The 144,179-nt window shown below is 40.0% G+C and overlaps 3 protein-coding genes across 6 annotated transcripts; 2 read left to right on the top strand and 1 right to left on the bottom strand.

Annotated features, from left to right (window-relative positions):
* Window positions 1-303: 303 nt before the first annotated feature.
* Window positions 304-36,107, bottom strand: STAM (signal transducing adaptor molecule). The gene is made up of 14 exons (XM_056336127.1): window positions 35,924-36,107; window positions 24,878-24,962; window positions 18,237-18,312; window positions 18,059-18,154; window positions 17,367-17,513; window positions 17,011-17,101; window positions 15,498-15,690; window positions 15,092-15,186; window positions 13,739-13,827; window positions 11,968-12,055; window positions 9,261-9,315; window positions 8,770-8,923; window positions 6,567-6,742; window positions 304-5,405 (listed from the first exon to the last, which is right to left on the bottom strand). The coding sequence occupies exons 1-14, from the start codon at window positions 35,961-35,963 to the stop codon at window positions 5,156-5,158; spliced, it is 1,635 nt and encodes a 544-aa protein (XP_056192102.1). The 5' UTR covers window positions 35,964-36,107; the 3' UTR covers window positions 304-5,155.
* Window positions 36,108-45,269: 9,162 nt separating this feature from the next.
* On the top strand, window positions 45,270-62,893 carry HACD1 (3-hydroxyacyl-CoA dehydratase 1). 3 transcript variants are annotated; one of them, XM_056336322.1, is made up of 8 exons: window positions 45,270-45,560; window positions 49,311-49,428; window positions 50,651-50,669; window positions 50,751-50,839; window positions 53,549-53,670; window positions 55,934-56,112; window positions 57,454-57,579; window positions 61,105-62,893. In XM_056336322.1, exons 1-7 carry the CDS (start codon window positions 45,433-45,435, stop codon window positions 57,534-57,536), a joined length of 738 nt encoding a protein of 245 aa, XP_056192297.1. In that variant the 5' UTR covers window positions 45,270-45,432; the 3' UTR covers window positions 57,537-57,579; window positions 61,105-62,893. The 3 variants fall into 3 exon arrangements, with proteins under 3 accessions (XP_056192297.1, XP_056192298.1, XP_056192296.1); XM_056336323.1 differs by having other exon boundaries at window positions 50,757-50,839; window positions 57,454-62,893; XM_056336321.1 differs by having other exon boundaries at window positions 57,454-62,893.
* A 35,242-nt stretch (window positions 62,894-98,135) lies between these two features.
* On the top strand, window positions 98,136-134,722 carry ST8SIA6 (ST8 alpha-N-acetyl-neuraminide alpha-2,8-sialyltransferase 6). Of its 2 annotated transcripts, XM_056335524.1 has the most exons (8): window positions 98,136-98,653; window positions 98,946-99,041; window positions 108,746-108,844; window positions 114,396-114,482; window positions 127,458-127,602; window positions 129,874-129,986; window positions 131,224-131,316; window positions 134,250-134,722. In XM_056335524.1, exons 1-8 carry the CDS (start codon window positions 98,559-98,561, stop codon window positions 134,716-134,718), a joined length of 1,197 nt encoding a protein of 398 aa, XP_056191499.1. In that variant the 5' UTR covers window positions 98,136-98,558; the 3' UTR covers window positions 134,719-134,722. The 2 variants fall into 2 exon arrangements, with proteins under 2 accessions (XP_056191499.1, XP_056191500.1); XM_056335525.1 differs by lacking the exons at window positions 98,136-98,653; window positions 98,946-99,041; window positions 108,746-108,844 and adding an exon at window positions 110,089-110,299 and having other exon boundaries at window positions 134,250-134,720.
* The last annotated feature ends 9,457 nt before the right edge of the window (window positions 134,723-144,179 follow it).

The raw sequence follows: 144,179 nt of genomic DNA, 5'->3' as shown, positions 1-144,179 counted from the left end.
GAGGACATGCATCATACTTGAAATAAGATGTACAATCTTATGTATTACTTTGGTTTTAGCTGAAGGGAGTTAATGACAGATTAAAAAATTTAGAAGTACTAATCTATGTGTAAGCACCATACCAAAAAAAAAAAAAAACACACCAAAAAAAACCAACCCACAACCCAAACAAAAAAACCCCCTACCAGAACAACCACAACCCCATCTCTTCCCTACCTGCCTATTGCATCTCCAAGTCCTTCCAGCAAAAGTCCTTTTCTGATTATTCTTCCATGAAATTTATAAATTGACTTTGCAGCGTAATGAACTAAATACTCCAACTTTAATATTTTGCATTCATACCAAAAACAATAAACAATTTTTACAAATAGTGTTATTTACTAAAACAATTCTTGTACAACAGTGCAGTATATCTAAATATATACATATGCCAACATCAAAGGGAGCATCAAAACAAACAAAACCAAAAATGCACTTCGCTACTGTGTACACTTTATTAAAACCAAAGCAGACTGCAGCAGGCTTCTTTTCTTTTTCATGACAAAGACAAAAATTATTTGGATTTCCAGAAGGACATGCAGGATAAAACAAAAACGCCTACCACCTTTTTGCCAAGGTAGCAGAATGAAAAGTGAACTTTAAATCTGCAATTTTACATAGTAGGAAATGGAATGCTCTTAAACACAAACATCCTTATTTAAGAAACAGGCTTCAAAAATGTACATAGTGTTTTTTACATATTGAAGCAAAAAGTCCAAATGTCAAGGCCTTCCCATGTTTTATTTGTTGGATATGTGTCAGATAGTATACACATGAAGGTTAATACTCTTCATTGCAGCTGAAAATGAAAAAGGACTAGCTGTAGTGTAGAGTCGGTCAGCTTTACTAAGATTGAATAACAGAGTAAAAAATGATTCTGCCTGCTGTTAGCAACAGTTTTTTGTACTTTTACTTCACCTTTTTCTTTAAAAAAATCTCCTCCCAGTTTTTAACTGGAAAACTTATGCTCCCACGTTCTTCAAAACAGATACATACATCTTCTCCAAAGGAATCTGCAGTTAGGTAACCCAAAGCGCCATTGTAGCTGCTGTAATTAGAGATATTCTTTTTCATTCTGTCTGTGAAATCCAGCAGACAAGGTGTAAGACTTTTATATTTAACGACTGCACAGATATCTTTGAAATATGAGTGAAAAATAAGGTGATATTAGAGAATATACTAAAAAAGTTGGAGAATGAGGTATTAAGCAGTTCTCCAGTGTAAATCTGATGTTCCTGCCATCTAGATGAAATCAGAGAACTATAATAGCAGCCTAGACTTGGTCAGCAAAATATGTACGCGCTACTAAAAGCAAATTTATCTCCATTGTTGCATCTAAGCATTTGCAATCTGACAGATTTCTCTGAAGTTCTGGTTACTCAAATTCATTTCAGCTCCCTCTGCTTCAAAATTCACGAACAGTAGCTATACCATGAGGGCAATATGCTGTTCCACACCTGTTGAGAAGCATGCAGTAATTTGTATATTTTGTTCCTTTTTACTGCTGTTTTACTGCTGTTTGTATGTCCTTTGGCTGGTGACATTAAACACACATCTACATGGGTGCCAGTGACTAAACAGAGATGGGTAAATACGTTGCCACTGTTCCTGCAGCTGCCCACTGTGGAACACACTGCCATGACATCAGCGTAGCAAATTTTAACACACTGCCTCAGTTATTTTTCCTGGGATGCTTTACAGTAAGTCTTGACATCTTTGTTATGTGCACATAAATTGAGATGATACACATAGGTAAACAAGCTTTGTTTATAGAACTGAAATGCACAGAAGGCACTTTCCACAGTTTGCTCCAGTTCACGATAACCAAGCCACTAAAAAAAACCCTTCTGAAGTTAACATTTTTGTAGTCCTTAATAAAAGGGTTAAATAACAAAGTGTTATATAAAACATTATGAAAACATTTTAGCTTTTCATTGACAATTTACATGTAAAGAAACAAGACATTCAAAAATTAGGTCTTCTATTGGAACATGAATAACACAGCATTTCCAAGGATTATTAACTTCCAAATAGATTAACTTCCTGAAACTTTATTTGCTAAAAAGTTTTCCCATACAGCAGCTGTACATGTACTTTCCCCCTCACCCAGATTTCAGTGTTCAATACTAAGTGTTCAACAGTAAGACAGAATGTATGTGAACTTAGTCAAAACAATGCATACATGAGGAATCTGAGAATAAATCACAGCAGAGAAGCACCAGCAATGGCATCTCCAGGTTCATGACACCAAACCAGCAGAGGAGTACTCAAATATAATTGCTGAATTATCATTTAGAAAGTATACAAGAGGATGAGTGAAGGAACTAGTGCAATGACAGCATCTAGCAAGGTAGGAGGAGGCATCACTTTAAAGCATCTAGCACATGGGACACAACCAAGCGAGAAAGCAAAATTATATTTTCTGATAAATAAAAATAATCAACTTGAAGTAACCCAGCTCCAAATTCAATTTAATCTGAAAATTGCATCTGAAATGGGAAACATAGGATGCAACAGAACTGCTAAAACTCTGAACCTTAACACCTAGTGATCTACCGCACCAACCGTGGACAATGAAAACAGATTTTAAGTCAACTAAAATTCACAACTTGTTACAGGAGATAACTTAGACCAGTGACTCTAACAAAGGCGTGAAGAAAATAAAAATTAAAAGCATCCACCTTTTTTTCACAGCTTTCATTATACTGAATTTATAGTGGCGTTGCATTTTAGAAAGTTGGTTTTGGTCATGATGAACACGAAGAAAGGTGATTTTGACTTTCTTAAAGATGGGTAAATGCCCAAAATAAGTTGGAAAGCAGACTTAAAATACACCCAAGTTTTCAGTGTTCAAAGGAGAAACCAGTAATGAGCATTTCTGTGTGTTAATGAAAGACTACTTCAAAAATTTTAAAAACTAAGATAAATTAGTAACAAAAAATAGATTTGTTGAGTCATTTCTGTACAGAGATTCCATAGGCCCTTAGCAGGGAACATGTGACCACCTAAGAATACACATAGTCAATGCCAGCTGGACAATTCTGTGTAGAAGTTACACTCTTCCATACACATTGCTTCTCTGGTTTTGGAATAAGGTACCTAAAGTATACAGAACACTATCTAAATTATACTACATGCTCTTTCTAAAGAAAACCACCTCTTTGATCTATAAAAAATTATCTATGACACAGTATCTTGGATTATTATTTCTTTTTTAGTATTTCCTTTCAAATTCCACATACTTTTTTGATGACACCAAGTGCTGAAGTAATGACAGTTTGTGAGGGTGCTTAAGAATTCTAGAGAAAAAAAATATGTGAAGATACTAGTACCAAAACTGCCAGTTGGCTAGAACATCCCCGACTGGAACACATCAGCTATAAGCGCGTTGTAACCACCCCAGTTAGAAGTTATGCAAAGTAGTCATCTGAAAGTGTTAAAAGCAAAACACCAGTGTCTATGAAAACAGTGAAACAAAGACATGTTAGGTAACTGCAAACAGATGCAGGAGTGTATGCGATAATTGAGGTCAGCTTATAGTATAATGTACAATGGCAACATTTAATTCCAGAAGCATCACACTAAAATATAGTACACAAAAGCAAACAATTTCTGACATGTACACTAACAAGACTGAAAACGTGGATCTGATGTTGAAGCTATCTAGTATTGCTCTAAGTGGAAATAGAGTCAATGGAAGAGATGAGGAAACCAGGATGCATTAAGAGATTGAATACAAATGCAAAAGTTACAACACTCTTTGTACAAGAAACTCTGAACAAGAATATCTAAAATGCTGCCTTCAATTGCCATGTTCCTTTTGCAGCACCTCAGCTATAGAAAGAAAATATCATGCCTTAAAGAGCCACCTGGCTAAGTTACTGAGAAATGCAAGGGTTTAAAATAGGCTAATGCATGCTGCTGCAGAAGAGAATCCGAAGCAACCTGAAAGTGAATGAAAATAAGATGACTCATAAACTATTCATACTGTAGAAGGGCTAACAAACTCAAATGGTACAACTGGAAATTGAAACAGATGTTTAAGGCAGAAGTGTCTGTGTAAGAACAGTAAGCACAACAAATTGCTAAGCAAGGCCACAAGAGATAAAATAAAGCCCTGAAGGTTTGTTCAGCAAAAAGTGACTTAAATGTCCATAATTCTCCATGTTCTAATTAAGAAGACTTGAGTAAAGTAGTGTCATTCATGTTGTGTGTTCCAGTTTAAAACTCCATCGTTTCTCTTCCAACTCAATTCCTCTGTCTTTGGTGTAATCTCTACCAACACACATAGAATACAGTTCTGGTTCTCACCATAGAAAACAACATGGAAAAAATAAATTACATGCTTCTCATGATAAAATGCAAGATCCTGTTCTGTTGCATGGTCCCACGATATGTTTAGCAGCCTCTGAATAGTAGGTTTTAGTTATTAATTATATCTGAAGCAGAATCATAATTTGCTGTTATCCCCCCAAATCACTTACTAGTTTACTAGTTTACTTTGGTAGACAAGCCATCTAATAGTCATGATACACTTGTGTTCAATTCAAAAAGTATTGAAACCTAGACTCAGATAAGTTTGTAAATTCATATATAGATCTTAGCTTGTAAGTGTAACCATGATATGCAGGATTATCAGAAATACATCACATCTGTCATAAAACTAGACAAAACTATGAAACATGGTTGTCAGTTCATGATTAAAATAAAATAGTAAATTATTTTTAAACATTGTGTTAAATATATTCACATGATCACCATAGCTATACAAAATGGCCACTATTGCAATCACACACTATATGTACATAACATATATGCCACAACAGTTTGCAAGTGTTGAGTTTTCACAGACTAGCCAATTTTACCAGACATAAATAATCTTGTACCAATTTTTAGGCATTTTAAAAGGAATTAAATGTCCTTAATATATCTGTTCCTCTGCAAAATTAAAAAAAAAAATCCTAAAAAGTCAGTGCAAATTGAACTTGTTCACCAAGATAGATTCTTATTAAGCTGAGGATAAACAAAGTTGAAGAGATTAAAGGAAGAAACTCATAGAACTGCCAACTGCCTTCAGCAGAGGTTACAGAAGATTAGGAATCAGAAGTCCTGGATCCTATAGCAGAGCCTTCTGTGAGTAACTATGCTGTTGTTGTTGAGGTGTTGGAGGCTGTGGTTGTTGTGGAGGTGTTTGTTGACTGCCTGCTGTCTGTGGCAGAGGTGTTGATGCTAAGTTATAGTTTGGCACCTGGGACATACTAGTTCCAGCATTTTGATAAGCAGCAACATCAACAGTAGCAGGTGGCGGACTATACACTGAAGCCTGGTTAGAGTAAGTATTTCCAGCAACAGAGCCAACCATTGCACTGGGGAGGGAAAAAAAATAAATAAGTTGAAGTTGAATTAACAAGCCATTTACCAAGAGAACAGCAACACTTTATCACTGCTTCAGCTGTTCTTTACATACACACAAAATCCTCCTAAATCTGGACACCTTGCATATTTAACACTGTAGCCAATGAATTTTCCAATTAGAACTCAAACACACTCCTCAGATTTAAACACACCTCCCTGTGAATCTGTACTTTGCTTTACTTTCATGGAGCCCCATCTACTTTCCATTCTGCTTATGGAAAAAAACAAAATCCAACCAACCATTTTAAATAGCAAAACAAGAATTATGCAGAAGCTCAGTATATCAATATATGTCTTACCACTGCAAATAAGTAACTTTGGGGGACTGAGACTAACAAATACTTCGATAACTCAAGACGGATGTTTATCTCAACTTCATAAAATAAAATTACTTTATACAGAGAGTAAAAAAAGCCACCAAAAAAACCCCACCACCAAGCAAACAAAACCAAAATACCCTAATCTTTTCCTAAGGTCAATTCAAAACTTATTTGTAATACCAGTAGCTTAGCCAAATCTTAGCATCTCTGGGTATCTACCCAAAATAGAAAGCCACTTGTGGCTCCTTTATATGGGGAAGCTGTTTAAGCTTTGGTAAGTATTCATAGCCCTATTCACTTATTTTCCAAAGTCAGCAGAGTTCTCCCCATGCTTCCACAGTAAGATATTTGAAAAAAGAACAACACGATATGCACTATCCCAGAAATTATGTAAAGCCAGCCAGCCAGAGCAGCAGATGATTTTCATCATGAGATGTGTATTAAAAGTTATATTAAAAATAATAATAAAAACCCTATCCATCATATCTATATAATTTTCTACTATTTTTATTTTATATAAAAATATAGATATAAATAAATAATGTATTTCTTACATATAAAATTTAAAACTAGATAAAATTATAAAAACAACATAAAAGTTTGAAGTTTGTCAGGAACTTTTACCATATACACAACACCAATAACACACACATTGGAAATAATTGCACTGCAGTATCTTTCATTTGTGTTTAAAATTATATTTCTGTATGAAAAAAGTTTCCTTTAAATACTATCTGTAGTCCTTGAAGTTTAAATTGATTTAAACTTGAACAGGAAAATATTTAAAATTACTTTGTGTAAGACGTCTGTGCAGGCTGACCAGGCAGTATGGAGCTGGCAGATGGAGTAACTGTGCCTTGGCTGAGAGAGGAGAGCTGTTCAGGAGGAAGACTGTAGCCTTGTAGATGGCCCATCTGTGCACTCCCTGCCACCAAATATGCACTACTTTGAGGTTGCCCCGGATAGACCTAGGAAGTTAAATAAAAAAATATTAAAAATAAAATAGAAGAACATTTATTTAATATCTGACTTCAGAACTTAAAGGCAGCCTCTCAAAACTTTTATTACAGATGTTTTAATAAAAAGCAACTGATTGTCTTCTATTAAGTGCTGCAGTATGAAAAAATTGCCAGCTTTTCAAAGGTCACTATTTACATTTGTAATCTCAGGCTCCAGTACCGAAAAGGTCAAATAGTTTACTGGAAAACTTGTATTCCAAGCTTGTATTTTAATGACCATCACTCATGCTAGCTAAAAGCTTCTACTTTTGAATGAAAATACCAGAGAATTTAAATTATGCAACAACAAGCAGTCCAAAGCAGAATACTTTTTGATGTCCAGATAACTTTCACCAAGTAGAATCATTAAAATGGAAAACCAATTGCATTTTTGTATCATTAGTTAATCTGTCATTTCATGTAACTGTTGAGACTACCACTGTAAAATTGTTTGAGCGGGGCAGAAGGGAAAAAGAGGTCTTATGAAAATTTCAATTGAAAATAAGGTAATGTTTTACAATTAACTAGAGGAAAAGCTTGCTAGTAGATGTGTCAACAGTATTCTACATCAAGACTAAATTTCTAAACCCTATACTTTCGTTCAATCATGAATTATTTGACAACCCAAATTACTAGAAGATACCAGGTCTCATGCACAACTGAGTTCATTGAGTTTATGATATACAGCTCTTCTGTCCTAAGATCCATGAATCTCAGATGACATATTCATAGAAGGCTTATCAATATTGCAAAAGAATTTTAGAAGACAGAAAAGGCAGAGACTACCTAGCTTTTCAGAACTTACTGGCCCATCTTCATCCCCAAATCCAGTTTTTCCCTTTAAGAAACCCCAGAAACATGTCCATTTATAAAACATTAACATTATTTGGTAGGGTCACGACATGATTGCTTATCACATATGAACAGAAGACAATGTTCCTCTTAATGACACTGTAAAAGTATACATCATCTTCTTTAAAACACACTGAAACAAAGTACGTACTTGTAGGGAGCTAAAAGAACTAAATTTTCTTCAATGTTTATATAATACTGCACAGGTACTAATAAATTGGCTTGAATTATTTTTTTTTACTCACTCAAAAAGCAAGTAATTTATTGAAAAAACAATTTGAAATGTTACATATTCCTATAAGAAGGAAAAGAATACATCAAGTGTGCATTAGACTGTGGATTTAAACATCTAAATGTTTTAAAGACCTTTTAAAATACCATAGTATACAAAAAGGCCAAAAGACCTACTCAGAGAGAATGGCCAATTACATGGAAATGCTGTCATGAAAGAACTATAAATTTTAACTTCAGTAATTTAAATGTTAAATGCTTCCTACTGATATTTCCAAAAAAGGAAACTAAAAGAAGAGACTGATTTTAGGGTGGGGAGGGCATAATCTTAAACAGGAATTGTACTGCTTTTGTTCTTTTTACTTTCCTTTTTTTTACCCGAGCAGCTTTAATTTTTAATTTTATGTGCAACTCAAAGCACGGAATGGGCTTTTTCCTTGGTCTAAAAGAACTGAAGCGAAAAGAACTAGAGGTGTTCGAACCTGCAAAAGGAGAATACCCAAAGCTTGCAGCTGAAAACAAACTTATTTTTTTTTAACATACTGTGTTGAGAGGAAATACTGCTTTTTCATTTGAGTTTATCTGTGAGGGAGCAAGATGATTTTAACCTAGCATTACGGTAACAAAGATCATAAAAAGAAGTTTCCAACTCAGGGGGCAAGGGGGGTGGGAACAGAAGGGCAGAAATAGGAAATGAATTATTATCTGCAATCAACAAGCTCCACCATACTTTAAATATCAGTACATATTTATTTTAGTAATGTAGAGAACTATACTGTAAAAAAATATTTAACCAAGTTTTGTAAAAAAGTTATTTCATGAAAAACTGCTTACCACTAATAATTTATAAGAAATCAACCATAGCTCAGTATGTACTTGATAATGTTAATGGCTATTAAAGGTTACATACATACCTGAGAGCCAGAAACACCAGATGACTGCATATAATACTGTTGGTTTTGTAGTTTTGCATACATAGAATACATTGGGTCTTCATTCATCAATTTGTTATACAAAGAAAGAGCCTCCATTGCTTTAACATTGAGCTCTGAAAGTTCTGAATGTTTCCTAGAAAACACATCTTAGTTTATTCTACAATTTAGATAACCTCAGTACAGAACAGATAATACAGGGAACTTTCATGAGATGTGACAAGCAACTTATTCTTACTGCCCGTGAAGTAATGCCTGACAAATGCCAGAATGTCAAACGGTACAATACTATAAAATATTGTGTGACTGGGAAAAACAAACATTCAGACCTCCTCCCAGATGAGAAGATACTAATACACACACCTATTTTCTTTGCCAATATTCACAGAAATGATTAACATATCATTAAGTAACAACACTGGTATTTCTAAGAATTAATTTTCATTTGAGCCAAAACACATGACTTTTTTTACCTGTCTATATCTTCCAACTTTTCATCTATGAGAGGTCCCATCTGGTGGCACATTGCTAGAACAGAAAGACATTAAAATATATCAGAGTAATAAAGATTTCCATATTGCAAAGTCAGAAGGCAACTTTAAAAAAAAATTATGACAGAAATGTGTAGATGCTAGTCTTAACTTTTTTTTACATCACTACTATAATCTATATGCCAAAAAAGTTATAGTAACAGAGGTAGTGTCATGAACAATTTAAGAATGACATTCAGCTGAAGTTTTCAGTAGTGGTACAGTTTAAAAAGTACAGTATCTAAAACGACAATAAACCCACAGAAAATAAAGACATTTAACATCCAGGGAGTGTAAAGCTGAAACTATTTTGCATAAAAAAAATTTCAGGCAAATCTGAAAGGTGATCTCTTCTTCAAGGAAGAAAATTCACCACTGCAACCTAAATCATGTGCTCAACCAACATTAGTACAAAAAGACTATCTACGAAAACAATGATGGGGAAAACAGGTTGCAATGATGCAAATCATCTGCAAAGACACTAACAGCACATTGCTATCTCACTGGGATCCTAACTGGGGGAAGGGGGCTTATTCAAACCACTGACACAAGCAAAAAGCAACACCAAAACTTACCAGAAGTAGAATGGAAAAGCATTAAAATAAACAAAAATGCACCCTCCTGCCAATCTTCAGCACAAGGACAGGAGGATCACATAACCGTCAAGCAAACCAGTTAACTAACAGAAAGACAGAGGTTTTCAAACTTAAAAATAAAGAGACAAGGAAGCTGAAAGGCGATACTGCAGTCTAACCCTACACCAGAATGCAAAAGGTGCCCACTTAGCCAAGCATGAACTATTTACTAACCAAGAGATGTGTTTAACACCAAGAGCCACTCAACGTTCAAACCGAGAGATGAGGAAAAAAAAAAGATTCAGGCATCAAATATGCCCGAAATGCATTACAAGCAGCCCTGGAACAGTGCCTTCCCTCCCAGTTTTCCCAAATGAGAGATGCAGAAGGCCCTGAAAGCCTCTGGGCCATGATGGGTGAAAGGGCATCACTGATGTGTTCCTTGAAGGCAACGCCAGGTGAAAGAGGAGTTGTATGAAAGGCACCCGTATGCTTCTTTGAACTTGGGAGCACTAACACATTAGCAGAAATGCTGGGAAAAGATGTAAAACCTGGTGTAAATTCTATCTTTTTTTATTTATAACACAAAGTGTGGTAGAAGGCATGACAAGGATTGCTTAGATGTCTGTACACTAACACAATGACCGCACTGCTGCCAGCCACAAACAAACCCGGGGCTCCTGAGAGTGTTGGGATGAGCTCTGCAATTGAAACACATTTGTGACTTGACATCTGGATGGCAGAAGAAAATGAAGTGGGTTTTTGTCAAATACTGATCAGCACCTGCCACCACTGGTAGGAACCCAAGATCCAACATACATCTATAGCAAAATTCCCAGAACCTATGCCAGAAGTAGTATCTACCCAAGGCCTACTTGAGCGCAAAGCCAGTACAGTCTTGAATATAGCACTGCTGAAATATATGCAGCCATGTTTGGCAAGTGCTGTTGAAGGTAGCTGGGGAGCAATCACCCGACTACACTACAGCTTTGAGATTCTAGGAGCAGTCCCACTGTTTAATATAAAACTCAGCATTGCTCTAACGATCTCACAATGTGTTTTGAAAGGAGACCCTAACGTAAGCTGTATCTGCAGGTTGGTTGACAAGCACACCTTTAATTTCTTTGCCTCTGTCCTGGACCAGATAGGGGCAATCTGCTTCTTAGACAACAAGCCTCTATAGCTGTATTTGGTACTTGAAAGAATAAAACCATTCATGTTTCTTTTTATAGCCCTTTAGCTTTAGTGAAACTAGAATATGTGCAGACACATCACTGATGTACAGTACCTAACACGGGATTCACTTACAGGTATGATGAACCAGATGGGTGTTGAAAGATGGGAGATATCCAAAGCTTACAAGCCTACGCACTTTCTTCCTGACTAACTTCTAGATAGATTTGGAATCTGCCATTTTTCTTAACAAAGTCCAGTCTTATCTGAATTGTTCGTTTAAGCCAATGTTCTGTCTCATAATTGGTAAGTTTCTTCCTTCTCTGAAGATCCCTTCCAAAAATTTTGGTGCATTTATCAACCCAGGTAAAATGGTCTATAATGCCTCTTTGAAGAGGCATTCAATTCGAGTCTAAAGGACTAGAATTTTTACCATTCTGTAACATATTTGTTTGATATTAAAGTCCTATAGAAATATTCATGCAAGCAAAAAGACTGGGGGACACCCACAGGTCTATTCTAAGCCTCAGTAGTACTTCTGCTTCCTCTCGCGGAATCTTCCTTACACTCCTTTTGCAACTCATGCTGTGCTACTCTAAGAAGAAAAAAGAGAAAAAAAATGAATATATGAGATTGAACTAAGTATTCCTGGGTCTTGAAAAAGAAAAGAATACAAAATATAGTTTTCTTGCAAGAGGAGTGGGCTTGTTTTAAGCTAAAATTTTGCACTTTGGTCTCTTAGATGTGGGAAACAGGAAATAAGAATATAATTATGGGTCAGGCACTTTTCTCAGGCATGCTTGGGGCATGCACATGAAGCTGAAGTAGTTTCAATTTGTTTTGATACAGGTAATGACTAGAGAGGAAAACAACAACAAAATGAAGCCATGAGATCTTCTTACCCTCAAGATGAAGCAATTCTGGGAGGTCTGGCTGGTCATCAGATGGATCTGCACTTTGCAACATCTGCAAGAGCTGGTCCATTTTATCCTAGAACACAAATTGTGTAATTAGGGCATATGTGGGGTGAGAATTAACACTTTCAGGAGAGTAAATTAAGGCAGCTATTTACAACAGCCATTTGGATATCCTGGGACTTGGAAGTCATCTAGACTAACTTTAAGAAAATACAAATCATACATGTTACTTTACAGGAACTAAGATGCTTAAACAAGGAAAAGCCAAATTATAAAAATTATTAGTAATAACAAATGGAATGTGCAGAATACCCCTTTACTCCTAAATTTCCTTTTAAACAGTATTTTCTAAGCAGTTTCCATTTTTCAATTTTAGTTATCACATAGGCAATACCACCACCTGGTGGGATTAGTGGTAATGTTTTCACAGAATACATTGAGTAATTTAGAAAGAGACGGGTACTGAAAAACCTCTTGCATTTTTTAAATGTAAGTGTATAAGGCCTATCAGCACATGAGCAATGTCATTACTAATTTATATATGAAAGGATTTTGTTAACGTGATGTTTGGAGGGGTTACACAGTTGACTTCAGAATAAGTAATCCTTGACTAACCATTTTAAGTGCAACCCAGTTATAAAAATACCAAAGGGTAGAAAATTAACAGGCATAACCTCTTTGAAAAATATGTCTCAGAGTGAGTTATATTGTTTAAACAAATATTAGATATAAAGTATTAAAAATCACTTTTTAGCTGAGTGCTATCAAATAAATAGCCTTTAACAGGCCAGAGTTATACAGGTCATATAACTAAACCCATGCTTTTTCTTCCCTAACCCCAGGAAAGGCAGGAAGAAGCCAAATTACTTACTTCCTTAAAAATAATACTATGGTAATTCTAAAAAGAAAACAAGCCACTATAACATAAACCAACCAGGAATCACAGAAGACAAAAGCTGGAAGGCACCTCAAGGCAGGCCTGAGATAAGCTGTTTCAGCAGATTACAAACTAGTATCTCTTGGGAAGAAGAGTATTTGAGGCAGGAGTTAAACAGGACTTTAGAAAGGCAGTAACTGATTTTGCATTTCAAAAAACAATGACAGAACCCTAGTTAAGAAAGAAATAGAAGGCCATGGAAAATTCTAAAGATAACAATTCTAAGCCCCCCAGGAGGGAGAGAAGAAAAAGAACAAGGTGGTGGGGAAAGGCAGGGGAAAAATATGGGCTGAGAGTTCTTCGGAACCTTGCAGAACCGCTGCGGTGAGATTGTGTAAATCTTACTAAATACTGCTTATGGAGCAACAAAAAGATCACAGTTTTCACAGAGGGAAAGAGGTCTTTCAGACTGGAAGAAGACAGCAGTGGTTATTCTGGAAATAAACCTAAGACAGCATTCAAGATGGGTAACTCTGAGGTATCCTAAAGTACTTAAAGCAAAACTTGGAAGTAAATGCATCACTCCACACCAAGCTTCTGGTCTGAAGGTGAACAGCTGTATAACCTTGGAGCAGGGCCCTAAATAGAATGCAGTTTCCAAATTCAGTTTCAGAAATTCCCAAGAACTTCAAGGCACATGAACAAACTCGAATACTGCAGATATTATTTTTTTAATTTAAATCAACTTTCCCTTCCCATTCTCTTTCGATTATGTTCTCCTGATATTTCAAATTGCTTTTGAAGTACAGGATGAAACTGTTTAACATCACACATTTAATTGTACCAGCAGATGGAAAACAGGGCTTTTATCATGCTTACTTCATCAATATAAACCGGTTCAGGCTCAGGTTCTATTGTCTCTACTTGAACTTCGTCACTGAACTGCACTGTTTTCTTCTCAGCTTTCACTGTAAGATAGACAGGCAGACTTTATTTTAGAAAATAAAACTAAACAGAACAATGATGTAAATGTTATACAGCTAGTATGTTGGCTAAGTTCTTTGCATTTGAAACATCTACTGTGAAAATTCAAAAAAACCCAGTGTTTTGTTAACATTTGAAGGCCAAAACCATCTCCAAAGACATAAACAATCTTTTTAAATGAATCTGTAAATTGCATAAAAAAGGTATCAGTCCACATAAGGTCAACAAAAACATGTGTTAGCAAGTAAATGTCTTTATTGTAGTCTCCCTGAACATAACATACTTCTTAATAAGCCATCAGAAAAAGAGACTGAGAGAGAGTGATTGGAAGAAATAGAGCTAATGAATCAGGTTTAAGAGAAAACTGATAAAGTAACCTATGACAAACCAGAGCCTTCTTTTCTCCAGAACAAAGTATAGAATTGAAAGTTTTCAAATTTTGCTATTCCTTCTCCCCCAAATAGTACCTGCAAAAGCATCTCACTCCTTTGTAGTGGAGGCCACAACAAAAAAGCTATATATTTGGGAAAAAAGCCAAATACTACTCTTATCACACTACTATTATCAGTTAGTCTTAACATAGAACAGATGACTCCTACAGCATGTAATTCTGCTGACCTGCTCATACCTTTGGCACATTCATATTAAGAGCACGGGAGATCAATCTTGCAAACCCATCAGATTTACATAAACCAGTTCTAGAATATTAAAACCTTGTCTAATATTTAATATTTTTATTAAACATTTAGAGTAGGTTAGACTCATATAAATAGATAAAAGAAGATAACCAGTATGCAGAAAAAAACTCCTTCAGTTACACACACACAGAGCAAATCTACAGCTGTAGGTTTCTTGAATTGTTTAAACAGTGGTAACCTTCTCCGATTCCTGTATACCCAAAGGCCTTCAGTTTTTCCTTGATTAGATATGTACCATTGCAACCAGGCAAAAAGGCAATTTGGAAAAAAAAGTTGTTGCCCAAATTTGTCTAGGTGTCAATGGAGTTGTTAAATGAGTTTCAAGGAAGCTACTGACAAAGCCAGCAGCAGGCAGCATTTTTCAGCAGATGCCAGCTTGGGCAACCTTGGTCTAATACATAAAGTTATGACTGTTGTTTGTAACAGCACAGCAAATGCTCCCGCGTTTTTACTTTGAGTATCATATTAACTTGCAACTGAACTCTATCATAAGGGAAAGGAAACAGAGAAAGTAAATCAATAGAGAAATATCCCTTGTAAAGTTACTTACTCATTTCTGGCTCAGCAGAAAGATCAGCTGTGACAAAATTAGACGGAAACAATCCTATACCCTGATGAGTTTCCCCTTTCCACCAATTTGGATCACTAAAGATTAAAAAAAAGAAATTATTAAAACCCCCATACATAAAAATATCCATACTCACATGGAATTTTCCAAAGAACTGCACTGTACAAGGCATTTACATGACTTATACATACACAGACATCTTTACCTAAGAATCTTTATGCAATAACATCAGTATGTTAAAAATCTAGCAAATAATTAAAGTATTTAACATGTAAATTTATTCTATTGCAATTGTATCCCAATGTATGCTTCTACATAGAAGATATGATTACTCCTGATTGATTTTTACAGTCTAATAAATTTATCATAGGTAGTCTAAATGTATTACCTGTCATCAAGGATAGTTATAAGTTCTCCAGCTTTAAAAGTTAATTCGTTGTCTTCAGCAGCCTCAAAATCATAGATTGCACGAACCTTTCGGCCCTCATGTTTGTGATTTGTTAAAAGGCTTGAGGTGCTTGGGTACAAACTGGAAAGTGCTGTTTGCTGTTGCCTTTGTTCTTTTAGTGACAGTTCAATAGCTACAAAAGAAGAGTTATTCACATGAAAATTCCCTATAAAAACAGGCTGAATGATATGAAAATTAATTCTGTGAAAACGTTCAGTATTAATGTCATTCCTGTTGCTTCATAATCAACTTCTGCCTTTCACTTATAAATAATGGTAAAAAACCAAAAAGATGTTTTACAACTAGAGAGCACAATTCTGCCCATAGATTTACTGAGGCTTTCAATATGGACAGGAGAAATAAATAACACTTAAGCACAAATGGGTTAACTCAGTGAAGTCATCCATTTTTTTATATTATTGTTATTGCCTTGAACTGATGTATTTACATTCTTGCTAGCAAACAGACGATGTTGAACTTTTCCAGATTGCTTGAAACATGAAAAAGATACAGCCGTTCAGGTACACACTGTTTCTCTTTTAGATCAGGGGTCTTGAGCCAGGATTCACAGAATGGCACAGACGGCCTGAGGTTGGAAGACACCTCTGGAGATCGTGTTGTCCAATTCCCTGCTCAAGCAGGGTCACCTAGAGCTGGCTGCCCAGGATTACGTCCAGACAGCTTTTGAATATCTCCAAGGATGGAGATTCCACAGCCTCCCTAGGCAACCTGTGCCAGTGCTATGTCACCCTCCCAGTAAAAAAGTGCCTCCTTAAGTCATAATTAAGAAAATTATTTTTGCTTAGAAATGCAAAACTTTGTCCACTCCTTTTCTCTCCCTGTCATTTCTTGAAAAATTTTACATTTCTTGGTCATCTTCAATTAAACTTGACTGAGCAGAAAGGTTTCAACTCATATTAAACTCCTCCAAGTTTGTGAAAAAAATGGTCATGCTTAAGAGACATGTTTAAGACACAGAACGCAGAAAATAAACATTAGAGAAAACACACAGAATATAAGCCTTTGAGATACAGATCCCATTAAAGCTAGATTTTGGAGGGTCAACTGTTGAAGAAACCATTAGTAACATAGAGAGATGGGCTAATGGCGATTTAAATAAATCAATATTAGATTAGATTTATGACTTATCAAGGTTATATTAGAAAATACCTAAACAACAACAAAAAAATCCTATCAAAGATGAGAAACTGCAAACCGTCCACCAAATACTAGTGCAAGAACTTCATTCATATAGTGAACCAGGAATTTTTTTAGATTTTTTTACCCACAGAACATTTTTAATCGCTAACCCTCCATGAAGGGTACAAAAAGAAAGGAATAGAAATTGTAACCACAATCCATAAATAGACAAAGGAAGGAAGTAAAACATTTGTTCCTGCTTTACCTGATATTTACCAATATATTCATCAGATCAGCGAGTAAATGCACTCACCTTTAGCTAAATCCTCCTCTTCCTTTTTGTTGGCTACTGTACCAGGATCTTTGGCAACTAGAGCTGGACTTGCTTTTGCCTGTTCAGCAGCCTAGCCAAAAGTGAAAGATGTAAAAACAGATTCAACAAAAAACCAACAAAGCATTAAGTTCATCATTTTGATTTTATTCATCTGCAATATAAAAATCTCGAGTGAGAGCATTTCATACCTCAAAGGAACATTTTATTAAGACAAGAGTTTTCATTTTGTTCCCTAAACACATTATAGAATTCAAGACTACAAACTGTAAAATACAGAGCTGAGGATAAAAAGAATTTGTCATCTCCTTTAAGAACAACCACAAAATTTAACATACCTGTGAACCAATAGCTGGGAAAGTAACTCCTTGCTCCTTAAGATTTTTTATCATAGCAGATATTAAACTAAGCTGTGGGTCATTCTTGAATTCATCAGTCCATTCCACCATAAGGGCTTTCAGCTTTTCACAAACTTTTGGATGACCCTGCAAGAACAGTAGAAAGTAGTTAAATAATGTAGGAATCTGTTCTTAATTCCTTAATTTGAAATAATTTCATGTTATGTTACTGTGAATATAAACTGTATAGACACTTTATTTTGGAGTCAAATTTATCACTAAGGGATATCTTAGTTAAGAAAGGGAGAACAGTACACCAGAATTGTGTTTGTACTAGTAAAATATGTACTAGGCCCAAAATAAAGAAAAACAAGGTTATATAAAAGCCCTGTATTATCTCCATTTCACCACATCTGTATTTAGTGTTTCACTGTTGTCATTTAATGTGAAAATGAATTTGTATATTTATCAATCAACACACCACACCTCACCTCCCCCAAACAGAATACATAAGTAACCATGGCTGTGAGAAAAGACTTCCTGACACAGTCTTCCCAGTAAACTTGTATCCTTCCCCCAGCCACCAAATTTCCTATCTTCCAAAAGTAGATTCCATTCCACTTCCAGATCACCCCAATTTTCTGTCTGATTTTTCTTTTCTATGAATTATATAAATCAAAGAAATACATTACCTTATTCAACACATTGCTTACTTCACTGGCAAAATCTCTTGAACAGACTTCTAAATGAAAGATTTTGCCACAATTTGATACACATGCACCTAGAAGCTAAAGACAGAAAGATTAAAACTCAGATGTTTTGCAATGTAACTTTTCACGAAGGAAAAGCACTACATAAAAAGGAACCTACTGTTAATGCTTGCATAGCAACATGGGGATCTTTATGGTTCACTCTCTTCATAATAGAACGGAGACAGTCCTTAGGCCTAAAAAAATAAAACAGATTTTAAAAAATTTAGTGGAATGAACACTAACTGATAGCAAGCTCTCCTAAACATCATCAGTAAATTATTTAGCAGCGTATAAGCGCAACAATAAAAAAAATACACTAGTAGCAGCTGTAGCCATATCTATCTGTAGGTTTGCTAGCTTTCTTAGTTATCAAAACCTCTCAGAAAGTTACATTACCTTTTGTAGTTAGAAAGAATTACTGTAATTACTCCAGAAATGCATAAAATCCCTTACAAACAGAGAACTGTAGTTCTCTGTAGTCCATATACCTACTTCCCCGAACTTCACTCACACACATGAGCGCATTTGCTTAGGTACTGATTACCAACACCCTTTTGCTACCTTTTTAATTACATTTCTCAGAGTCTCTTTTAATCAGCAGAGGAACATTTATAAAGAAGATATGCAATGAACCAACAAGTGCTAAAAAATTGTTAGACATTCTGTATCAAAGTTTCAAAACAATTCAACACAGAATTAATTACAGGTTTCACCTAATGTTGCGGTAGGTAGAAACAATGTGAAAAGAGAATTTAAGAAAGTTTGAATGGGAGTTTCAGGCATAGTTTAGTGTATTAAAACCTGTGTGACTTTCTATTATTTTCTTCTGTCTTTAAAGGTGGTAGAACGCTGAGCGAGGCTGGGGTAGGACTTATCATGGGCATACAAGCATTAGCTGTTGAATAGCCCTGAAAAGATAACCTTGAAAGGGGTTAAGTAGGGGAAGAAGAAAAAAGGTGGTAAATTTAAACTAGAAGATTTTTATGCATTTCTGGATTATTTATAGTAACTTTTTTTTTTTTCTAAGCAATACTTTTTTTTTCTATTGAACTGATACCCAAGAACTAATACGAAACTTAGGTATAAGTTACACCACTGCTTGGCTATACTATATTTGGCAGTGTCTACATTTTACAGAAATGTCCACCTCATATTTAGTAGTACTAATTATAGAAAATGCTGTCACACAGCAAGACGACATACCACTTAGTGTATACCTTCATATAAGCAATTATTACAAATGAAGGCTATAAGACAAGCACTGCCTTTTATCTATTAATTATCCAAGACTTATCATATGTTCCCTTTAATTGAGAAAGAACACATGCTAAAATTTTCAGAAATAACTGCGCTTTTTAACCATTAATTTCTGAGGACGACATCAATGTTATAGGAGTGCAAACACAAAAAAGTGCATGTCCATTAACTGTGAAGCCAGTATTTATAGAGGTAGGATGCAGGACCAAGACCATAGCAGTTCAGAAACAGGACCATTACCCCAAGGTTTTTTTTTATTAAGGAATCCAAAGTCTTATTAAAAAGTAATACAGTAACAAGAAAGCCTCAAAGCCAAACAATCTTCCACATGTGTCAAGTACAATTATGAAAAGGTAAAATACCAACAAGAAACCCCTCGGTAATTCACAAAACCACCTTAATAAATTTAACAAAAAATATCTATTTGCCCCTATATTTAACAGAAATTATCAATATTCAATTGTTAATGTTTTAACATGCTCGAATGTTTAAAATAAATCTTTTGATTACATCTACAGAAAAAAAAAATGCTGGGTTTACCAATATTTAGTCACACAGACTAAGAATCCATATTCCAGACAGAACTGTAATCCTTATTTTTACTTCAAATTAATTAATCATAAAATTTAGTTTGTAAACTATGAGAAGCACTACGCAGAAATCAGAGGGAAGGCACACAGCCCGCAAGAACGGAATTCTGTTATTAGCCATCTTTCCAGACCATACTATACACACATTGGGCCACAGTTCTGCTCCAATGATTCTATAATCAAAATTTCAGATGCAGCACAGTGAGTGGGAAAAACAATTCAGTAAGGGTAAAATAGGGCAAGCTACAACAGAAGCTATGGTATTATATACTAATATCTCCAGAAAACATTCACAATAAATTTCAGTTTTAGTTTTAGGGAGTAAAAATTAAGGTATTTGATTATATTTTATTTAACAAATACAAAATTAACAGCAATCAGAATCTAAAAATACAACTCTGCACAGAACATTTCATATGTTTTCAGAAATTTATTTTTCATTTACAGTCCAAGGTAACTGACTGTGGGGCTCAAGATTACATAGGTGACTCAGTTTTCTTCCTTGCTCCTTCAGAAACAAGCCAGTCAAAGAGCTTCCTGGTGACCCTGTTAGACAAACATTGCAAAGACTTTGTAAAATGCTACTGAGACTGGGTAACTTGGGGGGTGAGTGGGGGGAGGGGAATAGAAGGTAGTTTGGAAGACTATCAAGTAAGCAATTTTACTGTTCTCTCTGGTATGAACAGGCACAAAAAAACCCAAAGAAGAATCGGCTAACCAGAGTACTGACTCACTGAGGCAATGATTAATTCATAAGGAATCAGGACAAAGTTAGGCAAGCAGCAATATAGACAAACCATTTCTCAATGAAAACTTTCCAGTACCCACCCCCAACAGAGAGTGCTGCAATGAAGATTTCTATTTTATTAAGCATTGGAGTATTCTCCCAGTCACTGGCTTAATGTTTTTTTCAGCCATTGTTTTTAGTAAGTAGCTTTTCTGGACAAAAACTGAAGTTGTGATAGTTTCAAACCTAAATACTGATGTGTCTCATTAAGTTAACACAAAAGGTAGAACTATCCCAAAGCCAAATGCAAACAGAATTAGACTTAGGAACGGCCAGCACTGAAGTGACAGTGGGGAGGCAGGGGGTGGGGTGCTTCATGCTGCAATACACCACATGTGGCCTTTAGTTTTCGTTTTTATCCTGCTTAATGAATCATCCAAATTTTACAATGTTATTTTACCCAGAGCTGATAAACTATAGATTCAGTTGTGCTGTGTAAGCATTTTATAACAAAGCAAAAATCTAACCTATCCTGTAGTCAGATGATTTTAAACGTCAGTCAAATACAATAAAAGTTTTTAACATAAACAAGTTTTCAATATTGCTGTAGAAAAACAGAAAAAAAGATTGCCTTTAATGGTAAAACCTTTTTTTTAATCATGTTTCCATGTTGAAAAGGCAACTTGCTCACTGAATTACCAGTACTCCCAAAAAATCTGATGCAAACAACGTAATATACAACTGCTGATCTGTATTAGTCCTTAAATTCAGAAATGAAAAAAATGTGTTGTCTTTTAGACAAATTTTAGATAATCTTAAAAACCTGATGTGAAACATGCAGAAAGTATTGAGTTAATTCCATACTACGTATGGCAATACTTCATATATGCCATTATAAACAAGGCATATTATTAAAAATATTACAGAATATACTGTCTTTCCAGGGTTTTCTATGAAAATTCCAGCATCAACACTAAATTAATTAAATTTTGAAACTCACAAAAAATAGAGGAAATGGTCAAAGGGAGAGATTCAGTGGAATTCTAATTATTAAAGCCTGTTTAAATTGGTTGTATTAAGGGAAGAAAGATAAAATGTTTAGCTATTGGTGATTCTCTGTGACTAAGGTACTGCAATGTAAAAATTAACAGTAGCAATTCTGCTACTGAACTGTAACTAATTTATCTTAAGAGAAAATGTAGGACCTTTGTAGCATAACAGGTTTCAACAGTTTCCCCAGATGCAAACAAACTGTTGGCAGATCTAAATGAGACAATGTGCCATGTAACACTGCGAGACTTAAAGTGACTTAAGTCCTTCCAGTTTCCTGCTGTTTCAGGTGTAAGACATTCTGCATCTAAAATGCTGCAGACATACAATGAGGCTTACAGAACAGTACAAAGAAAACCCATAAACCAGAGATTTTATAATCTAAACCTCTACCAAAAACAGCAACACACAGCTTGTATTGGACCAGAATTGGTTAAAAGGTTAAAGTAGATACCAGTTAAGACTAGCATCCTTGCCACAGGAACTTAAACTGCAGGAGAATTTCAAACACTGTGGCACATCAGATTTAAACTCCTTAATGGGGAAGTTTGTCTTACTTTATCTTTCCATGGCATGACATAATACATCAAATCAAAGAAAATCCACTATCAGTAAGTTTTAACAGAATCTGAATTTAAGCAACAAGCCTATTACAAACAGGATAAATATTACAAAGGTTGAAGTCACAGCCAGGATAAAACCACTGTTTTAATAAAAAACACAACACAACAACAAAACCATACACAAATAAACAAACCCCACAAATCATAACAGAAATTCCAGCTGTCCCAGAAAAACCTAGCTGCACATTACCAGACACTCTCCAGTTCTGTCTGTATTCCCAAGCAGCTGTCTCTTGCAACTACTTACATTTAAGCATTGTTCAGTAAGTTGCTGTGAAACTAAGTCTTGCATGTGGAAATGCTTTCAGTGATTAAACAGAATACTGAAGCCTTCAATAATATTGTTACATGCTCAGCATCAACATGCACAAGGAGTAGAAATGCAGTTTTACATATGCAGATTAATATGAAACATTATTTAACTAGCCAGCTGTTACCTTAGCCACTGTTATACACAACAGCACAGAAGCCTCACTATGCTATTTATAAGTACTCCTCTAAAGACCATCTCTAATCCCAAGGAATAAGCTTATTTGCAAACCTGTCCTTTGGAACAAAAGTCCCAGGTGGGAATATGCTGTCTGGCATCTCATACTGTTTCCCGCAGTTTTACAAGGCAATCCAAGTTGTTCTCAGCGAAGCCATTCATTAAACAGCAGCAATGGCAAACCTCTCTTTTTGAGGCTATTCCTTACCTGAATTGTTACAGGGAATGCTGGGAGAAGATGTATTTAAAACACTTCCAAAGCTTAATGCTACATTGAATAAAACCACTGTAAATACATTGAAATAATTCCTTTAAACTGTATTTTTTTATTTGTTAACTCAAATTACACTTTATCTTTTCATGTCCAAAAAACAAGTGCGTGTATAAATTCCATGACAGAGTTCAGTAAAGAATCATTAATGGAAGCACTAGTGGCCCATGTTAAGATGTGTTTAATTTAATAACACATTTTCAATATGTACATTTATCGAAGCCCTGACATCAGAAATAGCTTCTCAAAACAAGGGGAAGAAACACAGAACCTCATTGCTTTCTGTGACAAAGACACTGGTGGTCTGGTGGTGAGGACAAGGGAAGCGCAGCAGATGTTTTATACCTTGGTTTTAGCAAAGTTTCGACATAGAGTTGAAGCTCATATAGTTTCCTCATTACCCAATTGGTGAAATATGGGCTGGATAAAATGTTAATAAGGTGGGTGGAAAACTGGCTGGCCTCCTACGCTCAAAGAGTTGTCACCAGCGATGCAAATTCCAGCTAGTGGGCAGTAACTAGCAGGGTTCTCTGCTGGAACCAACAGTGCTTAAATGCCTTCGCTAATAACCTGAATGATGGGAGGCAGCGCACTCTCAGCAACTTTACTGACAACAGCAAACTGGAGGGGAGCAATCAATATACTGGAGGGCAGGGCTAATATCCAGAGGGGCCTGGACAGGCTGGAGAAATGGGCAGACTGGAATTCAAGTTCAACAAGAACAAGGGCAAGGTGTTGCATTTCATATGGTCTGCACCAGCAAAGGCCAGGAGGTGACCACCTAAAAAGCAGCTCTGCAAGAAAGGATCTGCAGGCCCCATTGGGTAACAGGTGTCAGCAGGGCAGCCTGGCAGCAGACAACCAAACGTATCCTGGGTCAAGCAAGTGGCCAGCGAAGCTAACAGGGCCAGGGAAGTGATCCTTCCCCTCTGTTCTGCACTTGTAAGAGTGTATCTGGAGTACTTGTCCAGTCTGGGGCTCCCCAGTGCAAGGGGGATATTGATGCACTGCAGGAAGTCCAGTGGAGGGCTGCCAGGATGGTCACATGCAGGGAGATGGAGAGCTGCTTTCGGTTTTGAGAAGAGTGAACTAAAAGGGGACCTTACTGCTTTCTACAACTACTTAATCAGAGAATGCATAGAAGGTGCAGCCAAACTTTCTTAGAGCTGCACAGTCATAGGATAAGATGCAACAGATAAACTGGGACTGGGGAAATTGGAAGCAGAATGCAGGATTATTTATTTGTTTACCCACTGACTGTGAGGGTAGTTAAATACTGAAATGTGTGGCCCACAGAGGCTGTGGAAACTCTGACGTTGGAGGCATTCATGACTCGACACAGTCCTGACGAACCCGATGTAATTAGACCTGTTTGAAGCTGGGGGGTTGGACTAGATGACCTCTGGAGGTCACCTCCAACCCAGATTGTGATTCTGTAAGAAAAATCCCTCATGATATCTCCTGGGTTTACAGTGACACTGCTAAAACATATCAGTTTGTTTATTCTGTTATATTGCTAAAAAGCTGCTGAACACAAGTCCTCATTTTAACATCAGCTAGTATCTCCAAAGGAAGAATTGCAAAATGATTGAGCAGAAAATCCATACATTTTCCTTTTACTTGTAACAAATCTGAATTAAATCAAGCTGTTGCAAAAGTATACAAGATAACAAAAATTTCATTCCTCTCATCTACGTATAACACTGAAATAACAAACTTTAAAAAGTGGGGAGGAAATTTCTAAAGTCACTTACCCTGTGCGTGACTGTCCAACTTTATCACAGATGTCCAAGATGAGGCCCCAGTCTTCTGCAGTGTTCATCTCACTGGTTGCTTTCTCTGATGAATAAAGTATAAGTAAATCAAAATACAAATTTTAAAAAAATAAACAAGTAAAAGAATTTAACAAAATTCTCAACAAAGACGTCGCAATAGTACCTTTCTGTATATTGCTAAATGCATGAAAAATCCTTGTATTTAATAAATTCATATATTAAAACTGTTATATCTAATTATTTTTAACTTTTGCATGTCTACTCATGGCCGTGAATTTAAACTCATAAGCAAATATATATTTTAAGGTTGTTTTCCCACATAATAAAGATATACCCAGAGTATGACAAAAGTATTATAACTATCAACAGATATTTGTATTTTTTTTCATTTGGAACTATAAAGTTTAATAGGATATAAACAACCAAAGCTCTAGTTCGCTGCTGAGTCAGATACAACTGCATTGACCACTTCAACAGCCACTAAATTGCTGTGTCTTGCATTTCCTTTCTAGGTATTACAACTCAGCAAGGAGGATTCAACAACTCATTGATAATCACTAAACTTTTATGCCCCCATCTTCATCTCTGCTTTGATGATATATATTGCACACTCTCCTCAGCTATAAAGACTGCTAAACCAACGCTAATCTCATAGAAGCCACCGGAACCCCTTCTTCCAAATCTTTCGAATAGGACAAAAAGTGTCCCTGCTGAAGAGTAAAGAAATGGAGAGGGTAGGTGGAGAAGAAATAGATTCCACTTCAGAAAAAAAGAGAGTCTCTCCCTATTTCTTCCCCAGAAAAGCTTAAGTACTCAGAGGATACCATTAAATAGAAGTGTTAAAGGACACTGAGCCTTACAGTGCAGCTGAACAGGAGATGATCTAAACACTGACAGATCAGATCAGGACTGGAGAGCATAAATGAATGCACAAGCAGTTTCCATTATTCACCAAACAGGAGGAGAACGGGCACAGAACAGTACACAAACTTTGTTTTCTACCCCTGGTTCATCTAATATTCATCTCTTAATCTACAAAACACAGAATATGCCTCAGCAACGAGTACGATCCCTCAGGGAATGTCTCAAAGTATTTAGTTTTATGAAAGGAAGCAAAGATCTCCAATAAAAACTTCTCCGCCAGGAAAGATTATCCGTATTAGCAATTGCAAGACTGCAGAGAAGAGAAAACAAAGCAAAACATCTAATCTCCAAAAGTTACAAAGAATTATTAATGTCAGAATTGATGGCTTGTCTTTATGAATGAGTTTTTCTATCCTACAAATTTAAGTAGGTTACAGTTAATTAGTTTAATTCAGAACAAAAATGCAGAAAAGCAAAGCTCTATAGTTATGTGCTCTCAAAGTATTTCTGAGGAAAAATTAAACACTGTCATATACAACTGGAATGACAGCACATCATTTGTGCTGCCTGACACAAGGAAAACAGCAAAGCAGTATACAGAAATCCTACATAGAAGATACTTAGAATTCTATATGTTCTCTCAAAAAAATTAAGAGAGCACTGCCTCCTCTCTTTAAACTGAATTGGAAAACTTATTTTATTACAAAAAATGGTCATAATCAACAAAAATATGAAAAATTCTGGGTAGACACCATGCTAACCTCTACCACTAAGATATACTAGCTGATAAACCAACCACTTTATTTTTCTTTCAGTCCACTATTGTTCCAAATCATCCTTAGGATTACTATAGCTAACAATCAGAGAAAGTCTTGATTTTTAAATCTTGTTCATAAAGGAAACATGTCAACTGTGAAGCAAAAATTGAGAGGAAAACCACAATGGCATGCTGAGTGGATTCTGCCACCTAAAAATACCAAAACTTGAGAACAAAGCAACAAGCCCATACCCTGCTCATATCAACAATGTTTTAATACTCCAGAGTTCTGGTTCTTTAGTCGGGGATATCTTCTAAATACAAGACAGTGTGTGTGAGAGTGTGTGTGTGTGGGGAGGGGAGGGGGGGAGGAAAACCCCATAGCAGAACCATGCATTATACTTTTCCTGCTTGTTATTTATTGCTTTAATATAGCCAGCTCTCAGTCACCTGTAGGCAGAATACTTGTGCCACACATGGTAAGACATCTGAACTGAATGCCTTGCACAGAGCCATCCAGACCAAGCCAGTCTTCTGTAATCATAGTCCATGAGCACAGCAGCTGTACTGCTACCAAAGCCAGCCTCAACTCTGAAGCATCATAACTGCTTTTTTGAAACACAGAGCCTGAGTTGCCTACACTGCATTCCCCAAACAGAAAGCAGCTGATAAACACAGTCCAGGGACACACAAAACAGACCACATGGAGGCAGTTTATTTCCAGGACTCCGAAGTTCCAGTTCATTGCCGGTTCTGCTGGAGCTGGACCAGCTCCAGTCAAAGTGTGCCTGCACGGTGCTCTCCACAGCATTAAGCTCCTGCCAGGCTCAGAGCTCACAAGCAACCTTGCAAACCCACACTGTTCACTCATACTTAATGCTGTACCTTGGTTAGCACATCCTTCAGCAAAGCGCTAAGCAATCCAATGGAACTGAAATTTTGGCCTTTTCCGTTATTCTACACAACAGACAGTTGTCTGTACTTCTGGCAACAATTGATCCTTCTTTCCTCACAATGGCATCAGAAAGAAATGGCACGGCAATCGGTTATGTCTTTTACAAACCAAAAAGTAAACTAACACATGCTTAATGTTTTAAGATATTACCAAACTATGGGTTATGCTAATTTAAATAGTTTGGCTAAAACTACAAATAAGTTGGTGATTGATGAAATCCCTGATCCATATCAGCCACACCAATTACAACCTTTATTTTAATTCTCAATAAGATTATTTTGCTAATTTATCCATAAGTAAGAGTTTTCTATCATGGCTACATTCCTTCATGGAAGTTGAATTTAGTCCTGTATAAAAAATGCCATTTGCTTGCAACACCCTTTCCCCTTTTTAGTTAGGATATTTCCTCCACCAACACACACTAGATAGATTCTTACTAAATTTCAGTCTGAAATGCAGTTCCATTGTGTACTTCTGTCTTCTGTAGTAACAAGCATCCATTAATTCCCTTGGATAATAAAGTTAATGTAAGACATGAGAAAAAAAATTGTCTCTAGAGTTTTAGTCAAATTCTGTCTCAGACAAGGGCAGTTAAAAGTTAACAGCATACTGTGAATGTCAGCAGTACACTATCTGACATTGACTGTCCACAAAAAAGGCCACTATCTCTGTCAGAGCATTAGCAAGCAACTATCACCTTTCACCACTCTGGGAACAGAGGCAAAGATCCTTTGACAAAATTCCTATGTTGCATCTCTGTTTTGTAGACAAAAATATGACTTAAAGCTACTTAAATTAAATTACTTACACTATTATCACTTAAATCCACAAATGCTCTCTCTCCTAACTTAAGGCACGCATTCACAGCCAAAAAAACCTACATGCCAAAAAAACCTCTGTGCCTTCAATATTTGCTTACCCTAACAGCTGGCACTCTACCAGCCTTCAGGTACAGTTCACATGTCACTGTCAGGCTCTATCTTAGTACCAAATGGACTGATAGAGAAGGAAAACCAGACATTTGTATTTGAAGTCCTAGGTTAGGTTAGCACAGCAGACAGAAGATAGCTTAAACAAGAAGTGTTCATTCTCTGTCTCCGATCAAAAATAATTCTGCCATAGCAATATGAAAACTTACTTCAGACCCTATTCTCTCCACCTCACCATTGCTACAAAGTCTTATTCAACTTAGTGAATGCCAAACCAGGATCAGGTAACATTTCAGACTTTACCAAAAGAACTTTTAAAGACAGCACTGGCTCCTTCATGAAATCCGTGTTATTTAAAACTTGTTAATGATACGTCAAACACAAAGGAACATAGGCCTATATGACACAGAGGTATACATGATTGAACTGGGTCTCTAGTTTTCCAGAACAGCTCTCTCCCATAAAGCTGTATTGCTCAAATTCAAGACATCGTTCTCCTAGCACAAGCAAGACCTACAAATTAACATAGTAACTTTAACAAGTGCAAGACTACAGAATCTTACATCACCTCAGATTGTAATGAGTTGTTTTTACAACTCTGCTTTTTCTCCTTTTTATTTTTCCCTTTCATTACAGGTCTTCAATTTTTACCATTATTTTTCTAGGAGTTATTTAAAATTCTTTTCTTACAATTAATTGCACAAAGATAGACAAAGTCATACACACCATCATTTCGGAGGAAAAGAATACTTAGAACTATGGCTTCTTTGGACGACACCAACAATTGTGCACAGTATGAGTGCCTTTCTAAATAAGTTCAACAGTTTATTTAATTCCTAAAACAAAAGCAAGACACACAAAACCAATATATCACATTTTTCAGCCACTTTGCAAGGCACAGAACATGGGATCCCTAGGCTTCTCCCTTCAAACTACTTCTGTACTCAGAGCACGAACCATAATGAGCCAGACAGATTCCACCTCGCCCAACATTCAGTCTTCTGAAGAAGATGCCTAGTAAAACCATAAAAAACAATGAGGCAAGCATTAGTTGTACTTCCCTACAACACACCTTTCAGCAACCAACAATTCATGGTTTCGTAACTCCTGAGTCAGAAATGGTGCTTCAACCGCACAAACATAATCATAAATGACATATAAAACAAATAATTAAGAAAGTGTTCCAAAGCAAAATGCATCTCCTCTGACAGAAATCTCAGCTGTATCTGTACCTTCAGAATTTCTCAATAAGTTCTAGAACATAATCTCCTTCAAGTAAAATATCTAGATGCTGAAATCATACTTCCAAACATCTATGGGGTTTTTTTTCAACTAAGCCTCTGAATAAGATTCATCCAAACCTGAACATCATCTGCCTTCTAAAGAAAACACCATTATTCTGTAGGAATACCATCTAATCTCACTAATATACTGTACCAAAAATGCAGAAGACCACATTACACCTAGTGATCAAAAGCCAGGCCAGAAAGACCTAATTATATGAGTTACATTACTTTGGTTGTGGTGAAAGTACACATGCCTCTTGCATGGGCTCTTTTTGGTTATCTAAATAAACAGGTCTCTCCTTGTGTTGTAAAGTTCATTAATTTTGTTGAGATCCCATTTCCCTCCAATTTACACAAATCTGAAGGGTCTTGGCGCATCAATAAAATTCTATTTTCTCCTGTGGGTTTGTGCATTATTTAGAAATTATAACCAAAGCAAAAATATTTGCACTGTGATTGTATTTGAAGTTCCCTATTGCATACTAAACACAACTGTAGTTGATGATTTTAGGACAGAAGCAGCAAACTTTTCTCAGAAGAAAACGTAATTTCCTAATAATTCATTACTGTCCTGAAAGAAATTTATCACCAGATGTATAAAGTACTATTAAACAGAAGAACTGCAGTACATGCTGAAAAAATCCACTGCCAGACTTAGTGGTTGACTGTTTAGGTGCTGTTAAGTAAAATATAAATATTGCCGCAGATTTTCCATGCAAATATGTGCTAGTCACTTGATTTCTCTGCCTCAGTTCTGCATTTTAACAAAAGCATTTTACTGCCTTATTAGAATTCCACAAGAGTAAATACTCTCATCAATGTTCAGATACTGCATTGAATGGCATGATGCATTTTTAGAGGGAAGTTGTGGCAGGTTTGAGCTTCCTAAGCTTTAGATTTTACTGAAATTTAATTTAATAAAAAATTCCAAACTTAGAACGGAGCTATTTTTCAACTACAAAGTCTCAAAGATGTTAAAGCTGCCTAGAATTTCAAGAAGTAACAAAAACAGATCAAAACACCCCCAAAGCCAACACTTAAAATGTACATAATTTGAAGCAGTTAAATATGAGTAAAAACTACCAGAATATTCTACTAAACTAAGGTTTTTAACGATTCTAGTTGGTATTTGCTCTAACTCCAATCACGGACATAACTCAAGTTCTCCAGTTCCGCATCTCTAAAAAGAAATACTGACTTTCTCAATAATTGAAGTTACAAAGAAAAGAATGGCTACAGAAAGACTTCCAAAGAATGGCTACAGAAAGCCTTCACTCAGAAACTAGAATTACAACCAGTTTCTAGCATGATTTTAAAAATCCTTAAAAATCCGTTATATCAATGTAAACACCACAGAATTAACAAAATATTCAACACTCCCTTTCCTCCCCATCTCCCTAGTCTTTTCTTCCCAAAGAAATAAATAACTTGCCTCCTCTCTATATAAATGCAAACACTAAAATTCCAAAGCATTGTAAATACATAAATGTAACTACTTCATCTCTTCAATATAGTTTAAATGGTCCTGAAAGACTGAAGCTGATGGCGAATTATTCTTTCTTTTTGCAGTCACTCACCAAGAAATTCTGATTACATACCAATCCACATCACTGAAGTTAAAAGTAATTAATTTTGTTCTTTTTGTCTGTCAAATAAAATGAACAAATGCATTTCTTGGCCCACTCTACAAAAAACATCACTTTAATATTAAACTAATCTGCATTTCACTAGCATGCTCAGAACCATACAGAAGAATATGTCCAACCAGGTTCCATTTAGACAAGGCTGAAAATAACCTCTAACAGGCCATGCCACCAAAGAAAGAAACTAGAATTCCTCATTGAAGCATTAACTTCAGTAAATCTATTAACCAACGTCTTCAGTTTAATATCCCATTTACAGTATTCCTAAAAAGCCCTAAAAATGGGAGCACTTGTAGAAGGTGTCCTATGAAAGCACTGCCAGCTGATCCAAGGCAAAGCAAGCAGCAGTGACTGAGCTGACGTGAGGCCACCTTAACTCACTCCTTCAGAAGACTAGGTAGGATCTTACCATGCATGAGGCAGTCTAGCCAAGACAGACATCACTCAACTCAGTAAGCCAAGCAGAATGAGTACAAAAGAACTCAAGATGTGGTAAGACAATGCTGAAAACACCAAGACAAGCTGGGCAAAAATAATTTATCTGTTTAAATATCTCATGCAAGCCCTAACAAATCCACAGAACTCAAACTACCTTTTGACCAGAAATACTACAACAGAGCAGGAAGGTGAGCATGTTAGAGATTTATGAGAATGATGATTACTCTGTAAACAAGGTGTATCACACGCATGTTATACTAAAATATGGTGCCAGGATCTACTTGCAGGGACCCACAAACCAAGTCATAATAGGAGCAGCATTTCAGAAGGAAAATCAGTAAGAGACTTATTCACATCAAATATACAGCATTATTTTTATCAGCTAGAGGAACAGATTTTACATGTTGGAAAACTACTTTTGATTCTTCTGAATTTTGATATTATAATGCACACTGTCACAGCTGAAATGAGGGGTTCTGAATTTTGATATTATAATGCACACTGTCACAGCTGAAATGAGGGGAAGCACTTAAAACGACAGCTCTTCCCTGGGAAAAAAGAAAAAGAATTACCAGGAAAGTAGTCCACAAAAACTCCATTACACCAACTACACTGAGAATCAGATTAACATGCAAAGCAAATGCAAGCAGTGCCTTCATCCCTTACTGTGCGTAAGGGAGAAAAATCATGCAAAACCCCCATGTTTTTTAAATACCTCCTATTAATATCATGTGTGATTTTATGACAACTCATACCAGAACCTGTATTTATCGCAGCTTATAAGACTTCAGAAATAATAAGCTTAACAGCAGGGAGTAAAAAGTTCTTCCAGTTTTCTACAATACAGATTAAGTTTACAATGCTTGACATGAAGCTAAAGTATGCACTACATTAAGCCCAGAGTTACAGATTTTAGTTTGGAGATAACATCTAAATGACACTTCAGAACTGCTTTAGCAGTTAAGTTCTTCATCAAACCTAGCCCAACCACCACTGCACTACCAATTAGCCTGTCATGACAGATTAGTAGACAGTCTTTTGGTTCTTAAAGCACATTTCACCATTATTTTGCTTGCATCAAACCTACAGGTAAACCTGCATTTCTCAGGAACAATTCTCTGGGAGTAATTTTATGATTGAGTTTGTGAAATACAGCAGAAACAGACTTCCCACCAGCCTAATCACACCATTAATTCTAACCCCTTAAATGGAGGATTAGAGACTCTTAATTATAATCACAGCAGTCCAGCGTCTTGAAGGTTTTTTCTTTTGTTAAATTCCAATATTGTGTTCCTTAGTTGGACACAGTACCCAAGGTTCCCAGACTTGACTGTGAAAATCCAAACTACCTTGTGTCACCACTGATTAGGACCCCTTCCTGGTGAAACATGACTAAAATGGTAAAAAGAGGGTTCAGAAAACAAAAAGTATTTGGGCTTCATCCAGACATTTGGACTCTTTGAAGATGACAATGGCCTATTTCCTCAAATGTCTGGGCAGCTTAAAGCATTCTTTAATATTATTAGTTTAACAGTAGTCTTAAACAACATTCTTTTGCCAACCACACCTAAAGAAGAGGTGCACCCCTCAAAATCTCTGTACAAAGTTGACACTAAATGGTAAGCTATTATGGATGACCAGGTTCCACAGCAGGAGTATGCTAACTGGACTAGCCAAATGTTGATGACTGGCCAGACAAACTGAGAAATTTCTCCTTCTGAACTTAGAGATACTTATGTTCCTGAAAAGAATGGAAAACAACCTAGTTCTAGATGTGTTCTCTGCAATCCATCATCCTAAATGGTTCCAAAATCATTTACAATTATTACACAGTACTGATTAGCTGTCCAGTAGACAAGAATGCACAGCTATCACAGCAATACTATCAGCTACACCAATGTCCAAATTCATATGAAATTAAGAATAGCTTTTGACTGCCTTCCTGCTTCAGGAATCTCATTTTTCAAAAGAAAAAAATTTTGCTGAGCAAGAACAAAAGCAGAGCACTCCACTTTCATTCTGAGAAAAGAATAGGAAAATAACACTACTGCTTGACAACTTTTGTAAGTTTCCCGAGAACAGGAGAGCTTACTTTACAGCTGACGTTATCTTATGAAGCCTGCCAAGAAGTTCATCCAGATAATAGCACATTCCCATGGGGCCTTGGGGAAGAAGGGCCCAGGGACACTTTCCAGGAGACTTCATAATTCCCATTTCCCTGGCACAAATCCAGTTAAGTGATGGATAAAAGCAGCAGGCTCCTGTAAGTAGGCTGCCACCAACTGAACAGCCAGCTGCTCCTTCGGTCTCTCTCAGGACACCATGGAAGGGGCCAACCGAAAGAAGCCACGTCTACTGGTGTAAGTTAGCCCATTGCCCATTGTCTGCTTTTCCAAGAACAATCTGGGATTGAGTGTTTATTTCCCTGTGCTCATACAGTATACAGACTAATGCTTTTTAAAATATATCTACAGGTGATCATATTAGGCAAGCGCAGTAGGTAGGATGCTGGCATCCTCTGCACCTGGAAAACAGCAACCAAACTACCAAAGTAACAGTTGGGTACTATTACCCTGCATTATGAAACTTAAAGTGCTGACAAACACATCTATCAGACTTCGCTCTAAAGAAACACATTCAAGCAGTCTGATCTTCACTGCTACACAGTGGCCTCAGGAAGTAAAAAAAGTGAACATTTGCCAGAACCTCCGCTATCACTTTTTAATCTTCTTAGTTCAAATAATTCTCATGTATAATATTAGCAATGTTTCAGTCCTCTAATGGTCCATGGAAAACTGGCAAACAGTTCAATGTCTTCCTCATTTTCAACTGCCAGATTATACTAGAAGACAGAGAAACAATTAGGAAAAATTCTTTACCACTTCTCAAAATAAGTCATTGTCAATTTTGCCGTCAAGAAAATTACAAATTGAAGAGTGGTCTTCAGCGGAAAATTGTTCTTAACTGTTCAAAATGAGAAGAAAAGCAAGCTATGCTTTATTAAGATGCAACAGACTATGAATTCCTGATAACATGCATACAGACTTTATGTCACAGTCCTTCCTTCATGCACTAACCCTCCCCCCTGAAAAGATACATGCTTTTCAGTTTTTGAGTTTTCTTTTGAAGAGCAATTAAATTGGAACTCAGAATTCTAAGGTCAGATAAACATTAAGAAAGAACCAATGTATTTGTAGTTGAAAGCTACAGCAATTATAAGGCTACTAAATAAATTTGTTCCAAGAGACATATACAGTGTTATACTGCTGTAAAAAAATAATCTAGGGTGGGTGTAGGGGGTACCTATCTGCATACGAGAAACAGTCCCTTTGTATTTTGCTGTTCCCCACACAAAGCTTATCGCTCTGATGTGAAACAAACAGCAGCAGGTAGGTGACGAACCTTATTACACAATCACAAATCAGACAAGCAAAACGAATTTTTAACTGCCTATATGTTATTTCACCTTCAGTTTGGACACATCAGCATTAATCACAATTTTTGTCAAGCAAAAGCCAGACATTTCCTCTCCATCTAGTTTGGCCTTGGAACAAGCAAGGTGGGGATGAAACCTGATCACACAGCATGTCAAGTTTCACTTGAAAGGAAAAAAGAAAGCTCCCACAGGAATTCACTTTAAACCACTGCACACAAAACGCTTTGACAATTTTATCCTGTCTGCGAAGCAATAACAGATGGTGCTTTTTACTTTTCATCCTTCCAGCAACACTCCACGTAGGCATTTCTCACTACTTGTTTTGCTACGCTGCAACGTTACCTCTGCGAAGCAGGCCGGCCTGCCTCCCGCGGGCATCCCCGCGCCCGCCCCCCGCCCGCAGCCCCGCGGGGCCAGGCAGGGCCCGCCGCCGCCCCGGGCTGTCACCGACCAGGCCGCAGCCACCGCCGCTCGCTGCCCGGAGGCGCCCCCGGCCCTGCCGCTCCCCCCGCACCGTGACCGCCGGCCGGGCCGGGCCGGGCCGCCCATGCGCCGCCGCCGCCACCGGCGAGGCCGGGCGGGCGCCAGCGAGCCCGGCAGCGGGGCTGGGCGGGGAGCGGGCCGGCGGCCGCGGGGTCGGAGGGAAGGCCGGCCACGGGTTACCCCAGGGGAGGCCGGAACGGAGGGCCGGGCCGGGGCGCCACGGCAGCCACTCACCCACATCCTGGTCGAAGGGGTTGGTGGCGAAGAGCGGCATCGCGGGGCGGGGGGCGCGGCGCGGCCACCCCTCCGGGCAGCGCGGCGGCGGAACGAGAAGCCCTCGGCGGCGGCGGCCGTGGCGGCAGCGGCTCCTCCTCCCGCCCGGGGTCCCTCCGCCGCCGCCTCCTCCCAGGGCCGGGGAGCCGGCCCCCCGCGCGCAGCATGCTGGGAAACCGGGCCCGGCCCCGCCGTGGGCCCGGCCCCAGCCCCAGCCCCCGGCCCGGCCCGGCCCGGCCCGCGGCGGCGCGGCACCCGGGGAGCGGAGCGCGGCGGCCGGGACGGCGCCTCGGGCCCTCTCCGCAGGCACCCGCGGCCCGAGCCGGGCCTGGCCCGAGCCGGGCTCGGCAGGTGGGTGGGCGGGCGCCCCTCCTGACCAGGCCCGGCCCGGCCTTGCCCGCCGCCCGGCCCCTGCAGGCAGCGGCCCCAGCGCGCCCCGCCGCCCCAGGCCAGGCAGCTTAGGGCCGGTAGAGCGGCTGGAAGCGGGGGGGTTATTTCATTTAGTTCTGCTGAGCTCTTCCGTGCCCCTCTAGGCAGGAGGTGGGTCGGTTTTGTGCTCAGGCACGTTCACTCCCTATACAAAATTTTCAGAGCTTCCCTATATGTCGGGCTGGGTCTTTCCGTTGTTAATGCCATCATGCTTCTGGAGCCGATGGCCTGCCAGCGAAGGTGCTGGGGGTGGTTATGAGAGCGTCTTTGGCAGCATGGCTTGGGAGTCTTATCATTGCTCCACGGTTAGATCTGCCGAGATCAGTAGCTTTCAGTTGTTCACAGGGCCTTGCATACCCTGTGGCCTTTGGTGCGCAGTCCTGTCTTGCTGCTTCTTTTCACACAAGTATCTTGTTGGCTTCAGTTGGGTTTGTCCCACGGTAACAATTTTGACTCATAGGATATGACACGTTCTGCCTATACCTGCCGTTGCATAAAACTCAAGTAGTTATACTTTATTGCTCTCAACTAGTTGGATTGCAAATTAAGCAAAAAAGGGCACACGCACGTATGTGAGGCAAGAGTCATAGTCGTCTCAAAGAGCAATAAGGGCATGTCACAGGAGCGCAAACAAGAAATTAAAAAGACAGTACTACTGTTTGTGGTGCAGAAACACTAGATGCAATCAATAGCACTAACCATGCTCAATAATGAATGTGATTGCATGCATTAGGCAAACTTCTGACACATCAAATGAAAAGTGCACACAAGCCTCTTCCCACAGGGATATTCAGTCACTAGGCACTTCCTTATTTTACTAAAATTTATTCCATGATCTCAAGTTCTTCTTTCCCTATCTACAACTATTTTCAGCAGCGGATGCAGGTCAGCATTGATCTACTGCTTAGGACTGACTACTTTTAAGGAATTGCATGTCTGCTTTAGATTCCGCCTGATTTCAGCGACATCTGCTAGATATTCTCAGAGGATGCTTTACCTCCTCACCATTCATCATCCCCCATTATGTTCACAAAAGACATATGGTAGATGTTCTCAGAGCCTGTTTTATTCCACGCCTTTTCATCCCTTCCCTCTAATGGGTTTCAAAATGAATGGTAAGAATTGTTTAAAAACAGGCAGAACAACTATGCAGTAGTCCTGCAGTAAGAGCAAACACAAGAGATGTGGGGAACTGGGGTTTCAGCCTGGTCTTCAGCCTGAAAGGATTCCAGCCCAACCTTAACTCCCAGGCAACACTCTACTCCGCATTTTGAAAAAAGTAGTCAATACTCAGGTTGCATCTTAAGGCTCTGCAGTCATGGCTCATGTTTTGTTTCTCTTAACATTTTTTTTCTGTTGAAATTGGTGTGAAGTACAAGAGTCCTTTGGATACTCTGTATTTTATTGTATCTCCCTCTTTTTCCCTGTGCCAGGGCTCTGGCATTCTTCCATGGCACAGCAATGGGTAGTGGTTAGAGCACTCTCCCACAAAGCTTGGGGTTTGGCCTGTCAGACACGGATGGCTACAGAAACCAGCTTTTCCACCTCATGTGTGAGTAGTATAATAAGTACACTATTGAAAAAAAGGCTTGTTGAGCTCCTTTTGTTGAATGTAGTTCAAAACATTTGTATTATTTCCTGCTGCATTTGAGCCATTTCAAATGGTTCAAACTTGTGCTGCCTAAATTAGCAATCTAAAAGCAAGGATTCAAGTTGAAAGGTACAGTCTCAAATTGCATCTAATTTCAGGGTAACTAAGACGTGGAGAATGTAGCAACACTGCACTCCCTGTACCCACAACTGTGTGCTGCTACCACATTTCTCGTATTAGATTTGGATTTGATCCAATTCATTTGTGGTTGTACAATGAGCCGATCCAGCTGAAAACTACCTCACTGCAGAAAGTTCCCTGTTGGATCATGTCACTCATCTGACTCACCTTGCAATTAGATCCCAGGCAAGTGAAGAGGTGGGAAGGCATGGCTGGGGACTGCACTACACCAGACTGGGTCAAGAAAAACAGGCACATCCAGGGGATTATTCATCTGTTCTATTTCAGACCTCATTCTGAAGATGGCCTCTGCAACAGTCTGACCCTTGATTTCATAGAGGAGCTTATCTGTCCAGCAGTCCTCTGACTTAGGACTGTCTCCGGACAGCCTCAGAGCAAGTTTTAAGTAGGGTGTTTTTTAAAAATATGTGCTACTTTTGTCCAAAGTAAACAGTCTCAGATGATTGGTATGGACATTTCTTTTTTATATATAGTACTGTTGTTCAGATACTGTTAAGAGATAAAGGCATGTATTCAGCAAATTGCCAATGCAACTCACTTCCTGGATTTTAAAGATGCAACATACTTCTAGATTTGCTTAAACAACTGTGTAATTTTATTGTTTGTTTATATAATTTATTTTTAAAATTATGTCAAGGTTATCCATATCAAGGTTAGTTCCAGATTCTGGTGGCATACAATGATTCACTTCCTTATAGTCTTCCAGTAGGAAAGGGTACTTAGGAACAGCAACTTATAAATTACAATCCGCTAGGACAGTTCTAGTATTTTTTACAATCACTGAACTGACACACATCTGCATTATACAAGCATATTTCTTAGAGGAAGACAAAAATGTGGCCACAGAGGGGAAATCCACTGCAGTTCCAGTTTACTGGAGGAGTATTATACTTGGCATGCCCATTTATGTAGGGATATAGTAGTTTGCTGGCTGCTGCACTGTAAAGATAAGGCATATAACTCCAGGAAAAAGTCAGGCCAGTACAATATTAGCAGGGAGACAGATATGAAGACCAATGATTGTCTCAGGGATCAGTCATGCTAACCTCTATTTTTAACAGCATTTTCATTATAGTCCACTGTGTATGTTTCTTTCAGAACTGGAAACTGGGCAGAAAAGAAAATTAAAAGAAAAGAGGAAGATTCAGACTAGAGAAAGTGCCAGCAGTCCATTTAATCACAGTTTTTGTCTTTGACAGGGCAAGTACAAGATGTTTTGGATGGCATACAAGACGCTGTAATGCACAGCAACATGATGATGTGACTAAGACAAAATTTATCCCAGTCACAGGCCACATGTAAATGTTCTAAGTACTGGACTACAGTGTTTTATTTCCAATCTATAGTCTTATTGTACATGTCCTAATATTTTGCAAGTGACCAGGTGGCATGGCTTACTTATGGTATTCTTATCTATTTCGTTATATAAAGAGACTATCTGAAAGATAAGTAACTCTGGTGTCCTCTGTTATACAAAAAGTCAGGCTAAAATTACTCATCCTTTTTGGCCTTAGTATTTATGAAGTATGCAAGTAGGATTATATGAAGCATATAGCTGGAGTTCCCTCAAATTCATGTAACAATAGAGCTAGGCAAGTGTTCAAACAATAAACTTTATAAAACAATCTATTTTGCCCCGACCACATTAAAAATTGTAGTGTGCAACTTCCTAGTTAATTTTTGCACATATAGATGCCTGAAACAAGGGTTTATATCTTCCCCAGTTTTTCTGTATTCAAAGCAGTACTTGCAAACCAGCTCACACGAAGTAATATTTCATATGTTTACACTGCAGTTTTGTTAAATGATTTTGTATAACAAGTTCACCAAAGTCAAACACAAAAATGTGTTTACACTATTTGCTTTAGTAAGCTTATAGTGATGTATTGTGCTATAGCTGTAAGAAGTAGATAATCTGGAAGCTGCTGGCTGATGGGACCACTGGGTGCCTGGGCTTCCCTGGGGATGCTGGCGGGACACCAGCCTCCTGACACTGCCATGGGGAACCACTTGTCCTCGTGCTTTTTCTGGCACAAGCACCTGTTCTCAGTGTGGCCAAACTGACTATGCCCAACATGGTCACTTTTTCTTGCTGATAACTAAGACCAGTTTTCAACCAATGATCAGGTTAAAATGAACCTTTTTGTTCTCCACTGCTCTTCTGCAAAGGAAAACAGAAATACTTCCACTGACCATAATGGGAGTTAGATTGGAACGCTACTCCCTTGATAAAGAATTCTTTTTAAATTAAGTCCTTGAAATAAAACTAAATAACAAGCAAAGACTGTGTCTGCTCTGAAACTAATAATGGAAGCAGTCTCCTCTATAGAGATTGTAGTGCTCACACAAGCAAGCTACCATTGAAATATGCTGAAAATCAGAAGGTATTTTTAATATTACTTAAGTGGGTTTTGTGAAACTCCGTGAAAAATCTGTTGGCAAGGTAGTAAAGCTTCTTTAAGAAAAATATTACATTTATTGCATAATATAGGGAAGGGAATTTAAGAATATCTTACTTGTGCTAGCAGTTTGTTTTCAACATGTACTTTATTTTACAAATGTGAACAGTACCATTGAAGCTAATGATACTAATTTAAAGTTTTGAGCATTTTATATGTATATCTATATAATTAGAACATTAGAGTTAGCTTCTTGATACAGCCAGTCTTCTTAGTATGCAAAGGTGTCAGCTGCACAGATTACAGTCTGTGGGACGGCTCTATACATAAATTTATCCAAGTCTAGCAATGCAACAAAATGTCAGGATTAAACAGTGGAACAGTCCAAAATATCCCATTAAGGAAATAATTACTGTACAGAATCCAGTTAGTCTGTTACAGCAAAAAGCACATTGAGTTTAGTTTGTCTAAATGAGATGAGTGGGACAGTCATCTTCATTTAACATGTGTGTGTCCTTCAACATTGCAGTTTGGGTGACAGTTTTGCTTCTGAAGAGGATTAAACACACAAGGGCATCTCAAACTGGTGATTTTGAAAACATAAAATAAATATACCTGTGCTTTTCAGATATAGAGAATCAATGGTGTTCATACAAAGACTTCTAAATGTTCACACCAGATTTTTTGTGTATTTTCCACTTCAGCCTGTGTTCATGGCACCTGTTTTCCTTTGCTGACTACTGAACTGCACAATAATATGAGTCATTTATCTTGCAGTAGCAGTACAAAACTCCAACTGCTTCAGATGTGTCTAATACAAAGATATTTTCTAGTTCTTTCTTTATGCAATCCATGCTACACCACATCTTTTGAAAGCATCTTCTGTCCTATTTCTAGAATAATAAATAAATCGATATACACACCTCAATGAATGCACAAAAAGTGTATAAACACTGTGTTGTTCGTTAGACATAGCTAAATTCTGTTTACTTGCATTTATCCTTGAATACTTCACTGATTACTACACACCATAAACCTAAAATAGTGTGCAAGTGCTATATATAAGTCTGTTGTCTAAACACATTGTTCTTGCAAAGTGTGTTGGGAACATGAAGTGAAGACAGGGCAGAAAGACAAGCAGAATTTAAGTTGTTACTTTTTCTAACAAATTCTCCTTCCTCAGGATTTTAAGTTATCATCTGGCATTTAACTATTCTGAAGTATAAAGGTAATCTAATGATTCTGCAGGGCTCATACTAGAGTAATTCTTGTACCGTTTCATAACACATGACCTTCTCCTGTGATAGTGGAGCTGATAAGCCATTATATTATTTTCAGAGCACTACCACTTTCCTTTTCATAGAAATGTTCCCATAGAACACTGCATGAGAAAATAATTCTCATAAAAGCTTCACTTTGTATTTCTGTAAATAGATTGCAAATAAAACCCATTCAGCTATATAAGGTATTGAATATCTACTTGTGCAATAGCAACCTAGAACATAAATATACACTGATAATATCAGTCATGAAGAAGGCCAGGAAAACCACTCATTTTTGTAATAACATCATAGCAATATTGATGGTTTGCAACTAGAATGAACATAGGAGAACCACCTGTGAAGGCTGAAAATGAATATGAAACATAACGATGAGCTCACCGACAACACAAAAGGTCTTGATCTAACCATCTTAAAATTTATCAGGAAGGTTGATTTCAGACTGTACTTGAACTGATTGAGCTCAATTGATAAGCCAGTCATAATTTATTTAAGAAGCTGATTTAGATAATGCAATTAATATATCATCCTACTCAGTTCCATTGATTACATTTCTGTATGTAGACAAAATCTGTCTTACGAATAATTTTGAGATTTTTTTGATCAAAGGGTGCTAGCTGAAGCTGAAATAGTAAATGAAATAATTTTGCTACTATAATATATAAATATATAAATATATATCATATATAAAATCTATTTGCCACAGTATTTCTAATTAAGCCAGATACTGTACTTAATGCTTTGAAAACAGCTGAAATTTTATCAAATTTAAATAAAAGATTTTATAGTGATTCAGAAAATGCAGACTACTAAACCACAAATGTATACACGGTAAATTGACAGAAATCATGATTAAAAGAATAACAGTAGAAAAGTTATGAAAGGGAAATTTCATTTCAACTAATTTCTTGCAATTCCTGGAACACATAATTGCAAGAACAGACTAAAAAAAAATTAACACAACAAACACATTTTGAAAACACTGCTGCAAAGTTGTCACACAGGAACTACCAAGGATATGAAGTAGTTATATATTAAGGAACAAAGTATCTCCATAGATCAAAATATGGGAAACAGAAACAAAGATCAAATCTTCTTTACTTTGGCAAAAAGAAAGCAGTGGGGTGTTTATGAAAGTTCTGTGATTAGTTTTGTGCTTAATAAATTTATAAATGGTCAGGAAACAGAGAGAGGCATGGGATGGCAAAACTTGCAAATGACACAAAACGTTTAGTTTATTGAAATCCAAAAAGGATTATGAGGATATTCAGAAATTTCTCATCAATTGGGTGAATGGGTAGTGTAACAGCAAGAGAAATTGTACACTCATAAATAAAACCCACAGTATTAGAGGAAAAACATTGAGCTTATCCTCAACAGTAAGTTCTTAATTGACTAAATCAACTGAAAACAAACCTGGCCATCATTACAGATTACAGATAAATTGTGCATCCAAAATCAACAATTTTAAGCAAATAAATAGTCGGAAGGAAAATAATACAGAATTCTAATGAGAATATATCGAACATTGCCTATCACATTTCAAAAGATTCTCTGCAACAGCATGGAAAACATCCAAGAAAGGATTTAAAGATGGAAAATGTTCACTTCAGCAAGCAAGTAAGATTTGTTTGCTCAAATCTGCAGTGGAACAACCTCAAGAGAAATAGCAAAAGGTAGCTAAAAGTATTAGAAAATCACACCTAATATTAAGAATTGGTATAAGGTCATGCCTTCCTCCATGTATCATGATTTAAAATTAGAAAGTCTTCAGCTGCTAATGAAGTCATAAGTTGCCAAATTCAAATGAGACAAAAAACACTTTACACATAGTACATGGTTGATTTGTGATACCCATTTCAACACTGTATTGAGAAAGCCAAGAAGCTAGAAAGGTCTGAAGAACAAAGTGAAATTTGAGCAGCAAAAAAGTGTAAGGAAGATAGCAGGAATACCCAGAATTAAAATAGTAAATTAAAAAATATTTTGGAAAGCTACAGAGTTTATTACAACTCATAACTGTTACATTGTGATGAAATTTAGGCTCAGATTATCCCGTATTTGCACACTATAGTTTCTTGCACTTTCCTCTGAAGCCCAAAGTTGGCAAAAACTTCTGAATTAGGTCATTCAAGTCCTGTGTGTAAATTTGTCTAGAATTTTTAACTATAGGATTCCCAAACTGGGTTATGACTACTTGAAGACAAAAATCCTCTTTGTATATATAATAACAAAAGCTACTATAAACTTACTAGCATGTACTGGTGCTGTTTTGCCAACTACTTGTTTTGCATGAACGTGTTATACATTTGCTGTTACTGGTGGGTGTGTATTTTGAGGCTGAACATCTGCTTGTGTACTTTGGTGAGAAGAGGGGGAGAGACCAAGTCTTTGCTTGGCACATCTACTTGTATTTTACCTAAAGGCCCACGAACTGAGACCATCTAGGTGTTTCCGACATTGAGATGACCTACCCCATCCTAAAGAAGTTAGAGTTGGACTCTTGAAATCTTTTAGGACTGAAAAAGCAGCGTTCCAAAGATATGTCCTGACCCACTTTTGGAGTTCTTCTGTCTGTATATGCCTGTTTGAGGTGTTTGGGCTGGGTGCCCATGGTCACCACGGTTAGCTGTGGAAATGAGGAGCCCGAGGCCACATGTACGCTGCCCAGAGCAGTGCACAGCATCCCTGGGCTAGCATACACTGGTGTCAGGGTGGCGTCAGCATCCAGGTGCCAAGATGGTGGGTGCAGCCTGCCACTTTGAGGGGCCATGTCACAGCAGCATAGCTCAGGCTCAGGCTGCCCCTGCTTCCAAAGCTAGTCTCGGCAACGCTGCCTGTGCTGGCTTTGCTTCCCTGCGCATATGTGCAGGGAGCGGATGTACAAGACAGCGTGCACATTCAGATGTCACCCTTCAGCCTGACAGCTGGGCTCTCTTCAGGCCCTAGGAAGGCATTTCCCTCCTTCTCAGGTGCGGGCCTTAGTCACCCTTGTGAGTGGAGGGTGGCCTTTATTGAGACCTACCGGACGGGAAGGTGTCCTCCCCTGAGCTGACCCTGGCGGGTGGCTGTTGGGCCTCTGAGGTGGGCGCCTGGGCGCCGCTCCCACCGCTGGGTCCCTGACCCGGCTGCCAGGCGTTCAGGCTCAGCCACGCGTTTCCGCGTGTTCCAGAGCGGCGGGGTACCCTGCCGCTCTCGCTGTGCCGCCGCTTTTGCAGGGCTGGGGACGCGGCAGCAGCCCGCGAGGCCCTTCCTCGCGCTGGAGGGGACAGCGGCGCGACCCCGGCGCCCTGCCCGCCCGGGGACCACGCTGAGGGGCCGCCGCCGCCGCCGGGCCCACCGGCCCCGGCCCTGCCCGCCCCGCGCCGCCCCCGGAGGCCGTGGCCGCCCCCGCGGGAGGAGGGCGGGGCGCGCAGCGCCGAGCGAGCAGCTGGCGGCGGCAGCGGCCGCGGGGGGACAGATGGGGTGAGAGACAGCGCGCGGCCGGCTGTCAGCGCGGCCGCAGCCCCGCCGCGGAGGGAGCCCCTCCTCCCCGCGGGTGTGCGCCGCTCCGCCGGGCCGGCGGGAGCCATGGCGTCCAGCGAGGAGGACGGAGGCGGCAACGGCGCGGTCGAGGAGAAGGAGAATGGCAAGAAGAGGCGGCTGGGCGCCCTGGCAACGGCCTGGCTCATCTTCTACAACGTCGCCATGACGGCGGGGTAAGCGGGCGCGGGCACGGACGCGCCGCGGCAGCGCGGGGCGGCGGCGCGGCAGCCGCCAGCGCGGGAGCCGCCAGCGCGGGAGCCTTGCCTGCCCGTAGCCCTTGCCTGCCCGGCATTGCCTAATACGGTGCAGCGCTGCCAGCCGCCGGCGCGTCACGGCGGGCCCGCCGCGGAGGTTAAGTATAGCCGGCCCAGGAATGCCGGGCAGGGGTGCCGTGCAGGCCGCGTCCCCCGGCACAGCCGCCGCCCCTCCGCCGCCGCCCGCCCCCGGGCCGCCCCCGCCCCGCCGCAGCCCGCCGCACCGCTCCGGGACGGGGGGAGCTGCCTGCCTGCCGCGGGGCGGCGGAAGCGCTCCGGGGCGCCGCCGGGGGGGTCGGGGCGCCGAGGGGGGTGGCCGGGCTGCCCCGGGCGGCGGTTCCCGCCTGCGGCTGCCCCCGCGGGGGGCCGTGGCTCCGGGCCCGCGCCCCGCGTTACCCCGCGCCCCGCTGCGCCCGGAGCGCCGGCCGTGGGCCAGCAGAGCCGGGGCAGGCGGCTGCGGAGCGCAGCGCGGGCCTCGGCCCAGCGGGCGTTTAGTGATGAGCGGGGGCGAGCGCCGTGGTAAGCCAGGGGGCTCGTTGGCCCTGTGCGCCGTGCTGTCCCGCTCCGCTGCGCGGAAAGGGGGTGTATGACGGGGCATAAGGGCACTCAGGTTTGCGGTGGTAGTGCTTGAAGCACATATTTTCACTTCTCGAAAATTTGTCCTGTTCGCTAAATCTTTGGGGAGAAAACCCCAAACCTATCTAATTATCACATGCTTGAAGGAGAACCAAGAACGAACACTTTCGTATCTCCTAGCCTGTCATTCATCCTGAGAACAATCTTACCTTGGTTACCAGTGGGTGAACTCTCTGCCCTTTGAATCCCGTAGAGCAAAACTGATATGCTGTAGTTGATGCAGGAGTTCAAGCACTGATGCAGACAGCCAGGAGTACGATCGTAATAGCTTTCTTCTCACTAGCATCAGTGAACCTTGCACACATGCTTGTCTGTTCATATATATTGCAGCACCTTTTGAAAAGTGCTTTTACTCAATATAATCTTTTTCTAGTTGGCAAGTTAATGTTGCTTCATTGAATTCCCAGCCTCGTGCTCCATGTGTGAATTTGCTAATGAACACTGACTCTTGCCACTGACTTTTATAGGCCTGTAGAAGATTATCGAACCATGTTAGTTTTGACCTTAGGTGCTGATTCAGTATCTCCCACTTCCCTCTCTCCCATCTGTCATTAATATCAAAAGGGATTAAGACATGCAAAATTGCATATTTTAAGTGGAAACAGAGAAATAAGAGATAGGAACAAAATCTTCTAATCTGTTTCATATACAATTTAAGAGGAAAATAAAAATTTGTAATAGAGCAATACTTAACAGGCGCACTACACAGGGTAAATAAGTAGCAAGAATGGTATGTTTGTCCACATAGTGCAATATAGCAAAATGTTTCTGGAGTTTTAACAAACTAATACATAATTGCTTGTTAACAACCATTCTAATAAAAAAGTGCAGCTTATCTTTTTTTTTCTAAGAAAGGTTTAAGGGACTAAAGTGACAGATCAGTACCCAATCTTACTGAAAGTCCCAACTGGAAACGCTACTTCTATTACTGAAAGTTTTTTCCATTTCCTGGTGATTTGCAATATTCAAAGTACAGGCGCCTTCCTGAGATCCAGAGTCAAAGCCACTAACAACTAAATAAATCAATCTACAGAAACTCACGTCCAAATGAAAATTTATTTAAGAAAAACTTACATGCAGTCTTTGCTTCTGAGTGTAGTGCAAGATTACTTCTCTCTGCAACCCTTTTGTTACAGAATGAGGTGCAGAAAATGCCTTGTTAGATTAGATGTATTATGACTTCTCAGTGTAGGGCTAGGACAGAGCTGTTGCTGTGGTATTGCCAGCTGGATCTAAACTCCCTGTCACCTTCCTCTTGTCAAACACTTCACTAATTTCACTAACTCTTCATTTCCACAGTGGTGGGAGACAGCATCAAATGAATGCACTTCGGATTTAAAATCCGTTATAAAATCTAAGTAACACTTGTGGGGGCAAATTTTGGAGCTCTGGCAGATCGGATTCATGGGCTTAAAGCAGAAGGGATCAAGGAGGGGAATCATTCCTACCATGTGGGGAAGCCTAACTCTATGTGAGTTTGAAATGCCAAGTGACTGCGTAGCAGTAGCTACCATATGTAAGAGTTGTTAAGGTGCTGATACCAAAGAACATGCCATCCGAGGTGAACAGAGAGCTGTCACGACCTATGTGACTCATGCTGTTACAGCGTAATGTGTGTGACCAAAGACCAGTGTTTCCCGGTAGCCCATTCCCAATGTTAGCCAATACCTTATGCTTAGGGAAGAGAATATAAGAACAGGAGATGTGTTAAATGTTTATACAAGTATTTCTCTGAAGGTTTATATGCTCTCTGATTCTTCCCCTAAGTATTTCTCAGACCCATTCCTTAGCCAGAGCTCATGTTGCCATACAGCATACTTGCTGTGGCTTTATGTAGAATGAAAGTACTCAGTAATTGTTCCCAATGTCGTCAGACAAGAAGTTAAGCTAAAGTCACTGTTATTTTTGTATTTTTATTTTTAACTCTCAAAATAGCCATCTATAGTTCTGGTTATGCCTGTAGGTCTATATTGAAGAATTTTTGTACCTCCTTAGTCTTTGTGGTTTAAAACCTGAAGTTTCAAACATCTTGCTAGCATCATGTTTGTGAGAATGTGTTATAGCCTTGCATTAAGGATGGAATATGTAGTACGCTATTTGAAAACCTTAATTATATAAACATGGATTAATTATATTGAAGGATGCCTTGCATTATTGTACTGGCTTTGGGCTGTGTGGTGGGGAGCAACCCACGATAGTTTAGAAGTTTGGGGTTTTTTTAGTCTCAATTTCCATTTGAGATATCAATTTAAGTTTTATATCAAGTTCCAGTCTGATTAAAAGATACTATTACGTTCTTTCTTTTACATTGCAAGGGTTATCAGTTGGTATCATTGTTCAGTTTCCTTAAAAAGATATTAAAGAATTATCCAACACCATCAAACGTGCTAGATAAATAAACCTGCACAGCCAGGAGCACAGAGCACCCATCTTTCAGCACTTTGGAGTCTGATTTTCAAGGATAATTTCTCAACACTTTTAAAAACTGCATCATAATAAATTCAGTTGGACAATCACAAACAGAAGCATTCCGATCACTGGTCATATCTGAAAGTCATGAATTGAGGGGGCCATGAAAAATGTTAAAATGATGTGCATAGGTTCTGGTCTGTTACTTATACAAACTTGCAACCCAAAACAGTGGCTTCATTGCCGAGTTCATCATGTGTTTTCAAATGACAGTAACTGACAGTAAAAAATGCTTGAGAATTTAATAGTAAAATGATATACTCACTGCTAGTGAAAAGTCTGATGGATCCACGGTTTTGGGGAGTCCCCTGAATTCAGGTCAGTCCTCTGAAGGTAAACAAGTAATTCTCTATCCCTTTCCAAGTAAAAAGATCAAAGAGTGTAATGTGTATATAACATCATATACAATTTATGTCTAAAGATATTTTTAATAATCTCCTAAGAACACTGACAAGTGAAGAAGCAAAGATATTCTGTGGAGAAAATATTCTACTAAATTATTTACCGTGGATGGATATTTTTAGATTTTTAATTTGAAATGTATCCATTCTTTTTCTTTTGTAGGTGGCTGGTATTAGGTATTGCCATGGTGCGGTTTTATATACAGAAAGGAACACATAGAGGCTTATTCAGAAGCGTTCAAAAGACGCTTAAATTTTTCCAGACATTTGCTTTGCTTGAGGTAAATTTTAAACATTAGTTTGCTTTACTGGATGCTACATATTGTAGTCAAAACACATTATTAACCTGAATTTAATATAAAAATATTATATTAGTACTTAAAGTCCTATTAACTTTCTTTAACGAAGGTTTTCTGGGGGGCAAGGTGGTTTGTGGAAACAAATGGGCACATTTTTTCAAACTTAATTCTAAGATTTCTTTAAATCAAATACTGCCTGGGAACTGCTTCGATTTGAGAGTCTTTAACTCAAAGGGTAAAATCTCTGAAGGCATTCCAGCCAGCAGATCAATCCTCTAGCATAGCAGATATCTTGTCTCCATCTCAAGAGACGATAGCTTCCCCCTTACACATTATTCCTCTGTGCCTTTCCTGGTTCTGCTTATTTCCAGACTGAATTCACATGCTCCATGTAATCTGTTACAACCGCGCACAACTGTGCAAGAGGTGCAAAGTATTCTTTAAATAATAAAACTTTTGCCAGCTATGCACTAGTGGTCTCAGTTTATGGTACATCTATGGAATGAAACTGTTGGATGTATTGAGCACTCAGTTCTTTCCCAGGCACAACATAGAGTGCCTATCTACATTTTAACTTTTTTTCTCAATCTGCCTACATCTGTAGTTCACTAATTTCATGGGGCCAGCTGTGTATAGGCTTTTATGCTATTAAACTTTCACAGTAAGTAATACTACTCAAATATGTCAAAATAATGAAAAGCACTCTATTTGCTAAACATGACTGACCAGAAAACACAATACTTCTGAAGCTTTGTAGTTGTCATTGACAAAATTATCATTAATTTTGTAGTAATGTTATCAAGCCATAATGACTACAGAACATTTTAAAATTGCCATGCATTTAGCATCACTTACCTGACTCCCTCCCCACTGTCCTGTAAAATTCTTCTTTGAATAAGATAATGGAAGGGAAGCTTACTAGTTGAAAAAATAAATGCTTTGTAAGTATCTATATATGTAATACATACAGCTAATTAGGAAAATAAATCTTTTCCATGTGTTTGCACAGATCAGATACCGAGCCCATCACATTGTTGGTTGCCAGGGCTCTGACGTGTATTTCTTTTAAAGGCTGTTAGTTGGAGATGAAAAAACAGTTCTTCAGAATTAAGCCTAGGTTTATATAAATATCAAAAGGCCATGTTTATAGTGTAGATAGTAACATACTGTACATCAGTAACCTCTAACTTATTTTTATTTACAGGTAGTCCACTGTGCAGTTGGTGAGTTCTTTGTTTTAGTTTCTCCTGTAACTAATTAAAACATGAATTGTGGAACAGAAATAACATGTTTCTCTTTTTAAGGAATAGTTCGCACATCTGTGCTTGTGACTGGGGTCCAAGTGAGTTCAAGAATCTTCATGGTGTGGTTCATTGCACATAGCATAAAACAGGTATGTGCTTGAGCAAGTCATGTTTTGATTGTTTTTAAGGAGAAGCTATTCATCCAGTTCTCATTTCACAAGGAAGACCAATTTAAAGATCAATGGCATTCCTACAGAGAATACTTACATACTTCAGTGTGATTTTGGAACTTGGGGTTACAGGATGGAATTTATGTGCTTCTACCCAGGAGACTGAGTCTGGGTCTTAGCTGTAAATCAGCATCGTCTTGGGCGTCGTGCCAGCGTGGTCTGCTTAAGCGAGATCAATGACTACTGCTATTATTTACCAGCAAGTCTACAACAGTGTTACCAGTTCCCCTTCAAAAACTTAAATCAGCACTTACTGAATGAATCTAAATGAAAATATGTCTTAAACTGAGTTTACCTGGATAAACATGGTTGTGATTTTGCAATTTATTTTAGGAAACTTTTCAGTATTTTAATGTTATGGTAATAGTAACATCTGATGACATCCATACTGTATTTTTTTCATTAAAAATATACCAAGTCATACAGCATGCCACAGTGACACAGTCCTGAATGAAAGACGATAGTTTATTTGCCTGGCTGTAGGTGGTTATTGTAAGTGTAGTGATTCGTTAGCAGAATGAGAAAAGCTTACTAGCTTACAGCTAGTAGATAGGGCATTCAGTTCTGTTTCTGAAGGTCTGCTTTCTGTGAAGGGCATGTGAGAATTAAGTGATGGATTTTGAGCCTGTGCTCCTGAATTTCTTTAAACTGAAAAAGCTGAGCCATTAAACTGTCTCACCAGCAGATGGCACATGCCTCTCTGCTGAGGGGGCATCATGGTACCTGCCTCAGTTGTCAAATCCCTTTGTTTCAGTTTGCAGAGGACTTGTTTTCTACACTTTCTCATCTTTTCCTTTACTGTTGCTTTTCTTAACATGAAATAGGCTTTTCATAGTTTTGTTTGTTGGTTTTGTGGTTGGTTGGTGGTTTGATGGGGTTTTTTTGTAAGCTAAGTGTTTTTTTTCTTAAGGGAAAATGTCTCAAAGAGTAACAATTTTTTTATATTGAATGTTTACGTGAATGCTGGAATGTAGTGCTCCATTTTGCCATTTTGCTGTTACCTGCAGTGGATTAAATCTTTAGCATATCCACTCATTTCATTTGTTTTTTCTATCTTCAGTACAGTAGGTCAAGCTGTGTCCAAGAAAAAATATATCTGAGTGTATGTCTGATTGTATTTCATGCTGTTACTGCTTAGCAGGCATGAATGTTCAGGGTCACTTTAGGTGGTGAGAGGCATGTTAGTGATAATAGCCAGACCCAGATGTCTCTACTGGGCTGGAGATTTGCAAGGCAACAGATAGGAATTCTCTGCATACTTATTTAAAGCTCTTCTGCTTGGATTTAGCAGTGTGACATGAATCCAAGTCTGGGTTATCAATGTTTGTCTCTCATCACGTGAGGCTAAGAGCAGCCTAATTCTGTCTTTACCTTTGCTTATTTGTTTGGATGTCTTTGCATTTCAGTTGTTGCTATTCATTTGTGAGTTTGGCAGTATTTTTATTATCTTCTTTTCTTTTGTGATGTTGGTGACATTCTTTCATTAAAAGTGCTCCTTCTTTGACACATTGAGGGTGCGATTTTATGAGATGATGAGCACTTATAATTCTTGACTTTTGACAGAGTTGTGGATTTTCAGCATCTTGACATGTATTAAGCTTTGTCACTGTGTTGCATTTTATTTTAAAAAATCGATTCCCTTTTTTTAAATTTTAACAAAACTTGTGTTACTTTATTTTATTTCACAGACATCCCTGGAGCTTTTCAGCCTTCAGGCATGGAAGTGTATTACAAAATTCCTCCTCTTTTAAAGAAAAGAAAATTACTTGCGTGTAATTCTTCTTCTCAGAAGGTAGTGTTTGTAATAGATCCCCAGGTGCCTTCTTTGTATTTGGGGACTTCTGTTTATTTGTTCACCTAGAGTGAAAAAGAACCAATGTTTTGAAACACCAGAGGGATGTGTTACCTACCGATGAGGCAGTTTAATGACTCAGAACTTAAATCTTAAACAGGACTGTTGAGTGACTTTACCCAAAGCTCCTGATCTATCAACTGGTCTTCATTTAGCGATCCATCTGTGTTCCATCTCCTTAACTATCTTACAGCTCCCTGAAGTCTCCCAGATTTGATCTTCTGTGACCAGGTTCTAGTTAGTAGATTATACTGAGCAATTCCTTTAGTCTAAAGTTTCATGGAAGCATGCATTATAATGATGAGGAAGAAGCAAGATAAAAAGTAAGAGAAAGTCTAGGAGACAGAGTGCTGAAATGCAGAACAGGTAAAAACTGATTTTGAAAGGAGCGTGTCTTCTGTAGTGGTGTTTTCTTTTTGCTGTTTTGAGGAGTAAGAAAATAAACAAGTAAATCAACCACAGATAAAAAGAGGGAGACAGCATAGTGAAAACGCAGGTAGAGAATAAAGAGGAGGAATAAACTTAATTATAGGGGTTTATATTTTGATATTTGCATAATGCATAAAGATTGCCCAGTTTTCAAAATGTCTGTGTGTTAGTAAATACATATGATAAAGAACTGTACATGGTAATGATATCAGCATATCACTTCTATGCCAAAATTTTCTTACAAGACGTTAGTTCTGTTCCATATATCTTAAACAGAAGTCTGTTGCAGTTTGCACAGAAAAGAAGCTTAAGGATGAAAAAAGTGTTGGTTCTTTATACTTCTGCAGATCCAGAATGAGGAGAGCGTTATTCTTTTTCTGGTCGTATGGACTGTGACAGAGATTACTCGATATTCCTTCTACACATTCAACCTGCTCAACCATTTGCCATACTTCATTAAATGGGCCAGGTGGAGATGTCTTGTACTTCAGTTTCTCATGGTTCTGTGCATGTTAGTTTCACGCATGCTGAGCTAACACACAGGAGAGCAGATGTTTGAGCTTCGGTTATGTGTCAGCAGAGTGCAAAGTCAGCTGCTTTCTGTGCTTGGGATCATTGTTAGTTGGTTTAAAACGTTAAAAATATTTTAGCTGAGATTTTGGGGTGTGATTTGTTCTTTGCTTTCTGTGTCTCATGTTTGAACTCTGCTTTCACTTTAACTTTTTTTGCTTTATCTTTGGAGTCATCTTTTAACTTACAGTATGACTCCTTAAGATGCTTTTGAATACAGTGCCCAAAATTAAGCACTTGTGTCTTTGTGGATTTCAGGTCTTTGAAAATGTGGGAGGAGTTGTCACTCAGTCTGTATGCATATAATTACTTTATGAGAAGTTCTGCTTTATCAGAGCTTTTGTAAGGTTATACCCATGCAGTGAAGCTAAGTATTAACTTAGTTTAGCTCACATAAAAAGTGTATTCCATATCAAAACTGCTCTGATTTTGAAACATTCAAAGTTGGCCACTAGATCACATGTATTACAGAGACTGCATATTTATCAGGAGACTTAACAGGAAGAGTAGTATTATCTGTAGTCATGATTTGAAAAATATGTATGAGACAGACACTGTCAGAAGGAAAATATATAACCTACTTGCAGAGCAGGCAACTCTTATTTAGAAGAGTGTGTTTGTTTTCCTTTGTTTTATAGTTAATGCAGTTCTGATGCTTCTAATGCACTTTTTTGATATGTCTGGTATTTATGTCCACTCTGATAATACACTATCTTTTTGCTAATATCTAGGGTGGTAGGCTTGGTTATGTTTAAGCACTAAATGGCAAACTTAAAAATAATCAGGTCTGGTTTTGTTAATAATTTTTTAATGTAGGCTTCAGAAAGAGAAATGCATTCAGAAAGTACTACATTGCAGATAAACTTTTTTCCATCAAATCAGTGTGTCTTGGATGACAGAATTTTTGTCTCCTTATCATAGACGATAGGGAAAACTGACATTGTCACAGCAGAGATATATGATGAAGTATACTATAAACAAAACATTTGAAAATGTATTATCTTTTCATAGTGTCCAAAATATTCCATCAAGATTTATAGATAATCAAACAGCACAACTGGGCGTAAATTCAGTTCTGCAAGGGAGCTGGAAATTTCTCATCTTGAGCTTATAATTGTAAAACATACGTCTTCCATTGTTAATAGGTATGCTCTAAAGTTTAGTTCAGAATTTTTACTTTTTTTTTTTTTCACTGTATAGAGACAAACGTGTGCAGGTCATGGCATCGGTTCCTTCTTATACCTCCCCTAATCTGTTCTCTGACCGATGAGTCCTTTAAGCCCATTTCCTCCTAGGAGGGTTTCATGTTTTGTCACTGCTGTTTTGGATCTCATCTCTTTTGGTCATGGAATGCACACTGTACCTTTCTGTCTGTGTGACCGCTGTCATTGCTGTTCCCTGCATGAACTCGAGAGCTGTTCCTTAGGAGAAACCACATTTCCATGGTGTACACTGTGCGTAAGGACAACACAAACCCTATTGATTATGTTTTTCATTTTGTCACCGCCTATGTGGCCTATAACATTCAATCCACATTTTCTTTAAACTGAACGCCTTCACCTTTTATTTGAACACCTTCTTCCCATTTTAGAATAGATCTGATAGGTTTCTAGCATACTATGGTTCTAGCATAGATGGTTTTCCATCTCCATTAGTGGTAAATAGTATTATTTGGATTCCTCATGTGGCAGTGGGTAAAACAGGCTTCTGATGTTTCTCAGCATTTTCATGTAAAGAAATTACAATACACAGGGTTGACCCAGTATGCATACACTGTGACAAAGTTATGTAGGATCATCTGAATTTGGGATCCAGTTTGAATCCTGTCAGTGACAACAGGAGCAAGAGCAGTAAATTTAAAAGAAGTCATTACTGGAGACTATAGATTTCTGGTTTTTTTACTTATTAGTATTAGAAAGACATATAAACATTCTAATACTTAACTTTTTTTAACTAAAAGGGCCGAGGAATGCATTCTCTGTAAACCTAAGCAATGCTATCCAAAGTAACTGAAACTGATATTCTGTGCCATGTCAGGATGTGGTCCTTGATTTTGGTGCAGGAACTACTGTAATACTTTTCTGTGCCACTAATAATAGCAAGAGGAAATTTTAAATTCGTGGGGTGTTTCTCACAAGGGTTTGTTGTTTTTTTTAATGCAGATACAACTTTTTTATCATTTTGTATCCTGTTGGAGTTGCAGGTGAACTGCTAACCATATATGCTGCTTTACCCTATGTGAAGAAAACAGGAATGTTTTCACTGAGACTTCCCAACAAATATAATGTCTCCTTTGACTACTATTACTTCCTTATTATTGTCATGTTCTCCTATGTGCCATGTAAGTATTACTTAACAGTAGTAACGCTAAAAACATAACAATCAATTAACAGCACTGCCGGAAACACTGCCTGTAGTTAAATTTGCTGGACATTTTCTGCTATAAAAACCTGTTTTCTGCTGACCCCAGCTTTGCTGTGTTTTAATTGGTTAGACTGAAATTTTCCATCCTGTTATCTGCCACAGAACATGAGCTGTCTTAAGTAAAATTTCAGTGAAAATGATAAAAACATTTCTAAGACTCGGACAAATTAAAAATTTTTTGCTTAACACACAGAAATGTCTGTAACTGTGTTGCTGAGAATTTCTAATGCCCCTGCCACTTTGAATCATTGACTTTAAAATTGTCCTGCAAGTTGTGCCAGAGGTTTGCCTTGTTTTTATTGCCATTAATATCCATTCCCTGGTTTAATCCAGTTGTCTTTGTACTTCTGGATACCAGAAGCCACGGATCAATTGGCTAACCAGAGCTAAGATTAGAGAGGCTATCTCTCTTTCACTTCCAGTGCGATTTCCACTGGTACTTAAGCAGTGTAGCAAGGAGAAAGCAACCTGATTCAGATATAGCACCATGAATGGGGCTAGACCAAACTGCGCAAATAGAATATTTTAGATAGTCTGGACAATGAAGCTAGAAACAAGACAAGAGATTAGGGAGAGGCATTGAAAAGCAGGAAAATTGAAGTTTAAAAGGTTTGTGATGTGCATCCATAAAAGGTATTTGTTTAAGAAGTTGACCTTATACTGTGATTTTTTTTGCCGCAAGAAATCGTGAAGGCAAATGAGAGAGACTAATATCAGTAAAAATTTCCTAAGCTATTGTAACTTACTAACAGTTTTACAATTGTTTATATAACTTAATGCTTCAGGAAGAAATTTGGTTTTCTATCCACTAAATATAAGGATCAAATCTTATCAGCTGGAGAGTAATGGAACAGATCACAGAGGGCCAGGAGAGGGGGAGCTTCTCACTTCAGACTTGAACAAATAGAGTAAATTTGTATCCTTCTCAAAGTCTTAATTCAAACATGCTTACCTTAGCACAGATTTGAATACTTCAGGCACTGTCAGAAAGTGGTAAGTCCTGTTTATACATAGAGAGTGTTGGAGGGAAGTTCCTTGAACACAAGGTGTATATTCAGGGGGCCTTGTCTGATGTTTGAGTAATTACTGTTTTGTAGTTGACTGCAGTGTTCATGACTTGCTATTATTTACCTTAACCAACTGCAGCACTGTGTGCCATAATTTTTCTCAGTTCATCATTCTGCAAAATTGTATTTTTCCATTATGCGATCTGTTGAATTTTTTGATCTAACTTGCTTTCTTTTATGCTTTGATCAAGTATTTCCACAACTCTACTTCCACATGCTGCGACAGAGAAGAAGGGTGCTTCATGGAGAAGTGATTGTGGAAAAGGACGATTGAATCAAGCTGTGTAACTATGGTGCTTTTAATGGAAGAAAAGAGGGTAAAAAACCAAAGCTTCCTGTGATTTTTCTGAGTCCAAGTTTTAAAACATGGAACAAGAATAAACTACTGTGCATAAAATAGCATGGACTGTATTATTTTTACAATTAATATATCTTCAGACTTACCTTTTCATCCTTAGTTTTACCTTGATTTTTAATTATTCATTTCTTCAGACAAATTATTTTCTTATTTCATTAGTTTAACAAATAGCTGTAAGAATTGGAATAGTTGACTACTGTGCTTTCTGTTCTCAAAGTTCTTTTATGACCTGTAGTCATCATCAAGAACTGAAGGAGAGCTGATAAGTTGTAATGAAAGTGAGTCTTCTGGAAAACAGAGCATGAATTAAGTATTGATGTTTTTCATAGACTAGGTGACTTAAATGTCATTTAAGCTTTATATTAAATAATACTTTTCCAGTTATAAGTACTGTTAGCACGTTGTTCAACATTCTTTGAATTACAGGATCACACTGTAGAATTTCGGAAGGACTTTTGAAAGGAGCTCTGTGTATTTTCATTTGTAATTTTAAAGGTCTGTAGAATAATAGATACAATATTAACTGGTTAAAAGTTTGTGCTGAGGAGTAGACTTGATGTGTGCCTACCTTTCTCTGGTCAGTGGCTGGAATGGGGCTTGTTTGCAGAGGAAGACTGTCAGCATGTTTCCTATTCTACACTTATATATGCATAAAAATGATGGTATTGCATTTAGAAACTGTAGCTATAGTGAGATATTTAACTTCTTATAAATAGCTAAGTGGGATAAAATAATATTCGAAATAGTGTCTTAAAATATAAGTTGTGCTTTGAATCATCCCCTTGTGCAATTTTAATTGCTCCCTGCCCATTAATTGTTTATGCTGTGTTGACCTAATTCTGTTTAATGTCTTCAATAATCTGCAAGAGGGATCTACAGTAGATTAATAAAATTTACACATGATATTATGCTATATGATACCTGAGTGGGAGAGGTCCAACAGATTAGATGCAGCCTAAGAGATTCAGAGAAAAGGTAATGCATTTGAGGAAACTTGGATACTTGTGGAGAGAGAAGATAGAAATGTAGTGATGTAGTAAGAAGCCTCCACAATGTAGGCAACAAAGTTGCTTCTGGCATCACTGATGTCAAAAGAAGAGTATATATGCAAAAGAGCTGCGTCAGGCAGCTGGAAATCAAAATACTTATGATTGCTGAGGTCATTTCTGAAGCATGGTCTTGTATTTTGGGTACTTCAGGGGTGAGGAATTGAGTCAATCTTCTGAAAAGTCAGAGAACAGTAACAGAATCAGTTGAAGTGAGAAGGAAGTCAGAAAGACTGAGTTGTTAAGTATGTGTAACTGTTTGTTATATGATAAATAAATGTAAAGGAAGAAGCTTTCTAAGTATGAAGGTGTAAATACAACTGTTTATATACTTTGAAACAAGGTTAATATCCAATGAATATCAGGAGAAGTATCCTACCAATGAGATAAGTTAGGTCATGGATGACAAAGCAGCGCGGATCAATGCATACAATTGCTTGGAAGGTTTTAAGTTAGATGTAATGCAATAGTGGAAAATAATCTTCCTTTGGCAAGAGTTTGAACGACATACTTGAATAGGTAGTTTCCATTTTTAGCTTTGATGATTCTATGATAATACAGCTTTTTTTACAATTGTAGATACACCTTTTTCTGCTGTATCTGGTAATTTGATGAAAAACCAAGGATTTACTACATCCCTAACTTTCAAATTCCATTTTGTGCCTTAAATTTGTGGTATTTATGCATGTCTTCATTACCTGTAAATTAGTTTTCTTATAAATGATGACAGGTGCATAGTGGACTTGAAATAGAATAGTTATATTTCTTACAATTTTAAAAAGTGTAATCTTTGTATTTTTTAGAACAAATTTCACGCAAGGTGCTATCATTTATTACTTCTGGTTTATATGCAGCTAATATTATTAAAAGTTTAAAATATAGATTAAATTTACAACACTGCATCACAAAATAGTTGTGTTACACATGTTCAGACTAGCAGCTGTATTTGTGCAAAGTTCTTAAGAGTACTGTTCTATAAACTTCACTTGCTTTTTGATCCATGAGGAACATCATGGCACTTTTTAGAAATATTTCTCAGTTAGCAAGCAGAAGAGTGTGATGAAATACGAGTAACTAAGATTAGATTAAATTCCATGTCTCTTTTTTTACTGTCAGGGCAGCTCACTGAAGACCATAGCTATCGATTCATTGAAAATGCATTGGATACTTTAAGAATGTGATTTTTAAATCCTTGATCCGATGAGTGTATCCCACAAATGCTATTCCTGTAACAAAAGGAATACCTGCACTATAATACTGTATTATATTTGTTTTCATTGTGGCCTAAGGATATTATCATATGTCAATCAAGGAGCTATTTATATATCCTTTTGTACATGTGACAAGAAAAAAATACAGCACCGTTTGCTGAAACCTTGGCTTTGCACTTTCATAAAGCAACAGTGCACAAGGTAATGATACAATTTTAAAAGTGATTTACAGCTAGAGAAGAGTCTTGCTAAATGATAAATGAATAAAAATAAAGCTAAAAATCATTACAGTATTGCTTCAGTGTTTCATAGACCAGAGAGATTGCCATGTAGATTAGTTTACATGGCATGCACTATAAAAAAACCAAGCAATGTGTTCTTTTCTTCCTCATCTTTGATTAAAGCCTTTCACTGAAGCCTCAATGTATAACTTTTGCTTTAGTATCTTCTCAAAGATCGTGAAAATTGCAGGTAGAGTCCTCTTACCGTTGACTTTAGATGGGCCAGGATTTTATCCTAGGTAGCTTACTTAAACTTCAATATAACATCATGAAACATTTAATTAGTTTGTTAAGTGGACATAAAAGGTTAAGTATGATTTTCTTATGGTGCTCTCTTTCCAACTTCTTTTTGACACCTGTCTTTTTGTCTTCCTCTCTGCAATATTCCTGGTTTTCTAAAGCATTGAAATCCTCCTGCTTATGAAAGATTAGGAATATATTCAGGCATCAGTGTCTTTAATGTTTTGATGTAGTCTTCAACAAATTATTCATAAAAGGTGTTTTCTTACTTGTGCTATATATGCCTTCTGGAATGGATTAATATAGAGTATGACCTTATAAAGTTTTTTAATGTCAGTACATAGGAATAAGCATTTGGAAGGAGATTCCTATTCATCAGGTGACATTTCCTACTATTGATAGTAACATAAATACACCATCCTTTTCATAAACTCCAGCTGAAAGCAGTTGGATTTCTTGAGGTTCCCCCTAACACTCACAGGCAGTTCCCACTGGGAAAGGCTGTTCTGGGACTGATGGGGTGAATCACCTTGTTTCACAGCTCTGCCCAGCATGTCGAGGCCAGACCCTGGCCTCAGGGCATGGGCAGTACAAAGGAATATGACACTGAGAAATTGCATCTTCCACATTAGCTGCCAAGAGGGTCACTGAGGCCATTGTGAACAGTAGTTGATGGGCTTCATTTCTCTCACCTCTCACTGTGCAGGATGTGAGAAGAGAGGGGAGCTCAACGTGCTCTCATACCTTCTGCCTAAGGAGCTCACGAGATCAGCTGGGAGGATCTCTATGCACAAAAGGTGTGTTAAAGAAAGGACTTTTCTGCTCCATTCAGCTATCTTAGTATCTATAAGCGTGCATTTCTTGAAATACTGGTAAGCCGAGATAGCTATGCCACACTGCTCTCGATAGTTCAAAATTAACAGCCTTGGAGAAATGGTGCAGTGTGCTGCTTCTGATTCCCATTGAACATAACATTTAGTCGGGGTCACGTTAGTTAATGGAGAGATGTCAATCGACTAGTTAACAGGGAGGTGCGTGGAGACCTTTTCTGTGACCAGAGGGAACCTACCTCTTCTCAACAAAGAAATACGTGCATTTTAAATCTAGGTCTAGCTACTGCTCTGCCTGTGGTACCTGCAGTCTTCACAGTAGTTTTAGTGGGTATTTGGATATTTATATGATTAATAAACAACCTAGAATGAAAACAAGTTACAACCATTACAATAAATTATAATTTAAGGTAGTTGCTACATTAACAGTTTTTGTGAATTCAGCTCTTAATTAATCTGCCTTAGGAAAAAAAAGGAAGGAACGTTAATGCAAATAAGTGTTCTGCACTAGTCAGGAGTGCTTCATAAATCAAAATTTTCAGGCAGGCAAACTGGCTGCAGTTGTTTATATAGGGTTGGTTAAATGTGTTTTTGAACAAAAAGGTTGAAAGCTTTTCTGATAATTAAATTTTATTTCATAATGTATATTTTAAAATGTGCTCAGAGATACTGTATTATTTATTACCAGTTTACAATTTCAATTCATGCTGAACATACACTTTTTATAGATGATTAACTGTAGCCCATTAAAATGTTTTATTTTAATGTCTGTTACAACGTTTAAGAAACAAACACCTCATGTTTCTGCAAAGCTCTGTGTTCTCTTGCTCAAGTGAGTTGCAGTATTGTCAGTGCCTATGAAGCTTTGCAAGGCTGTTAAAGCAGCAGGTTTATATTTGCCAAGGATAGCTCCTTAAACTTGCTTTCATGATGGCACGCCTTAACAGTGGTTGTATTCTTGGTTCAGTGTCTGGTACTGTACACCGCTGATGCTGTTCCAGGGGTCTTGAGTGCCTTCAGTAGGACTGAAGGCTTCACAGATGTCAACAAGTGATTCATCCTTACCAGATTGAGAAGACCTGTCTTGTGAACTCTTAGATTACAAAAGTAACTAAATCTGACAAGTAAAATTAAGGCTGTACCAAGACAAACTGTGGAGAACTTGGATGTTGGGTAACTCTAACCCTCTCATAGGAACTTGCTGTGAAGTTCAGGCCCAAAACTGGCAGTGGCTTTCGAGTTCTAAAATGTACAATACTTTCTGTGTCATGTCATGTCAGCTGAAACATGGCGTCGTTTTGTTCACAGCTCTCTTTCTTCTCTGCTCAGTCTTGAATGTATTTTATGTCCGTTCAGTTGATGGCTTTGTAAAAGTGTAAGTACAGAAATATTTATCTAAGTGTATCATGTATAGAATTGTACTTGAGGATTCTTAATAATGTAAATGCACCACAGCTGCTCATTATTGTTATTTTTTCTGAAATGCATTATCATTAGCGGTTTACACAGACAGGAAAACAACACAATATGATACTTTTAGTAACTTATTTATTTGCAAAGATTGTAAGATTTATTGAGCTATAAAGTCAGATATTTGTTTTAGAGACTGTTAATACTGTAGCACTGTAGAAATTCATGATCAATTAAAAGACATTCTAAACTTTGTTCTATTTGACTTCTTTTTTTTTTTTTTTTTTAAGCATGTAGAAGTCAGTTCCTACAAATCTTCAGCACATGACACCAGACTGGTATCTGTGTACAAATACTATACTTTTTATCAGGAGTTATTTCACAAATTAATCTTGACATCCCCTGTAACATACTTAATATTACCCAGCCTTCCTTTTTTTTTTTTAAAAAAAATATATTCCATTTAAAAAAGGGGTAGGTTTGAGTAATAATACTGGTTTATCAAGCAAGAGGGGAAAAAATACAGGGCAATAAAGAGAATGTATAACATCTGTCAGCTTGTTTGCGGACAATTGTGTTACAGTGGTCCTGAAACAGGTATTACAAAAGTGGATATTTCAGTGTTTTGGATCAGAACTGTTCTGTGGTATTAACCTTTAAGGGGGGTAGAGGCAGTGAACATCCTCTGGCTGTCCTTTGCTAAGTGACTAACAATGACATTGCATCTATGAGGATTTTGTTGCCATGACAGTAGGATAAAGCAGTATGTGAGCATTCACACCTACTTCTTTTGAATTAGGAATCAAGTGGTTGTAACCCCAAGGAGCTTAACTGAGTACAAAGGCTAAATCCTGTTAGTCAGATGCATTGTAATGGAAACGTAGATCTCTCAATCTGAAAGTCACAGAAGATGTCTTCTGATCTATATTTACAGGACAGGATTTACTTGTCCTGGCCCTCTACCAAGGTTAAACCAGTCAGATTTCTATAGAAGCTAGTGGAAGAATATCCAGTGATCTCAACAGGAGTGTGATTGGACTTCGACATTTATGTATTCTGTTCTGTATAAATCTGGATTTACCAGGGAAAGAGTAAACTGTAGCCTCCCTGTTAGCACTGCCTGGGAGAGAGCACACGCTTGTTGCGCGTTATGCTGTTGTGTGGTGGCTCATCTGCCTCCTGGCTTTACAGTGCACCTGCAGCCAGCTCTGCTCTCTGTGAAATGTGCCAAAGGACCAGGAAATCTCCAGCATTACACTGCTATTGCATTATACTAATCTTAATTCAGCAGAGTCATAGAAACTCCCTTCACATATCTGCAGAAGTATCTTTTATTTCTGAAATTAATCTAGGCCCAATGACACATCTCATTAAAAATAGGCAGGGTAGATCAGCCCTCACAGCTGCTTGGACATTCCTGGCTTGGAATGCTGCTGTCACTGAGCAACTTCGATTTTCATATGTTGTGCTTTAGCGGTCTGTGCTTATACCAGTCTCATAAAATGACACTCAGCCTGCCCTTAAGTGGTTGTTCCAGATTCAGTAAAACAAAATGCAAATGATGAGCAAGAAACGATTCAGATGAGTGTACTGCTTCACATGCCAGACACTCTGCTGCACTCGGAAGAGAATCCTGGGTGTGCAGTCAAATTTGCATGCCTCTTAATTTATCAGGTATAAAGTTGCATTGTATAATAGAATAGACCTTCAAGTCATGAAACAAATTTCAGTACTGAGGACAGGAAATTACATTTTATTGTGTAAATTAAGTCTGGGAAGACCATTAAGATTGAGATTCACTTGGTGACAAAACAGAGACAGAACTGTGGATCTTGCAGCCAACTGGAGGCAAGTATTTAGCATTGCTCCTGTTTTCTTTCAAAATGAGGTGATATTACTGAGAATAAAAATCTGTAGTTCTTGCCAGAAGGAGTCATCTCTGACTGGGGCTCAATTGATTTAACTTTCCAATCTCTACATCATGTCCAGCAAACTCTTAACAGAAGGTTCTGCCTCTCAAAAATAATAATAATAAAAAAAAACTGGAAAAAAATCTTCTTAAAGGTTCCTAAATAGAAAATTTATCTAAGAGTTCATGAGATACAAACACTTTCGACCATTTTCATACTCTTAAGGAGAAATAATTTAAATCTTATAATTTATTTATTTATTTATTTTGTTATCTGTGCTTACTACAATAATACAGTGCTTGAAAAGGAGATGGAAATCTAGGGAACAATGCGCAGATACTAAATATGCTGGTATTGAATCTTTAAAAGGATTATAATATCTTAGGGTTAAAAGGAAGAAAGCCAAGGTACAAACTAATTTTCTTAGAAGGAAAGAGTACTCGAATCTCCGGTCTGCCTGTTCAGCTCTGTTTGATCCATAGGCAGTGTCTGCTGTTGTCTATTATGTTATAAATTTCACTGTGTTCACACTTGATACAGAAGATTTTTTTAAAAAAATCAACAGACATAAGTAGTTCTGATAGAAATGTGTTACTGTGATGTGCAACTCAGGTCAGGAAAAAAAAAAAGAGGGCATGGTTTCTGTTTCTTAAACTTTTTAAATGGAAAGAATGTCTTATCTTAAAAGCCGTATTTGACAGTGTTGCCATGATACTTTTAATGTGCCATGAAACCAAAATTAAGCTACTTTTTAGATTATCATTTTCCCACAATTTTTTTTTTGCTGTATGGGAATGAGAGTATGGTCTAAATTATTTTCTCACTTGACTCAGAGCCCTGCTACTTTACGGGTCAGCAGTAGTCCACAGCTGGAAGAACACTGCATCGTGATATTCTTAAATTGGTGCAATGGCTACATTCTTTAGAAATAACTTTATTCCCCCAGTAACTGCAGGATGAAGATGAAATACTCAAGACTAGTGTTTTTTATGAATGTGATTGCGTCCTGAATAATGCCTGTTACGTGTGAACAGGTTTTGGGGTTTTGTTTGTCTGTCTTTTCTACCAGTATAGTTACAAACTGATTACATCATTACCTACTGAATATGAAGCCAGTGGGCTGTTGTGGTTGGCATATTTGTGAGTTCCTTGAGTTTATGGCAGGTTTGTAGTCCACTTTCCTGATCATTAGCTTCAACTCTTGGCTTGCAGATGTTTGTGGGAAAGATACAATTATTTCAACTTCTGTCTGAAGTAAGCATTATACTTCAGGATGTCTTTCTCAATGCATTCAATATTTAAGCATGATGCCCGTTTTGTTTTGCTTCCTTCTGATCTGTGCAGGCTACTGACAGGGAACAATCATAAAATCTCTTGTAAATAACGTCAAGTTTTTGTTAGTTCTCGTTTCGCTCCCCTGACTCCTTTGAACCCTTGCCACAGTCCTTGAGCTGTTAAACAGCACTAAGTTGGAAATAACTCAATCACCTTCCTCTGGTGTGTAAAGTATTAGGGGACAGAGTGTGCAAAAGACAGAAAGCCAGCAGACAGCAACGGAGCTAAGTTTTGTGTTAGGTGAAGAGTGGGTGGCTTTAGCCATGTGTTGAGGGTAGTATGTAGGATATATGTTTAGGGAACTGAAAAGGAGACACTGCGTTTCTGAGTCAGTCACTCCGGGATGGCTGCTGTGCTTGTGACTGGAACAAGCTTGCTATTTAGCCCTTGGTATTGAGAAGACACATGAGACGTGCTTCACTGATGAGTGGTACCATTTATATATCTGCTCTTGTTTTTCATCTCTGGGCACACTATGTGCCTGCAATTGCACAGTTTACAGGCGCTGCTTTCTACATGTTAAAGGAATTAACACCTTCCTCCAGCGTTTTAATGTAGTTTAATTCTGAGATGTCAAGAACTTCTTGGAAGAAATAATGCCTTAGACTAATCTGATTCCATCTTGAGAGTATGAATGTTTCAAGCAGCAGAAGTAAATCTGTTCAGAGTTTTGGGTGCCCATCTTTCTGATGTCATCTTTTCCAGCATAGCCTGCCTCTTCTAATTAATTCTGCACTATGAAATCTCATTACACAAAATACAATATGTATGACAGGGAAATTCGAGGTATGCAGGTGGGCCAGCATGCTTAAAATACAGGACCTGTCCTTCCTTACTGCAATATTTTATGGCAGTTGTGGGAGGTATGTCAGACCAACCGTTCTGAGGAACAGCAAAACTGTTGGTCACTGACAGTGGCCTTAAAGTTTCCTGACTGTCAAACAGTTTTGAGGGGAATCTGCTCAGGGATGTGTTTTTTGTAAGTGCTTTTTTGCTTGCTGAGAAGTCAGTCACAAGCTTTTTTTCCCAAGGTATGCTGGGGTGGTATCTTTGCTTTAAGATGACTGCATGTAACTCACTTTGGAGGTGATGCTTAAACCTTCAAGGTGCCTTGTGCTACTGCTAAGATTTCTACCTTTCAGGGGCTTTAACCTTTCTGTTATTCAGTTATAGATCCATTACAGGCCCATAGCATCCCTTCAGTGATGATCTTTCTTCATTGTATTTCTTATCTCTCTGAGAGGCTGTGACTGTTGTACTTACTATGTACTTAAGAGGTAATATTATGTAGTCTTTCCTCTGGTTGAGAAAGGGTATTACCCTTGTCTTGGTGATGGTAAGCACGGAGGGTTTTTGATTGAGGAATGCTTAGTTTAAAAGCTGAGATCTACAATGAAGCCTGGAAATCTTAAATTGGAGGAAGGGATTAAATTACTTCATTATTTACTAGAAACTCTGAGGCCTGTAACAGGTGCATATTGAATGAGATAATTAGGCATGCTTTAAAGTCCGTTGCAGTTAAGCTATTATTTCAGTATTTCTCTCTCAGAAACCACAAGTAGAGAATTACTGCCTTCATGATGATAGTGATTGCGCTCGGAGCACTACCCAGGCTAGCCACTATCATTTCCCATTGCAACTCCTCTTCCATGGGAAGCTGAGAAATAATTACCGTGTAAGTATGCTGAGCTCTAAACAGCTGTTATTCTTTAGGTATACTATTTACCAAGAGGTTTCATTTGCAAATACCTCTTGAGATGGTGCACGGGAAGGATGTGAAAATTTAGAAAAGCCTTTAAGAGATGAGGCTCTAAATGTCCCAGCTGGGTAGGTTTGCAGTTCACAGTACCTTTGGAGATGTAGATCATGGGACCAGATCCTCTGCTGCCGTGCCTCAGTGGGATTATGCTGATTTACACAAATTTGAAGGCTTGACTCTTAAAAGAGCTTTTCTAAGAGGAACAGTTCAAATTTCAAATACGTAGCCCATGGGAAATGGTGATATTTTTCTTTTTTTATTTGGACAAAAGCTAGAAATACCAGCATTCCTTTCAGAACAAGAACTGTAGAAAAACAAAGCTGGAAAGAGTAAGGGATTTTGTTCTGAACCAGTTCTAGATTAAACCCTTTTCTGAATATTCTGATACTGTGAAAATGCAATTTCCTGTCACAAAATGCATTGTATTCCTAGGAAATTCCTGGCTAGCTCAACCTCCAGGTCCTGAGACTGAGGATGGGGGTAGAGAGAGCAGGGTGGAAGAAGGTGAATGAAAAGCCATCTTGCCTGCTCCAGCTATGAAGGGCCGGCGGAGGCTTCTGTGCCGACAGCTGCTGGATGGGACTGCAGCCCTGGCAGAATGGGGTCAGTAGGTGGAGAGACAGCCGGCTGCCAGGGGCAGGCTTTAGAGATACCAGCTGAAAGAAGCTGTGGAAGGAGCAATACGGAGCAAAGCCTGCCAAGCCAGGGAAGCAGGGAATGGCCACAGGGAGCAATGGACAGAAAGGAACAGTCGTCGGTTGCTTAATGCATGGTCGTTAAATCTAGCAGAAAGATTTCCTGGGTCTTCTGCTCTGCAAAAAAAAAAAGGAGGTAATGTTCCTGGAGGAGAAGTGGGTCAAGGATTCATTAATCTCAGACTTGAGAAAAATAGTCTCGTTCAATGAGATTCCACTGTATTAGTTTTACCCCACTCTGTCACACCAGGTAATCTTTTATCCTGAATTAATCTGTTTCTTTCCAACATAAGCAATGGGATGGGAACATCTTCTGACATGTCATGGCATCTACTTTCTTCCCTGGTGCCTTTGACTTGGAACTTGGAGGACAGTGGCAGGAACTTGAACTGGGAACCAGCTGACGACTCCTCCTGTGGGCAGCCCTGCCGTGTTTGTACTGCATACCTCCAAAGGAGTGCTGGTTGGTCCTGCGCATCAGGAGGGTAACCCTGATTTGCCTTAGTTCTGTAGTGAGAAAATTCCCTAGGGTCTGTCTGAAATGCCTATACAGCCACTTCCCTGAAGTCTTTGGAAATGCCTGAAGTAGTCAGAGTTTTGCTAGCAATCCAGCAGGTTGAGATCTATGTCTGCTGAGGAATTGGCTTCAGACCTGGGTAGCCTCCAACCCCCTTCTGATATGGGGGGCAGGTCTTCAAAGGAAACCCAACCACTGCTGTGAATCTGGACTCTTCCAGTGGTTCATTGCTTTCAGTCTGTAGGTATAGATGGAGTTAAAATAATCCTTATTCTAACAGTTCAGTCATCTCATTTTTTTACCACTATGCCCTCTGGGAAGTGTGCCTGGCTGAAAGAACCATATTTTGTTCTCAAAAGCTTAGAAAGAGGCTTAATGTTGTGACAGACAAGAAACTGGCTGAGAAAACAAAGGATGAAGTGACAGCAAGAACTGTTTAGAGAGTAGGAATGTGGGATTTAACAACAGTACACAGTAAAAACAAGCTAGTTCCAAAGTGTAAATGCTGATCTTGCATATGTGAGGTAAACTGAGAAGGTTTCCATGTTTCCCAGATTTTTCTGGGACACTTGAAGTGGACCAGATGGTCATTTGGTTGGAATTAGTGTAGTGCCATGAAAGTTAAGCTGCTGGTTTATATAAAGTGGTATGTGGCCTTTTATGTGTATAAAGCACGTAAAGTGTATTTCTCTTTTCTGTATTGCTTTAGGCTTTCTAAACTACCTCTCTCTACATCATTTTTTTGAAAGCTGTAAGAAATTCAGCTACTCTCTCATTTCATTTTACTAGGCCTTACTTGGTTTAAGGCTATGGTGAAGACAATTTTTCCTCTCTGTTATGTGTGAGTCCCTTCTGACACTGAGAACATTATATTGTCTTCACAAAGGATTGATGCTGTTTATTGGACATAAAACTAAAGGGGGCACTAAAAAGAATGATAATAATACAGTATCTGCAGACAAATAGCTTTTCTGACACGAAACAACAAAATGAGTTATTGCCATGTCAATTAATGCTTTTAAAATTCTTTGCACAGTATCTATTTCAGAATATTGAAATGCAGAGGTAATTTGGGCTAAAAGAAGATATGATTCACAGTCAAGATGTAAGCTGTGACTTGACAAAGGGTTTAATAGCTGCCTCAGGCAGATCAGAACGTGTGATAATGAGAATCTAGGAGAATAACACATAATGGAACTGAACTTCAGAGTTTGCCAAGGTAAGTGGTGTCAGTGACTAGCTGGTAATGCTTCTTCTACAAGGCAAAGAGGCAGAAGTGGTCACTCTTGACAGCAGTGACTGCTGTAAGCTTTGAGCTAGTTACAAAGTACTCATTTTTTAAGGAAATACGTGCATTCACATACAGTCATATTCATATATATGTATATACACCCATATATAAACATAAGATTATTTTTGTGAAGTACAGTTCAGTGAAATCCATTTCAGTGTGACAGAGAAGTAGGTTCATGATAAAGCCTTCACCAATTTACTGCGCTCCGTTGTCTGCTCATGTCCCCTGCCAAGTCCTTTCTGGGAAGCTGTAAAAAGAAAATTATTTGCTGGCTTAGGGTTGGACTTGACTCTGTTCCCTTCATTGCTACTGTACTTTTCTCTGCAGGGGATCATTTTACATTTGCTTAATTGCATAGACAGCTCATGGTGTTGGCAGTAGTTGTACTGAGAAATAGATTTTAATGAAGTGCAGTTCTCTTACTCTACTGGAACTTCAGCATTCACAAGCTGAACGATAGCATCCTGTCAAGGTAATGCTGACAACTTTGTCACCAAAAGGACAGAATTATTTGGCACCCATGCATTTTATAGCAAGATTGTGCTTTAAAAACGTCTTGCTATGTTGCTTTATGTTTACCTGTATTTTTCTGTTTGTGAATATTGCTACCTGGAAGTGAAATGGAAGGGAAGTTACAGGCTGGACATTAAGGTGAGATTCCTTTCACCTAACTTCAGATTTTTATGCAGCAGATGTTCGCATCCAGGGTAGATACCCAAGTTTCCCTTGAGAGAAATGGGCACTTGGAGGGCTCAGTTTGTTTAACCTTCTGTAGATATCTGAGTTGAGGTGAATCCCACTATAGCCTCTATGGCTGTAAAGATAACATACTGAACCTGGCTCTGCAAACAGTATTCCTATGGGAACAGCAACAAAGGCCTCCTGCATCCACACTGTTTATAGACTGCCCCATCAGCAGAAGACTGGTTGTTTCCCTGCTGCACAACATCTTTAACCTGAGAAACTCTCCAAAACAGATCACTTCCCAGGACTTATAAGCTCTACCTGAGGAAAATGAAGGAAAACATTGCAGATGATGTCTAAAAGGGGAAATCAATCCCATATTTTTGAAGGTTTTGTCTGCAGGAAAGGAAGCCTCCAAGAAATGCAAGACTTTTAACTAAGGAGCGGTGCATATGTGGCTGTAATTTCAGTTCGTGCTTGTTCCTGCCCTCTCTCCAATGGCTTTTCAACCCAGTTATGAATTTCAGCCACATTAAAAAAAAGGCAGTAATGTCTCAAAGACATTGTATTCCAAAAAGTTTGGGGTTTTTTTAAGTATTGTTGCTTGAATAGAGAAGGAAGAGCCAAGTGAGTGTCACCATAAAAGAAAGGTGGCAGCACCAACTGGGCAGGGACCTGCTCTGTTTGACTTACCACTGGCTGAACTGGGGTATACACACTGGCCACCCTACCAGCACCAGCGGGCTCAGGACAAGCCACTGCACCCTGCTGCCTCTCTCTAGCTGGTACCTAGGGAATGCCAAAGAAGGCAAGGGATTCAGGAACATAAAAGCAGCAACTGGGGATGCTGAGGCAGAAAGGTAATAGGCAGTAGCTGGGTGTGTGGTAAAATGCTGGATGGATAAAAATCCAGAGGAATCCAGGCTAAGACTGAATGTTCTGCACATTGTCATTCCTAATTGCTCCTAACATTGTAAATACCGTTAACTTCTAGAAGTCAAAGAAGGACTAGGAGAATTTAAGGGAGTGAGATGGACACACTGTTCAGGAACTGGAACAACTAATTGACTTGCATTCACTTGCAGCATCCTTTCCTGCAACCCCCAATTTCCTACTGTGAAATCTTCTTAGCATCCCCCCAAAACACTTGCAAGTCAAAAGAAAATTGCACTTGGTCTGTGCTTGTTTAGCTAACAGAAAAGAGGTCATCTCTGCTGCCTGGGTATTGTCCAAATGCTATACTTAATGAGCCTACTTAAACATCTTAATGAGAGAAAGAGGTATAGAAAGGCTGTTCCTCCAAGCAATTTATCACAGGAACTATGGAAAGGTCAATAGTGGAAATTCTGCAAGACGCACAACACAGATTCAGTGTGGAAGGGGATGAGCATCCAGGCTAAAGCATCTGTAGAAAAGGGAAAAGAACTCTTTCCCCCCCAGTTGTCAGGCTGCTATAATCAACCTGAACAACTGCTTAAAATCAGCATGTGCCTGTCAATATTGTGGCTAGTAACTTAAACCTCCTCAGTCTTTGAGTTAGTCTTGGGTGGGTATTCAGAGCATCTCACAGGCATTAGTCCCTGACATGCCCCCTTCGACCCTGTGCTGTTCTGCTCAGCCCTTACTCTCTGTCCTGTCCTATTGACTGACTTTTCAGCCCTTCTGCTTGAGTCTCCGTGATTAAGGTATACCTCTTTTTCCTTCTTTATCTCTGAAAGGAACTAATCAGCTTCCGTTTTCTAGCTGTGTGTTTTTTGTTACTTAGAAATCATAGAATCATTTAGGTTGGAAAAGACCTTTAAAATAAACCAAGCCGAACTGTTAACCTAGCATTGCCAAGTCCATCACTAACACATCTACATATTTTTAAACACCTCCTGGGATGGTGACTCAACCACCTCCACGGGCAGCCTGTTCCAATGCTTGACCACCCTCTCAGTGAAGAAGTTTTTCCTAACACCCAATCTAAACCCTCCCGGTGCAACTTGAGGCCATTTTCTCTTGTCCTAATGCCTGTTACTTGGGAGAAGAGATCTAGCCTCACCTGCCTACAACCTCCGTCCAGGTAGTTGTAGAGAGCAATAAGGTCCCCCCCGAGTCTCCTTTTCCCCAGACTAAACAACCCCAGTTCCCTCAGCCACTCCTCATAAGACCTGTGCTCCAGACCCTTCACCAGCTTCGTTGCCCTTCTCTGGACACGCTCCAGCACCTCAGTGTCCCCTCTGAAGTGAGGGGCCCAAAACTGAACACAATATTCGAGGTGCAGCCTCACCAGTGCAGAGTACAGGGGGACAGTCACTCCCCCAGCCCTGCTGGCCACACTGTTTCTGACACCAGCCAGGATGCTGCTGGCCCCCTTGGCCACCTGGGCACACTGCTGGCTCATGTTCAGCCGACGGACCGACACCCCAATGTCCTTTTCTGCCAGGCAGCTTTCCAGCCGCTCTTCCACAAGCCTGTAGCGCTGCGTGGGGCTGTTGTGCCCCCAGTGCAGGACCCGGCACTTCTCCCTGTTGAACCTCCTACAACTGGCCTCGGCCCACGGCCCGGCCTGCCCAGACCCCCCTGCAGAGCCTCCTGCCCTCAGGCGGATCAACGCTCCCCCCGCTTGGTGTCCTCTGCAAACTGGCTGAGGGGGCACTCGATCCCCTCGCCCAGTTCATTGATAAAGAGATTAAACAGGACTGGCCCCAGAACTCCATTCACCACCACTCTTTGGGCTCAGCCATCCAGCCAGATTTTAACCCAGAGAAAAGCACACCCGTTCAAGCCCTGAGCAGCCAGTTTCTCCAGGAGAATGCTGTGGGAGATAGTGCCAAAGGCTTTACTGAGGTCCAGGCAGACAACATCCACAGCCTTCCCCTCACCCACTAGGTGGGTCACCTTGTTGTAGGAGATCAGGTTCATCAAGCAGGACCTGCCTTTCATAACCACACACTGGCTGGGCCTGATCCCCCTGTTGTCCTGCCTGTGCCACATGATGGTGCTCAGGCTGATCTGCTCCATAACCTTCCCCTGCACCGAGGTCAGGCTGCCAGGCCTGTAGTTCCCTGGGTCCTCCTTCCTGCCCTTCTTGTAGCTGGGCATCACACTGGCCTCCAGTCTTCTGGGACCTCTCTAATTTGCCAGAACTGTTGATAAATGATGGAGAGTGGCTTGGCGAGCTCCTCTGCCAGCTCCTTCAGTACCCTTGGGTGGATCCCACCCAGCCCCATAGACTTGTGCATGTTTAAGTGGAGCAGTGCATTACTAACCCTTTGCTCTTGGACTGTGAAGACTTCATTCTGCTCCCCTGACTTGTCTTCCAGTTCAGGAGGCTGAGTACCTGGACGGTAACTGGTCTTACTATTAAAGACTGAGGCAAAGAAGGTATGAAGTACCGCAGCCTTTTCCTCATCCTTTGTCACTGTTCCCGCCCACCCCACCACCCCCCCCATCCAATAAAGGACGGAGATTCTCCTTAGCCCTCATTTGGTGATAATATATTTATAGAAACATTTTTACTATCAATCACAGCAGTAGACAGATTAAGTTTTAGTTGGGCTTTGGCCCTTCTCATTTTCTCCCTGTGTAATGTCACAACATCCTTATAGTCCTCCTGAGTCGCCTGCTCCTTATTCTAAAGGCCATAAACTCTCCTCTCCCCAAGTTCCAGCCAAAGCTCTGTTCAGCCAGGCTGGTCTTCTTCCCTGCTGGCTCGTCTTTCAGCACAACTTTTTGTTTGCCATTTCTAGATCTTAATTGTGCCCATCATTCTTTTTATCTGTGTGTGTGTGCTTTCTGTCTTCATGGACTCTTTTCTTTTACTTTTTAATGAACCTGGGTATTTGACCTGTTTTCCACCTTAGAACAGACACAGTAGTCCATTCCATAAAAAGGAATTTCCAAGGTGTTACTGCCTTTTTGCACAGAGCTCTTGAACAGACACCATGGCAGCTATTCTGTCTGTGTCCAGCATGTCTGTGCTCAGCAGTATGACGTTTTCTATTTTTAATCTCAGATTAGCTCAAAAGCCAGTATCAAGCTGATACAAACCTTTACTTAACAGGGGTTCCAGTATTCAGGATGATGTTCTGCTCACATCATCCCCTTTCGAAAAATTCTTTTTCACTGTGAATTACTCATTTCTTTATAGGTACATTAAATCCTGCTCTGCAGGCTTTTACAAAATGTTTTTTTCCCTACAGATTGAACAGTTCTGGCCAGTCTGAATGCTTAACACAACATACATCTTGCATGATCTTTCAGACTGCTGCCAGGTACACATTGACTCTGACTATGATTTTCAGTCTTTGGCCAACAGAAATCATGGAATTCTTTACTTTTCCTCTGTCCTTCAGTGACTTAGGGTTTCATTACCCTCTGTACTGTAATATTGTCTCCTGTTCCTTCTAACATTTACAATCAGATCTGGTTCTGTTTTGCTGATGTTAAATAATCGCTGCTTTTTCACAGGTTAAATCAGGACTGTTAATTAGATTTTTTCCCCTTGATTTTGATATCTGACCCCCATTACAATTTGTTCTGACACAGTGATTATAATAAAAATACATGATGTATTTTGAGTTAAGACAAGTTACAGATCTTCTATACATGATTCAGAAGTTATTCCCCTCTGACTGGTTTCCCTTTTAAAGCTGATACCTTTCACCAGTACTTTTTTTCTCCTAGATGTGATATACCCCTTCAGTATCTTTCATGTTGCCTGATCACTGGTTCAGACTTAAACACATCCCTGTGCAAACCAAGATCTAGAGCCTGTCTCCTAGCAGTATTTTAAAAAATACCCACCTCCAGGCCATCTTTCTTTCCTGTTACCTTCCTGGAAAACTTAATGGTCACTTGAGGTTTTTCCCCTTGTCTGATACATTTCTGGAAATTGTCACTATTCTTGCAGTTTTAACTGCCTCTCAGTGAAACACTTTATTCACGACTTCTTTCTTTTTCTAAAATCTTCTCTCTATTTTTGAATCTACTTTTGTTTAATTCTCTCACTCCTTGCAACAAGGAATACTCTTTGGTTTGGGAGCTTTTGGAGAATTCAATTACAGCTTTTAAGCTCAGTGAGTCACTACTATAACAAAAGATAAAAATAAAGAAAACGTGAAGAAATAACACGAGGGAGGGAGAGGAATCCACGTAGCCCACACTCAGCCTGCCTGCAGCCAGCCAGCTCTGACAGGATTGCTCCAAGCCAGCACGTTTCAGCTTCTGTCATGGCCCTTTGTCCTCATGTGCATGGTGCACAACACTCCGTAATCACCTGCACTCTAGGAAAAACACTCACTCGGTGAGGTAAGTCAGAAACAGATTAAAGAAATATTCTGAACACTGAAGAACAGTAACATAGCCCTCTGTACAGAAAAGGTGCAGACAATTATTTCAGCTATTGACAGAAGAAGTAATATGATAGTTGTAAAATCTGAAACCTTTCTCAGAAGGTCATTATTCAGTTGTTTGTAGAAATACTAGTTGGAAGAAAAAACAAAGGCAGTAAAATTGAGCAGTAAAGTGATTGCGAAGAGGATGCGTGCTTCTGGAGATTGATGCTTCTTAAATTGCAGTGGGGGATGGATACGTGTGTGCAAGGCAGCATTAAGCCCCACTACTCACATTAACTCAAGAAAAATTGCACTGCTGCCCTAAGAGCTGTTCCCAAAATGTGCTCTTCTGCATTTGCAGGATGAACCCAACTAGTGACTAGCGTGTTGTTAGCGGCAATAAATAACCATTGGAAAGGTTGTTATTGAAAGCCTTGAGACAATAGAGATGAAAGAGACAAATGGTTATTGTCCCAGTTAAGAATCACAGCTATTTTGAAAGGTGTACCACATTGAGCAGGAGAGATGGGGACCTACCAAAAGCTTTGCAGGCATAACTGACAGCAGTAGATGAAGCAATTTAATGATGTGAAAGGCATCCTCTAGAGGTGAAATATGGAGAAGAACATGTCTGGAAGGAGGGGGGGGCTTTGCTTTTTTTTCTCTTTTTTCAATAGCTGACAACAGCAGCAGCAGCAGGAGGAGGTACCTGAGAGCGAATGAGAGTGAGGGAGCTGGGATGATCACCAAATGACAGTCAAAAAAAAAGTGACTTGAAAAGGCCCTGGGCCCCAAGTGGCTCTAAGAATAGTGAATTGGGACAACAAAAGCAAGTGCACTTTGAAAGAAAACACAAATGTGCTCTTCTTCCTGGCCGCGTCTGAACTCTTTCTCAACTGACAGATCAATGCACAAAGCAAAGATGTGTTGTATCTTTCATGTGGCTGTGCTGTTCTATAATAAAAACCTGAACAAACAGGTTTTGTTTACCAGCCTTCTAGTGAAACCACAGTTTTCAGCTGGGAATCTTCTCATGTCCCTTCCTCCAGCCTACTGAAGCAGAGGGTTAGATGTTCCCTCAACACTGGTGAAGCTGCACCAATTTCCATTGGGGAGTCTCTAACTACTCACTTCAGAAACAAACTTTGCCATAGAAAATACGTTTAGTTTTTGAGTATGAGGAACAAAAATGTTTTTCAAGCCGAGAGTTCAGTGAGAACCAGGCACCGCAATTCTGTGAAGCTGGCAACAACTTTTGGTGATGTTTGAATTTAAAGACTTTGCAAACAGACTGGATCTGGGTCATAGGCTTCAGGAAAATAGCCACCTGTCCCCTCAGATAAACAGCTTCACAACTGTATTGTCCTACTTGGTTTGTGGGTTGGTTTTTAAAACTGGGTTTTGTCAAGGGAAATAAGAATATTGTACATGCCTTGTAAAGCACCTAACAAACAACTTCTTAGTCAAGGATGGATTCTTGCCTTGTTTTCTGCTACTGGCAATCTCAGAAGCAGCTTGAGTCAAAGTACTGTAGGTCAGGGATTTTTGTTCTGACTCAATGAGCATACTTTTAAATTGTTTCCTGTTTAGTAAATTACTGATTTTTTGTCTTCATATCACTGTCTTTTTAGTACCTCCTAACTGGAGACTATTTTGAGGGGCAGCAGGAGCAAGCAGACAGCAGCAGAGAGAGCTGACCTGACAGCAAAACTCCCTTCTCATTGTAGGGAGCACAACTTGCACACACCTGAAAACTTTGTCCTCTTTCATGAAAAATATAAACCCCGTAATTAACACCTCCTATCACTGACAGCCCCTCTCTGTGCACACCCAGGTCAAGACATGAATACTCTTTCTGGTACATCCCTCCTCTGTCTGAATATAATGTCATGGAAAATGAAATACAACAGTCAGGTTTGCCAGTGACCGTGAGGCGAATAATAAGTCTTCCCTCTGCTCCCAATATGTTCAGTGTTCATAGCATTGAGTTTGGCAGAGCTGCTGGGTTTGCTCATTTCCTTCACTCTGAGCCAACATTCCCAGTAGTGTCAGGACAATTTTAGAAGCAAGATGCACTCAACTGAACTTCATCTATGAAGAGATGAACAGGTGCTTACAGCTGAGTTTTCAAGTCCATATATTACCTTGATGGCTTTTTTTCTGCCTGAAATAGAGCAATTTTTGAATACAGGCTTTTGGCCAGTCCTCAGATTTCAGGAAGCCATCTACTCCTGAATCTCTTCATCCTGGGGAAAATGAAAATGTAGAGGAGGAGACAGAAACACATCTGCAGTAAGCAGAGTAACTGAAATAGGTGAAGTAACTGTTGAGCAATATCCAGAATGCCGTCTGGTGTAATAATGACCTCTCTCAAGCCTGCTAACTCAGCGGATTCCAACCTCTCTGTGCTTTGCTACATTGCATGGTTTCAAATTATATCTCAGGAAGGGCTGAGTGCGTCCACCAGTGTAAAGAAGTGATAAGAAAAAGTTACGGGGAATCGTGAAGGAAGGAGTTGGAAGTTGTTGGGGGGTATACGAGGAGCAATGTGTGGACACTCTGACATACAATCTGTGAGTTTAGTCTACAGATTTTGAAGTTTACAGTCTGCAAGGCTGAAGATGTGTCAGCTAACATGCTCCAACTGAATCGGAAGCAGCAGAGACCCCATATTGCTGATCAGATCAGCAGTAGCATAAATCAGCATGAGTCTGGCTGGCGTGTCTGAATGGACACCCACACTGGCAAGCAGTGCCCTGCAATAGGAGTAGCTCTGCGGAGTGAAACAGTTGGCACTGAGGATCCAATGTCCACACTATTCAGGGCAGAGGAGTGGAGGGGGATGGAGGAGGTTACTATGCCATTAGTGGCTGGAGCACACTAGGTACAGTCCAGAAGCATGTCTACTGGTTTAATTTAATCTGAAAGCAATTCAGCTTGTGCACCCTGACACCACACCACAAAGCAAAAAAAAAAAAAAAAAAAGGTTGATAGGGTGATTGACTTAAAAACATACTCTCTGGGTGTAAAATGCTAGCATATATGCACCCTCTTTCAACTTCTCTAACAATACATAACAATACGGCTGAGTTAAAATCATTACAATCGGCAGGAAAAAGTTGAGTAACAGGTGAATTAGTACTCATGGGAAACAAAGCAGTATTTGTTCCAGAGTGGCTCCTTTTAGGATGCTGGAGGCTTTCTCTTGCAGCTTTTAGCAATTTGTAAAATACCACAGATCCACGTTGATTGCCCGTGCCTGTGCCTCTGGTCCCGGGCACCGCAGATCTCTGATGCCCCTACCGGGTCCTGGGGTGATACTGCACAGCCAGTAACATAAACCCGTTGCTATTTCCTCTGATCATTAATCACTCAGGATTTCATCGGTACTTCACTGAGATGCCTAAGGCACCCTTATAAAGACTGTAAGATTTCTTGTACTTGGAGCCCTTCTCCTTTTCTAAGGCACTTATATTTTCTTTTTCTAGGAATAGCCTTGGTGATAAAATGAGTCACCTAACCTTCTGCCAGCAGTGAACACAATGACTGACACTTATATGGCACCTTTCATGCTAAGAATGTTTAAATCTACGTGTGGAATCCTGCCCTGGTTTCTGGCTGTACTGTCAATGTGATGCCAGAGACTTTCTACCCACACAGACCAGGGGGTGTCAGAGCGAGGGTTCAGCTCCCTTTGCCACTGCTTTGAAAAGGATCTCTGCATGTGGCTGTCTGACCTGGCTGGCATACGTAAATATTAAGTAGAGAGTTATGGTGCCCGTATGCCATGCCACAGGGAAAAGCAATGGGAAGGATTGTGCAAGTCTATGGGTGGGGCTCCTGCAGCCATGTCACAGGCACCTCTCCTCATCCCCCCTATCAGCAGTGTGCCCACAGCTCCATCCTCTTGTGCACCATGCTCTCTCGGGCACTGCGGACATCCAGTCAGTCGAGTATGAAAAGGAGACATGAGCTTTATGTTTATCCTGTTCCTATTGGCTTAATGTAAGCAAGACCTGACTGTGTGTCTTAGAAACATGAATTACTTTCTCAGGAATGCAGTGCCTAGCACTGCTAACATACATCTAACCAAGCATAGCAACACTAATCAGACAAAGGAAAGAGATGTTGCTTGGCGGGAGTCAATGATGGCATTGAGTCTATTATTTATATTATATATTATAGTCTCCATTTTTTTCTAATAACACGATTGGGATATTTATTTATCTGTGTTATCCAAGAGGACCTTTGCTTTATTTTTAATTTACATTCCTCACTAATGTATATCCTAATCGTACACAGGAGCTGGTGAAAAAATGTCCCCAGCTCAATTTTCAGAATCACCTTCTGCAGCCATCGTTGAATTTATTTGTGATTTTTCTCACCCAGCTACTAACTAGCCCCAGCTCAGTAAGGTGTGATACAATGATATTATAGAAACTGTGACTGTAGCACTGCAAAGTTCCTGAAAAATAAAGATGGCATTTTAGATCAAATCAGAAATACGGTAGAATGTGAGTGTGAATGTCCTTCCTAAATTTGTTGGTCTGATCATGTACTGATTGAGTGTCCCTAATGCTATAATTACAAAAAGAGTTCAGGGGTGAAAGAACAGGCTCTGCAAGAACCTACAGACCACTCCATTACGTCGAAAAGAAACAAGACTCTTAGTAAGCATAAATGTCACTTTTCCTACCTCTTTGTGCAAACAGCCAGGACTGATGCCATGGCTGCTGGCAAGGAAAACTCTGAATCAAAGAGGGAGACTTCAATATTTAAGTGTAAAGTACAGTTCAAAAGCAGAACTGCTTATATACAATTGAAATAAAAGGTCCGAGCTTTATACTTCAGTCACAGGCCATTAATTAATATCTCAGTGTGCCTCTAAATTACCAGCATGCTGCGAAAGAATGATATATTCTTTTTGGCAGTTCAGTGACAATATAAAGAAGAAAAGGCCACTAGCAATTTTTAGATGACAGACTGAAGTTAGGATTATTTAATGATAATAGGGAAGCAAGAGTGATGTGCAGATGTCAGAGAGAAGACTAAATAATTTAACATTAATATTGGCAGTTTATGGAATACTCTTCATGGACAGTCACAACACAAAACCATCTGAGGAGCAAACAGCTCAGCTGTTCCTTCAGCCAGCCTGCCAAGCACTTCTTCAGCTTCTATACCACAAATTACCTGATTCAGAGAAACCTGTAAACTGTATAGAAAAGGAATTAGAAAAGTGACATTGAAATTCATCTTTTCTTTTATGAAACTTGAACTTCAGCAGGGCAGCTACATAAGTTTTTAAATGAAAATGTCGGAAGTACGAAATGAAAATATCATTTAATTACGAGGGCAGTCGGTATTTCTGTAGCCAGAAGCAAGCAACGGGGATGAGGGAGACTGAAGAGGATAGTGTCATTCAGTGTTGATGGGAGCCCTGGTCTTTCAAGTGCCTGAGTACATCTGCCCAGAGTCAACAGTAGTTTTCTATTTAAAGTCAAGCACTGGTTCACTGAACCTGACTCACCGATAACCGCAGCTTGTTTCATAAAACTGGAAAATTAATCGGTGTGAAATGTATTGGAAAACGGTACGGTTATTCATGTGCCTCAGCAGTGTCCTTATTAGGTAAAACAAGCTTTTGATTGTTCTCCCAGGGCATACAATACCTCAATATGCTGCAAAATAGGCTGCTATAAAATGAGCCTGCACAACTTGCATACCTTAATGATCACTTCTGTGACAAATGCAAATTAATATTTGGAATCCAAGGTCAAAGCCTAATTATCAAAATGACAGTGGCTCAGTCACTGACTAGCTTCTTTAGACATATGCCTCGCTGTACATTGCTAGCTTGTCCTGGTCTAACTGGGATCCAGTGGGGTTTGCAGAGGGCAGGGACCACTGGCTGCCTTTGTGATGAGTTCCCTAGAAAGTTACAATGCATAGTCTTCCCAACAGATGCAAAAGAAACCAGCATGTGATCAAAATCTTCCTATGGAAAAGGAAAGCACCACACATTAAAATAGAAAGATTAGAAGCTCATAAAACAAAAGGGTGGCTTAGGGTTCCAGTATATATCATGTTGCAAATGGTCTTTCACAGTTGGCTCCACTGCTTGGAACCACTGAGTCATTTCCTACTTGGACATGGTTGGAAATGTCAGCTTTTTCCAATTCACTTCTATCTGGTTGCATCAACTGAAAATTCAGAGTGGCTCTGTGACAAAGTGTAGTAAAGAAAGTGTGTAGAAGAATGTCAATGAATTCATTATCCTGGCAGAATTAAGCTCATTTACATAGCACCACCCCTTGCCCTGAACGATGCTAGAATAAAAATTAAAGACAGGTCCTTTAGCAGGAAGAAAGTGTCCCTTTTTAAATATGAATTACTTTTCAGCAAGTAATCCAGGCTTGGGCAACTTTTTAAACCTTGAGAAGTTTTTGTAATGGGAGGGGATGTATTAAGACCTGTGATCTCCAGTTCCAAAATACTCTACTGAAGTTTGTGTCCTTAGACTCTCAGGATTAAAGCCTGCAGCCTTTTAATATTAATTTCAAATTATATTGAGATATTCTTCAGATAGCATTCTATTATGAAGTAGATAAAACAGATCTGTAATGTGATTGAGCCTTAACGAGGAAAATTTGTTGCATATAACATGAAAGCTGCTATCATATGTAGACATAGTGATGTTTTATTAGGTAGTAAGAGCCAGCTTCCAAGGCACATGTTGGAGACTGATGGGCGGAAAATCTCCCAAACTTAATGAAACAGAAAATCTATCTTTCCTCTGATATTATTGTAGGAGGGAGAGACTGTCACGGGAAAAATCTGGTAGAGTGACTTACAAACCTGAATGCATGGGACAAAGCTGAGGAGCAGTGTCTGTATGTACAAGGACATTTCATCGCAGGAGCTTTTGCTGTCCTCTCCTCTTGTCCAACTGCAGGTGACACTCTCTGGGCAGCTTATGGTGACTTATGAAGCAGAAGAGTATTTTTGTCTTTGGGAGTGATGGAAATAACTGGATCCAGGACATCAGGATGCTCTCTGCCTCTGCCCTTGAGGAATGGGGTAATAAGACAAGGAATTATGTTAACTTGTAATAAGACAAGGAGTTATGCTGACTTAACCATACGTCCAGAAGCGTTCATTTTGACTTTGTAATCTTGGTATGAGCTGCCGGCTCAAAGGAGATGAGTGTGATGGTGATGTTTCAAGGCATATTGTTGAACGGGCAGCTACTGATTACTTTCTATCCCTGATTTGAAAAGTGACGAGGCCCCTGATTTTACCTGTCTCCAGCCTGACTGTAGACTACTGCTAGGAGAAAGAATTAAAAGGAATGGTGTGACTGCTTTACATACATCCTTACATCTGGTCTAAAAACAGGTTTCCTGGCCCAAGATGTGATCTGGTGGTGTGAGTTCATTCAACTAACATGACATTAAGTCAACACCAGATAGTGCATACCAAGCACAATACCCACGGCAAGCTGGCAGAGCCACCATGGCCAGCGGAACCTGCACAGGCATCAGCTCTTCTGGGCCTCAGCTCTCAACTTACATGTCTACGTCACGTGGGCAATACATAAAACATGATATGCTTGATGATTTTGGAGCGCATAATTGTCAAAACCTTGTCAGTACGGTCCCCCTCCCCTTCACCACAGGCACCGGCCAAAGCAGCTGTACAGTGGTTAGCGCTGCTGTGCATATACCTGGAAATGTGCTTCTCTTTGAACATTTCCAAAGCGACTGGTATTTTGAGCGTCTGGTTAACACCGCTAGTACTGACTAATGTGAAAATACCTTGATACAAATAAGAAGTCATAATAAGCTCCAAGGGAATTATTTCTCTTATTTTGTTTATATTTTTAAAAGAAGCTACTCTAACACCACATTTCTAGAGGATCTCTACATTGTGAGGTGACTTTCACTGTTAACTCCGATGGCTGTCTGCAGTGGGAGTGAAAAGAACTGGGCCACAAAGCAGCATCCATGAACACATAATTTCTGACCTAACATTTACTATCTATTCTTATTGTGTGTGTTGTTTGCAGACATTAATTTGTAAAGATTTTCTTTTTCTCTTCCTGAAAAAATGGCATTTTTATGAGTAAAACAATCAGTGAAAGTGGCCAGGGTGTCACTACTCCCTTCAAACCATCAAAAATAAAAGATAACCTGAAATTCTACGATGCACAGATCCTTTCTGTTTGTTGTTTGTTATATTCGTTGTCAGTAGTTCATTAGCTTTGGTCTGTTTTCACACATCAAAAAGCTTGTTTTTCATGCGTACACCCATGCAATAGAAAACAGTGTGTGATCAATGACCTCAATACAATGAAAATAACCCACTTAAAATTACCTGTTTGCATAGAGTCTACAAGCTGAAAACTTCACATCACATTTATGCAAAAAATTCCCACCATTTCAGGGAAATGAAATTTATTCTCAGATAGAAATGGATTCTTCCTTACTGTTTTGAGTGAGGTATTTGAATGAATTTTTGCAAATAACAAATACACAGGCAGAAATCGGGATGAGTTTGTAAACAGCCCACAAAGAGGAAAAATTGCATTCTTCTGACAATGTATCCCTCTTCATAAATATTGTAGCTAGTCCTACCTAACCAGGAGCTGTTTGTGAGCATTTCTCGAAGTGATGAATGGTGTCTCACCATTTCCTTCTCTCTTTCTGACGATCTGTTATAATGACAGCAGCTTTTATCATAACTCTGTTTGTGAGAGCCCCTCGCTTTCTTCCTTTTACTATAGAAGCTCTCAAAGGAAGCCAAATGTCAGCAGAACCCAAATTAACATAATGTGCAGCACCTATAAATAGTCCCTTCAAATTAGACTCTTCTACAACACCTTAAAGTGATATTTGTTTATTTTTTTTCCCTACTGCTGGTAAAAGATACAAACCTGTATAACATTTTTTCCTTTAGAAAACATTAATTTTGTTGTTCTGATCTGGGCTGTTTTTCAATGCTTTAATTCAGCCACAGGTGAAAAAATCAGCTCCTTGATACTGTATTTTGAAATTGTGCAAAAAAGAGCTTGTTGGAAATGTGGCATGTAGTACTGACAAATTAATTACCAAGGACAATGCAAATTAGTCCTAAAGACAGATTTAGGAAAATTGGATTTTCCATAAGCTGTGTTTCTAAATTTATTTCAAACTTTGTGAGAATTGCTTCCAGATGTGAAAAAAAAAAAAATAAAATAGAAAAGATCTCATCAGCTGAGAAGCACTAACACCAGGATATTTAAATCAGTGACTGCTATGAGGATGACAAATGAGAAAATGTTAGTCATTATTTGCACACTGTAAGGATCATGTGGTGAAATTATCAGATTATTTAATGCATATGAAATTTAAGAGTATTATTTTTTTTCACACAATGCTCAACTGAAGTGTGGAATTCAATTCCACACAGCAAGTGAGTTTGAGAGGAGTTTAGACAAATTGCTGGAAGAAATATCCCTTAGGTTTTTTTAACAAACAGTCCAGAGATCACCAGTAACTCAGAGATTCCACAGTGCTGAGGGGTTGCACTAAGGGAAAGCCTACCCTGCTCCTTATGCTTTTCCGCTTGGACATGGTTGGAGACAGGTATTGAGGCTACCCCTAAGCTGACATGCTGGTTGTTACGACCTTAAATGTCTCATAGTCACTGCCCAAGTTTCATTCTGGAGGCAAAGACCTGGTGCCACCTGGTACTCATTGGGACAGTGTCTAAATGTGTCAGCCCTGGGGCCCTCCTTCCCCACATCTCCTCTCACCTTCAGGACAGGCTGGAGTAAACACCCAGTCCCAGAATATAAGCATGGCTGCAAACTCTGTACAAAAACATCTATACTGCTTGTTGTTTGAGGATAGTCGCCATTGAGTTGTTAGTACTGTAAATATTGCCAGGAGGCACCAGTTCCAGCTGTGCCAGCTCAGTCCTACCTGGCACCTGTGCCACTCGCCGTCTGCTGCAGCGGGGATGGAGGAGGCTCAGGGCTCTGCTCCAACAGGGGCTGGGGCTTTTCTGCCTGATCTTGGTTTGTCTGGGGCTTTCCTTTAAGGACTAAGTGGTGTAAAGTGGTTCAAAAATGATCCCCGTGAACTATACAGTCTCTTGTCAGTATTAGTTGCTTACTGCTGCTAAAGAAAGGAGAAATGGCTGATATTATCAAACACAGCTTTTCAAAACCTGCATAGGAACACACCAATTCTTCCAAAATATTTAATCTTTTTTCTTTCTGATTTCTTTAACACTGAGCAGCTTCCTTTTTCTTTTTTTCCCCTTGGCAATTTTAAGGACTGATAATTTATTTTTTAAAGAAAAAGCTCAGCTTCTCAGAATCTCATGACTCCGGTGACTGAGCAGTGGGAAAAATACTAAATATCACAAGATGCATAATTAAATCACTGGCATCCTTCAGTTTCTGGAGATTTTGTCCTGGGAATATTTTCCTGATCTCCAAAGCAGCTAACATTTTAATCCTGGCCAGGGAAACGCAATCACCCCTAACCTAACCTAATCTAATCTAATTTAATTTAGGGCTTGCAATGAAGCTAACTCATAACCAAACTCTTTGCTTTTTAATTCCATGGCAGTATAAACCATCGCTTTATTGTGGGCAAATTACTGATCCCAACCCTTATATAAATGTAAAATTTATTTCCATAAAGTGTAGACTAAAGTATCAGACAGATACTCAAAGAATACCTGTTTTGTTCAAATGAAGAATAGCATGTGCATTGAAAAATCCTATGAAAACTATAATTTCAAACTAATAGGGCTCCTCAATAAATACTTTTTGAGAAAAGGCAGTAGTTGGAGAATCATGAAACAAGCTCTTTGTGGAGCCAAGCTCACTACGTTTCCTGAGACAGCACCATCTACATTAATTACTAGTTCTCCTTCCCCATAACAGTTACTGCTTAAAGTGGAATTTACAAAATTACAACAGCTTTGAATGTTTTGCATGGTGGAAATTCTTTTGAGGCTTCCGCTTCTGTAACTCGGTACAATGATTCAAATGCAACAGAGAAAAGTTCTTGAAACAGGTTCACAGGAGGGGTTTAGAATCAGCTTTCTCGCCCTGCTTTAATTTGACTGTCATTTTCCAGGAATCACGGAGAAAGTCTTTCATTTTTTTTTCACAGCTTAAGGTTTTTTTATACTGTTGCCAAGCCTTTTTTTAAGGAGTTTAGCTCCCCTTTGTTCACCAAGATGTTCCAGCAGTAATGCCACCCGGGAAGGCCTCCTTCGTGGCTGGGCTGCATCTGTACTCACCAGGCTTTGCAGATCCCAGCGCTCTTTGTGCCCGGGGCTGTGAGCTCTGTTCGGGGGCTTTATCTGCTATAATCACCTTGCACATTTATGGCTCAGTACAATAAAACCTCTGGAAGCTTGTTTTCTTGAAGGAATACGCTCAGCCTGACAGAATATGAGTTCACTGATTTGCTCCTCTCTTGGCTTTCTGGAACATTACAGTAGCTAGCCTTTCCTTAAATATTTTTTTCTCTCTCATGGATGTATGTAAAAATTTAACCCAATATTCTTCGCAAGTCTCTGACAACTGGGGGAAGAATAACTTTGAGGAGAATAGGGTTTCTGTAATTGAATTGGCAAAGCAAGCACATGCTGTATGACCTTCTTAATACAAACACAGCGAGCAACAAGCCTGGTGGTGCTCTGCACGCTGGTGCCATGCAGATTCAGGGTACCAGAGCCCTTCACAGGTGATGGATGGGTTACTCTGGTGGGGGCAGGATTTTTCTGAGTAGTTCCTACTAACTAATTCTGCTTTTTGGGGAAATTAACAACAGAACTCCCTTTGATTTCAGTGGCAAGTGCTTGGAAAATCCCATCCTGCTGTACAGTAGGGGGTGATGTGGGAGAGATGGTGGCAGCTATTTTCTACATGAAAAGAAAAGGGAAGATAAAGGCAAATTTTGGCTCTAATTTCAAGGGGAATTGAAGTAGGCGGCGTGAACATAGCAGGGTGTCCATTGACAGGATAACTCATGTCAATAAGGACATGAGTGCATGTACTGTACCAAGTCTCTCAATTATTTTTCCCACATAATTAGATATGCAAGTGCAATTAAAACCTAGAGTTATCAAGCCCAGTCCATGTTAGAATGTGACATGATTAAACCTTGTGTCTTCAGTAGAAGTTGTGTAGCAGGCTATGTAAGAAATACTCACTTAAAAGCTTGCCACCATCTCACAGCACATTACACTTAAATAAAGGAAACAAGCTATGTTTTCAGATGAGGACAAGGAATGCTATTAATTCCCCTAAGTATCTCTCATTGTCAGGGAGGAGGGCTTTATCTCACCTGTAGCTGAACCAGTCTCTCTGGTATCTTTTTATATGCATGGTAATAGAACTGAGCTTAAATATGTTCACTTTCAGGTGAGATAAATTTATCCCCAGAAGTGAGCATCTTCCCTGAAGTATAAATGGAGCCAGGGTGAATGGTTCAGACGTGGATGTATGTATTTTGTATGACTGTCATATGAAACGCAGCCATGGTGTCCCAGCTGCATCCCATAAAAGTAGCTTTTTGTGTCTTTGGTTTTTAAAGACCTTTTAAATAAACAGATCTAATGAGGTTGATGTTCTGCATGAAAAATGTATCATTTCGGTTTTCTTTTAAAGTCAGAAGTCCTTACAAGGTTTTGTAACTATAACGGCAACACCAGCTTGTTTGTACATCATTTATTCATTTCACATCCTCCCTAGGAAAACACAGTATCTGTAGGCTGTGTAAAACCAAAATGGGAATGGGAAGCTAAGTTTATATTAATTTACTTAATTTCCCAAAATGTTCATTGTACTTAAATATGAGAAGCGACCAAATATGGAATCAGGAATCTTAACACAAGCTTCCAAATATTATACAATCTTAACCTTACTGTTACAGAATAGATCAGTCAAAGGAGTTCTGTCACATTTTTGTTACACTACCTTGACCTGGGAATGCAGATGCTATAGTCCAAAAAAAAAATGCCTGTTTGCAATAACCAGAAAAAACACAGGAGTGATCTGATCCTCATGTGCACCCCCCAGCCCCAAGCTCCCACACACACACACACACACCCTCAGCTCATTCAGTGCTTCAGGATGTGGTTAGATTGATGCTTTCTGTGGGGTAAGTGAGTGGGCAGCCCAAAGCACTGCCACTTATTTCACATCAGGCTCAGGACCTCAGCCAGCTGGTGTCCAGGGCACAGATTCAGACCAGAGCCCTAAACTCTCCATGCTCCACTCACAGCTCCCTGGTTCATGCCTCCTTCCCCAGTTCCCTGCAGAACATCTGGCAACACCTTTTCATCATGCACTGGGAGTGTACTCCTGTAGTCATGTGTTCTTGCTTTTGTTTAGCCTGAAATACTTTTGCGTTTATTAAAAATGTTCTGCATTTGCTTCATGAGTCTAGATAAAATATACGCTCAATAAATGTCCAATGTCAGTAAATGGTAAAAAAACCCCCATATATTTAACTGGGCTACTGACCAGTCATTTAAGACTCAAAACATTGAGTTATAGCACTGTGTTGCAGCTTTACAAACAATATGGTATCTGAACAAAGAAATCAATATGTCACAATTTTGAATTACTTGGCACCTTTTAATTTCCCGAGATCATCTTGCTTTAGATCTTGATGTGCGTCACTGGGTCAGACACAAAACGGGCCCATGACTGCTGTTTCCTGTCATACAGGGCTCAGTAGGCTACATGCAAATATCCCAACGGCAGCTCTCTCAGATACCTGCCACTATGTGTTATTCATCCTTAGGTAGATGCTACTATGCCAAAGAAATGAAAACATGCCATTCAGTGCTGATAATTTGGTTCACTGATGTTGAGAAATGGAACTAGTTCCAGCTCCTCCAATATGGACCGAAGTTGTAGTCTCAGTCTCACCCCTGGTGAAAAAAGATCAGGGCTTTTTTGTCTTGCTCTCCCCGGCTGCCCCCCCCCCCCCCCCCCCCCCCCCCCCCAGTTATTGCATCATACACATTACTGAAGAGTGAGTCACACAAGAAGGAAAAAAGTGGTGTGGAGCCTGCAGCAGCATCTTTTCCCGAGAAAGATCCAGGCAGCATGGTTTGGGACAGTTCAGAGAGGTGCTGCTGTGTCACCTTGCTGCTGTCTGCATTACCTTCTGGTCAGTGTCAGCAGGGTTCAATCAGTTTTTCACGACCATACCCAACAGTTATCAATAAAATCACATATTGCTCACTTGTTAAATTCTCAGTTTGCTCTTAAGCACAGCCAAGCTGAGCCTGAGTACATCTGGAAAGCCTGAATAAATTTTCTCCAGCTGCAGGTTTCGAGTGATGATTCCTTGCTTTAGAACCATCTTTTACACATGCTCAGCTATTTGGTCAAATGCATACTCATGCAATATGCAAACACGATATTAAAGGCGAAGGATTTTAAATGTTGGTATTTAAAATGCACATCTCCCCAGCATATGATAACGGTACGTTAAACATCAGCATTCCCCTCTGCTGAAAATGCCTTTATCCTCTCTCCCCTCTGCCCTTAGGGCTCCACACACCCAGCAAGCTGTCCCCTATGCTGCACCCCGGCAGCTCCCTACGCATGCCCTCCCCTCCCTTCGACACCCGGGGAGGCTTCGCTCCTGCTCTCCCCTTTGGACCCTCCTCCCAAACCCTGATACATTTTTAGATTTCTTAAGATCTGATCGTGATGCCAAGACTGTTGAATAAAGAAGATTCAGAAATGGTGCATGTAAACCATACGTTTATAAACTTAGTCTCTTTAGATTAGGACTTGTTAACTTTGGGGTATTTCTAATAGCACCTCACACAGTGGGTCTCTAAATCACTAGGGGTGTTACAGACCTCAAGGTTAAAAACAAGGTTGATCAATCTGTAAGAAGAAAATGACCATGTGTTGCAGAAAGTCTCACCTGGGAGCTAGGGAGACTGCCTGTTCTGAAAATAATGTTAAATATAAGAGTATTTATTGATCCCTTCTGTTCAGCTGGCACACACTTTTCCTAGGCTACATTTGGTTTTCCCCTCTGCTAGACCAATTCTCTCCTGCCAGGCCATTGAAAGCACTGGATAATAATAAATCAAAATGTGCTTTCTCTGGATGTACAGTAATTGAGAGTGAGACAAATACATAAGTGGCTATCTGAGGACCATAAGAGAGATTCTAGCTTACCCAGTACACAGATTTTGTGAGAATGGCAGCATATTTGCAGAGCCTAATGAAAGTGAGCCAGGAGCGCAACATGATCAGCAAGGCCTGTCACCGAGGCATGGGATATCAGCACATTTACTGAAATGGAGAAAGTAACATTTAAAAGAATTGTTATTTTTAACTAACGCACGAATCACAGAGGAGATTATATTTACATAACTGAAGGATCTCACTGGGGGGATGGAGTCCTGTTCCTAGCACTACACGTTTAGAGGACAGAGAGACAGAGAGCTGAGCCCAGGTGATCATCTGCTGGGAGAGAAAAAAAGTCCCGGCTCCCTCCTTTGGACTTCATCTGCCGCTTTTCACACCCCCCTGGCCATGGCACAGGCCCTCCGAGGTTTCTCACTTGCTCCCCATGCCAGAGAGGGGCTGCGCTGCTCCACGGCTGTCAGGGATGACCCCCGTCCCACTCTCCCAGCTGCCTTTCCCACCCCAGCAGGACAGCGATGCTCACACCACGTGAGGTGGCTCTCAAATATCAGTATGAATCCCATCATGTATTGGCCCGCTTTGGACTCTGGTCTACAACCTTTACCATTCAGACAGAAAATTACCTCAGAACGGAGGAAAAAAAAAAAAAAAAAAGAGACACTTGAGAGAACCCCAGTTTACAATAAATCTTCCCAAACGCCTAACTTGCTCGCTCTTGAAGTAGCCTGGGCTTATTTCTGTCTGGAGGTAAAGGTTTTCAACTTCAGTTTATAAATGCCTCAAAATGCTGCTAAACAAACAAATAAAGGATTATCTGGAGGCTTTTTTTCCCTCAGTTTTCACTGAGCATCTTGAAACAGGAGGGCTACCCTGATGCTAAGAGGTATTTTTTTGCATGGCTTATTTTCCTATATCATTTCTCTTCCCAGGGTGTGCTGAAGGTTCGCTGTCTTCCTTTTCCCCATCACTGCACAGATATGGCCCCTGCCCTGTGCAAACACTGATGTTTCATTGCAGAGACACATTGAGCTTTCAGAGAAACCTGGCAGGTGCTTCACTAGAAGCACAAGTCTGGCCCCAGTTTAACAGAAATATTCGTGTGCTTAAAGCTGCATCTGAGCTGAAGAACCTTGCTGAGCTGGCTCCTTGGCTCTCAAGCACCCTTATGATTAATTTCCCATACAGGCTACACACGTGAGCTCTCCTCCAGATGATCTCTATTCAGCAGGGCATCCCACAGTCACAAGCCCTTTCTGGCTGCCCCCACTGTGGGTCCCCATGTCCCTCTCTCAGGCACGGCCACTGCAGGCAGGGGGGCTCAGGCACACCTGCACCCACTGAGCATCTCCCTTGCACCGCAGCCTTACCCGCATTCACTTCACAATGCTGCAAACAGCTTAAGGAGTACCCCTGATGATGGAACATGGAAAATCTGGCATTTGCAGCAGATACGTTTCTATGGAGCATTCAACAGTTTTTACTGCAGAAGAGACTGGGAGAATCAGTTTTATGTAGGAATAGGTTTAGGCTGAAATCTGGGCAGTTATATTTTTAGGTCTATTTAATGAGGTTAATGGCTTTTTCTCAGTTTAAAGACAGAGGTCCTGTCTTCCTCCAAACCCCTCAAATCCATGTTTATGGTGCTCTGTATCACATCTGTTGTTCTATGGTACCAATGAAGTAGTCTTTCCCCATACATCAGCATACGATGCCTCCTTATTTTTATATTTACTGTACTCCATGTGAATTTCAACAAAGGACATGAAAGAATGACGGGGGGGGGGGGGGGGGGGGGGGGGGAGGAAGGGGGGGGCGGGGCTCTAGCTTTTTTCAGCACACTGTGATCCCAAGAAGCCAGTTTGGAGCTGGGCTGTCAGGCCAGTATCCTGGATCAAACTCAATAGATGATCTTTCTCTCCCAAGATTCGGCCCTCATACAGCCATCCCTTTTTTCTTCTTCCAAGTAATCCCTGCCATTTGCTTACATAATGCATTTATTTATTTTCCTAAATTACAGTTCTGATTTCCAATAAGCATGAACAATGCTGACCAACCACCGCAGCCCACCACGTGTATCATTAAGGATGACTCTGAACTCCACTATGGCCCCTTGTTTCTATCACTGAATATTTTATACACACACTTCAACAAACATGTGACCCCAAATTGGAAATTGGATTTTTCTACAGATAAGCAGCTGGACCACACTGTGCCACACTCATTGATGGAAAGAAATGTTTAGCTTGATGTAATTACCTCAACCATCGACCATAGTGCCTGATGAGAACTCTTCCATTATGTGACATCCCTGGAGGCATATTCCCCCTTCAGCCGTGCAGGCATTTCAAGAACCTCTGGGAGCTGTACCATCAGCCTGCGTGCTCATCTATGATGAGTAAATGTTGCTGCAACAGTTTTTTGTCAGTGCTGATTTACTTGCTTTGTTTGTTTGCTTGGGGTTTTAATAATAGTATTAAAAGTCTTTGCTCCTGATCTATTTGACATTGTGCCATTGGTCCATTAGGATTTAGTTGAGTGTTGTGCATTATTTTTAATTTGCATTCACAGTATGCTCTGTAATAACTCACTCTGAATTCTAGCAATGGATGCTGTGAATTTGTATTAAGAGCAGCACTGATTTGTGCAATGTGTAGTAAAATTCTTTGCAACAGAATACTTAGCACTTCATGTCCTTTAGCATAGGATATCAACGTTTCCAAATAACAGACACTTTTCTTAGCAAATTGTTCCTGGACTAATCGTAATGGGAAGGATTTCAGCTTGGATGGAAATCATTGACACAAGCTACTGTTGATGCCAAAAGTTTACAGCAATTAGACACAATTATAGAAGAAAAATCCATGAAAGGCAACTAAACACACAGATAGCTCTGGTTCAGAAATTCCCTCAGCTGTTGATTGCTGCAAGCTGAGAAAGGATCCTAGGGACGGATCACTGCACTGTTCTTCCCTAGTAGTCTGCTACTGGGCACTGCCTGAAGAACACACTGTTCTCGTCTGACCCAATATGGCCTTTCTTATGGTGTTATGTTAGGAAGTCACGCTGAGAGCATTTAAGAAGGAGAACGGGGAAAAAAAAAAAATAGTATCTCCCTTCAGGTTAAAAACTTGCAAGTTTTTGGAGTTTCTGCATTAAAATCCTCCTTTGTATCTAATTAGAAATCAGATCCTCTTCCCCCCCTTCAGCTTCCTTAGGAAGAATATACACACTGGACTGCACTACAATTAAGGGCATTTCAGTGCCCACAGCACCCTTAATTGGATGAAGCCTTGCACAGTGGCTGGCAGTAGAGCACCGATTTTCAGTAGTTACTGGCCTCAGGTTTGCTTATGCTAAAAGATGCATTTTTGGCAGTGAACGTTTATCTGCCATGGGGCAGGATCATGATTGCTGAAGAGGAAAAGCTGGTTACTCAGTTAAACTGAACAGAGGAATCTGGTGAAGCATACACAGTACAACAATACTCTGACAAAACAAAAATCACAGCTAGTTTACAACAGTGAAAAATCATTTAATTTGTGCACACGAGGGAAGTCCTACCGTAAGTGTGACATCTTATGAGACGCTCAGCATCTTGAAGACTTCTCCATGTGTCCTGACCTTGACCTTTCTCTGGAGAGTGAATGGTGCCTTACAAGATGAGCTGTCAGTAGCACACTTGATGAACATCTCAAAAGTGGGGTACACAACTGTTTTGAAACACCTAATACTTCAGCTAGTTCTATATAGACCCTCAACAGACTGCTGACTGAATTTAGTTATTAATTATTTTAATAAAGCCTATTTTGTAAGTTATAGGACACAAAATCCTGTCCTGAAAAAAGTGAAAAACATCAAGGCAAGATTGCAAAATTGTAGCAGCAGCTGCCACACAAGGTGATTGTAAGGTTTGGACTTGACTTTTTAAATGGGGTACCGGAATGCACTGGGGTTTGCCATTTTGCTTTTGTGAAATTATCTGGACAATTTGTTGTCCTGGAGTTTAGCAGAAAGCATCTCCATTCTTGCTGTTTATCATTTTTAAAACCATGTTGCCCAAAAATTGTGAGTGGAAATAAATGAAAAAGTTGTGAAACGCAATGAACCCACTGACTTTCTCCTAGTCTGAAACCCATATGTTTCATTTCTGCAGGTTTTTTTTGATTTATTTTTGCTAAAAGAACTCGCATTGATGACTACACTAAAAATACTGAAATAGTAGTATCACACCAACATCTCACCTTGGGGACTTTCATGCTTTGCCACAACACGGGACTCCAGTTTCACTGAATATCTTAAGTACCTTTCTCTTCTTCCTAATTGTACCAGTCATCTCTCCTCCTATTTGCAATAACTAATATCGCTATGACAGCCATTTCTTAGATGAGAAGGCAGCATTAGGAAAGCATTTAATGAACATTAATTGCTTCTTAATATGATTTAGCTGCTGGAAGTAAGAAGGCTAAGCTAGCTCCATGTGACCAGCAGCCCTACAGGCACCACCACCAGACTCCTTTTAAGATGCAATCCTGTTGACCTGGGAGGCAGCAGCCATTCATGGATGATACCCAAGGCTACATTTTACTTCTCCAAATTAGCAGCTAAGTAGGGTTGTAGAAACTCAGCAAAGGCATCATGACACCACCTGGCTGATTAGTGATCTCTTCCTTCTGTGCAAGCCAGCAATTACCAGTTCCCACTGACTTCAGAAACTAACAAGAATCAGAGGCTGGGGGATGCTGCCAAGATGCAGCAGCTTCCAGCTGTCAGGAAGAGGATGGGATGGTGGACAGTGTCAGCATACAGTGTTCAGTCCTGGTGTTTTCCTGTGTGGCATCTTTGGCACCTGTGCCTTTATCATTTTGGCCCTCTACGTTATGTTATCTGACACAGTCACTTCTAACATGGCAACATTACGCAAGGAAAAACTTCACCTTTTAATCCAGCATTCCTGAATTTGAATCCTGATTTACCATTGATTCTCATCTCACCCTTTACTTAAGTCACTTAACCTCTCTACTAAGCTGTTCTGCCAGGAAATTGAGGCTGGTAACACCTAGAGATACTGTGACAATCAATCAATAAGTGTTTGTAAAGTTGTTGATGAACAATAAGCACCAAGTGCCAAGTCTAATTTAAACAGATATTGTTTATAACCTTCCCATCTTCTTTGCAAGAACTTTAATATGACACAAAGATTAACCTTCTGATCTGGGAAAAAATCTCTACTGATATTAGACTAGTGCTGGCAGCAGACCTCCAACTTGAAATACGATGTCCTCACTGACATCACTAGATTTCCCATGGATTAGCTGACAGCGATACTTCAGGACTCATGGGAAAACCGTATTGCAGAGGGAAATAACAGTGAGAGGGGAAGAAACACCAAATAGTTTCCCGGACTGTAATTCTTAGTCTTCTTTTATTCAGAGCTGAAACAGAATACCACTAGACTTTCTGAAATGAAAGATTTATTGTTTTACAGAGTAGTTAATGGATATTATGAAATAGTTTATAATAATATTCACTAACATAGGCAGGAGCCTTCAAGTTTTACAGAGGTAATGGTGGAATTGAAGTTTCTGGTATGTGCTAACCAATGAACATATACATACCTTGAAAAGTTTCCTGTTGGCCCCTACACGTTCATAAACATTGTCAACTGGATTTATAGGATAGGCCTGAAGCTGAAGTAAGAATTTTTTGAAGCAGTGATGAAACACCTTCATGTTCAAAAGATTCACGATTCACGACAGCCTCAAAACAGCAAACTTCTTCAGGACTTGAGAAGTCTTAGCACCGGCTTTGTCTATTACAACCAAGCACTTCAAAGCCAAGGGAATGACAGCTGTGTTCACAGGGGGACTGTGCATTGAGCCAGTCTGTTACTCGCTACCCCTTGGCAACACCATCCCGCAACTGCTTCTAGCTTCCTCCCACCAGCACCCACAGCACTGCTTGCCAGTGAGCTAAAAATGCCCTAAGAAATAATTAGGTATTTCCTAGCATACCCCATCACAGCTGGTGCTCTGCTGTTTTCCTGATGCACTGTAGGCATGCTGCTTCTCCTTGTCATACCTAACTACTTACCAGTCACAGTATCAACTCCCTTGTTACTTCATTTATACGGCTGCAGCAGTACTCTTATTTTGAGGCTTTCCAGCCATTGTTTGGGAACATAATAAGAGCAGCTCCAAGGCTTAAGGGAATGCTTGCCGACACAGAAAACAGGAACGATAGGGAAGAATCTGCAAAACCAAGGTGTCAGCTGGCTCACAGCTTAAAGGCTGCTCTAAGGTATAGCACCTCCACCACCCCCTCTGGTAATAAAGGCAGCCTAATTAATGGCACCTTGTTACCTTATTAGGTTTCTCATGGCAATGGCTGGCCTTGTGAAAACAATACTAAATGCAACATTACGTAAAATGACACAAACTTACCACTGAAAAATTTCTTTACCAAACCCACTGCAAATAAATCTTCAAAAAAAAACCAACCAAAAACCCAAACCCACAAAACAAAACACATCGACTGTCATTTATAAATAAGATAGCGAGCTATTAAGGCAACCACGACCTCGCTACACCAGCCACGGAGCCGGGCAGGCTGCCCGGGCCTCCTCGGCGGCCCCTCGCCGGGCCACCCTTGCTCCGCGCCTCCCCCGCCCCCCCGGCACCGCGGCCCCCACCAGTTAAAGTTTCCACAGTATTGTAACTCCCTCGGAAGGCAGGGTAGCCGCACCGCCGCCCTGGCTACCGAGAAACGCCCCGAGCGGCCGTGAGGAAAGGCCGCCCAGGTCCCGCCCTCACGCCGCGGCAGCTCAGCGAGCCCAGCCGCTACCCGCCGGCACCGCCGCCCCGGCAGCGAGCGGGCGAACCGAGCCGGCGGCGCCCTGCCGAGCCGGCCCCCGCCCGGTGGCCGCCGTCCCCGGCACCCCGCCCGGGGAGCGCCGCGCCGCTCGCCTGAGGGGAAAGTTTGGCGGGAGCGCTGGCGGGAAGCCGCCCCGGCCCCTCAGGGCGGCCGGCCCCGGCGGGCAGGGCCCCGAGCCGCGGCCGCGGTGGGAGGGGGGGCTGATGGCGGCGGCGCAGGGCTGCGGGCGAGGGGCGGAGCAGAGAGACCCTGTGGCTGCCATGGCCGCCTCCCCCTCCCCGCATCCTGCTTAAATACTATGGGGCGGCCGTAGCTGCGGCGGGCGCCGCTGCCGAGCGCACCATGCGGGCTGTCATCGCCTTGGCCGTGGCGCTGGGCAGCCTGCTGCTCGGCGGCTGCCTCCTGCGCCTGGGCGGCCAGCAGCCCCTCCGCGCCAGGTAGGGCGGCCGGGGGGTCTCGCCCGCCGCGGTGGGGCTGCGGGGCGGGAGAGCCTGGAGCCGGCTGGGGAAGGAGCGGGACGCGGCGAGCCCCCCGCCGGGAGAGGGGCGCGGCGGAGCCCGGCGCGGTGCCCCCCGGCGCGGGCTGGGCTGGGCTGGGCTCGGCTCGGCTCGGCTCGGCTCGGTTGTCCGCGGTGTGTGAACGATTCGTGGGGAGGAGACCGGCGCTGCTCACGCTGGTGATGTTTAATCACTGGTTTTGACAACTTTGTTTTCCCGTCTTGCTTGCCAGAGGCTGGGAGGAGGACGCGGGAGTAGCTACTGTCACGCCGAAAGTGGTGCGAGCCCTCAGGTCCCCCCTAACGTCCCTTCCTCAGACCGAGAACAGGTACGGGCAGCCTGCCCCCGGTGCCGTGCTGTGCGGCCGTGGGGAGGGGGCTGCAGGAGCGGAGACCTGCCCTTGCTCCCCTTCGTTCTGCCTTTTGTTTTGGCAGCTTCATCAGGGAGCACCGTCGGAGTCTTATTAGACTGAGGAAATGAACATTCACTTTATTGCTAATAAAGGCTCGTAGGCCCTCTTAAATGACAGCTGCCACTCTGCCATTGGTTTCGAGCCCAATAAAATGTTGCGTATAGCAGTTTTGTTAATGTACAGCGCAGAAAGTGCTTGCTGAACGGCATGTTCCAGGTATCTTTTATTCTTTTTCCCAGGAAGGTGGAGCTGGGTAATATTGTTACCAGTTTTGTAACGTGTATTTAGTTAAAAATACCGATTTCTTCTTTAAAATCCATAGGATGAAGGCGAGACATGGTAAGCCTTTATCATGTTGTGTAGCATCTTACTTCATGGGAGACCTTTCGCTTGATCCCATGTCTTGATTTTTTACATCAGTGTAGATCTTTGCTTTACAGCCTCTTATTTTATACTGTGAAGTTTAATATGAAAATAGTTGGTAAAATTAGCTGTGAAACAAATTGTTTCCTACATGCAGGCTTCAATGTTAAAGACTCTGTTTTCATGCTCTTGAGTCTTCACACACTGTAGGAAAACTAATAGTGCAGAAGAGGGTGGTATAATCCACACATGAGATATTACTATGTGCGAAGTCGTTTGCAAATGTTTTTGCTACTGTTTTACTTTATATGGTCTCATTAACATTGAAATTCTAATAATTATTAGATGTTAATATATATTATGGTCAAAAACACATGATAAAAAATACAAAGAACTTGGGAACTGGGTCTTCCATGGGAACTGTGATGTTCTGGTTACATTGAAATCGATGGTGACAATGCAGTTAACCTTACTGAGGCCACCATCTCACCCCGTCTAGCTGAATTTGAGGCTGAAACAGCCGCAGCTATCAGTACCTAAAGGGGGCCTACAAGACAGCTGGAGAGAGACCTTTTACAAGGGCATGTAGTGATAGGGCAAGGGGGAATGGCTTTGAACTGAAAGAGGGTAGGTTTAGATTAGATATAAGGAAGAAAATCTTCACAATGAGTGGTAAGGCACTGGTACAGGTTGCCCAGAGAAGCTGTGGATGCCCCATCCCTGGCAGTGTTCAAGGCCAGGCTAGATGGGGCTTTGAGCAACTTGGTCTAGTAGAAGGTGTCCCTGCCCATGGCAGGGGGGGTGAAACCAGGTGATCTTTAAGGTCACTTCCAGGCCAAACCATTCCATGATTGCCTAAGTTTTCCCTAAGTGATGTTAGTCGTAACCATTGCAGCATACCCTAACAGTAAGTTTCTTATATGTTTCCGATAAGACTCTTGTGCTTACAGCCTCAAATTTTAGAAGTTTCACAAGCCGTGTTTATAACATCTTTCAAAATTAGAGCGAAACAAAAGGAATAGGAACATTTGCAGAATTCTAATTGCAGTTACTTGCTTCTAGCCTGCTTCTCTTTCCTGCGCTCATTTTTTCCCTTCCTGCCTTTTTTTCCCCTTCTTTTCCATTCCTTATAATTTACTGCTTTTGCAGTATGTTCTCTGTTCTGCTTTGGTTTTTGTGGCTGCCACTCTGTTCTCCTCTGCTCTGTTTTGTGTTACGTCTGTGGTTCCCCCCTGCCCCGTCTTGTCATATTCTTCCTTTTCCCTGCTAGTTTCTGAGCTGCAGTCTCCTTCCACTCAGCTCTGTGTACTAAACCATGGAGTCAAATTGACTAGAAATGCTGGCAGAGAGCACTTCAGAGAACAGTCTAGCTACTTCCCATCTGTTCTTAGAACACTCACAACTGGAGCAAAAAAAGTGGAAGCAACACATACCAAAGAGGGCTGAAAATCCATTGCACGTATGGGTCAGTTTTTAATCTCTGTAATATGGCAAGTGAGCATGAAATTTTAAATATATGCTTTTCCTTAACCTACTTGGAGGATTTTCGCACCAGTTTGGAGCTAGTTTTGATCAACATGAAATTGTATTTTTTCATAACTAAGTGACTGCAAAAGGGTGACAAGTAAATTATTAATCAAAGAAAGTTTCATTTCACTCTAGCTTCTGTAACTGTAGTGTCTTCGGAGGGATGGCTTACTGGTTGAATCCAGGAGAGGATGTTCTTTCTCACCTGAGTAACTGTGCTCAGTAAGCTAGCCTGACAGGAGTTTGTGGTGCATGTTTGGCATACGAGGAAGGAGAGAGAGCTGCTGGACTGACCAGGAGCTGTTACTTAATCCAGTGAGCAGCTGGACTGGGCAGGGAGCCGTGCTGGAGGGGGTTGATCCAGGCAGCAGCTGGACTGGGCCTGGCTGAGGGCCATGCTGGAGAGATTTGATCCAGAGAGCATCTGGACCCATTCAGGAGATTCAGACCAGTCCCTCAGTGATGGAGATGGATAGTCTGGTCAATAGGAATTAGATGCCAGTTTGCAGTGGGGTTTTGCTGCAGTGTCCGTGAGTATAGCAAAAGGACAGAAGAGTCCCTCATTGAAATAGGTTGTACAGAGGTTAGTGAATTTTTGAGTTGGTTGAGACTACATTACTATGTTGATATGTAACACTAGGAGCAATCTTTTGGTGCTGTGTCACTGATGGCAGTGTCCTTTCCTGTGTAAGAGGATGTGCACAGGTGTTAGGTTAGACTCTGATTGCTTCGTAAGTTTGATGTGTTTTTTCTGGAAAGTTAAGATTTCTTAGCAACTTTGGTGGGAGGATACAGGAATGGGAAAAGGAAAAAAAAGCTGGGTGCTATCCTTCTTGAACTCAAGTGTAAGTAAACTGGACAATCTTCTGAATCGCAAGCTAATCTTTCTTCTTATCATGATTTCCTTTGCTGTTGGAGGTGTATTTGTAACCAGACATCTCCTGAAGAGTCTTTAAGGCCCTATTACTCTGTTGCCTCGCAATATTGAAAGTTAATCTGTTCCTTTACTTTGAGTAATTCTTTTAAAAGGATGAAACCGAAGGATGAAAGGTAGAAAAGCTGGGGATTGGTTCAGACTGTCATAGATATTTAGGCAGCTGTTATGCACATCAAGATTTCATTAGATGGCGACCAGGCATCGAAAGTTCTCTGAAGATCTGTGTCCTAGTAAGTAACCTTGAAGATGTGGTTTGTCTCTTGCAGGACATTCTTACCACTTTTTCTTGTTAAGTGTTAGATAACTCGAACAATGTGACTGCCTCTACAGTGTGACTTCCAGTTTTTGTCTTTGGTTTAAATCACTGCCTACTGTGCCTGTTAGTAAGGTTTCTTACTAAACAAAAGGCCATTGTTGTTAAGAGTGTTCTAGCAGTCCCCACATTTATTCATGGAACCAGTATAATTTGCACTGCAGTACTACGGTTCTCTGGCAAATCCTCATGTCTACACCTCATACCATCATCTCAGTTTTTAAGCTGTAACTGCAGGTACAGTTTAAACTTGCTTAAGACAACAGTACAACCAAAAGAAGTAGCCTTGCACTTTTCCAGCCTTTAGACACTTAGTCCTCCCTCCCTCCCCAGCTGTGTTTGTGCCAGCATATTTTTTTGTGTAGTCACAGCATTAATAGCAGAATAGAGGGTTTGGTACTGCTAATGCTTATCAGGGGAAGGTGACAATAATAACAGGAGCTAGGTAGTCTGTTATGAGGCCTGGGGTGTGCTGTGTTAAGCTTGGGCAGAAGTTCTAGCTCCTTTTGTACTGCCCAGGAATATACAGCAGATAAATAATGCCAGCTCCTACAAGAGAAGTGAAAATAGTTTTGTCATGCACTATTTATATGTACTTTATATACAAGTAATAACAAGGCAGTAGTATCCTGAAGAACTGACCACCACTGCGCTGTTACTCCGTGTTGCCAATTTTATGGCATTCGCTTACTATTTCCCTACCTTAGTCTCTGTATTTTCAGGTCTGAGGCAAGCCCAATGCAGAGACTATTGGGGTAAATGAGCAGTGGTAGGAAGTGATTGCAGGGCTGTGAGTAAACAAGTTAGTATTAATACAGTGTTCTATAGTGTTGGTTTCGCCAATTCCTCTCTGAGCAGCAGATCTTTATGCAGGCCTAGGGAATAAACAACTATACTTAATTAACTATGCTACAGAGATCTGTGCATTCTGTCTCCTGTCAAAATATTGCATTCTGGCAGGCAGAAGGGGAAGAAGAGACAGGCTATTACCACGATTATGAACAGGAGCTCAGTATATTGCACAAATAATTTGCTACAGTTTAGATTGGTCAGCACTGTTGGCCACTTCACTAATTTTACTGCTCTCTTAGTATTTTTTCCCCTTCATTCCCAAGTGATGCATGCAGACATATTTTAGGAGCACATTCTGAACACATGCCTCACGTATTAGTTCTGTCTAAATGAATAGGTGTTCAGCTGAAAGCTGCTGCCAGGACCCATTTATGTTCTGACAGTGGTGAAAGGTTTCCCAGCCTCTTTCTGTTTACTTGGTCCGAGTGAAACTGCTCTGTCATTCTGTCTATCATGTACTATTGTAACATCATTTTAGAGTAAGTACCTTATTCTTTTCACTTTACCCAGCATGAAACTCCCAGTGTTGCTTGTCATGTTACCTGTCATGCGGTTTATGGATTTTAAAAATAAAAAGTATCCAATCTTGTGTATAACTGGTGAAGAGCACCAGAAGATCTTCCAAATAATTTCAAAACGCAGCTTGTCTTAAAGACCTGATTTAGCACTGCAAAACCTCCATGGGAACTTGAACAAGGCTAGTAGGATCAGTCTCTTTCTTGGTTACTGTGATTAATGTTACAAGACAAATTCTTACTTCTGTGGTTTGATAAAACCATTTTTATAGTCCATTTCACCAAGCATTTAAATTGTATATTGACTTATTAAATTGTTGCAAACCTTAAAAACATCACCATATTCTTATCATAGATTAATTTGAAAAAGTGTCAAGGATAGCACTTAAGAGCATCCTTCCTAGGCAAGTGTGGCTTACAGGTTTTTAATAGTATTCAACTAATAGACTATGACATTCAAATATAAATTAGTCTCTTCAAGGGAGAGAGATTAAGACAGAAGGTATTCACAATCGGGATAAAGCTGTTCAGTGCCACTTTGGTAGAAGGATATAAGAGCACAATTCTGCATGCAGAAGTTACCCTTTTTAGCTGGAGATGCTCAGCTGGAACAGGGTTCAGAGGTCCTGTACTGCTTCAGGCAGACAAGAGCAGGATGCTGTAGAAAAAGTGCAACAATTAATTCTACTGGGCATGGGGTGGATAAAGGCAATGAGTGGGATTTTTCCTTACCTTCAGTGTGAATTTAACTGTTGCTGAAATTAAAGGTGAAATTATTGTTACTTTCAGTGCTGCCAACAGTCTAGTTCTGATCTCTTTTGAAAATCTCATGCCACATTCTTTCAGTTGTTTCCAGCTGATTTTGCAGGAATTCTGGAAGATTGGCCTTTCAGTCTTGGGCATATCTTTATGTTATGGTATAATTCCAGCACTGTTTCCTTTTTCTATTTGCTTATTCCCACCACCTCCACCCCCTGTCCTTTTTTTCATCCATCCTTTTACGTCCATCCATTTTCCAACTCTGATAACTGTTTGGGGTTGAGTTTGGTTTTGGTTTTAAAGGGCTTCCCTTTTCCTTTACTCTCTGTGCCACTGCTCCCCCAGAACTCTATGTTAACTGAGGCATCTGTCTGTCTGGTGATTCCCTGCACTAAGGCTCCCTGTAGTCTCAGGACTTGAATGCTACAGGTGCAGCAAAAGGGGCCATGGACTTTCCATATAGTTTCTCTATTTCTTACTCTAAAGGTGGGTGTACTCTAAAGGTGGGTGTAATCCTTGTCTTACAGAATTTTACACTTTAAGGAACTGCTGTTTTCCTGAGAGCAAGATAGAGAATGGCAACGTGCTGATAAATATGGCACATGGTCTTAATCTACTGTGGATTTATTAAAGTACAGATGGTGTACTTTCTGAGTTCCTAGAATTACCATAGGAAGTATGTGGTCTTCAAGCTGTTCATATATGATTAAAAAAAACCCCTGATTTTCAGATTTTGGCCAGTGAGGCTGGCTTTGAGAACATCTAAGCTCTAGGGAAAATGCAGCAGAAATTTCCCTGTTTCATCAGTTTTATGAGTTCAAGCCAACAGAATATAATATGGTTTCCACTTCAAGTTCTCATCTGTCTTAAGAGTTTGCAAAATTAGTTGAATGTAGCCTAATATCTGTATTGTTAGGCATGTTACCTGATTTTATTACAGAAGTTTTAGTGCAGTTCTAAGTATTGAATAAAGACTGTGATCCACTAGGTCAGGTAAATTCATTTAGTGATAAATGTTGCCTAGCATAATTGTCCTGAGTGATCAGAAATCTAATTCGAGTCTAATGTCTGCACAAGTCTGCGATGAATAATGCAGCAGAAGTCTGAACTGCCCCTTGCACACCCCTTTTATCTGAATGCAAAAATGTTTCACTCATGAAACAGAGGCCAATCTGACAGTTAAACAGAAAGTCAGAAATTTAACTTTTGCCAGCGAACCATAGTTTTGCATGTCTCACAAATAAATAGTTTTGGTTTTGTGTCTTTTTGCACCATATAAAGAGTGTTGAGTAAATTTGGTGTGGAAAAAGCCACAGAAGCAGCATGTTGGTGATCTATTTTGTGCTTGCATTATATGGATAAAGAATTTGGATTAAAATTCATGTCTGGTTTTCCCCACAGTTGTGCCATTTTCACCAATCTTTACATGAAAGGGAAGGAAAGACTTCTCATTCCTTTTTTCTCCCCTTGATGGCTGTAAAAGTGATTGTCAGGATTTAATGACAAAACAGAACAGGGATTTATTTTGCTCATTCTTTTTTACCTGACTTCTTCCTTTTTTAATTTTTCAAGTCTTTAAAATGTGTGCATAAAAAGCATTTACATATTAAAAAATGGCACAACTTCCCTCAGTTGATCTTAGTGCTGTGAATTTAAGACTAAAAGTCTGTTGAGTAAAGCTTGTATTTGGTTGAGAGAATATTTATTCAGTGCCCCGCTGATCTCAGGACATAAATTAATAGGAAGCTGTAAGGACCTTGCTATGATTTTCTGCACAGAGCTGAAACCTACTTGTGAAAGAACGTTGGTTCTCCAATGCACCTCACAGGGAGCTGATCAAACTTAACCGCCTACTCTGACTTGGTCTTCCCGGCAGGCTGCGTGTGTTAAAGGTCTCCTCTGACCAGCTGTGGCTCAGAAGGGCGGGGGCCACATCTCCAATCCATATCCAGCATTTTGATTTTTAGTTGTAATGAAAGACTTACTTGCAGCAGTAACATGCACTTGGCTTATGATATCAGTAGTTCTTTTTTTAAGGTTCTGTTTATGCAGCTAAGCTTTGCCTGTAGCCATTTCTCTTACTTTAAGCTGCAGCTGCAGAAGAATCATTTGAGCTTACTGAGTTAAAGAAGCAAGAGAGAGGAAACATGATTTAGTGCTAACTAAATCGGTTCGGGAACTGGTGTTGGGTTCTTTTATGAAAGGGTCCACCTGGTTCTTTGGTGTAGACAGAACAATTCAGACCAAGCTGCAATAAACCCGTGTGCATAAATGATGCGGGCAGAATATTTGCTGGATCTGCTGCGTTGTATGCTCTGAACTGTGCGCTCTGAGAGCCTTCTTCCCTCACATTTGTATGTCACTCCTTGAAAAAGAATTAGATAAGGAGCTGTATGCAAATTCAGCCTAGGAGTTCTCAGTAGGTAGTGCCAGCTGTTACTCTTTATTAAAGTCACTGCAGAACTGAAAGGACACAGGTCTATGTTCTTACCATTGCCCTCAACAAGAGAGATGCAGACAACATACTTCCTTGGGGGCACAGAGTATATGCTGGGAAGAAATTCTTGATGTTGGAAAGAACAGGAGAGAGCTGATCTCTGCCTTCTGCAGCCTATGTCCTGGGTGATGCGCTCCTATGGAGTGACTGATTCACTAGAAAATTCACAGGCAATAGAAAGAAGGAAAGGTGCTTTATTCCTTTTCCTCTCCTGTCATAGCTATGAACATGCCATCTGTTCAATACCAAAATAAGCATTTATTCTGCTTTTTCTTCTTTGGTCAGTCTTCTTATTCAAATTGTTTAAGATTTTAGTTAAGAAGAGAAGGCTCAGAGGAGACCTTATTAATAACTGAAGGGAGGGTGCAAAGATGGTGGAGACAGGTTCTTCCTAGTGGTACCCAGTGACAGGATCAGAGGCACCGGGCACCAACTGAGACACAGGAGGTTCCCTTTGAACAACAGGAAACACTTTTTCACTGTGAGGGTGACTGAGTACTGGCACAGGTTGACCAGGGAGCTTGTGAAGCGCCCACCTTTGTAGATATTCAAAAGCCGTCTGAACGTAGTCCTGGGCAGCTGGCTCTAAGTGGCTCTGCTTGAGCAGGAGGCTGGACCAGCTGATTTCCAGAGGTATCTTCCAACCTCAGCCACTCTGTGATTCTGTGATTTGAAATGCCATCTTTCCCAAGTAAAAGCTTCAAAATCAGCTTGGCAGAAACCATGTTGATGAGTGGTCTCCATGTTTTAACAGGTGAAGGCAATGGAGTTTTGGTCCTTGTTAGTAAAAGGAATGATGGATCAGAAGCAGAGTTCATTGTGTCCACAGCTTTTCTCTTTGTGTGTGAGTGCCTCTGTACAGAGATGGCTCAGTTGGTCTGTGTTTCTAAGAACAGCATGGGTTCTGTTTACTGCTGCAGCTCACACCCAGGAGCGAATGACACAGCATCTATGTCTTCTGTATTTCTAGTTCTGGTTGCAGTGTCAAAGTGCTCTGTAAGTACTGAATCAGTGGAAAGAGCCCCAGAGGAACAGGGCAGGGAAGAGGGAAGGATGGTGAGAAGCAAGGAAAATCAAAATGCTGGAGGAAAAAAACTTTGTGGTAAATGACAACACAGCAGAAGGTTGATGACAGAAGAGGGTGATGGTATGAGATTGAGCCTAGATACAGGGTGAACTGAGGTGAATGGAGTAAGACCTTGGTATCTCAGTCATTTACTAATTTACATCTCGGTCATCTACTGGAACTGACAGAGCAAGAGGACCACACAGGTGTTTGGTGAAATTATGACAACAGGAATTAAAGATGACTGGTACTTGCCTTGGTTCCTTTTACAAATATTTATTCTCACTATGTAAATAAAGAATAAACAAGGGAGGAAGTACAGTAAGTTAAGGCACAAGTACAAAGATCCATTTCACCTGTGGTGTTTCCTGTACATATTATATTGGCTCTGAATATTGCATTTCATCAACAACTTTAGGAAATCACATCTGCTAAGTATTTTGCTGGTGAATATTTTACATACCTTCAAAACATAATGTTCAAGAGGCTTCCCATTTAATTTCTTTTTTTCCATTGCATTTTCTGATTACAGTGTAAAGCAGAAAATATAATTCAGACTATAAAACAGGGTTACTTTAAAGAATCAAGGATTTTATAGTTGCTAGCAGCAAACTCCCCTTTTATACAAGAGCTTCACAATAAAAGTCAATAAGATTTCTTCGGTAATATTTTCAGCTAAATCGACGATTATTAATCTTACTGTCATAGCAAAGTAAATGTGACGGTATTATCAGAATATGTTCTGTCTTTTAAAGTTTGTTGCTTTTTCTCCCTCCCTCCCTTTATAACAGAACAACTGTTAATAAAAATGGAATTTACCAGTTTGAACAGGCTTCCAAATGTAAGGCGATTCAGGACAACATTTTGTCATCATCTGTCAAGAAGAAAAGGTAGGTGTTAACTGTGTTTTCTGCTTTGTTGTTTTTTTGTTGTTTTTTTTTTTTAATGGAAGAGTAGAAGATTGCCCTCTTTACATAATTCTTGATGATATTAATGTGGAGCTATACAACAGGAAACAGAAATTGTTCAACCAGTGTTTGCCTGCATTTTTTCTTCCACATGAATAGATTTATTCGAGGTTGGATTTAACTTTTTTTTATTTTCACAATGTAAGCCAAGAAGATTTCTCCTTGCCAGTTAGCAACATTTTATTCCAAGATATTCACAAAAAGGTTGAACAGAATCTGTGATGTATAATTTCATTCTTGAGCGTCTTTTTCCTGATTGGTGAACACTCTTACTATGAGCAACCTCAGTTAATGGATTCTTTTCAGCATATTCACTAGAATAAGTATGGAAATGAACTAGTATAAAAACCTGCTAATTGATTGCACTCATCATAATAACCAGGCATAGGAAACTATTAATTCAATTTTAGATACATTGAAAAAACACCCCAAATTAATTTTGGGTTTCAACTTGCTGTTCTGCCTTTTCCTGATGTGGAAAGAGATACTTAGTATCAGCCCTGCTCGAATTCCTTGCCATTTTCTAAAGTGAAAATGGGAGGAGCAGCCCATTGCTTTTGACATGTAGCATTTTGCCTGTAGGGGTGCACCAATAAATAAAACATTGTAAATAAGAAGGGCTTCCCATTAAGACTGAGTTCCAGCTTAAAATTAATTCTGTGCCATGGTGTCTTTAAAATTGGAATCCCCACCCCCACCTCCATTTGTGAAGAAAAGATAAATAGAATGTGAAACAAAAGCCCTGCTAAAAATAATTATGTGCCTTCCCCCTTTCAAAGGACTGGAAAAGTAAATTTTTTCCTGAACACAAAACCAACATTAAATCATGATTTTAACAGTTCTTCTATCTTTTCTGCCCCTTCTCACTTTCTCATTGTGTTTTAAGGTCTTTCAGCTGCTTTTAAGTCGCTGTATTCCCAGCGTTCTGTCTTTATTCTTAATTCTTTTTTTTTTTCTTCTCTATAACCTACTCCCACCAATATTCCACTGCATCAGCAACACTACCATTGAAGTATTTATTCTTCTGAAGGGTGGTAGACCACTATGTTGCTGATGTGCTGCTAGTGTTAGCTGAAACAGGGACTGGCAAAAAGAGATCAGAGAATAAAGTTGACTGAAAAATTTAATAATTAACACAAGAGGAGGTCAACCAGTCACTGTATTGCTTCCAAAATCCAGTTTAGCAATATAAATGCTGTTATTTATCCTGTGTGTTATGAGGTTGTACTGGCTGCAGCAATGCCGACATGTTCTTCATATCTAGAATGTTTTGGAGCTGAGATTGTAGGAGAAACTTCAGGAGGTGTGATACCGTTATTCTGTGGCTAAAAAGAAAGGAGCTGCACCATTTAATGAGGCAGAAGATGAATTGGACAGGTAGGAAGAGAAACTGATGCTTGGAACAAAGGAGCAAGGGATTGCTTTGTGGTATGAATATTGCAACTCATTGTCCTTCACTGAGAGGAGCTGCAGCAATCTTTGCTGCTTTTTCAAGGTGTGACCCACAGGTATACAAATGCTTTATATTGCAGTTCTAGAGTTTCAGGGACATTCTGGACACTCTTGCCTCTTAAATTGGCAGAAAGGGGGAAAAAATACTATTGTAAAGCTTGTCAAATGATTTGATAGTAAAAAAATGCTATGTAAGTGGGAAGTTATTGTTATAGCAGGTATGTGCTGGTGCTGATAAAGAGCCTGAAATGCTGAGTTTTGCTGGCAGTTTTCCATTTTTATTCTAGAGCAAGCCTTGTGCACACTCTCCTGAGGGCTTTAAAAACTGATAGTTGTTTTTGTAGTATTTAAGTGTCCGAAGGCAAAAGGGATCTTCCTTTTCTCTTGCATTTCCTGCCACTTTTTCTTTTTATTTGTTTCTTTTTTGAGCATAAGCTGTCAAGTAGGAATATCTTTTTTCATTCCTGCTGCTCATTTTTTCTTCTAATTCTAATAGCTTTTTTAAAGTAGATGTTTAGTTTTAGCAAGTAACCAGTGGGCCCGCATCTGTGTCTCCGTTGTGACATTTTACCTATTGCCTCCCTAGTATCTCAACACTTCTGTCCTTGCTGTTGTCCTTTAGATATCTGCCAAAAATTAGAAGATACTTATACTTTGTCAGTGCCTCAACTGTGCATAATAATTCCACCTTAGCTACTGCAGTTAATGTAGAAGGTCACAGAGTACCTGACAAGTACTACAGGCAAAAAAAAAACCCTTTCAGGTGTTATTTGTCAGCAAGGCTTATATAGTATAAATGAGTTTCCTACAATAGCAAGTTATTATAATGGTTGTGGTGCAGGTGGCAGACAAAAACAGAATGAAGCATGTTTCATTCACTATTCTCAGCACTGTAATTATTTTCTTTTCCACGTATTTTAATAGTTCAATTTACCTGAGCTTTTTTTAATCTTAATAATAAACCCCTTTTAGCATTAGTGAATATGTGCTGTAAACTCCTGGGTGCCAGTGGAAATCTATGTATTGTCCCAGCTCTTTAAAATGGAACGGAGGAGAAGAGGATTGTCTGGTTGCAGCAGGCCATGAAATGATACCCTGATGGCCTTCTGGACTGATTCCATTGGAGGAAAGAGTCCATAAGGCTCCTTTAAAGCAGTAAATGCTAATATAGGCTTTTTGAGAGGAAAACAAAGCTTTCTGGGCTGTAAACCCAGCTGCAGCAAATCCCCCAACTTCTCTTTGGGTCTTAAAAAAAAAAAAAAAGTATGGGAATATTGTCTGTATTCGAGTAGAGTTTGGTTCCTGGAAGCCTTGCATCGCTGTGAGCAGATGTGGTGGCTGCCTTGCAGCACTGCCACTGTTGGGAAGCTCGTGTCCCCCAGCACATGCTGCTGGGATGTCTGCTGCTTGTGGTGCTCTGCTCAGAGCTGAGTTCTGATAGTCCATAGTGTCTTTGTAAGGCACAAGAGGAGTAAAAGTGGGTGCATAGGGTGACCAGAGGTGGTGGTCTGCCTTGTAAAGACCTGTAAGTGCAGCTTTTCTGGGTGAGCTTGTAAGCTTAGACACCTCCAAGCAGGAGTGATTCTATCCAGTAGACAGCAGTGGAAAGGCAGCAATGTTCTTGCATTGTATTGGTGTTTTTTCCCTAGGTGCAGCTTCTGTTACGTGTATAAGAAGGTCCTTACATTTTTCTGACAGTGAGTGATGGTGTTTCTCATGAGGCCTCAGAACTAGCATTATGGATGATGCTTTGATTTGTCTCCTTACCAGATGTCTCCCTTTAATTTGCTAATAACTTGTCAGTCTGTGCAATTTCTTTCTGAGCTGATGGTGATTTTTCTTTTAATTTCTGACTCTGATCTTCATCTTACCAATGTCTTTAGGCTAGAATTTGTTTTTCCTCTCTTTTTTTTTTGGCTCCTGGATAATGATAGCCTAAGTAAGTCTTCTTGCCATGTTATCCTATTAATTTTTGGAATTTTCCTGTAAGTTCCAGCATCTACAAGTTATTTATTGTTCAGCCTTAAGGAATAAAACTAGATGAGTGATTCAGCATCAGCATAGGCTATTTTAAACTTGTGCTTCTATGCCATCCTCCCCCCCTACACACTCCCTGTCCTGCCCTGTGCTGGTACTGACACTTGTGTGACCCCACGGTGAGCCAATTTAGGTAGCAGCTTCATGAAGAAAGTAGTTCCATTTGCTCTGGCTGCAGTTCTAAGGCTGCTATTATACTATACCAGCAGGCAGCTGCCAAAACAGGAAGGTCTTGTTCCCAGTTTCTCCACTGCCATCACCCCCTGCTTATACTGGCTGTGGTGTTCAATGGAATTTTTCCTGATCTGGTCTAACACACTAAAGAAGGAGAAAATGTATATGCATATTTTTTTCCTTCTGGGTTATTTTTTTTGCTATGACAGTAAATTAAAGAGGCCTATGAAGGCATTTAACAAGTGCAAAAGCTGGCAAAAACAAAACAGAGGTGGAGTCAAGTAAGTACCAGCAGTGGTACAAGGGAGAGAACAGATTCAGAGTTGGACTGGAAGGAGGAAGAATGTACTGCACCAGGTCAGGTCAGCTACAGCTGCAAGGAAACTAGTTTCACTCTTCTCCCACCTCTGCCCATTCATTCCTGCTCTCTTGAGTTGTGTAAGGACTCAGTAAAACCAGTTTAGTCGCAATCATCTAGTTCCTTTAAGTGTTTGCTCAGTCTGGAGAATGCAAATCAAGCATACATGCTGTCACCAGTGCAAACTTGAGCCAAAGACCAGTTCTAATGCAGTATTCCTCTTAAAAGTTTTAAATTTTTTTTCTACGTGGAAATGGGAAATGTTTTTACTCGGTTGCAGTACTTTTATGAAGCAAACAATGGGATCTGTTTTTTCAAATGTTTACCATATAGCTGTGTTGTTGAACACAAAGAAGGAAGCTTTTGGGTTGTTGACCTCTGCTGCTGTAAACCAGCACAGCCTTTTTTATATTCCTTCTTCTCAATTCTCATGCGGCATTTAAAAACAGGTGATGTTTCTTTCCATCCCAACTCTTGTAAAACTGTTCAAAATACCCACTTTTAAGTTCCAGCTTACATAAACTCATGATCATTTGGGTTTGGGCCAAGGTTAAGCCATTTTTGCTAAAATAATACAAGGTAGATCTTTTCTGAAGACGTGAGTCCCATAGAATTTGCAGTCATGGCATCCATATAATCTCTTCTTCCCATTCATCAAGTGCTCCTTATTAGTCAGTTATTGTTTTTAAAAAACCTATGTTAGGTTACCCAGCACAAATGGAAGAACTGTTAACATTGAACCTATAAGGGAGGAAATGTCTCTATTCTTTTGACTTACATGTTCTGAAGTATTTCATATATGGACAAATTTAAATCTTTTGAAAGGGTTTAAATGGAGCAGAAAGCTCTTTGGTTATATGTACCAATGTAACCAAAGTGCTGGTTGACATAAACCAACAGATTTTTATATTTAAGAGATAATTTGAAGGAAAACTTACATTTGTAAATATTGGTCTATGGTCTTAGATGATTGAATTGAGCTTTGAGAACTATAAGGTAAATGAAAGAAAAGGCATAAGAAGTGTAATGTCTCATCTTGGCTTGCAAGAGCCACATTTCAAAACATTTTTGAAGTTTAAAACACTGAGTGCAAGAAAGAGGGGTTTTTTGTATTATTTTGGACTTTTGCACTTGAAATTATTTCTAATAACATCAAGATACTTATGGTCAAATATTAAAGCTTGAGCCAGTGTACTTTTGAAAGTTTCTGGAAATAAAAGTTCATTAGGACATCAGTATTAAGAAGAGATGTTTAATAGGACATGCTAATTAAATGAGGATAGTACTGTTACAAATTACAAAACTAAAATAGGTCATGGAGTTCTAAAAGCAATCTATTATATATGCACCATGCACATTATTATTAATACATGCATCATTTGAATGTTTTAGAGACTGTTTCTGAATATGCATACATATATATATTCTAGTGTTTGATGTTGCCTTTTTTAGATATTCGGAAGATTATTATCTTCATATAGTCACAAAACTGCAGAACTGCACCTGGATAAGGAGACCAGAAGAATCTACAAAATTCAGGTAACTTTCATTGTTTCATTTAGCAAAACTGTTTACCCTAGATTTGTATAACAAGCCATAAGTTTAAATTTCAGTTTTGAAAAGATAATTTTGTATGCTTTTAGAGTGCATTCATAGCTATACATTTCTATTAATTCTTTGATGCTGGGGTTCTTATGGTTTGAATTGAACTGTGCAAACTGAGTAGGATAAGAGAACTACACAAATGAAGTGATTTCACCTATCTTCACTATAATGAATTGTTAACTAACTTAAGTAAAATGAATTAAAATATTCCTGACACAAAACCTACTGTATTAATCAGTGATGTGATTTTGTTCATGTGAACTGGCACTCTGGTAAAAGCCTGTGTAATGAAGCAGTGTATTTCTCACCCCAAGACTATTGCTTCCATTACAGAAGTGCTCAAGGCACTCATTAGGTTTGACACTCATGTCATGGCCTCTGAGCATGTAAGCACATGATGACATCTGTCCTTGTTCAGGATGGTACGTAAGTACATACTCCGTAGGGACAGTGATCCCTGAAAAGCTTCCACTCTCATTTGGAAATGCATCATGCTGGTTTTAGAGAATAGCTTCACTGTGCCAACCCTGTTTTCTCCAGGGGAAATACTCTCTTGAAGTACATGGATCATAATTAAATATTCTGTCATGATCGTTAAAAATAAATAAATTGACCTACCTTCCAAGTCACTGGAGTTAATTGGCATTGAAAACTTAATATCCACATGCTCAGCATGATACGCCTGGAAGAAGTAGTTTTTGGGGATGGGTAAAGCTTCTTGTGCAACATAAATTGCAGGGTTCACTGTGTATTGTAGTTAAGATGGTGTTTCCCAAAGCTGAGGTAGGAGAATACGTAGAGTTAAGGTTTAAGAAACTTTCCGTTAACTCAGGCAGGCTTTAGCTGCACACAGAGTATCAGAGCATGATAAGGAGCTGTAGAAGCAGCCCATTCTATTTCAGAACAGGCAGGTGTCTTGTACAGAGTTGAGAAGAGGTGAAGCTGCTCTCTTCTGCTCTTCACCATGCTTTTTGTTTTCCATTCTTTTTTTTAACTTCTCCTACTTCCGAATGTACCAGACACCACTTACCAGGAATTTGCCACTTCTGCTGCTGAGCTAGGTATGAGTCAGTAGCAGAGTAACCCTCCTTGTTCCAGCTTCACTTCCTCATTTATTGTTTCTGCAATCTGTCTTCCATTGGGCCAACTTCTACATTTTCTAGGCCTATGGGAATCAAACATGACACTCTCTATCTAAACTGTCATATGAGACTGTTGGACTTTTAAGTACAGGATGCTTACTGTTCCTTTTGCTGTCCTTGCCTTCCAGCAAGGAATGTGGGTCATAAGTAGGCAAGGTGGGTTATACAATAAATTATCAGACTGGAAATATTCAAAAGTGAAAAATTTGGAGTGCACTGAGCCAGCTAGAAAGTGTGGACTGTATGTACATTGAGGTGAGCTTGCTAGCTTTAACTTAGCTCAAATACCAGTGAAACAAATCTTTTGAAACCCATGGTTCGGCACAGGCTGGGCAAACTCTTGTTACTTAATCAACATGCAAAGGCTGTGCTGTTACGGTTTCATTACTTTTTAACATTCAAACTAGCTAGAATATTAGCTAGTTGATATGTACTTAACCCATTGTGCAATTATGATGAAAGTACTTTATATTCCTCTGTCCCCATGAAAGTTGATCTGTTTTGTTATCATCCAAAATTTCCATTGATAATGACCAAGGACTGATACTTTGGTTTAGGACACTACAGATGATTATTTTACAAAAGTTGTGTGCTTTTGTGTAAGTCTTTTTCCATTCTCTCAAACTCCTCTCTTGTTTTTTGGAAATAGGTTATTAAAATTTTACAGCTGTCCTTGCTCCCAGACCACACTGAAGACTTTCAAGGCTCTTAGCAGTTGGTCAATAGAGGCTTTAAAAAAAGAGAAAAACAAATAAGGTATAAAATTTACAGAATAAATCTGTGTACACTCCTTGCTTACAGCACTCCCAAACTTGTTTATCAGAATTAAGCTCAAAAGCCTGGAACTAGCTTTGTAAGGACACTCTAGCCGAGAAATGATGCATTGACAGAGCACTATGGGGAGCACAGCTTCTAGAAATGTAGTGAAATAAATGAATAAATAATCCCTTGGCAGTACATCTCTTCCTTTTTCTAACTTTGCCTAGTGCCAATAATGCATAATAATTGTGTAATACAAATATTATTCAGTTCTAAAAATCTCATTAAGTAGGTAGATAAACACACCCATTTTGCAGAAGAGGAAATTAATCTCAGAGGGGCTGTGCAGCAGGAATTGGGAAATACAGCTAGCCACTTCCAGGAGGAGAGCTTGAAGCTGCCTGTGTCGTATTATTCACCTGCCAGTGCCACCAGAAGTCTGCCTGCTGACTAGACTGCAGAGAAGCTGCTTGAGTTCTTTCCCTGTTTGCCCATCTGTTAAATGGAGTGAACACTTACATGCTTCTCAGGTGTGATGTCAATTGTATGACATCTCTCTATTATCCTGAAGTTCTGAAGAACAGGCATGCATATTTATAAGGGATTTAATGCCGTGTGCTTCAGGGCATAAACTGACCTCTAATTAATAAGGTTCAAAAGCAGCTTCCTGTGGGGTAGTGCATTTTTCAGAGAAGCTTTCTTGTATTTTCCTTTGCAGTTTTTGCTGTGGGTTCCATCATACTGGTGGTAGAGTGAAGGAATATGTGATCTGAGTCAGTAACTCTTATGTTCCTAGAAGACAGCACTGTGTGCCAGCAAATACACATCAGTTCTCTTTGTAAGCCACACTCCCAGCAGATCCAGGCCAAATAAAAGAATATGAATAGAAGTGCAATGCAGGAAAGAAATACTTGTCTTTGTATTTGGCAAAATAGTTACAGCAGACAGCCATGCATGGCAGAAACCACAGTGGATTTGCCAACCCAATGTACAAAAAGCAGAATGCAGGACCCTGTTTGCCATGAAGCTGTGCAAACAGTTTTATTTGTTGTCAGAGAGCTGCCCTGTTCCAAAATGCTTTCTCTAAAGCTGCTCTGCTGTGCAGGCTCACATGCACTTGGCTAGATTGCTGTCTGGCAGTGGTCAGTGGTTCTTGACAGCTATGTCCTCCATGTCTTGACAGCTAGGTGCTCTAGACTCTTCACCAGCTTCGTTGCCCTTCTCTGGACACGCTCCAGCACCTCTACGTCCCTCTTGTAGTGAAGGGCCCAAAACTGAACACGGTGTTTGAGGTGCAGCCTCACCAGGGCTGAGTACAGGGGGACGATCACTTCCCCAGCCCTGCTGGCCTCACTGTTCCTGATACAAGCCAGGATGCTACTGGCCACTTTGGCCACCTGGGCACACCGCTGGCTCATTTTCAGCCAGCTGTCAACCTGCACCCCCAGGGCCTTTCCTACCAGGCAGCTTTCCAGCTGCTCTTCCCCAAGCCTGTTGCGCTGCCTGGGGTTGTTGTGCCCCCAGTGCAGGACCCGGCCTGCCCAGACCCCCCTGCAGAGCCTCCTGCCCTCAGGCAGATCAACGCTCCCCCAGCTTGGTGTCCTCTGCAAACTGGCTGAGGGGGCACTCGATCCCCTCGTCCAGATCATTGATAAAGAGATTAAACAGGACTGGCCCCAGTACTGAGCCCTGGTGAACACCACCGGCCACCACCCAGATGTAACTCCATTTACTACCACTCTTTGGGCTCAGCCATCCAGCCAGATTTTAACCCAGAGAAAAGCACACCCGTTCAAGCCCTGAGCAGCCAGTTTCTCCAGGAGAATGCTGTGGGAGATAGTGCCAAAGGCTTTACTGAGGTCCAGGCAGACAACATCCACAGCCTTCCCCTCACCCACTAGGTGGGTCACCTTGTTGTAGGAGATCAGGTTCATCAAGCAGGACCTGCCTTTCATAACCACACACTGGCTGGGCCTGATCCCCCTGTTGTCCTGCCTGTGCCACATGATGGTGCTCAGGCTGATCTGCTCCATAACCTTCCCCTGCACCGAGGTCAGGCTGCCAGGCCTGTAGTTCCCTGGGTCCTCCTTCCTGCCCTTCTTGTAGCTGGGCATCACACTGGCCTCCAGTCTTCTGGGACCTCTCTAATTTGCCAGAACTGTTGATAAATGATGGAGAGTGGCTTGGCGAGCTCCTCTGCCAACTCCTTCGGTACCCTTGGGTGGATCCCACCCAGCCCCATAGACTTGTGCATGTTTAAGTGGAGCAGTGCATTACTAACCCTTTGCTCTTGGACTGTGAAGACTTCATTCTGCTCCCCTGACTTGTCTTCCAGTTCAGGAGGCTGAGTACCTGGACGGTAACTGGTCTTACTATTAAAGACTGAGGCAAAGAAAGCATTAAGTATCTCAGCCTTTTCCTCATCCTGAGCAGCAGTGTTCCCCACTGCATCCAATAAAGGTTTACCCACATGTTTCTCAAAATCAAGAAAAATCACGAGGCAAGTACAAGCCACAATGTTCTTTTTAGTATCTCCCATTATCCACAGTCAATTTTCTCTGGTTGATTTTTGTCCAACCTGTGTCGGGGAAGCAGTCTCCTGGCCTTTCAGTTATTTCTACCTGTAATGCTGACATCAGCAGTATCAGATTTAGGCTGCCCTCAGAGGAGCAAGTGCAAGCACTGGGTTCATTGCCCTTGAAATCTAGTTAAGATTTATCATGCCCCACAGTAGTCTATGTCAGCCATTGCTAGAGGTTGTATCTAACTTACAATAGAAGCTAGCAAAGGTGATGTACATACAACAGAAGTGGTGAAAATGGCATCCTACTAACAGTGATTTAAGGAAGTCATTCCAATGTTTCCTACTACTGACATACAAAGAACTATTTAAGTGGTTTTTATTCAGACCTTTCTTTTATGAGATTCAGCTGTGCTTCTCTTGTTCTTTTTTTTATTTTGCTTGTTCTTTATGGCTCTACAGTCATCTAGCATCTCCACACTACCCCTTTGTTTCTAAGCCCACCTGTATTCTTCCTTCCTTTTCAGATTTACATCAGCTTTAAATTGTTTTAGAGAAAGCAAGTCCTCAGGTTTCTTGATTATAAGAGAGGATTGGTAGAAGCTTGGAAAGGGAAGAGAAATAATCCTGCAGCTGTCTGGAAGCATTATTCTTAAAGCTCCAGCAAAAAGCCACGCTGGGTAGCTTCCTCTGCGATGGCTCTTCTAGCTGCAGTCAGTAGAGTCTCAGGTTCCCTAGGTAACCTGAATATTAATTATTATATTAGTATTCTTCAAAGGTTTTCCACTTAAAAGAAATGTTTCATTAGTGCAACAAATTACAGAGCCCAATTGGGTGCAAGCTGTAATTGTTCTTTACACCTCCACATCTCTTTGCTTTACAGACTTTTAAGCTTGATTTATTCTCATTTGGGCTATACACCCATGGTGGGAAATAATCTGCAGGTTTTGGTGGAAGCTAACAAGTAGCTAAAACAGCCCTCAAAATGTCTGGGGGGGAGGGGAGGGAGGATATGGAGAAAGCCTAAGCAGATGCTGTGTTTCAGAGAAACCTCTGGGCATTGTGTTTTCTGGGCCATCTCGCTTAGCTTGGAGCCTGGCAGAGCAATGCAACAGTTTTTCAGGAGTGGTATCACACTGGAATAGTCCTGTGTGAACTGTGGGTAATGGGCTGCTCCCCATGGAAATACCATTCCTGACAAAGCTTATTTGCATTTGGTAATGAAGGGAGAAGGAAATTCCTATGTGTAAAATACACTTCTAAACCCCCTGATGTTACACTGCAGTTCAGCTGGCACACTGCTCCACCCCACAGAAATATTTTTAACTTTTTTTAAAAAGAAAACATTGCTACTTTAAAAAAAGAACCCTAGGTCTTGAAAAGAATAGTTAAAAGATCAAACCATTTTCCCAGTCCTGTAATTTCCCCTCCTGCTTTTTATTCCACTCGACCTCTATTACCCTTTTCCCACTTTAATGTCTTTTCTGAAAAGTGTGTGTTAAACATTCCTGCAGATTATAAAATCCCACTCCTTCTTGAAGAGATTAATTTGTAGTGTGCTACACTCTTAACATATATAAGAGTATTGCTTAATACATCTGTGTACTGTGATGAATCACAGCTGAAACAAATATAATACCCTGCAAGGTCAATTTATGCTTGCATAAGCTCACACCACCACATAATCAATAGCTTTCCTAACACTAAACAGATCAATAATTCCACTGTATTCTCCGAAATCTTCCATTCCAGTATATAAGAAAATACACAGAGCTCAGAGATTACAGTGTGATTTAAGAGTACATTCGCTGCATAGGTTTAATAGATCATATGTAAAATCAGGAGTATATATTTGGAGACATATTTCTATTTCAGAAGAGGAAAAAGGCTGGGTGGAGAGATAGTAATTAGTGACAGTTTGGAGAAATGGTTGAATCTTTTAATTGCTCTACAGACTATATACTTTCCTAAAGGTTGGAGGATTCCTATAAGGAGAACCTAATTTTGGATCAGGCTGAGTTAATTATGTCTTCACAGTGGACTCTTTAAATAATCTTTCACTTGAAAATGTTAATACGTTTTTTACATATTCAGCTTTGATTTCAGATTCAACCCTGTTGGCTTTCATTGTCTTAATCATTTATGTTACTTCATTTATAGGCGGTTCAAGGGTTGTCAGTGTAGCATTCCCCTTCAACATGTTCTGTTGCAGATACCGGATTTAACCACTCTTTTCTAAAATACTGGAATATGTCATAATATGCCTCACTGCACTTTGCTGCTATTGACCTGGATTGACAAGAGCCTGGAGAAACCCATATCATTGTCTAAAGCACCCAGTGCAGTACAGTAAGATAATTGCTTGCTCATTATAAAATATTACAGCGATGGACGTAGATAAAAGGTAGTCTTGCACTGTTTGTAGTTGTACCCTTGAAATTTGCTGTTATATAGTGGGCTTTTTTGTGGGTTCTTCTCTGTACCATCACGACAGTCTCTTCAATGTGAAACCTCAAAGTCTTTGTTGTCTTCACACGTGCAGTACAATAGCTCACATGAACTAATGATTACAAATACCTAAGCTAGGTGAACCATTAAAGCAAGCTATTAGGCAAGCATACACTTTTTCTGGTTATTAGTAATCCAGACTTTTGTCACTTGGAATACTTTGCCCTTTATTCAATTTATTCCAATTATATTGCAAACTGCTGTGAAATACACTTAGCATCAGGCTTGCAGGAGTTACAGCTTTAAATATTTGCTAGTCTTACTTTGTGTTTGGTTATGTCGTTTATGTGGTGGTTATGTGTGTTGGCTAACTGAAGATCCACAAAAGGGTACGTCTGTGTAAGCACTGCTGGTGTAGCTAACGTGCAAGTGCTTTATAACAGGACTGATACAATACTCTTTGCGCAAACAAACATTTGCTTGTAGAGATGTTTGTAGAAGGTGACTTAGAATCAAATGGACTTCAGTCATTTCTGAAAGATGTTTGGCCAAATACATATGAAAAGATCTCCAGTTGTTGATATTCTGCACCTTGCCTACACAGTCTGTTTCAGTGTGCTTCCTAATACTGAACTTAAGCTTTCTTTAGTGCAAATTAAGATGATTTTCCTCACCCTCCCTACCGTGGCCTTAAAACAGTTGAGTATCTACTATTTAGAAAAATGTTTTGCATATTTTGGTACTTCTGCAGTGTCAATCCCCATCCACTTTCCCCTCCTCTGACCTTAATTTAGTCCAATATATAATGACAGTGAAATATTCCACACTGTCCTCAGCTATGAAGAATGCCCTCTGGCCCCAGGTCTACAGGCACTGGCATCACACTGAACTGTAGCCTAACCCAAAGAAATACTATTAAGTTCACACAGTTTTGTCAGATTATGCAGGCTTCTGTCCCCCTGAGGATCACGGTTATAACTGTGCAGGCCCAGTTGTCCAGCTCTAGGCTGGAGCAGACAATTCCAGTGGTATACGCCCTTTCCTGTGTCCCAAAGTACAAGGATGTGTAAAGTTTTGGTGCAGAAGCAAGTGCCTTTTCACACCAGATACGTACCTGAATAAGATATTTTTTGAACATATAGAACAAAATTACTTTTAGCTAAGCATTTCTGATGGAAGAATGTGTTCTGAATAAAAACCATCCTACTTACTGCAGGAGAATGAATCAGAGGTCCTCTTGGTACTGGTTTCAGTAGTTTGCAGCAGTGGGGAGTTTTTAAACTCAGTGGAAGCTCTTAGGACAAATTTCACCCCTATTATAGATTCTTCCCATTCCATTTAGGATAAGGGCAGTGCTGGCTTTTGGACCAGCTGAGAAACTCTGCTAGCCCTTGACTAACCATTGACTGCTTTAGCCCTCATGGCTGGTTCAGATTGAGTTGTTGAAAGGAAGATGTTGAGACTTTTGCAGTCTCTTCAGGATGTGTGCACACCATGTCTTGTCAGCAGGCATGTGCAGCCTGTATGCAAGCGCTGAACCAGCTAAAATGCATGTATTCATATTAGTGCAGAACCAAGCTGAGCTAATTAATTTTGCTACTTGGAGGGATACAAATAGTTCAGGCTGAGCTTCTTGGCTACAGAGCTACTACAGGATCTGCAAAGAAACTACATCAGCATATTTAGATACTGTAGATGCTTAACTGACTAGCACTACATAGAGTGAACTATCAATGTGAAGTGTTTCTGTTAATGCAGAGGGCTTTGGAAACGTGTACAATCAAGGCAGCAGTCCTCTATTACTGCCCACAGTTAAGTGTGGACTAGCTGCATAGCAATTGCAAAGCAATGTTATTCCTTTGGCTTGTCACAATACTTTGATAACTTGCTTCAGAAGCCAGGATTTTCTTAAATTCCCAGCAGCCGCAAACCTGAAGAAATTATCTGGATGCCTGCCATGTGGGCTCATAATTCCATCCCACTTGACCTCAATACAAAAATGGGTCCGGTGTCCTTGGTCCACAAAGGATGAAATTCGTTGAAAGCCTGTGGTGAACAACAAAATACATTCTCCAGTGCAACAATGACTCTGTGTTGTCTACTATGAACAAAACTTCACAGAGAAATGCAGCATACCACTCCTGTTAGGTTATTGATTAAGAATATCATGACTGTATTTATTCAGTTTTATGAGGTATGTATTACTAGTCCAAATGGTGTCTTTTTCCAGGTACTGGTTTTGTTCCTCACTTGTTACAAGTGAAATTTTCCAAATAATGCATCAACTGCCTTTCTACTTATCTTGGCGTAAGAAATATCTGTGGTTGATAGTAAGCCTCAGGATTTAAAAGTAGCTCTTAGGTTTCACTCCACTTCCAGCTGTGTGCAGGAGAAGTGTTGGAGAGAAGGTTTCCTCCAAATAAGAAACTGGCAGTACCAACCTGTACTCCAGAGAAGATACTTTACACACCTAGAGCCTTACAAAACTTGGGTACTTTGACTGCAGCTTGCTTCACTCCAAACTTATAATATTGTGACTGGATCATAAAAACACTTTGTTCTAAGGCAGCCCCCAAGTCTAGCAGCTCTGCTAACAAGTGGAACTTAAACCTTCTTACTGTGGGCTACATCCATGTTCTTACACATATCTGAGGTGGATGCTCAGCCCGTATAGCAACATCCCATCTTCCAAAAGCTGCCTCCATATCTCAGTGTCTTCTGCTGGTCAGAACAGACAATGTGGATCACTTTCTACCCTTCCAAAGAAAATGCAGTTTGGATTTAAGGTGGTACTGTTTGATGCTGTTAAGATTCTGACCCTTGTCTCTTATCCCACTATCTGGTTAGGAACTTCTTTATATGTTGGGTTTTAACAATTTGTCTCCCCAGATGGCATGATACAGAAGTTAAAATGTCTTGACTTTGCAACACCTTACATATAGCACTTGTTAAAAGAATTGGCTTATATGATACATATCTTAATCTTATGAAACACATACTCTTTAGTGTGTCATTACCTCATGACATCAATACTATAATGATGATTGCAGTAATAGATTGCTTGAAATGCCCAGACTCTACCACTTCCTCGTTGTTTGCTGTCAGTTGTAGAGGTACCATGTGTCACAGCTTGTGCAAAATCCTGTATGAACAGATCACTAAATATATTGCCAGTAGGTATTGCTGTCTGCAGTTACATGCATTCTGGCTTGAACTCTGTACATGGATGCTTGGGCACATTTTGATCTAAGTAAGAGGTTTCTGTCGTTGCCTCCAAATTTTTAGCATATATGCTCTTAGGTAACCTAAGTATATATGTCATTAATCAGTATGTATTTTCTTGTTCTTACTGCATTTCTGAACTAGCCTGGCTCTGTTGTACTTCCTCAGTGAATCCATAATATTAATTTAAACTATTATTTTCTTACTAATTCTGATATCTGTTTTTCTTCCAGACTGTTGCTGCTTTTATTGAAGCACTCGTTCTTGTGGAATGAGTAATAAAAAGCAAAACCACGTCATCTGTATTAGTGAATGTTATCTATCATCAGTTTGCTTTTTCAGGTTCTGGTAGCCATCACACAAAGAACAGCTGTTTTACTAAAGCTGGGCAAGGATATTCTGGCATTATGCCTTCTGTGAACGTCTTGTACTTGACATAGATAATATTTAGTGAACGATGGCAGCTCCCTAAGGGTGGGATCCCAACCCAGCAGAGAAGGGACTGGCAGCCGGGCCCATCCCACCTCCTGCCAGGAGTGGGGCAGCCCTAGCCCTGGGTATGGGCACCTCCCTGGGGACAGGATGGGCACAGCTGGAGACTAGCTCTGCTGCAGTGTTGCTGGGTCAGAGGCTGACAGTTCTGGGGCACTGAAATGGGGTCCTGGGCCATGGGCAGGGTGCGAGGGCCCTGAAGGTCTGGGCAGGGGTAGTGAGACTTCATGGTTGTTCTCAGGGCCCAACAGTAATATCTGAATCCTCTTGTTAGCACACGTGTTAAGGTTAGAAAGATGTGGTTATAGGAAAAAGTGTACAAGAAAGAAAAGCAAGTGAACTCTAGTCGAGTGGTTCCGTAACATCCAGTGTTTCCAGAATTATTGACTTAATTTGACTCTCCTGCCTCATTCCTCCATTTCTATTTTTCCATATTTTTAAAATAGGACTCTATATGCCCAGAGCAATTGTTTTCACCATGTGTGCACCTTCTGTGCTTTGGTTCCATCCCCACCCTTGTACCTAGTGGTTTTCATAGACCACAGACCTCCCCTGCCCCTTAAGGCTTCGAGCAAGGCAGTGGGAATGATTGTGTTTGGGGAGTGGAGCTGAATATGGCTTGTGGGAATCTGGACCCTACTGTTTCCTTCCTCAGGAGTTAACATTTCCTACTAACTCTCCTAGTATGATTATTTCAGATCTGTGCCATCCCAGCACTCGGTGTTCCTCACACATCTGGAAACTTTGTCTTTGAGGACTTTTAGAGCTCAGTATTCAGAATGGGTTAATATATAGCAGTAAGCCATCTGCCAATTGAAATGATACTCTTTCCTTTGGTATTGTATGTATGAATTAAACCAATCTTCCCAACCTTGTTGCCCCCCATTTTGACCATTATTTCAAGAGAAGTGAGCTTGGGGGTTATCCCAGATCTGTTCATTCTCTTCCTTGTCTTTCAGGAAACATAAACCTTGGGTTCTTCCATGTGCTAGACTATGCCTCTTCTCCATCAGAAACAAAATTATACTATTATTAGAATATTTGCTCTATTTAATTGTTGATAAAGTTGAATGAAGCAACTTCTCTTACCTGTGTCTTACTCTATTACAGTCAGCTTACTTTCAACCAGAATTTGGCCTGTATTGTTCAACTAGTTCCAATGGTTTGGTTTACTTTATTCACTGGAAAAGTATGAAATAAAAGTTTTCTATTCCTTTGGCTATAACTGTAATATATATATTATTATTTTTTCTTCACATTTAACCTTCAGCATTAGGACAGGAATTATTATCTTTTCCCTGCTGTGTTATCTTCTTCAAAATTCCAAGCAATTCTGTTATCAGTGAACTTTCTTCTCTAAATGGTTAATAATTCTCTTAGTATCTCACCTAATGAAATAGCTATGTCCTAACGATTGATGGATAATATCCTGGCCATGAATATTTCAGCCTTACAGTCTGAAAATCAGATCCAGTGGCAGCAGAGAGAACATTGTTCCCTAAAGCAAAATGAATTACAATGTTTCAGGTCTGATTTCAAAGGTCTGACGGGGCTTTTCATTGCATTTCACTGTTAATAGTAGGATGTTTGCACATGTAGTATTTTTATAAGTTTGGAGGTAATGGGAATTGTAAGATGGGTGATAGACTTCACTCCTACATAAGGTCGTCTATTTAAGAACTCTTGCACTCTCGTCTATTTAAGAACTTCTGCTAGGTGTTTTGCGGAGCAGGTGGGCTGTATGTCTCTACCACAAAGATATCTGTCTATTTGCAAGTTGTGATGTAATTCATTTAACATCTGTGATGATGTGCACAGGAAAAATGTACTGAGCAGTTGCAGAAATGAATTTTTAATTAATTGGCTTGCAACTATCCAGCTGTTCACTAAGTACTATAGCCAGTACTTCCCATCACCATTCCTTTCATCTCCTTGGTTCTGTCTTCAGCCTCCTAGTTTCTTATAATTACTCATTCTATGTTGGTTGAAATCACATCGTTAATTCTTTGGGGATTGAAGTTTCTCAGTGTTTCTATAATAATCTTAGCAGTTAATAGTAAGGAGAAGACTGATTACAACTTTTTCTGGATGGGAAAGGGAGACCAAGAGAGAAAATCAGGATAAGAGAAGTTCTTGGTCTGATAGTTTTTGAGCATTTGCTGTGAAAGCAGACTTGCAAAGCAAGTCAGGAGAAATGACATTACAGAGGGTTCATATAGCCTTGTGTTGCTTAGTTAGAACTGGTTTTCACTGATCTGGTTCTCTACAATCACTTTCCTACTTATATGCCTGTCTTTGAGCAGGTTTTGTTTGGGTTTTTTGCAGGTCAGAATTAGCTTCCTGCTGTGATGCAGTTCACAATTTTATTGCTTCTCAAAACAACAGCCCACTGGGAAGTAACATGAGTTATGAAGTGGACAGTAAAAAGACCATCCTCATTACAGAGGACATTTTTAAGATGCTGCCTGTGGTAAGAACTGTATCTTTACCTGTTATTATAATTGCAGTATCATATGTATTTCGGGTTAGTAATAGAGTTGCTTTGTTTGATACCTCTGGAAGAGACCCTTCACCTCCTGTATGCACTTCTTCATTCACCTTGTAAGACCTTTGTTTTTAGCCTTCCCCTGCAGTGATGGAGGCATGGACAGGGTATCAGAAATCAGGTTGTAGGTAGATTTGGTACAGAATACGTGTTGCAGCCTGGCTTGGCAGGCTGAGAATGTTTGCCTTCTTTTCTCATTCCCCTTTTCAAAGGCATTTCAGTCTGGAACAACATTTCATATTCCTCATACTCCTATGCCATTTCCAGTGCAGGCTTGGGCATATAATTTATGAAAGTTATTTTGGTGGTAAACCTGACACAGAATGGAATGGAATGAGGATAGGATAGGATAGAACAGAATAGCCTAGACTAGACTATTGCAGTGGGAAGGGACCTACAGCAATCATCTAAGTCCAACTGCCTGACCAATTCAGGGCTGACAAAGTTAAAGTATGTTATTAAGGGATTGTCCAAACGCCTCTTAAACACTGACAGGCTTGGGGCATCTACTGCCTCTCTAGAAGCTTGTTCCCATGTTTGACCCCCCTCTCAGTAAAGAAATGCTTCCTAATGTCCAGTCTAAACTTCCCCTGGTGCAGCTTTGAACCATTCCCATGCATCCTATCACTGGACACCAGGGACAAGAGATCAGCACCTCCCTCTCCCCTCCTCAGGAAGCTGTAGAGAGCAATGAGGTTGCCTCTCAGCCTCCTTTTCTTCAAACTAGGCAAGCCCAAAGTCCTCAGCTGCTCCTCATAGGACATTCCTTCCAGCCCTTTCACCAGCTTTGTTGCCCACTGGAGAGGTGCCAGAAACACAAGCTGAGCAAAGAAATCAGATTTTGTAGCCCAGGACTTAAAATAGTTCTGGAGAACAGACAGAGAGGGGTGCAGAGATGTACAGAGATTTCTCAGAAGTAAGAGCACATGGGGGCCCTCTTACCCATCTCTGGCATTCTTGATTTGTGATATATGAGCTACCATGAGTCTACTCCTTTCTAATGCTGCTGTGAATCACTAAAAACATCATTGCAACAGAGGTTACAGTGGTTCCAAATTTAAACTGAATGAATGGAAAAAGTAGTATGTTTTATGTGCATATATTCTTCCTAAGCTAGCAAGGCTTGTCTGGCCTTTGTGTTCTCCTACTGTCTTTTCAGAACTGAACAAAATATTTGAACATGTTGGTTTGTAATATATTACCAGGCAATGTGATACATGATACTTTTTCCACACTTTTTGTCTTGTTCATAATGGTGTCCCTTCCTACTTCTCTTTGGGCAAGCTGATAAGAGGAGGAGGAGGAAGGATAAACCTTAGTGTAAGCAAGTTTTAACTCAATTTTACAAGTGGGTTCAGTTTCTGCAGTCAATGTAGCTCAGCTGTTGGCCTTTCTGTTGAATGTCAGTGCTCCCACAGCAGGAGAGGCTGAACGAGATGTATGAGATGGTTCTGAGACCCTGGGATAACAGCCAACTATATTAATGTCAACTGAAATAGCCAACAATTTACATTAATTTGCTAGGTTGTGATCTGTGCTGGTTCACAAGTGGATGCGCTCAGCTCCCATTCAGCTTCCCTACTGCAAGACAGCAGCCTCTAACAAGAAGAGAAGTGGGGAGGGCAAACAGCCAGAAACAGTAACCTCTTCAGTTAGCTGTCACGTTAACCATGAGTTAAGGCAGGGTACATGATTATCCTTTGCAGCATCTTCAGGTTCCCCTAAATTTGTTATTTTGCATCAAATGTAATTGTGTGATGACAAAGTAATGAGCATTTACAAAGTTACCTTCTATTAGCTGACAAAGTCAATGACTGTTTGACAGCCCCCAGTCAGTTACAGTGCCAAGGAAAATGGGTAAATTTAAATTATCTTCAGAACAAGTTAGTTCCTTTGTTTGTCAAGGATTCAGTCCACTAGATAATTTTTGTGCTAAGTGTATTTAAAGGGTATTCATTCAGTTTTAACAATCCAGTGTTATTACCTCAAAGTACTGACAACAGAAGTAGCAGTTCCCAGTTTGTTGGTGCCTTTTTTTGCTCTTGGCTGTCCAGGCCTGGCAACCCTCTCTGCTAAATGGTGAATGCCTTCACTGGGATTTACTGGATTAAACCTGCAAGGGCAAATGACTAAAGAGCCGAAGAAACAATAAAAAGATGTATAAGGCATTGGCTGTGTCTTTTTGTTTGTTTGCAGTCCTCTCCTCTTTCGGTCTATCCCTTCAAGACCTGTGCCGTGGTTGGAAATGGAGGCATTCTGAAAAATTCCAGCTGCGGAGCTGAAATAGATCGTTCTGACTTTGTGTTTAGGTAAGAGCGGCTTCATCTTACTGAAGTGTGTCAAATGTTTTCTAAAAACTTGGCAGGCTTGAAAGCATGCCAACACCAGTTTGTAGCAGTGAGGAAGGATCTTGGCAATTCTTTATTTCTGCCTCTCTAAGGATACTCATTTTGCTTTGCAGAATTCAGAATGCTTCTTCCTAAGTAAAGAGGGGACTATGTGGATATATGTATGATCTATGATTGCAAAGATACCTTGCCAGTGATGTGAAATGTGATTATCTGGGAACCTGAAATTTCTGTTCATTAAGCATCCTTTAGGAGAGGGAACTTGTTTTCTTTATTTTGTTAATCAGAAGACAATAAAGAAAACCCTGAAATTGAAGTAAGAAAGACTGGTATGAAATGTCACGTTTACCTTTACCTCTGGTTTAACGGAGGATTTACTTAGCCTTAGGTTGGCTCACTAATGCAGTTATTTAACTACCCCGGTATTTGTCTCACCTTATGTTAGCTATCTAAACAATTAGGCAACTAATTTAAATAGGTTTTTTTCAGCTCCCTGTGTAGATTGTGGAGAAAACTAGGCATGCTCAGAGCATAATTTGGCCCACTGTCTCAGTACATGACTCACACTTCGTAGTCCCTGCAAGGGAACAGAGTAACAGAGTGAAGGTTCTCTCAGTGATGTCCAATGACAGAGTCTGCTGGATTTTGTTTACTGCTTAGTGTTTGGGCTTTTCAAATTAAAAAAAAAAAAAAGTCTTTACAGTTAGGCAACTGTCTTAATGAAAATGGGAAATCTGCATACTATGATGCTAAACTTTCTAAGTGACTAGTTGACTTTAAAAGATGCTTTCTTTACCTTTTACAGAAACCACTGTTTCTGCAATTGGGCAAGTCATGCTGTTGTTAGAAGACCTAACAGAAGATTTTCAGAAGAAAGTTTTTGTTTTGGCAACAGGCAATATTTCCTAGCAGCTAACACAGGGCATTCATAGACTGACTCCTTCTGGGATTTTAACTTTGCTACTGATTTGTGAGATGATTTATGAAAATGAGCTCTCTGTGCCCTATTTTAACCATCTGTACAGTAGATTAAATATTTTTACTAGAAGTGCTCTAAGCCTTATTTAATGTTTGTAAAGTGCTTAGAGATCCCTGTGAGCTGATGTGAAAGTGTCATTACACAAGACAGGAGTTTGCAAATAATATTTTGAAGCATTTCTGGTGCACATCTGTTTAACTAAATGTTTCTCAATTTCAGGTGTAACCTCCCTCCAACCACAGGAAGCATTAGCAAAGATGTTGGCAATAAAACAAACCTTGTGACTGTTAATCCGAGTATCATTGCTCAGAAGTAAGTGCTACTGCAAATCTCTTTCTGTGCAATATTGTATAATTGTTTGACGCGATTTAGATTTTGTTGGAAATAGGCTGGGATAACAGCATAGAGTAGTGCATGCAGATTACGTCATTAAGCCTTAGTTCCCATGTAAAATGTATGCCAGTCTAAATGGAAATCTGTTAAACCTAGCCTGTTTTGTAGCAGAAAGGAGTCAGCAATACCCAGATTAGCAAGTGCCTTGGTTGGTAACAGTCCACAGTTTATAACAGAATAAAATTGATGATTGCAAGCCCAAGCCTCTTCTTTTCCCCCCATGACCCTCATGACCCCCTAGCATCAGAAAGGAATTGTAATCATAAATCAGGAAAGCTGGGAAATGTGTGTCTGACTCTTGTCAGTAGGAGTGTGAGCACATGTTCTTAGGTAATGTGCTTAGAGGCTGTTCTGATGAAGGCTGTTTCCTGAATGGAAGCCCAATTTCTGTAATCCATTTTCTCAATCCATATTTAAGCTGCTCACACTTTTTTTTCTCAGCAAATTGTGGTTTTTTTCACCTTCTTGAAGAAAAGAAAATCTAATAAGGCCGGGCTGACTAATCTGACATCTTCAGCAGGCTGGAACTGCAGCTTATCTATGAAAAGGACTACTGTGGCATGTTATTTACTGCTTACTGATCTTACTGTATCTTTTTGTCTGTCATATCTGTATTTGTCAAATAGACAAAATCAGTCAAAGCTTTTTTTTTCCTTTAAAAGAAGAAAGGGAAAGTACAGTGAGCATAGAAATGACTAACAGGCATTTGTCATTCATTCAAGGATACAGCTTTATTTTTTTAAATAAGTACTAACTACCTTAATGCTTACCCAGCCCTTTTTGGCTTAAATTAATTATTGCTTCCCCAAAAATAGATTTAGCTCACTGGTATTAGTGGGGCTGCGCAATAATATGGGGAAGGAAACTTTGTCCAGTGACTCAGCATCTTTAGTGACTACTGACCTGATGCACGATTTGTGTGGGCTTGATCAAAGTGTTCTGCAATAGCTGCACTCATTTTTCAGCTGAATTAAGCAACACCAGGGTTAATAAGAGTTACGTTGAAAGAAATAGGAGCTAAATCTGTGAGGCCAAGATGAGATTATGAGAGGACTTTAGAATTTTTTAAAAAATAATTATTTAAATATTCAGAGAACATTGTAAATGCTTTTGAAGGAGGAGCAGGAAGCAACATGGCACCATTTAGCAGAACTAGGTTTGTTTCTTTTCTCAGAAGACCTATTCTGACTTTATTCACTTTAATTTCTAATTCTGTATTTGGGTTCTGGGTTAGTCTGATGTTATTATTGTTAAGGCTAATCAGCTTTTGAACTGCGTCTGTCAGGGTGCACAATGTAGGTGAACTCTCTTGGAGGAAAGAGGCATGGTTGCATGGTTCTTATGTGTCCTGATGGAACTGGGCTGCACTGTACCTTACAGTGGCAGAGCTAGAAAGGAAAGCAAGACAAGGTTGAGTTGTTCAGGTTTCTAGCTAAGGAAGAACAAAGATCCGAATTCTGTCCTGAAGGCTCTTTATGTACTTTACACTGAGTAGAAATAGAGAAAATTCTTGAAGCAGAGGCCAGAAGTTCACCCTTTAGCCACTTTTCCTAGACATAGGCTCAGGCATTTCTTGCTTGTTTCAGCTGTGCAGCTTTCGCGTGCACAGGGGCCCAAGGTCAACAGCAGGGCCTGAGTCACTCTCATTCATTTTGTTTTAGTCTGGTGGTAATGGCACTTTTCTGGGAAGCAGAAGCTCTGAGTTTAAACCCCTCCAGGTGTAGGAATGTATCACTCCTTGCTTGAGTTCAGTTGTGCAAGAGGTAACTGATGACTCCTCCATGAGGGCTTTAAATGGAAGTGGCAGTGGCTGCTGTCCTCTGTCTTGGAAGTGCTGCATGAGAAGAGGGTTTGATCCTACTCAAGTTGTGAAGAGACATGAAACCAAGCGTTCCAGTTTTCTGCTGGAGCCATTTGTGAAAATGGGCTCTGGTAGCCCTTAAAAGGTAAAAATGCACTGCTCATACACACAACTGCCTACAAAAGAGGACTCAGTGCTTTGAATCTCAACTCAGATGTATAGAGTCTACAAGTTGAGTGACACTCCTGGGTGTTGTATCACTTCATGGATAACTCTGAAGTTCACTATTAATATTTGGGAGCATGGAATTATCCAACAGTGACAACTAAGTCTCTTTGCTGGTTTATACTTCCTCAAAACATCTGAGGATAAATCCTCTTCATTTGTGAAGTTAGATCTCTTAAGTCTACTGATCTCCATGTGTTCCCTTTGTAGTCAAAGGAGATAAATAGACATGCCTATATTGTCAACTATTTTAAAAGTATTTCAGAAACAGCTAAGACCCTGCAAAACTTGAGCACACACTAATCTTCAACACCCCAAGACTGCTCACGTGCATACTTGTATTTCCACACAGGGCAGACACCCAGATTTTGGAGAGAGGTTATTGTATACCTATTGACGTAAAAACCACATTTCACAAACACATGCAGTACATATCATAGTGCGTGTATTTTTAAACAGAGGAAGTATAAATACAAAATTCTTTTTTTTTTTTTTTTCTTCATTCTCCTTTGAATTTTCTTGAATTGATCAATTCTGTAAATGGGTCCCGGTCTCATTAGCAGTGAATTTGATCTGCTTCAGTAGCTCACATGTTGCCAATTCTATCCTGTGAAGTATTTTCTTATTATGCAATAAAGCCAGATTTTCATAAGTGCACATAAGACAACATATAACAGGTTAGGATGATTTGCATGTAGACAGACTGAACTGGTACAGTGGAGTTCATAACTCATATATGCAAGTGCATTTGTGCTGGTTTGGCCTGTAGTATTTCTATTAATAGTACGTTCCATTCACTCTATACCTAAAATGTTGTACTTTGCAGATACAACAAACTAAATGAAAAGAAGACAGAATTTCTAGAGAACATTGCAGTCTATGGAGATGCTTTCCTTTTATTGCCAGCATTTTCCTTCAGAAGCAACACAGCCACTTCTTTTAAAGTATATCACACTCTGCAAGAGTTCAAAGCAACCCAAAGGGCAATATTTTTTCACCCCACTTATCTGAAAAGTCTTGCCCAGTTCTGGAGAACTAAGGGTGTGAAAGCCTACAGATTGTCATCTGGTTTTATGATCACTAGTGCTGCTCTTGAGCTGTGTGAGAATGTGAAGCTGTACGGCTTCTGGCCTTTCTCAAAATCCACAGAGAAGATGCCAATCAGCCACCACTATTACGACAACCAGCTGCCTAAACCAGGTTTCCATGCAATGCCCAAAGAATACAACCAGATCCTTCAGCTTCATGGCAAAGGCATTTTGAAGTTGCAGTTTGGTAAATGTGAATCAGACTGAAAAGGTAGGTTACATTCTTATCACATAAAATGTCTCTATTTAAGTAACGTGTCAAGGGAAAACAGTGTGGGTCTGTTCTTCCTTAGAAAAACATTTTTAGTTTACACTCAATGACAGTTCTGTTCATAAATAAGTGAAAGGTGGACTTTCCTGAATAAATGTAACGTACCACAGAGTTGAGAAATGTTTTCTAATTGTAAACTTTGGATGGGGAGCATAACTAAATACACGGTAATTCACAGTCAGTCAGTAGTGTCTCTTTATTTCAGACAGGTGTCTTTATCAACCTGTGTTTGGTTTGGTATCAATCCCAATGAACCAGCCTTCTTTGTGAATTGCTTTATTAAAGGTAGTCACATACTATGATGCACAAGAGAAGAAACCTAATCCTGGCACAGCCTTTCCAGATGTATACAGAGGCCAAAGTAAGGATTAAGGTTGCCCCATGAAGCAGTAGCACGCGTTATGTGCCTTTGTTCACTCTTGTTAGGTAAAGGTAATTTTAGAGCAGTGTGCTCTTGCAGCCCTGGACTGCAGGGCAGCTTGTGGACAGTAGTGAGGAAGCTGCCATACACTACGGCAGATCTTGCTGAGGATCTTACCCTGAGGCAGCTCACGATCTGGGAGTTACAAGTATAGGATGAAGTGTCATTTGCTTTCCTCTTTTTTCTAACTGTCCCATCCCCCTTGGAGCCCTGCCTTCTGTGTATTGCCTCAGAGAAATGCAGCACAGAGTCTGGCCTCTGACCTTGAGCCAATTTACTGTATACAGATTACAGATGACTTTGAAAAAGATTTGTCTGCATGTTTTCAATCTTGATTCGCCCTGTTGACAAAATAAGACCAATTTGTATAAATATTTCTTATCTTTTAAACTAACTTAGAAATTCCCCAGCTCACAATACTGTTTTCAGATTTGCCTTTCACAGAACTCTCTTTTCCCAGGGGATTCAAGTTAATGTAACTGTAAGTGAAATGTATGGTAGAACTACCATGGTATACGATAAAGCTTTAATTGGACTGATGTAACCTCATGACTGTATGGCTCAAGCTAAAAATTTAAAATAGCATCATCTTGTCTAAGCCATAAATTTTAAGTTAAAAAGCTAAGGGCTTTTATTCTGGCTAGGTTCTGAAATGTATTTGAAAATACACTTCAATGGTATTTAGAAAACATGCTATCAAAGATTCATTCACACTTGATTCATCATCAGGAACTTCAAAACAACTAGCGGGCTGCTAGTAGCAAGAAGGCACAATTTTATTCAGTTTCAATTTACTTGAAGAAACAGAGAAATAAACTGCTTTCATATATTGTTAGAATAATATAAAACATGTAAGAAGGGACCTAGAAGTGAATCCGTTCTCCCAGTCCATGGCAGATTACCTAGAAGGAGGTATATGTGTCTGCAGTTTCATATGGCTAAGGTATGCTTTTTGGCTTATAAAAAGTTGCAGCATATTGAAAAGGTGAAGAACTTCATTATGTATTTTTCTTAGTGACTAAAATGTTTATACCCTGCAGTTTCTGTTGTATTTATTCTTTCTACGATATCAATCACTGGAAGCATACCATATAATTTTAATTGTAGTAACTACACCAGCTAAGAAAATGAAAGGGAACTCTTTAGGAATATTTAATCTAGAGAGAAGCAGATAGAAGCCACAAAAATAGTTAAGCATCTGTTTGGGTTAATTAAATGCTGTCCATGCTTGACAGACTGAAAATCACTTCTGTGGCCAAATTTGCAAAATAAGCTGTAAAGAAAAAAACAGCCAGAAGGATAAGTTGTGCTGCCCTAATTTACACTTTTATTTACAAAGAGAAAAGTTAGCCCTTTAAAACCAAAGAAATGTTGTATGAGCCACCATTCTGCTACTGTTATCAACTGTTTCAGGTAATTGAAGTTCTACAATGAGTATATTTCACTGAAGATGACCTTTTCTAAAAATTGAGCTATATCCTTTCTCTTTTCAGTTTCCCTTTTATGTTCTCTCTGCTCTGTACTTTTTTCCCTGTTAGTGGATAGCTGAAGGTTCCTTACGCTGCTGGGTGCCCACAGAAGTCTCAGGCAGAACTTCCCTCACATGTTACTAGGACACAAAAGTTTGCTGCCATAAATAAGTGAAGGAGGCTGTTCTGCTGCAAGCACCTATATTGCAAGCAGGTAGCAGGTTCTGGAGCACTATAGGGAGAGCATAACTCCATCCCAGTGAATAATTTTGGCAGCATTGCTCTTAAACACCACCCTTGCCATTGTAAAGGTGAGCTCTTTGTATTGGATAGAGAGAATTGTCAGCTATGAGAGCCCTGTAGAGCTGGTGCGGAACAATGTGGGGAACGATCAGCCGTAATATCGGCTCCTGCACTTTTATGATTATGCTCAACAGACACATACATGTCTTTGCTAGAGTAGATGCATACCAATCACAGATGGTAAAATGGAAAATGAGACATCAGCAAAATCTTGAAATGTAATTAAAATAATGATCTTTATTATTTTGTATTAAATTACCAGATCATTTTTGCTATGGCCCTGCAGCTGAAGGAAGTCTTGTTTGTTCATTGGTTTAACCTGATAAGCCTGAAGGGCATGACATTAGCTTCAAGTAAACATAGGTTCAAGGAGGGGAAATGGCCTGATTCATATTTAAAAATAAACAGAAAGATCTGATTAGAAAAATTGTCAGATGATGAATTAATCAGGCTGGCTAAAGTTTGATTGCCCAGAAGCCTGGTTAAAATGCAAATTTTGTCTGACCAAGAATCCACTAGGTTTTCTGTTTGCTAGAAAGAGACAGCAAGGAAGATGAGTATGTGTTGCTTTGACATACAGCACAGTAACATTGAACGGCTGCTCAGAGAAGACAATCAACAGAAAAAAAAACATAGAAAGAATGAAACTGGGACTCCCTGAGCCTGGGAAAGAGAGCAGTGCTCAGTCGTCTGAGCAGAAGGACTGAAGGAGGAAAGGTTGAGCAGAGGTGTGCTGGTGGTTGGGGAGCAAGAACTGCTGAACCTTTGAGTGTGAATGTATCTCATGTGGAAAGTAAAAATTGGGTCTAAGCTTTTTAATTCCAACCAGATGATTAAAAGCCATCTATTTTTGACAGAGAGAACAGCAGTGCAGCAGTCCGCTCCAGGTGGAGCTGGCAGGGCAGCATCCTGTAAAGCAGGGCCTGCCTGCTCACTGGCTCAGGAGTTACCATCAAAGAGAATTATTTTGTTGCAAACCTGTCAGTGTGTGATCTCTTTTTTAATCTTGAAAGTTGCTGCAATCCATATATATGATAAACACTGTTATAGATAGCATATTTATAAATATAATTGTTATAAATAACCTATTTGTAACAATAGGATACCCGCACAAGCTTAAATTCTGTGCAAATTCTGTTTATGCTTGTAGTGTCTCAATGTAGCTAAAGAAATACGAACTGCCCCACAATTCACTTTTAATTACCTTGAGAAAAATGATACCACATTTTGAAAATAAGGATGCCTCTGGATTCCTGTCAGGCAGCCAAACTTCAGTCTGTCCTCGACTTGGGCAATTACTATCCAGTGTGAAATTATTGGATGTATACCACATTTAAAGAATTATCTTCCGCTTTAGTGTACTCATGCTATATAGCTTTTAAGCACACGCTTTGTTCATGTGTTCAACAACTAAGTTTAAGTGTTAAAAATAATGTCAGTAATGAAACAAGTGGAAATAAGTTGCTTCTGGTTTAGTTGAAGCCTGTCAGAATAGAAAAATGCAGATTAAATCAGATTAGAATCTTTGTTAGATTTCAAATCAAATGAAGAAGTATTTACAGATCTAGAAGAGTTTTGGTTTGGTTTTCCACAGCAGAACTACCCTGTTGAAGAAACATAATAATTTCCATCTCCAGCTATTTCAAAATATGGTTATGATAAGATAATTTAGAACATATCCATATTCAGTTTAGCAGTGGACGTGTCCCATGAAGTTACTCGTCAGAGCCAACCTTGGTTAGCTTGTAAAGTCTGTAGAGGGTGGTGCAGGTGGCATAAGTGTGAGCTGTTCTGGGGTTATTCAAATGAAGGAGTCCTCCTTTAGAAAGAGCAAATGCTTAGGCTAGATCAGACACTAGCAGTCCAGCTTACCCAGGAGAGTTTTGTGAGCCTGTGGTGCTGTATAATAAATGTCACAGACTCCCAATCTGAAATAAGGATGAAAAAGCAGATGCAGAAGGTGAATTGCATACACAGAAGACTAAGCTATTGGCTTATTTTTACTATAACAAGCAGTTTTCCTGCTGGACAAGAAATACCAATAACATATTTTATTGTTTTAATTCCAGGGCGATGATCCTAAGGAGACAATTTGTGTGTATCTCAGCAGTTCGGTGTTGAATTTGATCTGACGTGATTTTGTGAGCATCAAACTGCATTATTACAATAGAGAAATATTTTACACTTGGGGAGAAAAGGAAGTGTTCTTTTCGCACAGTGACTGCTACATTTCTGAATTTTGAGTAATCAGTTTTTTAAATACGAAATAACGTTTATTTGGGAAATTCTGAAACTCCTGACTATTGGTTTAATTGTAGCAAAGCACAATCTCAGGATGGTGGCAATATGTGACATTCATGATGTCTTGCTTCTTAAAGGTTCGTTAAAATATTTTAGACATAAGATCTCTGATTTTGTTAATATCACATTATACAGGCAATAGTTTCTGTATGGTAGCTGCATGAATTGGCAGTGAACATTTTCAATTAAGAACTTGATCCTGTAAACACTAGCATTTGTCCACATGAGAAAGGTGATGAGAAGAACTACAGAGGAATAATTGATTCAGAGCCATGTCATTCTTGGTTTGTCCCGGGGTGCACAGATGAAAAAATCCCTCAGGTTAGAGATAGTCAAGTGGTTTATGGGCTTTCATTTTGTGGGCAGTAGATAATGCTGTGGATTTAATGGGCTTTCATTTTGTGGGCAATAGATAATGCTGTGGATTTAATGGAGTCACTCATGTGGATGATGTTAATTTTGTGAACAAGTGTTGGAAGGACCAGAGATGTATAATCATTCTTAAACCCCTCTTCTTGCTTGTGTTCCTGTCTAAGGTCCAGTTCAGCTCCGAATGAGGACGATAAACTAGGTTCCATGCTGCAATCTCCAGAGTCCTGTTAGGGCATGACTTTGCACACATTCCTGCAATCCCAGCTCTGTATCTTAGCTGACATACAAGATGGACCATTCATTAGAAATATGATAGGTACCAAATGTGTAATTTCTTCTTTCTTTTTCACCTAGCATAGCTCGTATCAATATGTGACTACAGATAAAGGAGACTACTGTAGGCATTATTAGAAGAATGTTCCTCTCACAATCAACCCCAAGCTTTTCTCCTCTACCAGGGCATATGAGAAAAGAACCTACAGTCACTTAATTTAAAATCCATGCACTTCTTGTGCTTTAAGTTTCCATATGGTCCAGGAATGCTTGTGGAGCAACAGCCTGTGACAAGAGAAAGTGAAATATCAGCCCAATGGAAAGAATCATATTAACATTTACAGGAACTGTGACTAACAGTTGTTGCCCTAGCTGTAGCTGCTTCTGTGTTATTGCTTATATATTTTATTGTGGGAAGGCCGGACACACAAAAAAACCTGCCAAAACAACAAAAAAATTGTAATAACCAGTTTCTGTGAAAAAAATTTCAGTGACTTTTTTGAGAGTCTTTTGAATGATCACTTCAAAGATAAAGTGTCCTTCTCCTTTTACGGACAGATACTATCAGGAATTTTGTGTACTAGAACTCATTTTGCCACTGTATTAAATCCCCAACTGATTTAAAGAGCAGTCAATATTCCACTTATTGAAGATTATATCTAGAAAAAAAAAATCCTACTTCAGTGTATTGAACCTTATAAAGTTCAGTTCAAAAAAACTTCTAAACTGATACTTCATAAAAGCATTTCTATATTGTTGTAATATTTGAAAGCTTACCTTGCAGCAGTTTTATAATCACATAAATAATCCTGAAAGTGTTGGAATCAATCATTATGGTTCTAGGTCTGTTAGTTGAGACACATTCAGCATTTTGATCCATTTCTAAGATAATGACAGCGGAATCCAGCACTATTGTCCATAAATCCTGCCTGCATATATCAGCAATAAAGTAAATTTTTGAAAATACAGTTTTTAAAAAATAGATAGTGCTTGGGGGCATTGAATAACACCACTAGTACCTGAGCAGACCTCTGAATATCAGTAGGGCTTTTAACAAAGACATCAGAATTGAGTCGGTGGGTTTATATGCATTACCAGCTGGTAACTGAAAGAGGCAAGCACAAGGGTTTGATTTACCGTGATCTGTTGTGGTTCCAGCACCCCATGTCCACATTTTGTCTTCACCAGCAGTGAAATTTGTGCCAATTTTGGCCACAGGCATCTGCTGCTCATGTGCAGAGAGCTCGGTGCAGCAAGACTCTGCATCCATGTTATGGGTGTTACGGGTGATGGCCTAATGCAAGTCCCTAGTTGTAGATCAAAGACAAACTTGCTCCCAAAAGAGTTCCTCCTGTGCCACAGATCACTCACGTAGACTGTCCCTGAGTGTTTGTAGCTGGAAGCTGTGCAAAGTGATGTAGTTGTCCTTTGGGTGATGCAAACAGCCTAGGCTGAGGAGAACCACATCATGTTTCATTCTAAGAGACAAAGACACACCTGTGCTCAGGCAAGGACTGTAACTTATTCCAGTCTAATGTAGTGCATTGAGATGATCTTGGCTGTGTAGCAGCTACATGGTTTGACTTGGAAAAATGTATACATCTTTTAGAGATTGAGAGGATCTTGCATTGCGTCCAGAACAACTGCAAGTGCTTTGTGTGTACATAGAGGTGATGCAAAGGGAATCAATTGATTATTCATTGCTCAGATTAAATTCAGTGAACTACTCGGCATGAATAAAGTGGCAAAATCTGGTTGTGTGTAAGTAAAAGATGTGGAGAGGAGAAAATGAAATTTGTTTGCAATGGAAAAGCAACTTTTTTCAAAAGTGTTTGTTAGTGCTGTATTGCATTATCTCAGTGAAAAATGTATAGTGTTTCATGACACACCATAAAAAGCTGAAGTTACAGTGTGTCAGGACTATTTCTGTGCAGCTATGTTATTTATAATGCACATGTATTAGTAAATGGAAAGGTTATTGGACTACATTTTAAGAGAGGTTTAGCCAAAAAGAAGAAACCTATTCTAGTTTCCTTGACGAAAAGATTCTTAGCTGAAGGAGTGTGATGTGGCATTCACAAATGAGAGCAAACAGAAAGCTCTGTAACACGGTCAGACACTTTGACTTTTTAGCGCTGTTTTGGTGAAGTTTAAACTTGTCATTGACCTGAAGACCTGATCTTCCATGCTCTCAAAGCTCTCAGTGATTTGTGTGGAGCACAGGACTGACAAGAAATGCGTGGAGGAACTGTTAACCTTTCCTACCCTTTCCTACAAACACTCTTAACTCCTCACAGAATAAACATATCCTCTATTAGACTTCAGATTAATAACCTATTTTTAATGTAGCTTTCTCAGGCCCTGCTCCAGACATGAAGTTATTATGAAATGTTAGTTGCATCCACTTCACATCCACAGGAGTGCAGACCTTGTAGCCCACTTTATTATAGCTACTGCTGCTGTGTGCTTGGTGGCTAGGTTGTGTTAATTTGTGTGCAGGCTGGGCAAGTTAATAGTGGCGTTTCTGCGTGACAGGGTGCAGTTAGATTGATCAAGACTTGCTGAAGTACACTCGCTGTGGGAAAGGATGTTTTCTCAGGTAGCTGAATTTATTTTACATCTGGGGTTTCTCATTTATTTTACATCAGTGTCAGGTTAATGATGAATACATGGATTTTGTACTTGGCTGGGAATGTTTATGACACTTTTGCAAGACTGAGCCAAGTGGAGTTTTGATTAAGGATTCTTGAACAAAGGTTAGGAAGGGCCTTTCAGTTCCATCTACTTCATGTGAGGAATAACCATTTTTAGGTTTTGTGGGCCTTCAGTGCTGTCACATGCTGTGGAATGAATATTGAGATTAAATAGTATTCTAAAGATAGAAACACTGACAACGTGATAATAGTTCCACTGTACCTTTGCAGAGGCTGATAGTGTCCTTGCACATGACTGCTTCGCAGTGTCGTTAAATTAAAGCCTGCCTGGCTGCTTTTATTCCTTTTTCTCCTCTGAATCGTTCATGTTGCAGCTTTTTTAGGATCCCGTGCTGCCTGAAGTTGGTTATTTCTCTTCCTGCTGTGGGGCATTATGTAGTCCTGTTTAGAGTCTGTTAGGGAGTTTGTATGCTATGAATCAAACATTGCCATGCTTGCAGTAAAACATGTAAACATACATAGTAAGCATAGTAAAACATACTTTAAATCGCTTGATTTACATCTCAAGGAAGGCAGTATGGTGGAGTATTCGCTTTGCCTGTCTGGATGTGCTAAAATTTGGCTGTAGCTCTATGGTGACTTAAACTGTAATGGCTGGCTACGCAGTCCATGCCTTGTTCTTGTGCTGCAGCCCTTCTTTCATGGCATCTCTTGCTCCTATCTGATCCTAAATCGAGCTGGTTTGGCACACTGAGCTGGCAAAAACCTAACACAGCAACGAAAAGAGAAAATTGGTTCATGCCAACAGACCCAGGGGAATTTCAGAGTCAAAGCAAAGGAGGGGGTGAGACCATGCAGGTGGGACTGTAGGGACACAATGGGGCTGTTTGTCATCTGATGGTTGTTGGACAGGCCTGGTGGTCCCCTGAAACCTCAGCCAAGTCTGGAAGGTAACCTAAAAGGATGTCCCACTGTCCTTGGCACTGGAGTGGCCAAGCCTCGAACACTGTGTTCAGTTTTGGGCACCTCACTGCAAGAGGGACCTTGACGTGCTGGAGCGTGTCCAGAGAAGGGCAACGAAGCTGGTGAAGGGTCTGGAGCACAAGGCTTATGAGGAGCAGCTGAGGGAACTGGGGGTGTTTAGTCTGGGGAAAAGGAGACTCGGGGGGGACCTTATTGCTCTCTACAGCTGCCTGAAAGGAGGCTGTAGGCAGGTGGGAGTCGGTCTCTCCCCCCAGATAACAAGTGACAGGACAAGAGAAGATGGCCCCAAGTTGTGCCACGAGAGGTTTAGATTGGGTATTTGGAAAAACTTTTTCACTGAAAGGGTGGTCAAGCATTGGAACAGGCTGCCCAGGGAGGTGGTGGAATCACCATTGCTGGAGGTATTTGAAAAACACGTAAATGCGGTGCTTATGGACATGGTTCAGTGATGGGCTTGGCAGTCCTGAGTTAACAGTTAAACTTGATGATCTTAAAGGACTTTTCCAACCTAAATGATTCTGCAATTCTATGACTCTGTCTCTGGGGGCCTTCCCCGTCAGCGGGGAGCGATGGAACCCCTGCAGGGGGAGATCACAGCGCAGCAGCTGTTCTGGTGGACA

Source organism: Falco biarmicus, chromosome 4 (genome assembly GCF_023638135.1).
Source record: "Falco biarmicus isolate bFalBia1 chromosome 4, bFalBia1.pri, whole genome shotgun sequence".
Classification (NCBI taxonomy): Eukaryota; Metazoa; Chordata; class Aves; order Falconiformes; family Falconidae; genus Falco; species Falco biarmicus.
Note: the sequence above shows the minus strand (reverse complement) of the source record. Positions and strands in the feature narration are given on the sequence as shown.

Bases quoted from the DNA above. Each gene is read 5' to 3' on its own strand.
- STAM (XM_056336127.1), bottom strand. From the start codon at position 35,963: ATGCCGCTCTTCGCCACCAACCCCTTCGACCAGGATGTGG. The intron at 17,102-17,366 runs GTATGTTAAATT...ACTTTTGGCTAG, and splicing joins TCCCAGCTATTGGTTCACAG to GCTGCTGAACAGGCAAAAGC. The intron at 8,924-9,260 runs GTAAAAAAAGTC...TGTGTTTTCTAG, and splicing joins AAGTTGGAAGATATAGACAG to GAAACATTCAGAACTTTCAG.
- HACD1 (XM_056336322.1), top strand. From the start codon at position 45,433: ATGGCGTCCAGCGAGGAGGACGGAGGCGGCAACGGCGCGGTCGAGGAG. The intron at 50,840-53,548 runs GTATGTGCTTGA...ATACTTCTGCAG, and splicing joins TTGCACATAGCATAAAACAG to ATCCAGAATGAGGAGAGCGT. The intron at 53,671-55,933 runs GTGGAGATGTCT...TTTTTAATGCAG, and splicing joins TACTTCATTAAATGGGCCAG to ATACAACTTTTTTATCATTT.
- ST8SIA6 (XM_056335524.1), top strand. From the start codon at position 98,559: ATGCGGGCTGTCATCGCCTTGGCCGTGGCGCTGGGCAGCCTGCTGCTC. The intron at 127,603-129,873 runs GTAAGAACTGTA...GTTTGTTTGCAG, and splicing joins TTTTTAAGATGCTGCCTGTG to TCCTCTCCTCTTTCGGTCTA. The intron at 129,987-131,223 runs GTAAGAGCGGCT...TCTCAATTTCAG, and splicing joins CGTTCTGACTTTGTGTTTAG to GTGTAACCTCCCTCCAACCA.